Here is a 144,179-nt window from a genome sequence, read left to right as displayed (position 1 = left end):
TGTCTGTGTTTCTAAATAAATTCATTTGAAAGTCTTTTGATCAGAACAATGGTTATGAAATATTTTTGGATTATATGAAAAACATTAAAAATCATATGCTGTAGAATCACAGAGCTGCTGTAATTAACAAGTTAAGCCATCTCAATAGGTTTTGTTTTACGGATCACAACATGATTATGTCAAAACATAACCAACACCATCAGATCACATTGTCTCTTTGTTCATCTGACTGTTATAAATCAATAACAGCAGACAAGCAAAATTTAAAGTAAACAAATAAGTGCCAAGAGCCCAACTAAAGCAAACACCCATCACCTTAATGGTAACTTACAATTAGTGATTTTCTCCTTCAGTGTTTCTGCTTGTTAACATCAGGTGTCTTCAATAATGATCAATCATCACTAAATTAATCACTTAATTATCTCATTAACCTTAACACTCTTGAGTGTTCATTTAACACTCATATTTTAACACTTTGCACTTTTGAGTGTGGACTCATATACACTCCCAGGAGTGTTAATTTAACACTGGAGTTTTTGCTGTGTACAGTTGCTGCAGTGAATATGGTGCAAAACGCATTTACACACCCGCATCAAAAAATGTGAAGTCACGAAGAAGTTTTGCTCATCCGCAAATCAGTATGTGAATTCATCCGATGAGATTTGCACACTTGTAGAATATTTTCTCACAAATGTCTTGTATATTTTTCTAGCACAAACACAAGTACATAACTACAACTGCTTGAATCTGCTGCTACGAGTCTCAAACGCTGTTTTTCGCTTACAAGTGACAAGTTTCGCGCGCTCTCCCTTTCGCACCATTTATCAATGTCAAATGTGGTGCAAAAGTGAGTTGTGCATCTGTAGAGGCAGTGGGCGGAGCCTACATGAATATTCATGAGTTTCCCGGGCATGCGCGCGGATCGGATCATTTTAGTTCACACTCCTCGTTTCTCAGCAGGTTAAATGGATTATTTCAAAAAAAGGTAAATATAGTTTTAGCGCGAACTTAAACTACAATTGTGTATCGTTTCGTAGAGTTTATAATGTTTTTATTAATTTGCACATTTTGTGCATTCATCAATGACTGAATGATTGCAGGCATTCACTTCGTGTAGGCTATATAAAGCACAGCAAACTTCAACTCGTCGTATAAATTTCACCTTGCAAAGCTTTAAAACTGTGTCTTTTACTAATTGTTATCATTTGTTGATTAATAGTAATTTAATAATGCAATTAAATAAACCCTCATAAATGTATCTGTGGGCTAACACTTTTTTATATATATATATATATATTTTTTTTATATATATATATATATATTTTTTATATATATATATATATAATATATCCTGGTGTGATTGTTCTTAAATTCTTGTTCATTTAAATAAGCCAAATTATTTAAAGGTGCCATGTGTAAAAGAAAATCAATTCATACTCCACATTCCATACCAGATGGGGGCAGTATACCTCCAGAAAGTGTGTCTACTCTATGAATATGACATCTTCAAGCTACTCCCCTTCACCTTTACCAGTGAATATGTTCATATTCGTTTTGTTCATATTACATTTTTATCGTTAGTTTGAATTACATTAATTTGACAGACAGCATTCGCTGATGTTGACCAACGTAACCAGAGCTGCCAACTATCACGCATTCACCGTGAGACACACGCAATTGACACTTTTCACACGCTCTCACGACACACATCTATTTTCTCGCGCACAGAAAAATCCCGAAGCAAAGAGGACATGGAGACCGACAGACTAGACAGAGCAGGTTAGTTATGATATAAAAAAAATTTCAGCTCTCAGATTCTGTCAATTTTATTACGCAATTCAAACAATAAATACCGTTTTGGCGCTTGTAAATGTTACGTGACAGATCCCTAGCGCACGTGAACCGATCATCTCTAGTAGCTAATAGTAAAAAACACGAACACTGTTGAAAGATACAGTAGGCTACAACTTACCGAAATGTATTCCTCATACATAATATCTACCAATCAGTGTTTTTTATCAGCGTGAAGAGGTCAATAACATAGCTGGAGAACAATTATGTCAGATTTACCTCAGGAAAGCCATTTAATAAACATAATATAGGTTGTTATAATAAACAGAAATGTTGCAAGTTCGGAGTCGAACCTCATTTCTTTCATGGCCATTAGTTGTCTCCAGCGATGGAAAGCAGTGCCAATGTTTACTCTGGTTCTGTTCCTTTTTTTATCAGATTTTATTTGCGATTCCGAGCGCGTTTTATCCCTGCAGCGGGTGGGTGTGGTGGTGGTAAGGGTCTCTTGCCAAGGGCTTCAGCCATTCTTCCGCTCTCTTCCCTGAACTGAAATGTAGTAGTGGGCTGTATTTTCCACACGATTGACATCAGGTTCAAGTACGTCCACAAGCCGTGCGAGTTATTCGTGTATTGCAGTTGGGCTGGTGGTGGTTATGTTGCTCGCATACCGCCTCCCATGGCCGAAACTGGTATTACAACACCTGTCGGGCCGTGGCTAGTAATGCTATTGCTAATTCAGGTTGATATCTCTGCAGCACTATAACTTGTCATTTTTTTAATGACATCATCGCCCTTATTTCTTCTCATTCTTTTGATGCGTGTAGCTCATTTTTTGGATATTTTTACCTCAATTTTTACACATGGCACCTTTAAGACCACATACAAGCATGAATGTGTTGCTTTAATACATGAGTAAGCTATTTGGATTAAACAAAAGTTGTATGGACAAAAATGGATACATTACATTTGGTACAACTAGGTTACTGTAAATGAGAGGAAAAAGAACACTTAACATTCTTTTACGGAATAATAAGCAACCAATTTGATATTCTAAAAAAATATATATTTACAAATATACATACTGGCAAAATAAAGTAACAATATATATATTTTTTATGTTTTGATTGCAAGGTGTGCTTGTGCTGGTTTTGATATAATAATATATAGGCTACACTACTGTTCAAAAGTTAAGGTAAGGTACTTCTAATGCCTGGTTCAGATTACACGATTTTAACCCGATTTTGGGACGATCCGTTTGACGTAGGGTGTCGTGGGGATTCGCAAACGACAACGGGCGTCGGGACGCAAGATTCGATCGTTTCATCTCGTATAGTGTGTCATAGTGGGCGACAACCTACGTCGCGTCTGCGATGCTTCACGACATCACGACAGAAAGACTAGCATGTTTAATTTTTTAACGGTCCTCCACGACGACGGCGCGCGAGACCGCGAGTGAGTGAGTGAGAGTGTGTTCGCGAGTGAGTGAGTGTGTGTGACTGTGTGTGTGCGCGAGAGTGTGTGTGTGTGAGAGAGAGAGAGAGAGTGCGTGTATGTGAGTGAGTGTGTATGTGCGAGTGAGCGTGTATGTGCGAGTGAGCGTGTATGTGCGAGTGAGTGTATGTGTGTGCGAGCGAGTGTGTGAGTGTGTATGTGCGAGTGAGTGAGCGTGTGTGTGTGAGTGAGTGCGTGTATATGTGCGAGTGAATGAGTGTGTGAGACGGCTCGCGATGACTGGTCGGAAAACGTGTAGTCAGACATGTTTCTTGTCCATGACATGGACGTGTCAAAATCGTGTAATCTGACACAGTGACTATCGTAACAGACAAAAAAATCGTGTAATCTGAACCAGGCATAAGGCACCATTTATCTGAAAAACAGTAATATTGTGAAATATTTTTATCTACCGTTTTCGGTAACACTTTATAATAACTGCATGCTATTAATCATTCAGCATTACTAAACAGTTAATTCATCATTTATAAAGCCTTATTAGACATTAATAAGCAGTTTATAAATACAGCTATAAATGCTTTATTCTTGATTTATAAGCACATCTACATTGTGTTTAATAATTGTATTTGCATACTTTATTAATGATCAATTTATCATTTCTAAATGAAGTATTACATTATTTACAAACCAGTTACATTATTTACCATTATTTACAAACTAGGTGTTGTCATTGATTAATAAGATCACTTAGAAAGTGTAAGTAAATGTAGTAGATTCAGGCAGTTATAAAGCATTTAGTAGTGGTCAGTTCACTATTTTGTGAGCTCATCTAAAGTGAGGACTATTTATGCTTTGTAAAGCATTTACAAAGGAGATTTAAAGGCTCACTGATCTTCTAAACGGAAAAAGGAAACAAACACACACAGTAATACAGAACATAAAAATATTTAACAGTCTTTAAATCTCCTTTGTAAATGCTTTACAAGGCATAACTAGTCCTCACTTTAGATGAGCTCACAAAAATAGTGAACTGACCACTACTAAACGCTTTATAACTACCTGAGTTAACCCTGAATTACAGTAGAAATACATGTTAATAAAGCATGTATTAACACACTAAGTAACTATTACTATATGTCTGAATAATAATATGTATTTAAACAGTTTATTAATCATTTACTTACACTTTCTAAGTGATCTTATGAATCACTGACAACTCCTAAATAACCGGTTTGTAAATAATGCAATACTTCATTTAGAAATGACAAATTGATCATTAATAAAGTATGAAAATACAATTATTAAACACACTATAGATATGCTTCTAAATCAAGAACAAAGTATTTATAGCTGTATTTATAAACTGCTTATTAATGTCTATTAATGCTTTATAAATGACGAATTAACTGTTTACTAATGCTTAACTAATGATTAATAGCGTGTAGTTATTATAAAGTGTTACCCTGTTTTCTATATTTTAATGTTTAAAAAAAAAAAATCGTGTGATGGCAGAGCTCATTACTCTAGAGTTCAGTGTCACACGACCCTTCAGAAATCATTCTAATACTGATTTGCAGCTCAAGAAACATTTCTGATTATGATCACAGTTGAAAATGGTTGTGCTGCTAAATGAAGTGAGGAAATCATTATGGAACATATGTTTTCAGGATTGTTTATGAATAACAAGTACAAAAGAACAACATTTCTTTAAAATTATATATTTTTTGTAACATTATAAATGTATTTGCTGTCATTTGTGATCAATTTTAGGCATCCTTGCTTGGCTATGTGAGGGATAATGTATAGCGAGGCGGTTTTTATAGCAAATAACAACCCCGACAGGCTGAATGTCTTGAATCAGCCTGAAGGGGTTGTTATTCGCTATAACAACTGCCTCGCTATACATTATCCTGCTTATATTACATGGCTACCTACACAATAAATAAACAATTTGACGGAAAATATTGATTTAAAAAACGATTATATTGCTTCCGCTAAAGAAAATAGTCCGTTCTGCGTCCATAGCAACGCACTGTTTTTCATGGCAACGGTGTGTTATACTCAAGCGGGAAGGAAGTCGACCGGAAGTTGAAGCCGGCCGCGTGCCACCATCTTGTAGCAGAACTTCACTTGCTGTTAGCATTCCATTGACTCCCATTCATTTTTTGCGTCACTTTGACAGCGAATAACTTTACATCTGAGGCGTTTGAAGACTCCATTTGTCCATTATTTATTTCTAAAGAAACATGACAATGTATAAAATGCTCCATTACCTTGTATCTTACGTTATGGCCCCGTAGAAGCAGTTTTTGTAAAAGTAGGCTAACGATTGCGTCATAACCACGCGACTCTCTGTCGCACAGTAGAGAGATTACTGGCCAGCAGCCATATCACCCTGTAGCCCAAGACTGGTTACCCACTGAAGCTAAGCAGGGCTGAGCCTGGTTAGTACCTGGATGGGAGACCGCCTGAGAAAACCAGGTTGCTGCTGGAAGAGGTGTTAGTGAGGCCAGCAGGGGGTGCTCACCCTGTGGTCTGTGTGGGTCCTAATGCCCCAGTATAGTGACGGGGACACTACACTGCCAAAAAGAGCACCGTCCTTCGGATGAGACGTTAAACCGAGGTCCTGACTCGCTGTGGTCATTAAAAATCCCAGGATGTCCATCGAAAAAGAGTAGGGGTGTAACCCCGGCATCCTGGCCAAATTTGCCCCTTGGCCTCTGTCCATCATGGCCTCCTAATCATCCCCATATACTGATTGGCTTCATCACTGTCTCCTCTCCACCAGTAAGCTGGTGTGTGGTGGGCGTTCTGGCGCAATATGGCTGCCGTCGCATCATCCAAGTGGATGCTGCACATTGGTGGTGGTTGAGGAGATTCCCCCATCTATGTAAAGCACTTTGAGGTCTCAGAAAAAGCGCTATATAAATGTAACGAATTATTATTATTATTATTATTACTGTATGGACAGGAGGAGAAGCTCGCGCGCAATCAGGGGGACGTGGAGGCAAAATGACAAAATAATTAATCAGAATACCTGGCAAAAGTTTCTCCTGCTGCTAGCTCATGGACAGCTCATACTCACACTCTCCGTCTCTGCAAGTTTCGGAAGGGAATGATTCAGATTTTCCATGCCATAGCCACTAGAAGACAGACGGGTTGCTCACGTCACATCTACGTCGTCAAGCTCTGTTTGAGTCGGTTTGAGTCTGCGCGTCAGGAACGGAAGTCCTAAAAAATCGCTCAAAAATGGGCTTCACTTGTCTCAATTGAATTCCAATGAGATGGCTCTGTCCACTTCTTATACTGTCTATGGTTATACTTTGCAGCGGTCTGTTATCAAGAAATATCAGACCGCATTCTACATTGGAATTCAACCGAGCCATGTAATAAAAAGTATAACATTTCTTAAATCATAGTGATTCCAAACTAGTGATTCCAAACTTTTGTCATGCAAATCTTAAGTGATAAAAATGCCAGAATGTCATGTTTTAACATCGATCCAACAAAGGTTTCATTTTTCAGGAGTTCAAATCAGAAGTGCCTCTAATTGAAGCCCAATGAAGAACGTACATGTTTATGGAACTTTATGACTTTTAAAAAATGTTGAATGAGTGTTTGTTGTGCAACAAAATAGATCATGCATTTGTATCAATGATCATCATTGTGTATCATCCAGGCACACAGTGCAACACATAAGGTCAAAGAAAGAACATGACAAAGAGAAACATCAGTGTAGTGTGCAAAATGTTAGTTATTTCCCAGAGATTATTGCCAGAGATGACAGTTTCATAAGGTAAGGTATCAGAAGAGCTTAGCAGTAAATAAATTATATGGTAATGGTTCATGTATTAGGAATATTCTATCTCTGCTATTCTGTTGGAAATAAGTGTTGCATTCAGGTGTAAAATTACGGTAAAAGTGGAACCTTAAACCTTGTGATATTTTGTTGTAAATTTATATTTTGTTTGTAAAAAAATGTTAATATTTTTGATTGCAGTGACATTTAACAAATGATAACAAAAGACAGTTTTAAAGCATTGCAATGTACAAAGGAAAAGCACAACGAAATTAACGAGATGAATGAAGTTTGCTGTGCTTTATACTGTATAGCCTAGGCCTACACGAAGTCATTGATGAATGCACAAAATGTGCAAATTAATAAAAACATTATAAACTCTACGAAACGATACACAATTGTAGTTTAAGTTCGCGCTAAAACTATATTTACCTTTTTTTGAAATAATCCATTTAACCTGCTGAGAAACGAGGAGTGCGAACTAAAATGATCCGATCTGCACGCATGCCCGGGAAACTCATGAATATTCATGTAGGCTCCGCCCACTGCCTCTACAGATGCACAACTCACTTTTGCACCACATTTGACATTGATAAATGGTGCGAAAGGGAGAGCGCGCGAAACTTGTCACTTGTAAGCGAAAAACAGCGTTTGAGACTCGTAGCAGCAGATTCAAGCAGTTGTAGTTATGTACTTGTGTTTGTGCTAGAAAAATATACAAGACATTTGTGAGAAAATATTCTACAAGTGTGCAAATCTCATCGGATGAATTCACATACTGATTTGCGGATGAGCAAAACTTCTCCGTGACTTCACATTTTTTGATGCGGGTGTGTAAATGCGTTTTGCACCATATTCACTGCAGCAACTGTAGCAAAAATTTGAGCGTACGAGTTTCTTTGTGATTTGTAGAATAGGATTTGTGCACCTGCAATGAAGAATTTGAGAAGGTGTAACTGTTGTGTTGTGTTTGTGGAAGAGAAAAAAAAAGTCTACAAGTTTGCAACTCTTAAAACATTTCTCTCTGTGACTTCAAATTTACTGATACACATGTGTGGCTAATCTCTACAACTACAAATTTCACTGTCACAGGCGTTCAGTTGTTTTGCACCAAAAATACCTTCATAGTTGTGACTTCATTTGAGATTCAATTACTGAATTGTATTACTTTGCACTAAAAATGAAGTAATATTAAATAATCAGGTCAATGTAAGACTCACCAATCAGAGGGATGTCTGTCCCTGTAGAAGGCAGTGTGTTGTTGATAATCAGCAGCATCACAGAAATAGACAGCAGTAAAGTCACTTTGAAGGTCACTTTGTCTGATGCATTTGAGTCAACCAAAAAGGAGATCAAATCCAGCACAAGGAAGAAAAATACTGGTATTATAATGTTGATGACATACAGTACAGGTCTCCTTTTTATAGTGATCTGTGAGAGAGAGAGAGAGAGAGAGAGAGAGAGAGAGAGAGAGAGAGAGAGAGAGAGAGAGAGAGAGAGAGAGAGAGAGAGAGAGAGAGAGAGAGAGAGAGAGAGAGGGGGGCATTAGCATCACGGTGGACTTCAACACAAAGAGAATTATGAATTAAATACATAAATTAATTAGGAGTGAGCCATGTACCAGTTTAAAAGAAAAACCAGTTGGTCTTACGAGTAATAATTGAATAAGAGAGATTTCTAATCATAATTGTTACTAGTAAGAACTTAATTATAGAGCAGAAATAAAACATATTTGGTGATATAATAATTTTGTCATAATGCCTATCCTTATATATTGATTTTCATTAAATTTTAATGCCAATAAAGATCTGTGTTTGATTAAAATTTTCATTTTACGATAAAATCTCATTTGTAAACATTAATTATTGTTTTAAGCAACATGAACTAACAATAAACAATACACTGATGAATCACAACAATGGTGACATGCTTCATGCTGCAATGCATGCTGGGGCTTTTATAACATGGTGGCTTCCAGAATGCATTGCTGCATGAAGCATGTCACCATTGTTGAGATTCATATGGTACTTATTGATGTCTGTGTGTCTAAAAAAAAAAAAAAAAAAAAAAAAAAAAAATCTTCCCCATTTCAAAAATCACAATTCATAATATTTGACCTATGGCAAGAAATTTTTGATTATGAAAATAAGTAATCAGTTTTGGTCAATGATGAGTTTAGTGAAACTGTCTACTAAAAGATGGTTCAAAGTATATCACCAGATCAGCTTTGTTTGTCTTTCTTTATAATAAATGATGTGTTTTGGTAAACACTGTTACAAAGACCTCAAACTTGAATAAAAAACCAAGTCAAACTGCCGAACTAAACGAAACACTGATCACCATAATGGTGACGTTTATGGTGACAAAACCTATTATTTACAATAAAACATCAACATCTACATCTCTATTAATTCTCAATAACTGGTTAGTAATAAGTGAAGCTGGTAATTCCCCTCCTTGAACTGCCACCTTACCGTGGTGGAGGGGTTTGAGTACCCAAACGACCCTAGGAGCTATGTTGTCGGGGCTATATGCCCCTGGTAGGGTCTCCCAAGGCAAACAGGTCCTAGGTGTCCTAGGTGACCTGACCCGTCGCCCGGCATGGCGCAGCCAGGGCCCCACCCTGGAGCCAGGCCCGGGGTTGGGGCTCGTATGCGAGCGCCTGGTGGTCGGGCCTCACCCCATGGGGTCCGGCCGGGCTCAGCCCGAAGGAGCGACGTGGGGCCACCCTCCCATGGACCCACCACCTGCAGGAGGGACCGCAAGGGGCCGGTGCTAAGTGGATCGGGCGGCAGTCAAAGGCGGGGGCCTAGACAACCCGATCCCTGGACGCGGAATCTAGCTCTAGGGACATGGAATGTTACCTCTCTGGCGGGGAAGGAGCCTGAGATTGTGCGTGAGGTTCAGAGATTCCGACTAGAGATAGTTGGGATCACCTCCACGCACGGCTTGGGCTCTGGAACCACACTCCTCGAGAGAGGATGGACTCTTCACCACTCTGGAGTTGCCCATGGTGAGAGGCGGTGGGCTAGTGTGGGTTTGCTTATAGCCCCCCAGCTCAGCCGCCATGTGTTGGAGTTCACCCCGGTGAACGAGAGGGTCGCTTCCCTGCGCCTTCGGGTCAGGGATAGGTCTCTCACTGTCGTTTGTGCCTACGGGCCAAACAGCAGTGCAGAGTACCCGGCCTTCTTGGAGTCTCTGGGAGGGGTGCTGGAAAGTGCTCCGACTGGGGACTCCATCGTTCTACTGGGGGACTTCAACGCCCACGTGGGCAGCGACAGTGACACCTGGAGGGGCGTGATTGGGAGGAACGGCCCCCCTGATCTGAACCCGAGTGGTGTTCTGTTATTGGACTTCTGTGCTAGTTACAGCTTGTCCATAACGAACACCATGTTCAAGCATAAGGGTGTCCATCAGTGCACATGGCACCAGGACACCCTAGGCCGGAGGTCTATGATCGACTTTGTGGTTGTTTCATCTGACCTCCGGCCGTATGTCTTGGACACTCGGGTGAAGAGAGGGGCGGAGCTGTCAACTGATCACCACCTGGTGGTGAGTTGGATCCGATGGCGGGGGAGGAAGCTGGACAGACTCGGCAGACCCAAACGTACTGTGAGGGTCTGTTGGGAACGTTTGGCCGAATCCCCTGTCAGAGAGATCTTCAACTCCCACCTCCGACAGACCTTCGACCAGATCCCGAGGGAGTCTGGAGATATTGAGTCCGAGTGGACCATGTTCTCCACCTCCATTGTCAACGCGGCCACTCGGAGCTGTGGCCGTAAGGTCTCCGGTGCCTGTCGAGGCGGCAATCCCCGAACCCGGTGGTGGACAACGGAAGTAAGGGATGCCGTCAAGCTGAAGAAGGAGTCCTATCGGGCCTGGCTGGCTTGTGGGACTCCTGAGGCAGCTGACGGGTACCGACGGGACAAGCGGACTGCAGCCCGGGTGGTTGTGGAGGCAAAAACGCTGTTTACAGTGGAGGTGGGCAGCTGTTGACCTCAACTGGGGATATCACCGGACGGTGGAAGGAATACTTCGAGGATCTCCTCAATCCCGCCGTCACGTCTTCCATTGAGGAAGCAGAGGCTGAGGGCTCGGAGGCGGACTCGTCCATCACCCAAGCTGAAGTCACAGAGGTAGTCAAGAAACTCCTTGGTGGCAAGTCACCGGGGGTGGATGAGATCCGCCCTGAGTACCTCAAGTCTCTGGATGTTGTGGGGCTGTCTTGGCTGACACGCCTCTGCAACATCGCGTGGCGGTCGGGGACAGTACCTTTGGACTGGCAGACCGGGGTGGTGGTCGAAAAACGAAATAATAAAATGGTTAATTTAGAAGATATTTGATACTCCTGCCTTTTTAAGTTAAAAAAATATAATAATTACATTTATTACACATATTTTTCACAAACTCATGAACTAGTTGTTTTTGTTTTGTATATACTGAATATTGGTTTACATTCCATATCCAGTGCGCTGTACCTTATAGATCAGCTGATACATTTTTCGCCGTTCAAGATCATCATCAGTGGTATGATTACTGTTATGTATATCGATGAGATCCCACTCTCCCTGGCTCTGAAAGATCTCCTTCGACTTGTTAATAATATGATTTTCATCAAAAATCTCATGAGACAAGGTATCCATTTCAATCTCCTGATCTGTGGGAACAGACATGAATATTTTATTATTTTATAAGTCAAATAGTTTAGAAGAATGAACCATGTTATCTTGTGGTTGTTTGTCTAAACTGATTCATGTGTTTCAGATGTACCTGAATACACTGTAGACTGAAGTGTTATACTGCAGATTTGGGTGTCGAAGGGAAACTTGTAGAGATCCATCTTACAGGCCGTGGTCAGAGCTATAACATCAGTTGAGACTGTAAAGCCGGAAGAGAGCAACTGCACATATGGAGACGACTCTGTTCCAAACTCTGTCTTGATGCTAAATGGATAAAATATAAATTAGCACTGATTATTAAAGACATGATGATTGGAGACAGCAATTATTCAAATCAAATGTAATTCCCAGATAGCAACATTGTTTCAGCCCAGATCCAGCCCACATGGAAAGATGATCTGGCTCACATGCAGCGTGGAATGACAGCTCTTGGGCAGACCGCTCCTGTTTTTATTAATTCTTGCTTTCCCTGGGAATCAAATCCATGACCTTGGCATTGCAAGCACCAATGCTCTACTGTTTGAGCTACACTGATCAGGTCAGTCTGTCTTGAAATAAAGACAGACTGACTTTATTTCTGTCAGACAGCTACAGAAGTTCTTATTTCTAAATTATGAGAATTGTTGATGTACAAATCATACTACATTATGGGCCCTATCTTGCACCCAGCGCAATTGACTTTGTACACCGACGCATGTTTCATTCCTATTTTGCACCCGCGCAAAGCAGACTTTTCCCTCCACAGACGCACGTCAGTTAACTAGCAAAAATACTTGCGCTCCCCGGGGCGGTTCAGCGCAAAGAGGAGGCGTGTTCCGGCGCAAACGTTCCCTCTGCTATTTTGCAGGTTTAGAAATCATAAAAAAAATACAAAAAAATATTTCAACATTATTTGCAGGTGTGAAATGGATGTTTTGGTCTCAAATTATAGCTTTTTATTTCTTACAATTTATAATGTTTAGAATTTCTGTCATAAATATGGTTCTTTTCCAAGCTATACAGGGTAATATTGAAAGCACATCCACAGTTGCATCTAAATGACAAACATTTTAGAGAGCTTGATTTTATAAAAGTTGAAAATAGGAAAAAAAAAATCTTAAATTGGTGTTGGCGTTTAAAATAATAAAGAAAAGTGTTTCAAGGTACCTGATATATTAGTATGTAAATGTGAATAAAGTGCATAGTCATTCCACAAGGGGAAGTAGCACTGACATCTATCCTTGTAAATTTAAGAGTTTAATGGGGATTAATTTCTTTCTATATACTAGTGCTATAGGCTGGAACAATTCACCTTGTATAAAGCAGATAAAGTTTTTTTTTAAAGTAAAAAAATTGCTTTTTTATCATTAATTTAAAAGTGTTGTAGAGTGAGATGCTGAACTTGAATGGTTTTTCCCTTCATAAATGATCTGTTTTTACATTTTGTAAAGAGTTTTTCAAGGGTGTGATTTTGGACACAGCCTCTGAGTGTCGACTTTGAGTGCTGTTAATTCACCTTACATTCCTGTAGGCTACTTTCTCGAAAATGGCAAATATTACCCAGAATGCATTGTTTTCTACTGTATATTACTGTTTTAATGGAAAATGGTGTGATACGGTCAGAATTGTACCTTTTTTTTTTTACAGCAAGGGTTAACAGTGTATAAACAAAGCCTTTAAATCCTTCATTTTTTTCTTTTTATACCTTTCCATTATGCCAATGTCTGGAGTCCAAAACATATTTTTGGGGGCTGCAAATGTTTTAATTTTACAAAAAACGCTTGAGTTCCACTTCATTCTCAAATTTGGCCATGCCTGGAAAGTTAAATGAAGTTCAGAATGATTACAAGACAGATCATGCATGCTTGAAAATGAAATAAAACTCATGTTACAATATTTTGTAAATTGAGTAAAACTTTGTGAAATAAGAATGAAATAGGTTTTTAAAACACTTACAGTTATCATTTTGACCTGTGTTGAGAGACTCTGGGCTTTTTCATTCTGTAGATAAAAAGATATGTTGAGAGATGATACTACAACTGCTTGACATCCCATGATGCCTTGAATGAGAAGATAAATCATGCTGGACTCATACCACATTGGTGATGGAGGTCACATATATGTCCACATAAGTGTTTGCAGGCCTGTTGCCATAGTAGGAGTTGTACTTGTAGTTGTTCATCAGGGGCCACATTCTTTCATTCTGAGTGTTATTGTCTTCTAAGCCGAGATGTTTCCAAAGTTTAATTCTAGCATCACCATATTGTGTTGAATTGCAGACTTTAGCCTTTGACCCCCGCCCTGTGTGTATGAGACATTCAGAAACACAGAGAATATATTCTCCAAGCACACATGAAAGAGAATTTCATGTTTAAACATTTATCCTTCTTCATTTCATACTCTTGTCAGACATACACAAACTCAAAATCAAACGTTGACTATTGCTCAGACTCTGCAAATCATTAATTTTACAGAATAGACTGGGTTGATGTGTAAAACTATACTCAGGCTCGCGCTCGCCACATAACCATAATAATAGCCTATATAAAATATAACTCAGGGCTCGACATTAAGCCTTCTCATGTGCTTATCCTCCGAACAAGATTGGTCATTCACTTCTTTTGTTTTTTTGTGTATGTGTGTGGTAAATATAATTTATTCTGAATTAATTCATTACAATTAATCATAATTTCACCTGAATCACTGATCTCATTTAGAGTCTAATCTCTGACTTAAATGTATATTGTTGATTACAGCATCACTGTGATTCTATAGCATAAGATCTTTTTTTTCTAACTAGTCTAAAGGATTTCTTAATAGTTGTTCTGATAAAACAAAATCTTTCTTTTAGGCACATACAGACATCAAGAATCAGTGTATTGATCTCAACTATGGTGACAAACAGAATATTCAATTAGGAAAAGGAAATTAGTAAGACAATTCAGATAATAATTTATTCATACCACAATGCATGATGGGAGCCATGAATGAGTTTTGATTGGTGGCACCAGAATGCACTGCAACATGCTTTATTATTGTCACCATTGTTGAGATTCACAGGCTGATTATTGATGTCAATGTGTCTAAATAAAGTAAGTTTCTAAGTCTTTTTATCAGAACAATTTTTAAGAAATATTTTGGACTATATTGATAATGATAAAAAATCATTTACTGTAGAATCACAGGCTGCTGTAATCAACAAGGTAAACCTGACTCTCTAAATGAGAGTTGATATTCAGGTCAAATTATGATTATCAAATCATAACCAACACCACCTGATCACCTTTTTCTTTGTTCATCTGAGACTTATAACTCAGATACAACAGCCAAACAAAATCTAAAGTTAATGCTTTATGGGTCAAGAGCCCAACTAAAACAAACACTGATCTCCATAACGGTGTCTTAAAAAATTAGATTTTCTCCTTTGGTGATTCTGCTTGTTAACATCAGGTGTCTTCAATATTGGTCAATCATCACTCAATTAATCACTTAATGAGCTCATTAACTTTAACACTCTTGAGTGTTAATTTAACACTCATATTTTAACACTGACTCTGGAGCCATATAAACTCCCAGGAGAGTTAATTTAACACTGGACTTTTTGCTGTGTACGGTGCTCGGCAGTGATCAAAAAAGGATTTAAATTTTGAATCTCTTCTTTTAAACTTGGAGATGTGGATTCAGACGGCAATTAAATTAACATACGACCTGTTTGTCAAAAAACAGTAGGTACTGATTTGGCCAGGGATTTTTATGCGGGTTGGATAAGAAAAAACACTGATATTATGGATTATGGACGGCACTAAAATCACCGACTTACTGTACGAGCCCATGAGAAACCATATTAGCGTCCGAATAGGACTTAACTGACAGTAGCCTATGCTTTCACTGGCATTTAAAAGCGCTCTTTAATTAAAATAAATGTATAAAATTGTATTATATATAATAATATAATTAAAATTCTATTAACAATCAGTGTAATGACAGATTTATTCGTTGCATGAAAACACTTGAATTAGCCTAACTGAACACTGTCTGGGTGTATTAAAACTTCAGAATTATATTCATATAGATCTGCAACAGTGATAAGGTAAAGCTAAGAGAGGTCCAGACCAACCTTCCAAAAGTATGACTTACAGAAGGTATACTTAACTAAGAACGTTTCGGGAAACACGTATTAACGATAAGGTACAGCTTAAGGTGTAACTTAAGAACGACGTAGCGTTAAGAAGGTTTCGGGAAACCCAGCCCAGACTGACTTTATTTCTGTCACGTCTACAGAAGATCTTATTGAGAATTAACAGATGTTTAGATTATGTTTGTTTCAAATGTTTAGTTTGAGGTCACCATCATGGAGATCAGTGTTTGATTTTGTTTGGCTCTTGACCCTTGTTTTTCTTTAAGTTGGTGTTTAATCAAAAATTGCAGGTGTTTATGGAGAAAATTTCTGCATTTCTGCATTGATGAAGCAGATCAACATGTCTGTTTTAATAACAGACAAGTTGCTGTGTTTTTTTTTTTAATGCTAACGAAGAATTATAGCATTATTGATCAACTTAAAACTCAAATGTGTAAAAGATAAGTTGTATCAACATTGTTTCAGATGTTATATGTTGATTTCTTTGTAGATAGATAGATAAATAACATTGTCCTTGTTAACTTTCTGTATAAATCATGTTTTGTGTCATTTATACACTCACAGACATCAAAAATCAGCACATGAAACATTGGTGACATTCTTCATGCAAGCATACAAAACACATTCATTGCTCCTAGCATGCATTGCGGCATGAATAAATTATGCATATTATTTTTTGGGGGATTGTCACCATTGTTGAGGTTTGTATGACGAGTGTTGATGTCTAAGTGTGTTGTTTAACTTTTAAATAGTTTTGGACCATCTTACATTTTTTTCAGTGTTACAAATGATTTTTATAACATCTTTTGAGTTTATTACTTTAATCTCAAATAATGTTAAAATTCCAATTATAATGAAAAGATACAGTAGAAGTAATTGTTTAATTGCTTAACCACTCTAATTGCAGTCCTTTGTTCAAGGGCGTAGATTTGGTTTGAACATTGGGGGGTTTGAAGTTTGGGTATGCCTCCTTTTCATGTGATCATGGCATAAATATTGGGGGAGTTGTAATGCATAGATTTAAATATTGGGGGGGGTTATCTCCCCCACAACCACCCCCACCCCCACCCCCACCTAATTGTAGTATTCTGCAACCACTAAGTGTCATTTTTGTATTACAAGTGTTGTGTTCTTACCTGTAAAGGAAGTTGAGGAAGATTTCTCAAGAGGGAGGAGTTGGGTGTTTATATCTGATGCTGTAAATGCTGCAAACAGAAGAAAAATTAGATGGGGGCAGTGTTGGGGGTAACTCATTACAAGTAGATTGAGTTACGTAATCAGAATACTTTATCAAGTAACTAGTCAAGTGACGTATTACTTTAAAAAATTTACAACAACATATCTAAGTTATTTTTTCAAATAAGTAACGCAAGTTACTTCGTTTTCCCATTTATTGCCTGACAGCTCTTTTGTCACAATGTCGAGACAAATCGAAGTGCAGAGGTGTTGTGTGTAAACATGATGGTTACTGTAGTTCTACACAGCAAAATCCCCAGAGTTAAAGGGCACCTATTATGCCCCTTTTCAAATGTGAAACTAGTCTCTGATGTCCCCAGAGTGTGGATGTGAAGGTTTAGCTTAAAATACCCAACAGATCATTTTTTACAGCAAGTTTAAATGATAATTTTTTGGGGCTGAGAAAAACGTGCCGCTTTAGTGAGTATCCCTTTAAATGCAAATGAGATGCTGTTGCTGGCACAAAGGGCGGAGTTTCAAAAGCCATATTACCCTGTAGCCCAAGATTGGTTGCCCACTGAAGCTATAGGGTTGAGCCCAGTGGGTAAGCGTTCCATATTAGTTTGAAGGTACCCCCGGGCGCCGCCATTGGCTAGCGGACCATCACCTGCACTCAAAAAAGTCAACTAGCCACTTGCTTGATTTGCATGATACAAATATGTCTGATTAATAAGAATATAACAAGTTTACTTCTGTTAAATGATTCATTCTTGTTACTTGTAACTAAATTAAGAAATAATTAAATGAATTAGATCAGCACTTGTTGATTCAACGAGACTGAAGCGCTTCATATCAACAATTCTCTCTGCCTGGTGAGTCACTGCGCATGCTCAGCACTACGGCGGGAAGTTCGGGCACACGCGAGTCCAGAGACGGCTATAAGTGGAGTTTTGTGAGCGGTCTAATTGTTCTGCATCCTTGATATAGAGGGTAAGTACTTGATATGTACCTGTTTATAATTAATACTGTGGGATTATAGATTAAAAATAAGTTATTAGACACTGTGGCGATGTTTCTGCAGGTTTATTTTCCCATACTTGAAGCATAGGCTATGTTGGGTTCAATCATGTGTCTTCGTCGATACGAGTTTCACCTTAACGTTAATATATGCGCTACAATTTTGTGCATTTCTGTCACAATTCAATGTTAGCTACGCGCCTAACTATTTACTACATAACCCACGTTAAACCTGAACTCTACCTCAACCATGGGAGGGTAAAACAGGAGATAAGGTGAATGCAGAGTCGAACACACCATGCACTCGTTTTTTTTTCTGTTTGTAAGTTAGTGTGACGTTAGCTGGTTTATGCCTAATGTGGCATTTTTACGACATACCCGGGGTATATTTACATAATCTATCGGTTACATCAGAAACAACAGAAGTTAATGTTGAATGATCAATGTGCACTTCTCATCTATCCTTTCATGTTACTGCTAACGTTTAGAGCTTTATTTATTTCTCTTTTGAGATTTTGCTGAGAGTGTGTCAACGGAGGGACTGTTGTTGTTATTATCTAAATTAACTAATATTGGCCTGGCCCTTCATGTGTATATCAGAAAAAATATTACTTTAAACGTTCTGTAACTAGACATTTCTGTCTTTTCAAACATAGGCCTAGTTCCAAAATGCCACATGCTTATTGAATACAGTATGCAAAAATTGTCAAGTACAATCTATGATGCAGTCGACCATACATTTGAAATGTCCTAACAAAAGGAATAGTTTATAATTAAAGTCATGATGGAATAGGTTTGCATGGTTTTATTCAGGAAATATGGTTATTAATATAAGTAAAACACTTGATATTTAGTAACAACAGCCAGTAGTGGTATTTTCTTTGGCCCAGTTTTTAAAGTCAGTCTTTGAAATTAGGAGAATACTGCTTGTGTTATGTGTTTTTCTGTTTTCTGGCCTTAGCATACACATTAGGGTAAATAAGTTGCAGTTTTGCAGATTAACTTTTAGACACTTTTTTTTCACAGTGAAAATGTTCCTTTCCTTCATACAAAAAAGAAATGCATCACAATATAAAGCTGGCGGCTGGCCCCTTGCTCTTCTGGTGTGAACCTCACCTTTTTTACATGGTAAGTAGTTTTTCTTAACACTCACATACAGTAATGTACAACTAACTATCCTTGATTACTGAACTTTCCTTTTCTTTCTCTTTCAGGGACATGTATGTGGCAGTGTGTTGCAAAGGAGAGTTGTAGGTACAAGTTACTTAAGCATTATAAAATATACCATTGTTTTGTAAGCGGCAATCATTATGTTTGTGTATATTTAAATTTAAGTTTGAGTTAATCGTGTCCCCACCCCACAGGATGACACTGCATACCCGAAGAGCCTGTGTCATCAAGTCTCTGTGCACCTACTTGAAAGAAGACCCTGAAAAACTAGTGAAGGCATATATGGTGAGTTGATGAGAAAATACAGCTTCAAAAGCCCATTGAATCTGTACTTGGGCCGTGTTTTTCCCTATTTGCTACTACAAACATGTGACATAAGAGAACACATAACTTTGTCAAATAACTGAGCTGGACAAATTGTTAATTTATAGGAAACTGAGGGTACACCATGACAAAGTTCTTATGTGAATTGGTTGATGCACTAAGTCAATTTTTTTTTTTTTTATTCATATCGGTTGAGCTCTCTTGGGGCTTAATTTACATAAAAAAGAAATGGCATCAGAAACTGTACATGCATGCTTTTGTTTTATTGCAGTGCATTATATTCTAAGATGGTTCTAATGTTTTAGCCACCTCATTCATTTTAAATATGGTGGCCAAATAAATTATAACAATCTTATAATATAATGCACTGCAATGACAGCCCAGCACCCACTGTGACCTCAATAATAAACATAGTAGAATTATCACCTTTCTGACAGTTTCAACTTAAAACCTGAGAAATTATAACCTTGTAAATGTAGAATAAATTTTCCTGTATCGGATTGACGTTTACTTAACATGTGTACCTAATAAAGCGGCCAGTGAGTGTATAATGTGCAATTCTTGTGATCAATATTTGAGCTAATTTTTGTTTGTGATCTTTCATGTATTTCGTCCCACAGGATTCAGACATTGAGTCACAAAGTACCTTGGAGCAAACTGTGGGGGAGCTGTCTGACAATTACCCAGCAGACATTGGTGTCATAATTGAAGATGTGGAAGTCCTCAGTGAAATGAGTAGCATTGCACAGGCTTGTGCTCTGTTATTTGGACTGATATACTGTTTGAACCTGAGCTCAAATAAAATTCAATTTTTTTTTTAATTGTTTGCATGTTTTCTGTACTTTTTTTTATAGATTACTGAAGTTCTGGTAATGTCATGCTTAAGGCTGATTTATACTTCTGCGTCGGACCTACGCCGGAGTCTCTACGCTATAGACTACGCGTTGGTTTTCATTTATACTTCTGCGTCGTTGTCCACGTTGACGCGCAATTACACATGCAGAGGGAGCATGTGAAACCCCAGGGAGCGATCCTAGCAGACCAATCACAGCGCTTGCATCCGCGTAGAGTTGACGCGTTGTTACATTTTTGGAGAGGTGCACGTCAGGGTACACCGAAGGGTACGCGCGCTACACACAGCCTACGACGTAGCTACGGCGTGAGTTCGACACAGAAGTATAAATTGGGCTTTAGTGCCGTCATCTAAAACAAATCTAATTGAAACAAAAAGATAGATATTCATTAAACTACCAAAACCATACATGAACAAGACATTAACTAGTTGATGTAACAAGGCAGAATTTTGTTGAATGGAAGTGCTTTGAGTGAATGAGAATAAATTTGATTAGTCTAACACAATACAAACATTTTGATTCAATTAGTTGTAGAGAAGTTGCACTGACATATTAAAATCATGTTTAACCTACAAATCAATATTGTGTTCAAATAAAATATTCAGAGCTTTCCAAGTTTACTTGATTTGATTAGATGCATAATGGGTGCTACGATTAAATCATGTTCATTCAACAATTTATTTTTTTGAGTGTGCTGTTAGCATCCCATTGACTCCCATTCATTTTGACGTCACTTTGACAGCGAATATCTTCACATCTGAAGCGTTTGAAGACTCCATTTGTCCATTATTTATTTCTAAAGAAACACGAAAATGTATAAAAGGCTCCATTACCTTGTATGTTACGTTATGGCCCCGTAGAAGCAGTTTTTGTAAAAGTAGGCTAACGATTGCGTCATACCCACGCGACTCTCTGTCGCACAGTAGAGAATTACCGTATGGACAGGAGGAGAAGCTCGCGGGCAATCGGGGGGATGTGGAGGCAAAATGACAAAGTAATTAATCAGAATACTTAGCAAAAGTTTCTCCTGCTGCTATCTCATGGACAGCTCCTACTCACACTCTCCGTCTCTGCGAGTTTCGGAAGGGAATGATTCAGATTTCGCTTGACACAGCCACTAGAAGACAGACGGTTTGCTCACGTCACATCTACGTCGTCAAGCTCAGTTTGAGTCTGCGCAGTACGCTCGACCATCAGGAAGTACGAGCTTCTATTTGCCTTCACTTGTCTCCGTTGAATCCAATGGGGTCGCTGTGTCCAGTTTATATACTGTCTATGGTTGAGCCTGGTTAGTACCTGGATGGGAGACCTCCTGGGAAAACCATGTTGCTGCTGGAGGTGTTAGTGAGGTCAGCAGGTGGCGCTCACCCTGTGGTAGTGATGGGCAAATGAAGCTTTGGTGAAGGTAAGACGTAGCCTATGGCAACGTACACAGTGACATAACGACGTTGTTCGCTGGGCTCTCTAGTCATTGGAAAAACAAACAGGTTCTGAGAAGGTTCGCAAGTTGAACCAACTTTGAACCAGCACCAGTTCCGAACCAGTTCTTTTTTAGTGGAAAAGGGGGAAATGTGGTTCAGTGATGGTGGAAAAGGGGTATTAGAAGAATTGTTTTGAAAATGGGTTTGTTACTCTAAGCTTCAGTAACAGCGACCTCGCCTGGTGAAGTGCCAAGGCTGCATTTAAATGGCTAGATAGTGGACAGGAGGCTTTAAGACGAGTGAAATAAATCTAGTGCGCACACACACACACACACACACACACACACACACACACACACACACAAACGGAAAATATAGCACAAGTTGGGTGTGCCTTTGTAACTATGGCCAGGGGGTATGTGAGATAGGGAACACTCAATTTTTATTAGGGAACAATATTTTTTCCACACTTTTTGGACTGAGCCTGTTTCTTTTTTTGCTCACAACCTCTCCACATTTCAGTGTTGTAGTCGAGTCACCAACTGTCCGAGTCGAGTCTCGAGTCCCCGTGTTCGAGTCCGAGTCCAAGTCCAAGTCCGAGTCACCAAAGAAGAGACCGAGTCGAGTCCGAGTCGAGTCACCATTACCTGAGTTCGAGTCCAAGTCGAGTCTCGAGTCCCCAGTGTTCGAGTCCGAGATGAGTCATCAAGGTTGAGTCTTTGTTATATTTCAAGACTGCCTACATTTCTCTACTCTGGCACCTTTAAAGAGCTGATATAATTATAAAAGAGGGTCTACATTAAACAAAAATGACACCACTGTGTTGACAATTATAAATAATAAATAAATAAATACAATATAAATAAATATAAATAAAAACTTTTGATTTCAATAATGTAGGCTATTAGTAGGCTAAATGTTAAAATTAACATTAACAATGCTGTAGAAGTGCAGTTTATTAATAGTAGCCTAAATGTTAACTAATGTAGTTAACTAGAGTTTAATAAATGGAACATTATTGTAAAGTGTTACCGATTTGTTATACACCGATTCAGACGTCTCGTGAGTTCGTTGTTGGACAGAAGGACAGTTGTTTTAACCATTCATTAAAGTGAATCGTTCAAAGGAGTCATTAGTTCGCGAATTGGACGTGTCATTAATGGACGTGTAGCCTACGGCACGCCTTGTGTGATTATCTCGGCAGTTTAGGACAGGACAAGATTTGTGTCAACACAGAAAAAATTTCATCACTAGATAGGTCTTTTCGTTTATTGAAATTGTGGCTAATGTCAGCTGAATGTGCGGAACGCTTTTCAGAGAAGATAAGGCAAACGTTTTTTTTTTTTTTTTATTGTTTCAGCACAATTCACACCTCGCGGTAATTCAGGAGAAAAAATCTCTGAATGATCTACGTAAAACTTCGGTCTTCCGACCTTTTACTAACGTGTCAATTGATTTTGATTAATATTAGAGGAGGGAGCTCGTGTTGTTTGAAGACGGTGAGAGCGCGCGGCTGGTTCTCTCTGCTCGTTCTTATATGCAGGAAAAAAAGAGATCCCGTCCGGTCTTGGAGCCCAAAACAGGAAAAGTGTAACATCTTATATCAAATTTTAAAACCTATTTAGTCAGACACTTCATCCAACGTCATTCATTTAATGAATGCTCAAGTCCGATTTTATATCCTCGAGTCCGAGTCCAAGTACGAGTCATCAGTCCGCGAGTCCAAGTCAAGTCACGAGTCCTGAGAATAGAATCTCGAGTCGGACTCGAGTCCAGAGAACAGGGACTCGAGTCGGACTCGAGTCCGAGTCCAGGACTCGAGTCCGAGTCCAGGACTCGAGTAGCCTACTCCATCACTGCCACATTTACAGAAAATTTGTTCAGATGTTTTTATACAGACTTGAAACAGCTATTATATATGCTACTGATAGCAGTTATACTGTATAACTCTACTTTTATCCTAATATTTAATAATAATATTTAACAGCCAGCACACAACCCTTATCACCCAGCCAACACAGCCATGTGGGGCCCAAATGGGTTTGACCTGGGCTATCTAACTGGGACCCAGACAGTTTTGTCCTCGGTTTCCATGTAGGCCCCACATGGGTTTGCCCAGATGAAATGAACACTGCTTAGTGTGTACAGTACAGGCTGTTTAATGTAACACTGAATCAGTGTTGGAGGTAATGAGATAATTAAGTGATTGAATAATGATAGTGCATTAATGATGAACACCTGCTGTTAACAAGCAGAATCACTGAAGGAAAGAGAAACACAAGAACTACTTCCAGCCACTGCCTTGGATGAAATCAACTGAAGATAAAATACATTAAATCTCTCAATATCTCATTAAACAACTCCACAAACAGCATTACCAGCTTCACTTATTAGTAACCAGACTGACTTTATTTCTGTCAGACGTCTTCAGAAATTCTTATTAAGAATTAACAGAGGTTTAGATGTTGATTACTTATTTGAAAGTAATAGTTTGATTTGATGTTACCATTGTGGCGATCAGTGTGTGCTTTAGTCAGGCTCTTGACTTTTTAACATTAGTTTTTCTCTGGCAGCTGTGTCTGTTTGTTATGGCAAGAACAGCAAGAGAAAATGTAATCAGATGTTGTAAGCTGACTGATGATAAGAATATAATCATCATGTAGTGGCTTAGCTCATTGATTATGTGTGAGGTTTATACGGGTAGTATGATATTCATTTTGTTTTATTGTTGTGATTCTACAGCAAGAGAATAATAGAATTTAATCAGAACGTCAAATGATTTTTAACACCACTTACATATTTTAGGCTCCTCCTAATCTTGCTCACACACAGACATCAAGAATCAGCATATGAATCTCAACAATGGTGACATGCTTCATGGTGCAATGCATTCTGGGAGCTATGGATAAGTTTCGTATGATGCACCCAGAATGCATTGCACCATGAAGCATGTCACCATTGTTGAGATTCATATGCTGATTCTTGATGTCTGTTTGCGAATACAACTTTCAGTAGTCCAACATGTGTAAATGGGGTTTTAAAAATAATTTGATGTTCTGAATAAACTGTGCTGGATCTCTTGCTGTAGAATCACAACAATAAAACAAAATGAATGACATACTACCCGTACAAACCTTACACAAAATATCAGTGAGTTAAACCACTACATAACAATGCCTATATTCTTATCATCAATCGGCTTACAGCATCTGATTACATTTTCTCTTGCTGTTCTCACCATAACAAACAGACACAGCTGCCAGAGAAAAACTAATGTTAAAAAGTCAAGAGCCTGACTAAAGCACACACTGATCGCCACAATGGTAACATCAAATCAAACTATTACTTTCAAATAAGTAATCAACATCTAAACCTCTGTTAATTCTCAATAAGAATTTCTGAAGACGTCTGACAGAAATAAAGTCAGTCTGCTTAGTAATAAGTGAAGCTGGTAATGCTGTTTGTGGAGTTGTTTAATCAGATCTTGAGAGATTTAATGTATTTTATCTTCAGTTGATTTCATCCAAGGCAGTGGCTGGAAGTAGTTCTTGTGTTTTTCTTTCCTTCAGTGATTATGCTTGTTAACAGCAGGTGTTCATCATTAATGCACAATCATTATTCAATCACTTAACCCTCTGGGGTCTGAGCTGTTTTCTGGGCCCTGGAGGTGTTCTGACATGCTCTGACATTTGTGCTTATTTCTGTTACTTGTGACATTTTCATGGCTAAAGTCTAATTACACTGTATTCAGCACAAACTCTGCTACAATAATATATCAACAGCATGTGTGTAAAAGTTTGTAGTTTTGAGATAATGACATTTATGCGTGGTTTGTGAAAATACAAAAAAAAATTCTCACTGAAATAAGGTCATGAAACCCATACTGATTATTTCTTAACAAGACTTTTGAAAATTGTATGACGTAGCCTAGAATATTTGCTCTAAAACTATGTGAAAATCACCCTGACTGCTCATTCAGAGAAGACAATATATTGATTTAAAATTTTTACGACGTGTTTTGTGTGAAAAAGCAATATGCGAAGGGGCGGATCATCTCATTAGTATGTAAGGCTTTTTACACCTGAGAAAGACAAAGACACACCCTAATGGCCCTATTAGGAGCTTATCAGGGCCCATCATTCTGACCAACCTTGCACAAAGAATGAGGAGATTAAAAAAAGAATGGCTTTTAAAATTGTTTGGATTTATTTACAACATAATCCAAAGATACACAACAAAAAAAAAAACACTTATTGATAACAATGATCCAAAGAAAGAGACCTTTGTGCCATTCCTAAAAACATTGTACATACCTTTCATTTCCAAGGTGTTTGATTTTCACTTTACCATGTTCATGTACAGAGACATGTACTGTGAATGTTGAAGTCAGCAGGACTCAGTGGCATCTGGGCCCTGAAAAAAAAGAAAAAAAGAAAAAAGTGAACATACTGATATCAAGAGAAAGGCCTGCACGATTTTGGGAATACATTTGAGATTTTTCTGGTTAAAATTGCTTTTTAAAATTCACAGAATACACACACACACTCACACAAATGTTTCCAACAATATATTATATAATGAACACAGGTTTGTTGTGCCTTGTAGGTATAGGCTATGCGCAGTGCTGCATAAAATAATAACAATATAGCAGCCTATATACATTTTCAAAAAGATTTCAGTAACAACTAAGCTAGAGAAAAATATATTGATTATCATGTTACTTCAAATGTTTCCATTCGTTATGATGATATGAAATGAGATAATAGTAAAACATGAAGCCGTTTGGAGCGTTTTGCTTTTCCAAAATATGATGCATTCAAACGCGATCGCGTTTAAAAATATGATACATTCAAACGCGATCGCGCTCAAATATAATTATGGTTAGGCCTACCATATACATATCTACGTTTGAGCAGATATCCACAAACACAGTAACAGTAAACACGGGTCTAAATATTATAATATTCACCATATATCTAGCAACAGTTCAACTGCAATGTGAAATTTATGCAACAATAACAAACTAATATGTAAGAATTTCTTACCTTATCTTTCTTGTCTTGAAATCGTACTCGGTTACTAACGTAACCTCTGTTCTCTCTAGAGAGGGAACGAGTATTGCGTAAGCTAGCTTACGCTGCGGGAAAGTCTCCTTTCACGAGATACTGAAGCCAAAAATTATCCTAATTTTTTAAACTTTGTCAACGCAGTGCGGCAGCCTGCAGACCTAGGGCAAGCGAGTCGCGTGCCCATTGGCTGCTCTGCGGCAACTGCAGCAGCCTATGGCTGAGCCTTGCGCGTGACGTCACGTCCAATGAGCGCGCTTGGCGCGCTTAGTGCGTCACAGCCCGTCATTAGGGGTGTGGCTTAGAGTATATAAGCAAGGAACAGAGGCTGCTTCGCTGGTTTCTGTCGCATGAAGCGAAAATGAGCTCGTGGCGAGAGCACGGCGGGTTACGCAATACTCGTTCCCTCTCTAGAGAGAACAGAGGTTACGTTAGTAACCGAGTACGTTCTCTTACGAGAGGTTCTCTCGTATTGCGTAAGCTAGCTTACGCTGCGGGAACACCTTTGTCAACGCCGTGCGCGCGCCCAGCATCCTGAATGAATCCCGTGGGAAGCCCAGGGAACGCGAAACGGAGCTGGGCGGCCAGATACCACAGTACACAAGCACATAATATGGGGCAGGGAGCGGCACAGCCGGTCCAACTAACACTTCCATACAGTGTAGCTCAACCAGTAGAGCTAAATCAGCAGCGTAGCCCGCGCACAGACAGTGGGCTGGCTTACGCGAGACTTAGACTGATAGCACTTTGGCCTGCAAAGCGGGAACATCCAGGTTGTAAAACCTAACAAATGTGGAGGGGGAGGCCCAGCCCGCCGCTGCACAAATGTCATGAATGGGAATCCCACTGGACCACGCCCACGATGAGGCCATGCCTCTGGTGGAGTGTGCCCGAATGCCCAAGGGGCACTGCAGGTTTTTAGATGCGTAAGCAGCTGCGATAGCATCGACTATCCATCTGGACAGAGTGTGCTTCGAGGCGGCGAGACCCTTGGTGCGCCCACCAAACGAAACAAAAAGCTGCTCTGAACGCCTGAAGGCGGCGGAGCGCGAAATATAGCTTCTCAGCGCCCTAACTGGGCAGAGGAGGTGACTATCTGCCTCGCAGCCAGTAATCGGCAGGGCTGAAAGGGAAATGACCTGCGCTCTGAAGGGAGTGCCCAAAATTTTTGGGACGTACCCATGCCTCGGTCTGAGAATAACTTTAGAGTCATTAGGTCCGAACTCGAGGCACGCAGCGTTAGTGGATAACGCGTGAAGGTCTCCCACACGTTTTACTGAAGACAGTGCTATCAGAAAAACGGTTTTGAGCGTGAGGTATTTCATATCCACAGTTTCTAAGGGTTCAAAGGGATGTGCTTTCAGTGCGTCTAAGACCAGTGAAAGATCCCACATAGGAACCGAAGGGGGTCGCGGGGGGTTCATCCTCCTCGCTCCTCTAAGGAAGCGGATGACCAACTCGTTCCTTCCTAATGCGCGGCCCGGCTCTGACACAGAGAGCGCTGAAATGGCCGCGACATAGACTTTGAGCGTGGAGGGGGACCTGCCCGCGTCCAGTAGCTCTTGAAGGAAACACAATACTTGTGAGACCCCACATGTCTGTGGATTGAGCCCTTTGGTAGTGCACCATTTGTTAAACACAGACCATTTAGACGTGTAGAGCCGCCTCGTGGAGGGGGCTCTAGATTGTATGATCGTGTTCATCACCCCTTCTGGTAGATCAGCATGTAGTTGTTGAGGCTCCACGCATGCAGAGACCAGTGCTCTGGGTGGGGATGCCAAATCGAGCCGCGGGCTTGAGAGAGAAGGTCTCTCCGCACCGGAATCGGCCAGGGGGCTGAGTCTGCCAATTGTATGAGTTCCGGGAACCAAGCTTGGTTCTCCCAGAACGGGGCTATGAGGAGCACTGTGTGGCGCGCTTTCCTGACTCTCTCGATGACCTGAGGCAGCAGAGAGACTGGCGGAAACGCATATAGCGGGCCGCTGGGCCAAGACTGGGCCAGCGCGTCCTCGCTCTTTGAAAAGAACGCTGGGCAGTGTGCGTTGTCTATTGACGCAAAGAGGTCGACTTTCGCTCTGCCAAAGCGGCGCCACAGCGACTGGACTGTTTGAGGGTGTAGAGACCACTCCCCAGGGGGAACGTTGTCCCTGGACAGTCTGTCGGGGCCCTCGTTCAGATGGCCAGGCACATGCGATGCTCTCAGAGAGCGCAGAGAGTGCTGAGCCCATACGAGGAGGCGTTCCGTCAGGGCGCAGAGTTGCTTTGATCTGACACCGCCCTGGCGGTTCACATAGGCCACTACTGAAGTGTTGTCCGTGCGGACTAGAACATGGTGACCACGGAGGAAAGGGAGGAAGTGCATGAGCGCTTTCTCGACCGCGAGCATCTCTAGACAGTTTATGTGTAGGAGATTCTCCTGGTCTGACCAGTGGCCAAAGACCGGTCTGCCTTCGAAGAGCGCTCCCCAACCTAGGTTGGACGCATCTGTAGAGACAACTTTCCGGTGTGAGACCACTCCCATATTCACTCCCGTGTGATACCATTCGGCTGCTAGCCAGGGCTGCAGGGCTGAGACACAGACCTGAGTCACTCTGATTAGCGAGCCGCCGGTCGCCCAGGCTCGATGGGATACGCGCGTTCTCAGCCAGCGTTGAAGCGGGCGCATGCGCAGTAAACCCAACTGAAGCACTGCTGCAGCTGAGGCCATATGCCCCAGAATGCGCTGAAATGCCTTCAGGGGAACCCGGTTGCCTTCTTTGAAGGATGCAGCGAGGCGCTGGATGCGGCGCGCGCGCTGCTCCGTCAATCTGGCCGTCATCGCCACCGAGTCCAGTTCTATTCCGAGAAAGGAAATCGACTGCCGGGGCGAGAGCGAGCTCTTTGTCCAGTTGACCGCTAGACCCAAAACCTCCAGGTGGTCGAGTAGCGCTGTTCTGTGAGACACAAGTTCTGTCTCTGACTGCGCTAGAACGAGCCAATCGTCCAAGTAGTTCAGAATTCGCATTCCCTGACTCCTCAGGGGAGCGAGAGCCGTGTCCATGCATTTCGTAATGTACGGGGTGCTAAAGACAGGCCGAACGGCAGGACTGTGTATTGATAAGCTCGACCGTCGAAGGCGAATCTCAAAAATGGCCTGTGACGGGGAGTTATCTGGATCTGGAAATAAGCGTCCTTCAGATCGAGAGAGATAAACCAGTCTCCTGGGCGAATTTGCGCGAGGATCTGTCTGGTTGTAATCATCCTGAACGGCCGTCTCATGAGGGCTTTGTTCAGATGTCTCAGATCTAAAATAGGTCTTAATGCTCCGTCCTTCTTGGGAACGAGGAAGTAACGGCTGTAAAAGCCTGACTCGCTCAGAGAAGGATGCACCTGTTCTATGGCCCCTTTTCGCAGCAGCTTTGTTATCTCTGCTTGAAGCAGATGTGCTGTTTCCAAACTCACTTTCGTTTCCGTCTGCGCTAGAAAGCGCGGAGGGCGACGAGCAAATTGGAGCGAATAACCGTGTCTTATGGTGTTGAGCACCCATTCTGACGCGCCCTGAATAGCCTCCCATGCTTTTGCATGCATAGCTAGGGGTCGAATGGTCTCTGGGTTCAGATCGCCGCGTTGCGCGGGATGGGGAACCTGTATCAGAGAAGACGGGGCGGCGCGCGCGCCGCCGATGCTCGGACACGAGGGCAGAAGAACAGGGCTGGCCGACTGTGCAGAATTTAGTAGCTCGATCTTGGACGATGGAGCGTGAACTGCTGTCAAACAACCCAGGCGCGAGGGCGGCGTGGGGATTATGGTGTCTGAAAGTGGGCGCGCGTGCTCGTGAGCTGGCGCGGGATATGCACTTATGACACGGCCAGTGTTTGGGGGCTTTATGAGGTTTGCAACCTGTCTGGCAGAGCGGGCAGTGGGCAGGTGTGAGCACAGGGCTGTGGGCACATTTCCTACACTTGATGCTCGAGCGGAAAGTTTCCGCTTTAAGAGATAGCGCTCTGGACGCGTTGCCATGGGAACCTGGTCTGTGTGAGGCAGTGAGCACACGGGAGTGGGCACTTTTTCTACACTTAAAACCCCTGCGGCTTGAGCCGTAGCAATTTGAGGTAACTGAGTGACAGAGCGAGCAGCGAGTAGTTGTGAGCACGGAAGTGTGGGCACTTTTACTACATTTAGTGCTCGAGCGGTGTGAGGCCGCTTTATGAGAGAGCGCTCTGGGCGCGTTACCATGGGGATTGCACTTGTGTGAAGCAGTGAGCACATGGGTGTGGGCACATTTTCTACACTTAAAGCACTTATACTCTTTTTGAGATTTATCTGGGTCGCCGTGAAAACGGCGTTTGTGTGCAGGCGAGCGAGTGTAATTACTGGCTCGTTGGCTGCGGTGTGTGCTGCTGCAGTAGCCTGAACATAGGGGACTGACAGAGCTGTGCGTTTTGATGGCGGTCCGGCCGTAGCGGGACTCAACCATCTTTTCCTCCTTGCGGATGCTAGGAGGACTTCGCGGGCTCGGGCTTCAACGCGATCTTGGACCGCGGGCCCCGTGGGGGCGGCGGTCTGTGACGGCTGGTCGAGCGCGACCTGGGGCGATTGCCCTGGCGCCGCTGCGAAGCGTTGGGGGGCCTGGAAGAGCGCTGGTTAGAGCTGCGCACAGGAGGCTGAGTTTGAGGGCGGCCTGTGGCTGAGCTCGAACGGCGGGGCAGGAAGAGGTCCATCGCCTGCGACGCCTTCTGTACCTCAGAGAACCGATCCACAATTCCGCTGACCGCAGGGCCAAAGAGGCCGGTGGGCGAGATTGGTGCGTTCAGAAACACAACGCGCTCTGACTCACTCATGTCCGCGAGCGTCAACCATAGATGTCTGTCGATGACGGTGAGCGCGGCCATGGATCTGCCGATGGCTTGAGCAGCGGTCTTGGTAGCGCGCAGCGCGAGATCCGTAGCGCTGCGGAGATCGGTAAAGGCAGACTGATCCGAGCCCTTCTCGTCCAGTTCACGGAGGAGGTCGGCTTGAAGGATCTGAAGAATAGCCATTGAGTGCAGGGCGGAAGCAGCCTGGCCGGAGGCGGCGAAAGCGCGGCCGGCGAGAGCTGAGGTGGTCCTGCAGGCTTTAGACGGCAGGGCAGACTTTGAGCGCCATCTAGCAGACGGCGGGCAAAGGTGCGTTGCCACAGCATCCTCAACGGCGGGGATGCCGTTATAGCCGTTCTCGGCGGCTCCGTCCACCTGGGAGAGAGCCGAGGAGACTGGCGAGCGGAGTCTGGTGGAGAACGGAGCGTTCCAGGACTTAGAGAGCTCGGTGAGAGCCCGACCACTCCTCGCTGTCAGACGCGAGCAGAGAGCAGCTGTCAGCGGCATCATCTGCATCATCCCCCAGGGCGACGGCAGTGCGGGCAGTGGCCGGCCGCTGCGCGTCGGAGAAGGGTGGGGGGGAAGGAGAGAGCGAGGCTCGCGGGAGAGGTTCCGGCGAGCGCTCAGCTGTAGCGTCCAGTTCCGGCGGCCTTTGAGAGCGACGTTTTTTCTTTCGTGGCCCGGAAGAAGCGGCCGGAGAAGATGGAGTGTCTTCGAATTTAGCGAGTCGAGCCCGTAGGGTCGACATCGGTAAATCTTCACACTGTTCGCAGCCGCCCTCGGAGAGAGCGCGAACAGCGTGGTCAAAACCCAGGCAGAGAGCGCACAGCACGTGGCGGTCTCCGTCGCTGAGCGAGGCTCTGCACGAGCCACAGGATGTGCGAGGCATTTGAAACAACGCCTCGCGCTCTTTTAGATGCAAGTGTGTCGCGGCGGACACACACACACACACAAAACAGAGCAGAAAAGGATATAAGGCCGGATGGCGCAGCAGGCAGGGAAGGCTGAAGGCGGCGAGCGGCCGGCGTCCTCAGGCTGAGATCCTCGGCGTGCTGGTCGCTGGATTCAACGGCGGCTTCCTCGGAGATCAGCGATGCGAAGAGCTTCGCTGAAGAGACAGAAATCAGCGAAGCAGCCTCTGTTCCTTGCTTATATACTCTAAGCCACACCCCTAATGACGGGCTGTGACGCACTAAGCGCGCCAAGCGCGCTCATTGGACGTGACGTCACGCGCAAGGCTCAGCCATAGGCTGCTGCAGTTGCCGCAGAGCAGCCAATGGGCACGCGACTCGCTTGCCCTAGGTCTGCAGGCTGCCGCACTGCGTTGACAAAGTTTAAAAAATTAGGATAATTTTTGGCTTCAGTATCTCGTGAAAGGAGACTTTCCCGCAGCGTAAGCTAGCTTACGCAATACGAGAGAACCTCTCTAGAGAGAACGCATTCTTCTTCTGGGGTAAAGCCAATGTAAACTCACGTCTTTCAAACTCGACGAAAAGCAGAGACTGATGAAGTGTTTTGTTTTTGAGGTAACGAGCGCGTTCGCGTTCCATGTGGAGATTTGCATGTGAATATCTTTTGCGCGAGTAGGCGTGGCCAAATTAAAAATAATTAGGAAGCGTTTGAGAAGCTGGACATCTTGTTGGTTTTATACAAATTACTTAAACAGAAAATATTTGTTTTCAGTTTGAATCCGATCATTTAAAAGTACACACTTAAATGTTTATAAAGGTATATGGCTCATAAATGTGTGACAAGTATTCGCTGAGTTTTGTTTCAGTTTATAGACGTGCTCAAGAAAAAAAAGTTCACCGCGACGGAGAGGCAGAACGCACACCCTGTTTATTTTCTTTATGTTTCAAAAGCACAATGTTTTGATTTGATTGTAAGTGGACACATACAAAAGTAGAAATATCACAGATTCTTTTTTTATATTTATTTTTTCTGTATGACCATAAATGACGGAGTAATTTAAGTTTAAAGTGCTACAATGTAAAAAAAAGTCCAGCAAAACGCGGGGGCGCGTTTGCCGACCTCAGAGGGTTAATTATCTCATTACCTCCAACACTGATTCAGTGTTACATTAAACCGCCTGTAGTGTGCACACTAAGCAGTGTTCATTTCATCTGGGCAAACCCATGTGGGGCCTACATGGAAACCGAGGACAAAACTGGCTGGGTCCCAGTTAGATAGCCCAGGTCAAACCCATTTGGGCCCCACATGGCTGTGCTGGCTGGGCAGGAGCGATCAGAATAAAGTTTTCCTACATGTCAGAATGACCTCTCTTCCTAGAGAGCTTCCATAGTAATGAAAATAAAATCGATACAAACAAACTAATGCTTGTCACTGTAGAGGCTACTACGAATCAAACCCAATTTTGTACATTAAAGTTTTTATGCTTTGAGTGATACAATTCAGACTCGAAACCAGGCGGTGCCAGTTGCAGTAGCAGCACTGACTGGTTTACGTGTTGCGGTGACGCTACGAACCACTCAGGTGATTCATTCAGAGGATGAAGCTGCTTCGGACATCATTTGTCACGTGATTTTTCCGTAACAAAGCAACCTTCGGAGCAGTGGTTCAAATGGAATTGTAGTTAATGATTTGAAGCATGTTTCAAAGCTTCAGTGTCAGACTTCCATCACTAGCCTGTGGTCTGTGTGGGTCCTAACGCTCCAGTAAAGTGATGGGGACACACACTATACCAGGGGTGCCCAATCCTGCTCCTGCCGATCCTGCACAGTTCATCTCCAACCCTAATCAAACACACCTGCCTTTAATTTTCAAGTGATCCTGAAGACCTTCATTGGTTGCTTCAGGTGTGTTTGATTAGGGTTGGAGATGAACTGTGCAGGACAGTAGATCGGCAGGAGCAGGATTGGGCGCCCCTGCACTATACTGTCAAAGAGCACCGTCCCTAGGATGAGACGTTAAACCGAGGTCCTGACTCTCTGTGGTCATTAAAAATCCTAGCATGTCTTTTCGGAAAAGATTAGGAGTTTAACCCTAGTATCCTGGCCAAATTTGCCCATTCCCATCACAGCCATTCATATATACAGATTGGCTTCGTCATACCGTGTTCTGGCGCAGTAACACTGGTGCAGTGTTAGAGTTAATGAGATAATTAAGTGATTAATTGAGTGATGATTGAGCATTGAAGACACCTGATGTTAACAAGCAGAATCACTGAAGAAAAGAGAAACACAAGAACTACAACTGACTTCCGGAGATGAAATCAACTGAAGATAAAATACATTAAATCTGTGAAGATCTCAGCAGAAGAGGATTAAACAACTCCACAAACAGCATTACCAGCTTCACTTATTACCAACCAGTTATTGAGAATTAATAGAGGTGTAGATGTTGATGTTTTATTGGCTATATAAGTATTGGAATAATAGGTTTTGTAAAGTCACAATTTTTGTGATCAGTGTTTCCTTTAGGTGGGCAGTTTGACTGTTGGCATTTTATATTCAAGTTTGAGGTCTTTGTAACAGTGTTTATCAAAACACATAATTTGTTACAAAGGAAGTCAGAAACAATGATGATCAGGTAATATAGTTTGCTAATCTCATCACTTGCCAAATATGGATATGTTTTGACAATAAATTATTTTCACCAATGATGATTTCTTGCCAAAGATCAAACATTCAGAATTTTGTTTTGTTTAAAATATTGTTGAGAAACTTTTTTTGACACACAAAGACATCAAGTATTAGAATATTAATCTCAACAATGGTGTCATGCTTCTTGCAGCAATGCATGCTGGGAGTCACCAAATCATAAAACTAATGGCTCCCTGCATGCATTGCAACATGAAGCATGTCACCATTGTTGAGACTCACAAGCTGATTCTTGATGTTAGTGTTTGTCTCTTTGTTTTTCTTTCTCGCAATGTATTTAGAAATTAAAATTCAGAATGTTTGATCTTTGATCTTAATAAAATTACCATAATTTTCAATAAAACATTACCATCTAAAACACTGTTAATTCTCAAAAAGAACTTTTGTAGATGAATGACGGAAATAAGGTCAAACTGGTTTGTAGTAACAGAGATTTCATGTATTTTCAGTTGATTTCATCTGTGTCTGGAAGTCAGTTGTAGTTCTTGTGTTTCACTTTTCTTCAGTGATTTTGCTTGTTATCGAACAATCGAACAATCATCGAACATGTAATCGAACAATCATCACTCAATTAATCACTTAATTATATAATTAACTCTAACATTCCTTCAGTGTTACTTTTAACACTCTGCTGGTGGTTCCCATATGAACATCAAGCTGTTTTAATTTAACAAAAGGGAATTTATTGTGTACACATTACACATTTACACATTATTTTACATTACATTACAAATAAACTTGGCTAACATTAACAAGCTACTCTGCTAATACTAATTTACTAACATGTTAAAAACAGTATGTTATACAGAAGCACTTGCTGTATGAGTGCAGCAAATTAAAGATTTTATTTGCTTTCAAATCAAGCTGCATGCACCACTTGTCACCATGATGGTAACTATCCTAAAACCAACATTATCAGGATTCTTCTAAATTAGCACTAATCACTACTAAATCTCCCACTTAACATTAATCTTGCCCACAAAAAAAGCATAAGCATCGGCAAAGCATACTGAGAATTAGACATCCAAGCCATTTCAGTAAAACTTAAGTTTGTCTAAATTAAAATAAATAATTTCATAAAACTCAAAACAATGAAACAGTTCAGTTTACTTTAAATATATCAGTTCTGTGACCTTGAAAGAAAAATAAAGTGCTAAATACTCATAAAAGTTAATTTGACTGAACTAATTAGTTTAATTTAAGTTTGTCCAACTCAAACCAATTAATTCTTTTGAGCGTTAGGGTTTACAGTGCCGGGGATTTTGCTGTGTAAAGTGTTACCGAATCAAGAAACACCTCAGCATAATCTATTCATGTCACACTGCATGCTGGGTGCCTTCATAGTACATATGCACTGTAGAAATACAGTATGGTGTTGTTTGTTTACAGTAAATTGTGTTTTCCAATACTGTAAACTCACAACAAAATCACTTTTTAATGCAGTTAGATACAAGAAAAGTCCTGCTGTGAAACCCACACTGTAATTTCACACTAAAATGTTTAACAGTGCAGACATGAATGAACAATAACTATAAATTAACATTATCAAGATTAACAGTTGTTTTAAAAATGTTAATTGTTGTCATTTTAATGCCTAATGTATTAACTTATAGTAACAATCTGATCCTAATTGTAAAGTTTTATCATTAAACAATATTTACTTACACATTGAGGCAAGGAAACATATTAGCCAGTGCAGGTGCATTATCAATACTGAAAGAATCCTGGGTGCCTGAGATACTTCTGCTGTAGGATGAGGAGTCACTCTTGAACAGATGTCAGGGATTTGGTCATATTTATACACTGTGAGTGAGCAACACATTCTCACTCTAAACCAGTGGTAGAGCAGGATATTTTTATAGGAGTGGCTCTGTAAAATAACGGTAAAATACACAGCAAAATCCCCAGTGTTAAATCAACACTTCTCAGTGTTTATACAATCCACACTCCTTCAGTGTTATAAGTAACACTGAAGCAGTGTTAAAGTTAATGAGATAATGAAGTGATTAATTGAGTGATGATTGAGCATTATTGAAGACACCTGATGTTAACAAGCAGAATCACTGAAGGAGAAAAGCACTATTAAGTCACCATTATTGTGATCGGTGTTTGTGATCAGTTGTCTCAGAGAGTGATTCGTTCATTTTGTGTTGATCGCGCATGCGCACAACATCCCATAGGTTCTGGATATGAAACATAAATGATAAGTTTGAGTCTTCGGGAGTTCGGGTTCGGCTCGGCCGGGTCCTCAGAGTCTTTCATTGTTCCTGTCAGTCCCATAGAGCAGCGATCCCCAACCTTTTTTGCGACACGGACCGGTTTAATATCAGACAATATTTTCACGGACCGGCCTTTAATGTGTGGCGGATAAATACAACAAAATAAAATGATACGACCAGCATAGAAACTGGGGTATTTTTTAAATATAATAATAAACGTGAATCCAATGTGTAGGCCTACTCGCAACTTTATTAGCAGCGTCCTCGTAACATCGCACCTAAAGACAACTGAGAAAGCCTGAACACAAACAAAATGCCCCCCAAAAGAAAAAAATCTCCATGTTTTCGGTGCTGATGCGTTCATGTAACATGTAAGGGTGGTGCTGCCAATAAAGCACCTAAAAGCTGTTACAACGAACCGGCAAAATTAATGATTATGAATATGTCAAATATAGCAGGAGACATTTTAATTGTTTACTAATAAATCAGATTTTTTTATGTCAGTGTCGGCTGGAAAGATGAAGTTGACGATGTTGACTCGCGATCTTCGCAGTAGTGTAACTTATGCTCCAGAGAGAAATGCACATTTCATACGGATTACATGAGCAGAGAACCGTCAGTTTTCTTTCGTTTTGAATTGTTCTGTTTAAAAGTAGACATTTCAAGCTTTCTTATATACACTGAGTTTCGGTTCATTAATGAGACGAGCTCCAGGTTCACGCGCCGGTGCCTCCGTGTCGTGATTATCTATTTTCTACTATTTACTTCTTATTTATTAAATCCTTTTTGTTTGTGCTTTCTGTTTGAGGTCTCTGTGAAAGTTTTAAAGCAGTCTTTTAGTGCCGCTTTCAGAGCGCTCACGTCCGTAACGGAGAACTGTCCCGTCTGTAACATTGTTTTTTTTTTTTGTGAAATAAATTTCTAAATAAATGTGACTTATAGTCCAGTGCGACTTATGTTTAGGCTATATATGTTTTTTCTTCTTCATGGCGCATTTTTTGACTGATGCGACTTATAGTCTGGAAAATACGGTAAGTTATTTATTCTTTCTGTGTGGCCCGGTACCAAATGTCCCACCGGGGGTTGGAAGAACCTGTTGAAGAGATGTTACTTTAGCTTTGTTATCACGGATGTCAGAATGATGAAGTCATGCAGGACCGCAGGCAGAACAGAAGCGTGATTTTTTTTTTTTTTTTTTTTAAACCACTTCAGCGGAAATCCCGCCCTGCAGCTGATTCTAAAGTTTTCATTGGTCATATCAATCACTGTACTGATTGCCTACACCAAACACTGATTACCATTGGACTAATAGCCCTGGCGGATACTGTATTGCATGTATTTGAACACAAATAAACCGGAGAAGACGTGAATGAATGCTTTTTGAGTGATGATTTCTATTCAAAATAACGACCGTTACAGATTTATGTTATGTTACATTTATGTTATATTTATGTTACCGTGTTGTGAAAGCATAGCTAGCTAGTTCCTTTGCAACTGACATATTGATCTTGCCGAATCAGGTACTCAAGATGGCAGCAGACAAGTTTTGGAAGTGAGTGACGTCAGTGAGGAGACGTTGGTGACATCATCTGATATTCATGTATAGTGTGTTTAATAATTGTATTTTCATACTTTATTAATGATCAATTTATTATAAATGAAGTATTGCATTTTTTACAAACCGGTTATTTAGGAGTTGTCAGTGGTTCATAAGATCCCTTAGAAACTGTAAGTAAATGATTAATAAACTGTTTAAATACATATTATTATTCAGACATATAGTAATAGTTACTTAGTGTGTTAATGAATGAGTGCTTTATTAACATGTATTTTTACTGTAATTCATGGTTAATTCAGGTAGTTATAAAGCATTTGGTAACTATTTTTGAGCTCATCTAAAGTAAGGACTATTTATGCCCTGTAAAGCATTTACAAAGGAGATTTAAAGGCTGTTAAATATTTTTTAAGTTCTGTATCACTGTTGTGTTTGTTTCCTTTTTCCGTTTAGAAGATCAGTGAACCTTTAAATCTCCTTTGTAAATGCTTTACAAAGCATAAATAGTCCTCACTTTAGATGAGCTCACAAAAATAGTTAACTGACCACTACTAAATGCTTTATAACTACCTGAATCTACTACATTTACTTACACTTTCTAAGTGATCTTATTAATCAATGACAACACCTAGTTTGTAAATAAGGGTAAATAATGTAACTGGTTTGTAAATAATGCTATACTTCATTTAGAAATGATAAATTGATCATTAATAAAGTATGAAAATACAATTATTAAACACAATATAGATGTGCTTATAAATCAAGAATAAAGCATTTATAGCTGAATTTATAAACTGCTAATTAATGTCCAATAATGCTTTATAAATTATGAATTAACTGTTTAGTAATTCTTAACGAATGATTAATAGCATGCAGTTATTATAAAGTGTTACCAACTTTTGTTTTCAGAACAACTTTGCAAAAACCATTGGATTACATTGAAAATGCAAAAAAATCAAACATATTATGTAGGTAAAGTGCTGTTATAATCAATAAAGTAAACGTAACTCAGAGATTCAGCTCTAAATGAGTTAAATGATTCAGGTCATAAATGATTCAGTCACAACCAACACCTTCAGATCACTTTTTCTCTTTGTTCATCTGGCAGTTATAACTGAATCTAAAGTTAACTACCTAAGGGTCAAGAGCCCAACTAAAGCAAACACTGATCACCATAATGGTGGCTTAAAATTTGTGATTTTCTCCTTCAGTGATTCTGCTTGTTAACATCAGGTGTCTTCAATAATGTTCAATCATCACTCAATTAATCACTTAATTATCTCATTAACTTTAACACTGCTTCAGTGTTACTTATAACACTCAGACAGAGTGTGGATTATATAAACATTTATATTTTGCTGTGTACTGGCAGCAGAGTCGCCATCAATTTACTGTAATTTTACAGTATTCATACTATGAAAATATTTTACAGTTTATCACAGTATTCATACTGTGAATTATTTAACAGCTTTCTTTCTTCTGTAAAAATTAAAGGCAGAAGGCATATGAATCACAACAACGGTGACAATCAAAACAAAAAAGCTTGGGAATTAAGGATGAGTTTTGTACTATGAAAGCTACCCATCATGCATTGCAACATGAAGCTTTTTTTTTATTGTCACCATTGTTGTGAATCATATGCACAATCTTGATGTCTGTGTGTGACTATATGATACATTTGCTCAAAACATCATGTGCACATGCTTTTTATACACCTTCAAATAAGTGATCATTTTAATGCTTTTGGCACCAATAATGCAGCTCCACAAGGTTGGTGGTTATTAATGCCAAATATAAACACAAAACTTTAAACACAATAGTAATGGCCCTTTTTGTGATGATTATGTCATCATCAACATTGAGCTGATAACACCTCAAACTTTTTCTAGGCTTTCTCTGCCACAACAATTGTGTTACACAAACACACTGTTACAGCAACCAAAGAAAAGTTAAAGTAAAAGGAACAGGGACCAAGAGCCCAACTAAAGCAAACACTGATCACCACAATGGTGACACTTCAAATGAAACAAATATCAACATCTAAACCTCTGTTAATTCTCACTAAGATCATCTGACAGCAATAGTCAAAGTAATTATGTCTAAATGAGACCATAAATGATGTTGAAATATGTCCACAGTGGCCACATCTGAACTAGTTTTTAAGCAGAACACGTCAAAAAAAGACGTCATAAAAACTTTCATTCTGGCTCCTCAGTGGACGTCATTTCAACGTCCGATTTTTGTAACAAAGACATTGAAAAGACATCTTTCGGACATCATTTTGCTTAGTGGGAAGTTCAAACATCAGTTCAATATCTACTATTTCCTGAATATTATGAAATTCAAGAGGGCCGCCTCCTGATGACGCCATAATATGCAAATTAGATGAGTATATTTACACCCCACATAAACTTTCAGTCATCCCCAACATTTTTCTAATTCACAGTAGATCTCTATCTTTAAGCCTTTTCAAGCCACAAGCTTTTGAAATTTTGATGTCAAAATCCAGCATTTTTTTCAAAAAAACCTTGGCGCCTAAAGGGTTAACACTCTTGAGTGTTAATTTAACACTCATATTTTACACTTTAAACTTTTTACACCAACACTTTACACTCTTGAGTGTGGACTCATACACTCCCAGGAGTGTTAATTTAACACTGGAGTTTTTGCTGTGTAATGTTTAACAAAATATATAGATTCGTGCTAATCTTTTGAGAACATTTTCAAAGAGCTAACAAGTGTTGAACAAACATTCTATACTGTTACTGAAATAACATTTGTTCATAACAGAGAACTTTTCTGAATATTGGCCAATGTTACACTTTTGAGTCAAAAGTTCAAAACAAAGTTTTAGATGATTCAACTCTCTCTGTCTCTCTGGTATATTTTCCCTCAGAATGTCTTCATCTGTCCGGTGTTTGATTATTATTTTTTTCTGTTTACCTGCCTGGCACGGTGCCAGAGTTTCACTAAAGCTGCAGTCTTGTCAGATGTATTCAATTTAATTCCTCGCATTGTCTGTTTTTTCCCCTCTGAACTTGCTGTGAACAACAAACATTTGTGCATTCCTTGGTAGGAATATATGTTCTTTAGAATATTTACCCAACCCAGTGGAATATGTTTGTATAACTTTAACACAATGCCAACACCGTGACAGCATCCTGCATTTATTATAATGGGGATCTCCCTGAAGCAATGCATATCATCTTTATCTTCCTTGAACCTGAATGACCAAACCACTACATTACATTAAACTGAAAAAAAAAAAAAAAAATGAGTTGAATATTTAATAACTTGAGTTGAAAATTACTTATTTTGAGTAAAAAAAAAAGTAAAACATACGTCTTCATAACTTACTGATCATATAATTTTTTACAGTGTTGATCCCAAAGAGACACTTCCATAAAACATCTACAAAATCCCCTGTTTTAATTTAACACTGCTCAGTGTTTATATAGTCCACACTCTCAGAGTGTTAATGAGATAATTAAGTGATTAATTGAGTGATGATTGAGCATTATTGAAGACACCTGATGTTAAGAAGCAAAATCACTGGAGAATTAAAAAAACGCCAACATTATGGTGATCAGTGTTTGCTTTAGTTGGACTCTTCACCCTCACATTTTTTACGTTAGATTTAGTTTGGCTGCTGTAATTCAGTTGTAGCAACCAGATACAAAAAAAAAAAAAATGATCTGATTGTGTTGGTTGTGTTATAACAAAATCATTATTTTACCATCACAATATTTCAAATATTGACCACCATAATGGTGACCTAAAAATTACGGTTTTATCCTTCAGTGATTCTGCTTGTTAACATCAGGTGTCTTCAATAATGCTCAATCATCAGTTTCAGTGTTAATTTAACACTCATATTTTAACAATTTTAATACTCTTGAGTGTGGAGTCAAATAAACTCCCATGAGAGCTAATTTAACACTGGAGTTTTTGCTCCGTAAACATTGGCTTTACGTCAATAAACAAAAAACTCGACTACTTTGACTACGTCAAACTCATAAACATACTTTTACACGCAAGCCAGCCACAACCAGGACGTTACAAGAAAACAGATCCTGATGATAGACATACAAGGATTCTAAACCAGGAAGGAGATTCTTGAAAATAAAGCTGTAAGAAACTTGGCAGGTCAGTTAATATCACTGTCTGGATCTAGATAAAGTAAACATAAAGTAAACATAAAGTAAACATTTATTTTGTGAAATATAAAAACAGAATGTTTCAAATATTTTAGACTTTAGCCAGATTTAATAACAGCTTCCACCAGCGCTAACTGTCTTTTGGCTACTGTCAGGATTTACATAAAACACAAAGTGAAATAGCAACATTATTTTAGCCCAGATCCGGCCCACATCTGGCACTTATGGAATACTGATCTGGCCCACATGCAGGGTGGAATGATGAAACTTGATGAGCAGACTGCTCCTGTTTGCCAGATCTTGGCCACATGTCAGCCAAGAGCAAAGAAATAAACCAGAACTGGACCTTATCTGAGCCACAAAATCTGTGTATATTAAATATGGAGTAATCTCAGCCTTAATAATCCTGTTAACAAGCAGAATCACTGAAGGAAAGAAGAGAACAGAAAAAGAGACGAGCAGAAACACAAGAACTACAACTGACTTCAGACACAGCCTTACACTGTTAGACCTTACCAGGTTTTTTTACAGTAAAATACTGGCAACACTGTTGCCAGTAATATACTGTTAATTGTACGTTACTGTAAAAATTTACGAAAACTCTAGTTAACTAATTTCACTTGCAGAAATCGACTGCCTAAAATAACCAACTGTCATTTAAATGTAACTAAAATTTATGAAGCATTAACAACGTGAGCAAAGTATTACTGTGAACTTATTTCATTTGAAACCACAAAAAAGACCTTTTGTAAAAAAAAAAGAGATTTCCATTGGACCAGTAACTACACAATCACTGTCTTTTAAATAAAACAACATGTAGCAAATCATTTGTAGATCTTCTCCTGGACTGAAGCACAGGCTCTACTCTTCAGCACAATGGTGACCCAAAAAACTAGATTTTACAGTAAACTACTGGCAACAGTGTTGCCAGTATAAACCTGTTTTATAACTTACAGTTTATTACTGTTAAAATACATTCTGTGGGTGTGTCTTTTTATCTTACACTGTTAACCCTTTCAACCCCACAGGGAAATCCACACTACAAAGAGGGAAAAGTAACATTGATGCAGTGTTGCAGTGAGATAATTAAGGGAATATGTAAGTGATTGTTGAGCATTAGTGATGAACACCTGCTGTTAGAACAGAACATAGAGAAATACAAGAACTACAACTGACTTCCAGCCATTACACATTATTACACTTATTATTAACCAGTATGACTTTATGTCTGTCATACATCTACAGAAGTTGTTGAGATGTTTAATGGAAAATGTTTGGTTTGAAGTTACCATTATAGAGATCAGTGTTTGCTTTAGTTGGGATGCTGATGCTAAAACATTAGTTTTTCTTTTGCTGCTTGAGCTGTTTTTGCTAATCACGCTTGTGCGCACACACAGTTTGTGAGTGATTGTGATTATGAGGACAAAATCATCATATTGCCTGTTCATTCACTAAGGAATTCATTCTCACTCATTCAGAGTTTAATTCGCAATCAAAAGTGTTACATTACAACCACCGTGAAACCACAGCAATAAATTACAATGACTAATTTTTTTTAACACATCATGCAAAAACCAGAGCTACACAGTCGTTTAGAAACAGAGATATCACAATTTAGCACATGAATCTCAACAATGGTGGCAATATTTTTTTTTATTATTATTATTATTATTCATGCAGCAGTGCATGCTGGGAGTGTTATATTATCCTGGAACCCAGCATGCATTGCGACGTGATTGTCACCATTGTTGAGATTCATCTGCTGATTGTTGATGTCTGTGTGTGTCTGAGTCAAGCAGGAGTTCAAAATATGTTTTGAAGCACTATATGATTACGATATTCTTCAGAAGACCTGATTACAGAAATATTGATTTCATGTTGTAGATTCACAAATACATGCTAAATATGAAATACCCATAAATTCAAAGAATATATACAGAAAAGATCAGATAATCAGACATGTCCAGGATGATTATGACATCATTACAAAAGCCAAAAACACCTGATCAAATTTCTCTTGACTTTTTCTTGCCATAACAATTGTGTTTTATAAACTCACTGTTACAGCAGCCAGAGAGAGATGAATGGTAAGAAGTCAGACAAGAGACCAACTAAAGCAAATACTGATCTCCATCATGGTGACAACAAACTTTATTATTAACTAAATCTCTGTTAATTCTCAACAAGAACTTTTGTACATGTATAAAAGAAATAATGTTAAACTGGTTTGTAAACTGGTTTCACACTCAGTGTTGCTGGAAGTCAGTTGTAGTTTTTGTGTTTCTCTTTTTTCTGTTCTTGTTTGTCTCTCCTTCAGTGATTCTGCTTATCAGGTGTTCATCTGTTTCTCAATTCACTCACTTCTGTTCATTCAAGTGGACTATATTAGTGAACTAATGTAGGGAAAATGAGGGTATAGGGTGTGATTGTGAAAACAGCCTCTGAGTGTCGATTTTGAGCACTGTTAATTCACAGTATATTCCTGTAGGCTAGTTTTATTTTCTACTGTATATTACTGTTTTAATAGAAAGTGGTATGATATTGTCAGAATCTGGCCTTTTTTTACAGCAAGGGTTAACAGTGTAGATGAACTCAACTGAACAGAAAAGAAGACATTAAATCTGTGAAGATCTCAGCAGAGGAGGATTAAACAACTCCACAAACAGTATTACCAGCTTCACTTATTACTAACCAGACTGACTTTAATTCTGTCAAACAGGAGCAGTCCGCCCAAGGGAACATTCCACGCTGCATGTGGGCCAGATCATCATTCCACATGAGCCAGATGTGGGCCGGATCTGGGCCGAAACAATGTTGCTATCTGGGATCCAACCAACCAACCAACCAATGCACACACACCTTTTTAATACTGGCGGCATATTGCTTCATTGCGATCTTCTCTGCGGTGCTCTCAAAGCCGAAGAAGGATTTGATGTCCATGCTGGTGGACTGCTCAAAACAGGTCCAGTCTTCATTCTCTGTCTGTGTCTGTACACACAGCCATGTATCATAATCATAATCAAGGTTATTATGAAGTTTTAAACACACAAAATGAAGGAAGAGGTCACCTAAAAAAGTTTATTTCATTTATTTACCCACATGTTGTGCCAAACCTGTGGTATACCAATTTCAATAGCATCAAAAGGGATTTTTAAAATAATTTTACTTTGGTAATTTCTCTTTTAGGAACATCAAATAAATAACTGCCAATAAATATTATATACAGTAATCGCAGGGAACAACTTCTTGTATTATTTTAATGTTCAAATGTTAGTTTAATGAATGCTCACAGTGTCAGAGTTTGTCACAGATTTTGACATTTTGGATTTCTAAAACATTAAATACCCTCTTTAGAAGCCGAGGAGCCTCGAAGTCCACGGTACACCTGTGTTCAATCACTTGTATCGCCCAATCTTCACTATGACACTCACTGATGATGTCGCTGTTCACAAACATATCAGTAGACAGTTTGGGAATCTTTTGTCATAGGCCTATGAGAGAGAAAAAGATGAAACCAATGTAAGAGTTGGAGGGAAAAACTGATTACAAGACCGAAGCAGATGCAGGTGGGACAGTTTTTGCACAAAATGCAATTTTAATAAAAATATGTTTCTCTTCAGCTCAGCTAATGTGTACAAATGACCCCCATTTAGATTATATATGTTCCTGAAAATTTGTCACTTGTCTTGTGATGTGTTATTGTTTTATTTTCAGTTGACTTAGTAGCTCATATGACCAGGTTAGCAAGTACAGTGCTTTGCATGAAGTCTTAAGTCAACGATACCTATAAACTACAGGTACGCCTGTCAATATTTACTCCAAAATCTCGCTTTTTAAGGTCCACAATGTGAGAAGTCACAGGACTGTGTTAGAGGAACCAGTACACTGTAAAAAATGTTACTGCTATTTACTTAATTTAATTTAATTACAAATGATGGTAACAATATTACACATAATATTTTTGAGTAGTTAAGGCTTGATTTCTTTCATGGAATCTACCTGAATAAATCATGTAAAATCCCCTCTTTTATTTGACCATGATATAATAAATGTAATATTTTTAGTAATATATGCTTTTTTATTTACATATATTTTACTCTCAAAATCGTGCTGATTGTATTTGATTGTGTGCTATATTTTACTTTAAAAAAATGATACGCTGTTAATGCGGCACATAAACATATTTTATTATTAGACGAGTTATTGCTCAATGAACAAAACAACATTCTCCCCAGTATTAGTATTTGCAGTTATTCACAACCTAACCATAAGCCATACTCTTCTGCAGAATGGTAATGATCAAGACATCAACATTTATGAACTCTTTCAAATGTCAAACTGAACATTAAACATTAACAGATGTTTCCCTTTATTTTAAAACACATGAAATAACAATTAATTTCCAGATTTAATCTCCATTTCCAGCCATGTGCAAAGCATGCTGGGAACTAACAATGGTGTCTCTAAATAAAACGGCAGAATATATCTAATTCTCTAAAAATTAAATAGGTATCCTGTTTTCCTTCATTTTGTCAGGTTTATCAGTTCCTCAATTCAAGTCTCAAAACTGTGTATGTTTCCTTAAAGTCCGCGTGAACCGGAAGTTGCAAACGACTTTTCTCCAGTGTTGTGACGTACTTCCAAGTGAAACAGAATATTGAACAGAGGGCAGGGTTTTAGTGTCAGCGCTCCTCCTCTCCATCTCTCGCTCATAGCAGACTAACGGTTTGAGGGGAGTGGTTAAGCGTTTTTCAACCCAAGCCGTCAAGCCTGCGTCATCAGAAAAAGACGCCATTTCAGACCGGAAGTAACTTTTCAGACTTTGATTAAAGATTACCACGGCAAAAATGTTTTTTTGTGTATTAACTTGCACGGATTAATTGTTCACCACAAGACTAGTAATATGCGCTAACAAAGTAAATAGGGTCAATTTTGATTTCATGTCGACTTTAAAAAAAAAAAAAAGGAAAATGTATCTCTTGATTTTATTAGTGAAATGTTCTTAATATTTTCAATAAAACACTGAACGACAATTTTCTTAATAACACAATATTTATAATTATCACCTTAATTTTTTTTTTATGAAAATTCCAAGACTCATGATTCATCTTTCCACATGTGCCACATGTGGGCCGATCTGGGAAGTCACAATGTTGCTATGTGGGATACATTTAAACAACAAAAAATGCAGTTAATTATTGTACACAATCTTCTGAAAACTCCCAAATACAACATACATGTAAAAAAAAAAGTCTTTAATTATTAATTCTGTTAACCAAAGCAGTCAACATTTATGAGATGCCAGCATTTCCATAGGAACACACCCTTCGTGCCGAGCGAGCACTGGGTGAGATTTCACTCTATGAAATGATTTTTTTTGTTTTCTATTTTTTGATACATGTGTGATCATTGAGCTGGAACTCTTAGAAGTGATAGGACATGTCACGCACCTTCCCTAGGCCAACAACTCATTCCCAGATATTCATTTGCATACTTCTATTTAAATATTGATCTTTGTGTATATATTTATCAAAAAAAGTCATTGGTTTGTGACAAAAATATGCTCCTCTAAGGCACTTTAAAGGGGTCATATAATGGTACATGCACTTTTACAAGTTGATTGCACTGAAATGTCTGTTGGCAGTGCCTGTACACAACCATCCTATCATGATAAAAATCCATCCAGTGGTTTTGTTTTAATCTCCTTATATGTTTGACCATCTCTGAAATCAAGCCGTTCGATATTGTGACGTCATAAGATCGTACGCCCCTCCCGCTATTGTGATTGACAGCCGTGTTTCAACACAAGACCTGCCCTGAGCAAGCTGTGACAGCCGTCGTCATAGTAGTCCGCCATTGTTGATGTGCTGGAGTAGAATGGCGTCTAAGCGATTGGTGTTCTGTTCTTAGATGTAATAAGGAACACAGCAGTCATTTGGATGTTCCTAAATCCGAGCCTTTGAAGAAGCAGTGGCTGAGTTTTGTTTTTGAAGCTATATGCCCAAAGGATTGACGCGGGGATTCCCTCACGGGGATTCCCCACGATCATCTGTGCTTTCATGTTTGCGCGAATCATTTCACACCAGACAGCTTCACAAACGAGAAAAAACGGATCGGTACCAACGTGTTCCTGCTGAACCTCCAGAAGATGTGAGTGTAATGTTTTATTAACCTTTATATTAGTATTTAAATTTATATTAATCTTTGCGAAATTTGCAAACCTTGCTGCAGGCTTCACAATGAATGCGTCTAAGGTTTACACTCAGGGTACATTACGGCATGTTTTCTATGTACGACGTTCTCAATATAATTCATAATCCCACGTTTATAACGAATAACACGTGGTTATTGTGTTAGATACGGTCAGAGAATGTCTAATACGGTGTACCCACAGAACAGAGGGGCGGGGTGAGCAAAGCTCATTATCATTTAAAGACACATGCACTGAAACGGCGTGCTGAAAACAGAGCTGTTTTTGACCAGGTAAAATTAGTGTTTTCTTACAATACTAATGAGAATTTTTAATTAAAGTATATTACAAACTTTTAATTTAGACCCTAAAGAATCATATTAGCTTGTACAAAAATGGCATTATATGACCCCTTTAACAGGCATTACATTTCAGCTTACTTTAGCAAAAGAGTACTTATAACTAAAATAGCAATATTGTGATGTGTTGTTTTTCTCCTGGAATGTGAGAGTAAAATAATGTCAAAGCATCATGACATGAGACCATGCTGTTGTGATATATGTTTGAAATGATCAAAAATATGACTCTATTAATCTGTATGTCTGTGTTTCTCATGTTTAATTCAGTGTGATGTTCCTGAGGGAGGTCTGGTTCCCAAGTCTCTGTACCGTACGGCTGAGGATCTGGAGAACGAGGAGGTTAAACTGTGGAATGAATCTATCTACAAGAGTGCGAGTGTGTTGAAGGGATCTCCACATGAGGTACAGCTCATACACTCACAACACTCAACAATACACAGCTTTTACTGTTTACTTCAGCTGAGCAACGTTCACTTTCATATTCAGTGTGTTAATAAGTGGTGCCATCTGTTGGTTATAAGAAGACATGCAGCGTGAAGTCAAATACTGTTAGTCTAGTTCTGTTTAAAGTGCAGATCTGTACATATTTGCATCTTATAGTGTATTATTGTGTTACCATAAACTTCAGAATTGGCTCCATTTTAATTCATGAGTGTGAATTTGAATAGGAATAGATCATTTCATGAGTGATAATTCAGACTGAATTTTCTTTTAAATGAATTGTTTCAAACCTGTATGGATTTCTTTCTTCTGATGAACACAAAGGAAGATATTTTGAAGAAACGTCGGTAACCAAACAGTTGATAGACCCCATTGACTTCCATAGTAGGGAAACAAATACTATGGAAGTCAATGGGGTCCAACTGTTTGGTTACTGACTTTCTTCATAAAATGTCCTTAAGTAAATTCTGATTTGAATATTTCGCTGCACCAGTTCAACAGATTCTACAGATTCCCAGTTGAATTCTGAATGGTGTGCAGCGCTGTGTGTGTTTTATGCATTATGAAATAAAGATAAACCCCTTTGTTCATCTTCAGGTGCTGATAGAGATTACAGACGTATCGTCCGTCATCACGTGGGACTTTGACGTGTGTAAAGGCGACGTGATCTTCAACATCTATCACTCCAGAAGAGTCCCTCAGCCAGCTAAAAGAGACGGCCTGAGCGCGCACAACCTCGCCTGTCCCGGCGCAAACAACGTCCAGCTCATTGACCCATCGTGGATGCTGGCCGACTACAGCATGGTGGAGACGGCCCTCACCTGCAGAGAGGGAGAGAGCGTACAGGTGAGGGAATCTCACCAAACCTGTCAACAACATGGACGACTCAAACCAGACAAACTCTCATTCTCTTCTTTCGTTTCCCATCAGGGTTCTCATGTGACGAGCTGGCCTGGATTCTACATCCTGCAGTGGCGTCTTTACAGCACTCCAACATGCACTTCATCCAGTCGGCCGCGTGTCGATGATGTTCTGGCCTCTCTGCAGGTCTCCTCACACAAATGCAAAGTCATGTATTTCACAGAAGTGCTGCAGTCCACTGACTTCAGGTCGGGATGTTTACACATTGCAAAGTGCTTAGCATACAAATGTGAATGAATCATGGTAAACTATCATCTGGAAAGCCAAATGGTCTGTTTAAAGTTGTGTGTGTGTGTGTGTGTGTGTGTGTGTGTGTGTGTGTGTGTGTGTGTGTGTGTGTGTGTGTGTGTGTGTGTGTGTGTGTGTGTGTTTCCATCAGAGGCTCCATGCGCAGCCTGGAGAAGAAGACTTTGATTAAACCACTCCATTCATATTGACTTATTTTACGATGATCTCTTTCTGAATGTTTTGAAGTGTCAGAGGTACCACTTTATATTAGGTGTCTTTAACTATTATTAACTAAAATTTAATCATTTGATACAATGAACTTATGGTGTACGTACATGGTTTTGCATAGTTCTTATATTTTTACAATACCCGAATGTACACACATTTCTGTAATTACATCTATAACTACACTGTTGACCCTTTAACCTTCCCATAACACTAAACCAGTCCCTAAACTTACCAATATCCACCTCAACAGTGTCACAATTTCCCTTGTGTTTTGTGTTCTAGGACTTTTATTTTGGAGAGTATTTTCTGTCTCCATTGTTCACTTCCTGTAGTTTGTTCCAGTTTGCCTGTTTCTAAAGTTACCCTTGTTTGTTTCCATGTTAATTCATTACACACACCTGTTCCTTGTTATCCAGTATAAAAACCCATGTTGTCTTTTTTCAGTTTTTGTCTTTACGTTTATGTTTGTAAAGCTGTTTTGTTTTTCTTCCCTGTTTGGATATATATATATATATATATATATATATATATATATATATATATATATATATATATATATATACATATATATAACTATATACCGGTAAAATATATATAAATAAAATCACTATTTTACCATTTAAACCATAACTCTCCAAACACATTTCTCACAGCATTTCTCACACTCCACCTTGCATCAAAAAAAAATCCATATTATTTGTTAATTTACATTAGGCATATTCTACAGCAACTGGGTACTTTACTAATGATTTAAACATTCCAACCAAAATATCCATTCTAAAATATTTTATCCAACAGCTCAAACAAAGCAGTTCAACTAAAAAAATCTGAAAAAAATGAAAAGCAGTATCAAGAACATTACCAAACGGACACACAACTATTTGTTGCCACAGGACAATGGAGTATTCTCTTAGGAATAGGGGGTTTATACAAACACCTCCATGATGGAGTTATTTCTGAAAAAATTGATATTCTCTCCATTTTGTATCAGTTCGTCTTTTCAATTGAGCATATATGCAACGTGGGATTCTCTGTGAATGCGCAAGACTTCATTAACCGCTATTGGTGAGAAACTAGAAGAATTGCAGTTCGCAATATAAAGCAGTTCTCTTACGAGAGTACTCTCGTGTTGAGTAAGTTTAGCTTACTCAAAAAAGGAAAACTCCTTTTCTCGAAAATACTGAAGCAAGAAAATTATCCTTAATTTTCCAGAATGTAAAACGCATTTGCTGCAGCAGACAGACATAGGCTCGCGCGCCTATTGGCTACTCTGCAGCAACTTCTGCAACCTATCAGCGCGTCTTGGCATGACTCCAGCGCCAATGGGAAACCTTCCCGCGCTACGTCATGACCCGCCAGAATGGGTGTGGCCACAGGCCTATAAATATCGCTGCGCGGGTTGCTACAATGATTTCGTCTCCTTCAGCGAGTGACTTCACTTAGCTGGACCTCCGGAAAGAAGCTGCGCTTCATTCGCCGCCTTCATTCGCCATACCTGCTGCGCTATCCGGTGCCCATATCCTTTGCATTGCTCCGTGTGTCTTTGCCGCTGCGTTACACACGTTTTTCCTACTCTAAAAGAGCCATTTTTAAATGCCATCCATGTCCTGCGGCTTGTGCAGAGCCGTCCTCGGCGACGGAGACCGCCATCTGCTGTGCGCTCTCTGCCTGGGGAAGGATCCCGCGGACCACGCGCTCGCTGACGGCGGCTGCCAAGATTGCGGGTCATTGCCTCTCTCGACCCTGCAGGCTCGACAAGCTTTGTTTTGCGTTAAGTCCGCCTCTCCTATGCCTTCTGTTGGGCCGCGCCGTAAGAAGCGCTGCTCTCAAAGGCCACCAGAAACTTCGGTGAAGGAAAACTCGCCGGCGGCGTAGGGACTTCCTTCTCGGAGTCCCCCGTCTCTTTCCTCGACGCTCAGTCCTGGTTTTGGAGGATGACAGCTGTTCTCTCCTCGCGTCTGGGAGCGAGGGATGGTCGGGCTCTCTCCCTGACCCCACCCCGTCTACACAGGAGTCCAGCGTGAGGGCCTCGGTCGACGCTGAGCTTCTCCGCCTTCTCTCAAAGGCCGTCGAGGACCTCGGCCTTGACTGGACCACGCCCCAGGAGCCCGCGTCCAACAGGTTGGATGGCTGTTTCCTCACGGGACGCCGCTCTGCACCTGCTTTAAGGCCCGTTCCCTTCCTCCACTGCATGAAGAGCTCTCCAGATCCTGGGGAGCCCCGTACTTGGCCAGGCTCAGATCTTCTGTTTCTTCCACGCTCTCTGCAGTAGACGGCGCGAAAGACAGAGGATATATTTCCGTTCCTCTGGTGGAGGAAGCAGTTGCAACACACTTGTGTCCGCCATCTGCTTGATGGCGTGCTAAGTCTGCTCTGCCCACTAAAGCCTGCCGGACCACTTCAGCCCTGATCGGTCACGCCTACGCCGCCGCCGGTCAAGCTGCATCTGCATTGCACGCCATGGCTGTTCTGCAGATTCACCAGGCCAACCTCCTCCGCTCTCTGGATGAGGCTGGACCGACCAAGGAATGTGTGACGGACTTGAGGAGCGCGACGGACTTGGTGCTCAGAGCCACTAAAGCCGCCGCCCAGACTATCGGCCGCAACATGGCTTCTCTCACCATTACAGAGCGTCATTTGTGGCTGACTTTGTCCGACATGTCTGAGTCCAACCGTGCCACCTTCCTGGACGCTCCTATTTCCCTGACTGGTCTCTTCTGTCCTTCTGTGAAAGGCTTCACGGAGCGATTTTCTGAAGTGCATAAAACGTCTCGGGCTATGAGACATTTTCTGCCGCGGCGCTCTAGTTCTGCAGCAGGCCGTGCTAAGAAGCAGCCGCCCGCTTGAAGAACAGCCCCCCCCCACCGTCTCCGCCTCCCGCTCCGCAGCAGCACCACCAAGCCTGAGATACTCGAAAGCGCTCGCGCTCATCAAGCCGCCGCAGACTGCCGCCTGCTCGAGGACCCAGACCCAGGCTCGCGCCCACTTTCAAGCCTCCTAAATCTTCCTAGCCCTCCTAGAAAAGAGCAGATGGTTAAGTCCCGCTGCAGCCGGACCGCCATCGAAACCAGCGCGAATCGCTCTCTCAGTTCCTTCAACAGAGGCGACTCGAAGAGTAGACTCAGCAGCCAACGATCCAGTTCTAAAACTCGCTCGCCTGCACACAAACGCCGTTTTCACGGCGACCCACATAAATCACAAAAAGAGCTTTATGTCTGGTCATATTCCGGCTCAAGCCAAAGGTGTTTTGAATGTAGCAAAGGTGCCCGCTGTTCAGTGCCCACTCACGCACATAAACACTACCCTCTCTGTGTGTCACATTCATCCAGGGTCGAATACAATAAAGCTGGCTCAGGCCGCTCGACCACTAAGTGTAGGAAAAGTGCCCACTACCCAGTGTTCACTACTGTACATAAGCACTACCCATGCAGTGTCTCACACCACCAAAGGCTTCATATCAGTCAAACCGGCTCACGCCGTTCATGTCTTAAGTGTAGGAGATGTGCCCGCTGTACAGCGCCCACCCCTGCCTATGAATATGACTGTAGCTGTGCTACGCACACACATATCGCCTCAGCATGCGAACCCAGCCCGAGCTGGCATCAAGTGCAGATCGCGTGTCTGCTATTTAGCGCACACACTTTGTGGAAAACTCGCTGCGCCCCTCGCCGTGAGCCAACACGGCTATGTCTGTAATGCGACATCCTCCTGTCTTTACGACCGATGTGCCAGCCACAGAGTCACCGCACAGAAAACTGTCTGCCCTATGCAAAATGAACATGATGAACGAGCCGTTGCATCATGGTTTGGTCCTCCGGGTCCCCAGATGTGAGCGACCGGAACCCAAATGTCATTCTACCCCTGTCAATTCATGCAAAAGCATGGGAATTGATACCAGGGGTTTCAGATTGGGTATTAAAGACAGTGAAACAGGGCTACTCGCTGCAATTCGCTCGCAGGCCGCCGTGCTTCACAGCACGGGTCGAAACCTCGGTGAGCCTAGAAGTAGCACATCTACTTCACACCGAAATAGCGACTTTGCTGAGAAAAGGGAATGGTGGAAAAGTTTCCCGCAGCCGAGAGCGAGTCGGGGTTTTACAGACAACTACAGACCTTTACAGATTTTACAGACCTCAGATGCTTGAACAAAGCTCTGATGACACGCTCGTTCAAAATGATCACAACCTTGCTAGAAACTCTGGCTTGGCAAGCCATCACCGAAGTGTCAGATTGGGTGATGAATATCATAAAGCAGGGTTATTCGCTTCAGTTTTCCGCAGACATCCGCGCTTTCGCGCTATAATTTACAACTCAGTAAGGAGCACTATAGCTCATGTCCTCCGCTCCGAAGTGTCGAGTCTACTGGCAAAAGGGGCTATCGAGATAGTTCCCGCATCACAAAGCGATAATCACAAAGCGTTATTTTCTCGTTCCGAAGAAAGACGGCGGCCTGAGACCCATTTTAGATCTCAGACACCTAAACAAGGCCCTCATGGTACGGCCATTCAGGATGCTCAAGACCAGACATATCCTGGCTCAGATTCGCCCGGGAGACTGGTTCTTCTCAGTAGATCTGAAAGATGCTTACTTTCACATCCAAGTGAACCCCCATCACAGGCCATTGTTGAGATTCGCCTTCGAGGGGCAAACATATCAATACACAATCCTACCATTTGGACTGTCTCTAGCGCCTCGTACATTCACGAAGTGCATGGATGCGGCTCTCTCCCCCCTGAGACAGCGGGGAATGCATATCCTGAACTACCTTGACGACTGGTTCATACTGACTCAGTCGGAGGCAGAGTCCCATACTCACAAAGCCTGGCTCCTCGGCCATCTAGACCGCCTTGGGCTCAGGGTAAACTTTTCCAAGAGTATGCTGTCCCCCAGCCAACGAATCACATTCCTGGGAACAGTTCTCAAGTCCGTTAATATGAGAGCATGGCCCACGCCAGACCGAGCTCCCTCAATCCAGCGGCCCGCCGCGTCGTTCAAAGTGGGCTCCCTCACGCCCCTCAGTACATTTCAAAGGGTTCTGGGCCTCTGCATCGTCAGTACTCCAACTAGGCCTACTGCGTATGCACCCCCTTCAGCTGTGGCTAAAGCCTCAAGTTCCAGCCCATGCGTGGCGCTCAGGCCTCTTAGGCATCAGGGTAAACCAGCGCTGTACCAAAGCCCTGGCCCCCTGGAAAAACACCAGCTGGTACCAGCAGGGTGTGAGCATGGGTCTGGTTTCGGAAAGGAAGGTTATCTCAACAGATGCTTCCAACCTCGGTTGAGGAGCCCTGTACGAGGGCAGGCCTGCCTCCGGTCTCTGGTCGAGCTCGGAGAAACGCCTACACATCAACTGCCTCGAACTAAGAGCAGTTTTTCTAGCCCTAAAAACCTTCCTCCCACATCTGGCGGTGAACGATGAACCTAGGGGCAGACATGCTACTTCGGAGCACCGTTCCCCCAGAGGAATGGTCTCTCCACCCCCAGACGGTTCTCTTGTTGTGGGAAGTCTTCGGCAAGGCAGAGGTCGACTTCTTCACCTCAAAAGACAACTCTCACTGCCAAATCTTCTTTTTGAAGAGCAGGGATCAGGGATGCGCTGGCCCATGAGTGGCCCAGCCTCCCCCTTTATGTGCTCCCCCCGCTCTCGATGCTCCCTCAGATCATCTAACGGATCAGGGACATCAAGTGCGCAGTCCTTCTTGTAGCCCCCCTCTGGCGAACCCAGATTTGGTTCCCAGAGCTGATGGAGCTGTCAGCGACAGAGGAGCGATATCCTCACACAGGCAAACAGGACAATCTGGCACCCACGTCACGACTTGTGGGCCCTCCATGCATGGCCCCTCAACGGGTACCCCAGGACCTCCCGGAGGGAGTCCTGAATACCATAATGGAGGCTAGAGCTCCGACCACTAGATGCCTCTACCACCTCAAATGGTCAGCGTTCTCCAGCTGGTGTTTAGCTCGGAACCTAGACCCACATAACTATGAAGTACCGATGGTACTTACATTTCTCCAAGAGCTGTTGGACGCGGGGCATTCCCCCTCCACGCTCAAAGTGTATGTGGCAGCCATAGCGGCTTTTCACTTACCAGTGGCTGGCTCCTCTCTGGGTAAAAGAGACCTGATCGTTCGCTTCCTAAAAGGAGCCAGAAGGCTTAACCCGCCTTGGCCACCTTTGGTGCCGGCTTGGGACCTATCCACGGTCCTGCGGGGCCTTAAGGGACCTCCCTTCGAGCCACTCCAGTCGGCTTATCTAAAGCCCCTCTCTCTTAAAACCGCTCTGCTGTTAGCACTAGCGTCAGTTAAAAGAGTTGGGGACTTACAAACGCTCTCTACAAGCGCTTGCTGTCTTGAGTTCGGGCCCAATGACTCCAAGGTCGTCCTTAGACAAAGACACGGATATGTACCGAAGGTGCTCTCAACCCCGTTCAGAGCCCAGGTTATTTCCCTATCGGCTCTTCCCCCATCGGAAGACGATAGTGACACTTACATGCTCTGCCCCATTAGGGCCTTGAGAATATATCTGGAGCGTTCTGCCTCTTTCAGAGAGTCAGAACAGCTCTTTGTCTGTTTCGGAGGCTGCACCAAAGGGTTTCCGGTCACGGAACTCAGACTGTCTAGATGGATAGTAGACGCCATCTCTCTGGCCTACACTTCTATGGGCCTTCCGTGCCCCATAGGTTTAAGAGCCCACTCCAAAAGAGTTATGGCTTCCTCTTGGGCATGGTCCAGTGGAGTCCCCATAGAGGACATTTGTGCGGCTGCCCATAGATGTCCATGTCCAAACTGCTGGGATAATCACACAACGAGTATGACACGTCCAATTCGCGAACTAATGACTCCTTTGAACCTATTCATTTTAATGAATGGTTAAAAACAACTGATCTTTCCAACACTGAATTCACGAGACGTCTGAATCGGTGTAACACTAATCGGTAACACTTTACAATAAGATTCCATTTCTTACATAAATTACATAAAAAGTACAGTTTGCTTACTCAAGTGTAAGCTTTAAAACAAATAAAACCACTTGATTTTTTGCCGAAAAAGCATATGAATACTTTTCTGCACACAGTGCTATCAGGAATCGATAAGAGAATCGTTAAAGAATCTGATTGATAAGCAGAATCGTCAGTGGCATTGATGTTGATCAAATCTTATCAATTCCCATTAGGCTTGCTACGATAGTCGGTGTTACCAGTGTTACACAGTGTTCAGTCGCAACACCGGTTTCATCACTTGCCCACCACGGTTCTCTTTCGGGCTTGAACAAACCATAACACACACAAATTATGCTAAAAGGTCCGTTTTGTCGTGTGTCCTCATAAGAGCAGTCTTAAATGATTTAAATAAAGTCTTAAATGAACGTAGAGATTTGTGAGAAAATGGGACGCGTGTCAGATGTCTCTGTCAGCAGTGGCTGGTCTTAAAGTGTCATTTAATTTGGTCAGTCAAAAAACAAACAAAAACAATAAACAGGCCTACCGTTTTGTGGCTCTTAAATGTGTCCTGACAGATTGCCTCAGTTAAAACCAAGTTCAAATCCACCAACGTTAATCTACTAACTCTCCTGACTCAACATGACATCATGACATCATGTTTACTTTGCGTAAACATACACGGCACTTTCAAGTCAAGTGGCGTGTTATTTATACGCATTTTGAGCTATCCGCGTGTATGTCCACGCCGAAACGAACCGTCATCTTCCGCGTGTATGTCTACGCCGTTAATTGTCAGAGTGATTCCGCGTGTATGTGTACGCCGTTAAATGTCCGAGCGAAACGGAGCAAAATGTATATCTACATCTGGGGAGCAATATTTTTTTTCCTAGGATGGTAGGGGAACACTCATAAGGGACGCGGTTGGGGTAGGTCATATATATTTATATATACAGTGATGTAACGTGGAACACTCATAAATGGTATTAACACCAGTGACGGGTAGGTTTAGGGACGCGGTTGGGGTAGGTCATATATATTTATATATACAGTAATGTAATGTTAAGTCAACGGCGTTGATAAACACGCTGAAAAGCGATTATGCATGTTGATAACACGCCAAAAATGGAAATACGAATTGGCGTGTCATACATACGCCATTTCATGAGATCAGTCTGCCTGACTGCTTTGTCAGACAAAATTGGTTGATTTTGATTGGTCAGACTCAGATGGCATGCCAATCAACTCCCTGCGAAGAATGAATTGATGCTAATTTAAGCACCAGCTTTTTAAAAGTGATGTAAAAAAATGTACAAACCCCCCCCAAAGCAGAGTTTCTAGTTTGCATGATGTGGACTCAATAAATCCTCATCTTGAGCAATAAGCAAGCTGACATTCAGTACAATCTGTGTCTTTAATTTAGAATACATACAAATGTCATTTACGTCTTTTAGTTTGTCAAGAGATTTAAAGTGTCATTTTTGAAGACAGTGCATGTGTGAACATGCTCTAGTACACAAGAACGAGTCTATGATTGAATCTGGAAATAAAGCAAAATAACTGAGAAAAATGAGAAAGTGTCCTCAGATGCCATGTCCATAATTTATAGCAAAACATCTAGCATTAATTAGACCTCAAACACATTCATTGAAGAAAGTTATTACTCCACCACCTGCGTGACATCATTAACCAGCGTGGTTGAGCGATCACTTTGCGATAATAGAGTTTTGGGAAACAGTCGTGACTAGACTAGTTGATTTCTTCAACAAAGCATCGAACTATGGTAGTGAAGCAGCGAGTTACGGGAAACACATCCCTGATCAACGTGTGATCGTCAACGAGTGGATCTCTGAGCTGCTGTGAGTGAGTGGAGACGGGGCTCATTTGCATATTAATAGAACCGCGTATACTAAATGAGGCAATGGTGTTGAGTTATATTCAAGCTATTTTAAGCCATGAAGACATTTTTTTCAAATATGTATGGAAACACTGACTGACTATTTTCCTTTTCTATGTTTGAATAACAATCACGAAAAAAAAATAATGCCCTGTCCTTAAAATCCTCCAAGTGATGATGACACATGATGACTAACTTAATGGGAACTTTTTTTGTCAGCTGAATAGATGGGAAATCCACATCCAGTGCACAACATGGGCCAGGACCGGCTTGCGTGTGATGAAACAGAAGCGTGAGTGTCCGACTGGACAGCAAGAGGTAAACGCCTCGAGACAGAGATCCTTCTTCTTCTTCCTGCGGTTCCTCCTCTAGAGCGTGCCGGAGAGCTGCCAGAGTATCACGACCCCCCACACACTCTAACGCCTGGACCCACCTGAGCACACACACATACACACATCTGGTTCGATATCTCATGGGGACTCCATAGAAGTAATGTTTTTTATACTGTCCAAACTGTATATTCTGTCCCCTTACACTTACACTAACCCGACCCTTCTCACTCTCTCACTCACTCTCTCACTCACTCACTCACTCACTCACTCACACACACACACACACACACACACACAAACACACACACAAACACACACACACACACACACACACACAAAAACACAATATGATCGGGGTACATGACATCACTTGCGCTTATTGCTATTGTGCCCAATAACAGGATTGACTCCAGAGATCAACAAGTTTCCATTTCCGTACCTTTGGTTGGTCTTCCATTGGCCGCGAGCACCATGTGTTCGGCGCTAGCTTTAGTCCTGGAGTAATGGTCTATGTGCTTCAAGAGAGAACGAAAAACAAATTCACATTTAAATAAATGACAAGACCTGATGATCATTTGGAAACTGTGACTTAGTCATGGGATAGTACACGCAAAAAAAAAATTGTGTCTAAACATAAGATTTATGTATTTGAATTGCATATAAAATTTCCATCCATTTTGATTACATAGTTTTAACATAAACCAATCAATAATCTGAATGTGATTTATATTTTTAAGTCATACATAAATTAAACAGATAAGATTTATGTAACTGTATTAATAAACTGAATGTGATTCATATTTGTCAGTCATATATAAATGAAACGGGTAAGATTTATGTAATAGTACACAGAAAAACGCCCATGGTAAATTAACACTGCTCAGTGTTCATGTGTGTGCATACTACAGAGTTAAAGGCAGGGTAGGTAGGATTTTTCAAAAAAAAAAACATTCCAAATTTGTTTAAACTGTCTTTATATACCAATACATAATTAAAATGTAAGTACTCTGAAAAAGAAAATATAAAAATCGAGTGACTGTAGACCTTTTAATCTGCAATAAACACAGCTCATTATTTCCATTCACTCCCACCCCTCCCTTCTGAGCTCCTTCCAAAGCCACGCCCCCAAAACACATGAACGCGCGACGCCAAACGCTCAGGCTCAGCTGGAACAAGACGCATTTATTACCTGAGACGAGTGGAAAAAGGAGCGCAGTACATACAGTGACATCATGTCAGAATCACATGTAATAAAATACCTAACTTTATCACTATGAATATAAACAAATAAGATTTCTTTTAGTATTCACTATCAAGCTAGCATATCGATAATGGTAAAGTTTCATTCGGTAACAAGCTATATTTATAAGGCAAAACTAAAAACAGGTTGCATTGATACACGTTTTTCCATTACCATCAGTTACACTGTGATGAATGTTAATTTCGTGTAAGATTCATAACATATACGGTGTTTTGCATGTAAGAGTTTCCATGATGAAAACATTGTTGACTCTAATGAAGACTAACGTACACTCCGAGTCCGGAGACAAGTACCGCATCGTCGGTTCGAGGACAGGTCCGGGGTTGAGGGCGAAGCAGAGGAGGTCGTTCAAGAGTGCGGGCAGGGTCCGAGGAAGTAGTTTTTGCCTTGTTTGCCTTCTCTGACTGCATATGCAGGTGCTTTGAGCTGAATATTTCCGGGAACGGTGACATGTGATGAGTGCACGCAGGGCAGCGCGCGCAGTGGGGCTCGGGCACGAGACATGAAGGCATCTGATTGGTTCTTTACATTCGCACCGAATGGCAGTGATTGGTCAGAGTTTTTACTGTCCTGCAGCTGCTACAGAGGTCTGATTTTTTTCATTCCTTTTTCTGAACACATAATGTATTGACTACTCTCAGGATGGAAGGACCATTTCACCCAGTATAAAAAAAGTGTTTCTGAACAGGATTACCTACCCTACCTTTAAAGCAGTGTTGAAGTTAATGAGATAATTAAGTGGTGATTGAGCATTAATTATGAACACCTGCTGTTAACAAGCAGAATCACTGAAGGAAAGAGAAACACAAGGGGTGTTTCTCAATATGTTTTCTTCAGCGATCTTGCGTCCTTGTGTTCTCGTTTTACGTCATCATTAACCGTTGAAGTTCAGACCCAATTCTCAAGAACGCAAGTACAGAGGACGCATGAAAGAACCCGGATGTGTTCTTCATACCGAGGATGCATCGAATGCAGACTTGAGCTAGTACTCGCCTGGTGTCCCAGAAGTCATTGCGGCTGGTTCCGAGTTCGTTCTTCCAAGGAATCTTGGCAAGACCGGTCTCCACGAGAACACAAGTCCGTTCTCTGCGTTCTTGGAATTCAGAAACAGCCAAGAACTACAACTGACTTCAGACACAGCCTTAGATGAAATCAACTGAAGAGAAAAGAATATATTAAATCTGTGAAGATCTCAGCAGAGGAGGATTAAACAACTCCACAAACAACATTACCAGCTTCACTTATTACTAACCAGACTGACTTTATTTCATTTCTGTTTGAATGAAATCAATAGTTGTATTTTAAAGTCACCATGATGGTGGTTAGCGTTTGCTTTAGTTGGGCTCTCGACCCTTAGTTAGTGCACAAAAACCTTTCATCTATGGCATTACTTAGACTCATACAGACATCAAGAAACAGCATATGAATCTCAACAATGGTGACAAAAGCTAAAAAAAATCCAGATGCATAATTTATTAATGCTGCAATGCATGCTGGGTGATATGGGTGAGTTTTGATTGGTGGTACCCAGCATGCACCCAGCATGCACTGCAGCATGAAGCATTTCATTGATCGTGACAATCAATGAAATGCTTCATGCTGCAGTGCATGCTGGGTACCACCAATCACTCATTGTTGAGAGTCATACACTGATTCTTGATGTCTAAGTAATAATGTAGAAGAGAAAGTTTAATGCACTAAATGTTTTTAAAATTCTTTACATTATTTGATTAACTGTTGGATCTAATGCTGTCAGGTCACACAGCTACTATAATAAATAAAACAAAATAAAAAAACATAACCACAATAATCAAAGCATTAGACACTGAAAAAGATAAGTGACTCAGGCTATAATAAGATGATTACACCTTCATCAATAAACAGCCAACATCACCTGATCTCATTTTCTCTTAGCTTTTTTGCTGCAACAAATGTGTTTTATAAACACACAATTATAGCAGCCAGAGAAAATTTTATGTTAAAAAGTCAAGGGTCAAGAGTCCAACTAAAGCAAACGCTAAACACCATCATGGTGACTTAAAATACAACTATTGATTTAATTTAAACAGAACTTAAATAAAGTCAGTCTGGTTAGTAATAAGTGAAGCTGGTAATGCTGTGTGTGGAGTTGTTTAATCCTCCTCTGCTGAGATCTTCACAGATTTAATGTATTCTTTTATCTTCAGTTGATTTCATCTAAGGCTGTGTCTGAAGTCAGTTGTAGTTCTTGTGTTTCTCTTTCCTTCAGTGATTCTGCTTGTTAACAGCAGGTGTTCATAATTAATGCTCAATCACCACTTAATTATCTCATTAACTTCAACACTGCTTTTTTTTTCTTTTTTGTGATGTGCCACAAATCACCGGTGTACAGTTGCATCCTTGAGTCGACAACTCCAAGGTTTTGAGAGGTGAAAATAATTCACCTCTCATAAATTAAACATCTGATTGGCTGAATAACACCCCTCAGTGTGCTTATCCCATAATTAAATACCCCATAATTAAGTGATTAATTAAGTGATGATTGGCCATTAGTGGTGACACCTGATGTTAGCACAATCAGTGAAGGAAAGATAAACAACAAGAACAGAAAAAAGAGAAACACAAGAACAACAACTGACTTCCATAAGAATGTCATAGTAAGTTGTGTATATAGAAAACCAGGATCCAATGTGAAAATATTCACAGAAAATATGGAAAAAATGTTTAACAAAGTAAAACATAAAGTTAACTATATATGTGGGGATTTCAACATTGACCTACTAAATCCCAACAAACATAAATTAACGGAAGAATTTATTGAAACACTGTATAGTTTGAGTCTTTTTACAACAATCACAAAGCCTACCAGAATAACAAGTAATGGTGCCACTCTGATTGACAATATTTTTACAAACAATATGGAAATCAACTCTTTAAGTGGAATATTAATTAATGACATAAGTGACCACCTACCAATCTTTGTGATTCATGACTGTAATTTTAGTGGGAAAAAAAGGAGTGCAACGAGATAAAATTCTGGAGAATACGAACCGAAAAAAACTATTCCTGCATTGTTGAAATGAGTTAATAAAGTATAATTGGAATAAAGTAAAGAAGGAAGCTGACATTAACAAGGCATATGAACTATTCTTAGACATATTTTCAACTTTATATAATAAAAACTGTCCAAATAAACAATATTGTAATAAAAGGAAATATTCAGAAACACCCTGGATGTCCAAGGGAATTCAAAATGCATGTAAAAAAAAGAATACCCTTTATAGGAATTTCATAAAATATAGAACGAAAGAATCTGAGTTAAAATAGAAGAAATATTATATAATACATTATTAGAAAACAACGAAGATAATGTTAAAGGAACATGGAATACAATAAACAATATTATTACAAAAGGTCTAAATAAATTTAATTATCTGGAAAACTTCATCACTAATGACAAGACGTGGACAAACATGAACGAAGTGGTTGACAGATTCAACCATTACTTTGTTAATGTGGGCCCTAATTTGGCCAAAGACATACATTTCACAGGGACTAAATACTCTGTGACGGACCATGTGGAAAATAACCCATATTCATTGTTTTTGGGAACTGTAGAAAGCAGGGAAATTATAGAGATTGTAAATAAATGTAATAATAAAACTTCCAAAGATTGTGATGACATTGATATGTCTCTAGTAAAAAAAGTAATAGATGGGATAGTTGACCCACTTTCATATATATATAATCTATCATTTAAAACAGAAGTATTTCCTGACAAGATGAAAATAGCTAAAGTCATTCCATTGTATAAATCCGGTGTTTCACATGTCTTCAATAACTACAGACCAATATCTCTGCTTTCTCAATTCTCAAAAATACTTGAAAAACTATTTGTTAAAAGGCTAGACAATTTCATTAACAGAAACAATTTACTAATGGACAGCCAGTATGGATTCAGAAGTGGTAGATCAACGTCTATGGCACTTATCGAGTTAGTTGAAAGACTAACAAACTGTATTGAAAATAAAAATTACGCAGTGGGGATTTTCATTGAACTGAAAAAAGCTTTTGATACACTGTTAGACCGTACCAGGGTTTTTTTACAGTAAAATACTGGCAACACTGTTGCCAGTAATTTACTGTTAATTGTACAGTTCTTTACTGTAATCTACAGTATGTTACTGTAAAAATGCTCTAAATTAAAACTTGAGTTAAAACTAATTTCACTTGCAGAAACCGACTACTTTAAATTGACCAACTGTCAATTAAATGTATTAATAAAAATGTATAATGCATCATTAACATGAGCAAAGTATTATTATGAACATTTCATTTGGGACCACTAAAAAACTTTTGAACATAAAAAGATTTCCACTGGATCAGCAACTACACAAAAGTATCAATGTTTGTAGATCTTCTCCTGGACTGAAGCACAGGCTCTACTCTTCAGCACAATGGTGACCCAAAAAACAAGATTTTACAGTAAACTACTGGCAACAGTGTTGCCAGTATATACCTGTTTTATAACTTACAGTTTATTACTGTTAAAATACATTTTGTGGGTGTGACTTTTTATCTTACACTGTTAACCCTTTCAACCCCACAGGAAAATCCACACTACAAAGAGTAAAAAGTAACATTGATGCAGTGTTGCAGTGAGATAATTAAGTGAATATGTAAGTGATTGTTGAGCATTAGTGATGAACACCTGCTGTTAACAAGCAGATTCACTGAAGAAAAGAGGAACACAAGAAGAGAAAATAGAGAAACACAAGAACTACAACTGACTTCCAGCCATTACACATTATTACACTTATTATTAACCCGTATGACTTTATTTCTGTCATACATCTACAGAAGTTGTTATTGAGATGTTTAATTAAAAATGTTTGGTTTGAAGTTAACCTTATAGAGATCAGTGTTTGCTTTAGTTGGGTTGCTGATGCTATAACATTAGTCAAGTCAAGTCAAGTCAAGTATATTTGTATAGCGCTTTTCACAATACAAATTGTATCAAAGCAGCTTCACAGTATTAAATTAAAATAATACAACAAGGTTTGTTTCTAGTGGAATTTATTGATTGATAAAAAATAAATTAATACTCCCAAAATATCCCCAACTGAGCAAGCCAAAGGCAACAGTGGCAAGGAACCGAAAAACTCCATCAAGTGACCTAACGGTGACCTAAAACTCCATCACGTCACCCAATGGAGAAAAAAAAAACCTTGGGAGAACCCAGGCTCAGTCGCAAATTAGTGTTTCTTTTGCTGCTTGAGCTGTGTTTTTGCAAGTCACACTTGTGCACACACACAGTTTATGAATGATTGCAGTTATAATGATTATAATGACAAAATCACTCATTCAGAGTTTAATCCTCAATCAAAAGTGTTACATTAACACCACTGTGAAACCACAGCAATACATTACAATGACTATTTTTTTAACACATCATACATAACCAAAAAAAAAAAAAAAATGCTGTCTTTCAGAAACACAGAGATATCACAATTTAGCACATGAATCTCAACAATGGTGGCAATATTTTGAGTATTTTGTATTATTCATGCAGCAGTGCATGCTGGGAGTTTTATATTATTCTGGAACCCAGCATGCATTGCGACATGAAACTTTTGATTGTCACCATTGTTGAGATTCATGTGCTGATTGTTGATGTCTGTGTGTGTCTGAGTCAAGCAGGAGTTCAAAAATGTTTTAATGAAAACTTGATTACAGAAATGTTGATTTCATGTTGTAGATTCACAGATACATGCTAAATATGAATTACCCATAAATTCAAAGAATATAGAAAGATCTGAAAATCAGACATTTCCAGGATGATTGTGACATCATCACAAAAGCCAAAACCTACTGATCATCTTCCTCTTGACTTTTTCTTGCCACAACAAATGTGTTTTATAAACTCACAGTTACAACAATCAGAGAGAGATGAATGGTAATAAGTCAAGGTACAAGAGACCAACTAAAGCAAATACTGATCTCCATCATGGTGACAACAAACTTTATTATTAACTAAATCTCTGTCAATTCTAAACAAGAACTTTTGTACATTTATGAAAGAAATAATCGTAAACTGGTTTGTAAACTGGTTTCACACTCAGTGTTGCTGGAAGTCAGTTGTAGTTCTTGTGTTTCTCTTTTCTCTGTCCTTCAGTGATTCTGCTTATCAGGTGTTCATCAGTTTCTCAATTCACTCACTTCATTCACTCTGTCAAGTGGACTATATTAGTGAACTAATGTAGGGAATAGTGAATGAGGGTATAGGGTGTGATTGGAGCACTGTTAATTCACAGTATATTCCTGTAGGCTAGTTTTGTTTTCTACGGTATATTAATGTTTTAATGGAAAATGGTATGATATTGTCAGAATTTGGCCTTTTTTTACAGCAAGGGTTAACAGTGTACCGTTGATCACAAAATCCTTTTTTTAGAAAGGCATGGCATAAGAGGTGTGGCCTTCAACTGGATAAAAAACTATATTGAAAACAGGAGTCAGTTTGTTCAAATGGGTAATCACCGGTCAGTGAGCCTTAGTAATCCCTGTGGTGTTCCTCAGGGGTCCGTTTAAGGCCCAAAATTGTTTATCCTATACTTAAATGACGTGAAAATTATCAAATGTTCTAAAATGTACTGTTTTGCAGATGATACAAACATTTTTGGATGTGGGAACAACTTACAGCAGATGGTGGAAATGGTCACTAATGAAATTAATAAATTAAAACTCTGATTTGATTCAAACAAGTTGTCCTTAAACTTGAACAAAACTAAATTCATGATATTTGGAAATCGTGCTATTAACACAGATGTTAAAATAGTAATTGATAACGAATCAATTGAAAGAGTCTATGAAAATAAATTTCTGGGTGTTGTACTTGACCATAAACTCTGCTGGAAGCCACACATAAAATATGTGCATGAAGATGGTCAGGAGTATTGGTATACTGAGCAAAACCAGATACATCTTGAACCGACATACATTACATACTCTATACTGCACACTTATTTTACCATATACAGTCATGGTCAGAATTAATGGCACCCCTGGTAAATATGTTCAAAACTGGCTGCAAAAAATAAATCTGCATTGTTTATCCTTTTGATCTTTCATTCAAACCCTTTCTAACCTTTCATTGAAGTAAAAGAATTGAAAGTGGGGGGGAAATCACATTATGAAATAAATGTTTTTCTCCAAAACACATTGGCCACAATTATTGGCACCCTTTTATTAAATACTTTTTGCAATCTCCTTTTGACAAGATAACAGCTCTGAGTCTTCTCCTATAATGCCTGATGAGTTTGGAGAACACCTGACAAGAGATCAGAGACCATTCCTGCATACAGAATCTCTCCAGATCCTTCAGATTCCCAGATCCATGTTTGTGCTTCTTCTCTTCAGTTCAGCCCACTCATCAGGTCAGGGAACTGGGACGGTCATGACAGAAGCTTCATTTTGTGCTCCCTAACACATTTTTGTGTTGATTTTGATGTTTGTTTTGGATCGTTGTCCTGATGGAAGATCCAAACACGGCCCATTATAAGATTTCTAGCAGAAGGCGTCAGGTTTTGATTTTTTATCTGTTGATATTTGATAGAATCCACGATGCCATGTATCTGAACAAGAAGTCCAGGACCTCCAGCAGAAAAATATGCCCACCACAACATTAAAGATCCAACGGTATATTAAATTGTACACATGGGGTACTTTTTATCCTTGTGTGTACCAAACCCATTTAGCGTGTTTGCTGGTAAAAAGCTCTTTTTTTAGTTTCATCTGACCACAGAAGCCTGTGCCGTTTGAAGGTCCAGTCGTGTCTGACAACTGAATTTGCTGGAGTTTGTTTTTGGATGAGCGAGGAGGATTTTTCTTGAAACCCTCCCAAACAACATGTGGTGTCATGTCATCTTCGTCCGCTTATCTGGGGCCAGGTCGCGGGGGCAGCAGTCTAAGCAGAGATGCCCAGACTCCCCTCTCCCTAGACACTTCCTCCAGCTCTTCCGGGGGAACACCGAGGCGTTCCCAGGCCAGCCGGGAGACATAGTCTCTCCAGCGTGTCCTAGGTCTTCCCCGGGGTCTCCTCCCAGTGGGACGCGCCCGGAACACCTTCCCGGGAATGCGTCCATGAGGCATCCGGAACAGATGCCCGAGCCACCTCAGCTGACCCCTCTCGATGTGGAGGAGCAGCAGCTCTACTCTGAGCTCCTCCAGAGTGACCGAGCTTCTCACCCTATCTCTAAGGGATCGCCCAGCCACCCTACGGAGAAAGCTCATTTCGGCCGCCTGTATCCGGGATCTTGTCCTTTCGGCCATGACCCAAAGCTCATGACCATAGGTGAGAGTAGGAACGTAGATTGACCGGTAAATCGAGAGCTTCGCCTTGCGGCTCAGCTCTTTCTTCACCACGACAGACCGGTACATCGACCGCATTACTGCAGAAGCTGCACCGATCCGTCTGTCAATCTCCCGTTCCATCCTTCCCTCACTCGTGAACAAAACCCCAAGATACTTAAACTCCTCCACTTGAGGCAGGAACTCTCCACCAACCTGAAGTGGGCAAGCCACCCTTTTCCGACTGAGGACCATGGCCTCGGATTTGGAGGTGCTGATTCTCATCCCAGCCGCTTCACACTCGGCTGCAAACTGTCCCAGTGCATGCTGAAGGTCCTGGCTTGATGAAGCCAACACGACAACATCATCCGCAAAGAGCAGGGACGAAATCGTGTTGTCACCAAACCCGACACCCTCCGGCCCCTGGCTGCGCCTAGAAATTCTGTCCATAAAAATTATGAACAGAACTGGCGACAAAGGGCAGCCCTGCCGGAGTCCAACATGCACCGGGAACAAGTCTGACTTACTGCCGGCAATGCGAACCAAGCTCCTGCTTCGGTCGTACAGGGACCGGACAGCCCTTAGCAAAGGACCCCGGACCCCATACTCCCGGAGCACCCTCCACAGGCCGCCGCGAGGAACACAGTCGAATGCCTTCTCCAAATCCACAAAGCACATGTGGACTGGTTGGGCAAACTCCCATGAACCCTCCAGCACCCTGTAGAGAGTATAGAGCTGGTCCAGTGTTCCATGGCCTGGACGAAAACCACACTGTTCCTCCTGAATCCGAGGTTCTACTATTGGCCGTATTCTCCTCTCCAGTACCCTGACATAGACTTTCCCAGGGAGGATGAGAAGTGTGATCCCCCTGTAGTTGGAACACACCCTCCGGTCCCCCTTCTTAAAAAGAGGGACCACCACCCCGGTCTGCCATCCCAGAGGCACTGTCCCCGACCCCCACGCGATGCTGCAGAGGCGTGTCAGCCAAGACAGCCCCACAACATCCAGAGACTTGAGGTACTCAGGGCGGATCTCATCCACCCCCGGTGCCTTGCCACCGAGGAGTTTCTTGACTACCTCGGTGACTTCAGCTTGGGTGATGGATGAGTCCACCTCTGAGCCCTCAGCCTCTGCTTCCTCAATGGAAGACGTGACGGCGGGATTGAGGAGATCCTCGAAGTATTCCTTCCACTGTCCGACAACATCCCCAGTTGAGGTCAACAGCTCCCCACCTCTACTGTAGACAGCATTGGTAGGGCACTGCTTCCCCCTTCTGAGGCGCCGGACGGTTTGCCAGAATCTCTTCGAGGCCAGCCGATAGTCCTTCTCCATGGCCTCACCGAACTCCTCCCAGGCCCGAGTTTTTGCCTCCACAACCACCCGGGCTGCAGTTCGCTTGGCCTGCCGGTACCCGTCAGCTGCCTCAGGAGTCCCACAAGCCAACCAGGCCCGATAGGACTCCTTCTTCAGCTTAACGGCATCCCTTACTTCCGGTGTCCACCACCGGGTTCGGGGATTGCCGCCTCGACAGGCACCGGAGACCTTACGGCCACAGCTCCGAGCGGCCGCTTCGACAATGGAGGTGGAGAACATGGTCCACTCGGACTCAATATCTCCAGCCTCCCTCGGGATCTGGACGAAGCTCCGCCGGAGGTGGGAGTTGAAGATCTCTCTGACCGGAGACTCGGCCAAACGTTCCCAGCAGACCCTCACAGTACGCTTGGGTCTGCCGAGTCTGTCCAGCCTCCTCCCCCGCCATCGGATCCAACTCACCACCAGGTGGTGATCAGTTGACAGCTCCGCCCCTCTCTTCACCCGAGTGTCCAAGACATACGGCCGCAGGTCAGATGAAACGACCACAAAGTCGATCCTGGTGCCACGTGCACTGATGGACACCCTTATGCTTGAACATGGTGTTCGTTATGGACAAACTGTAACTAGCACAGAAGTCCAATAACTGAACACCGCTCGGGTTCAGATCAGGGGGGCCGTTCCTCCCAATCACGCCCCTCCAGGTGTCACTGTCGGAGCACTTTCCAGCACCCCTCCCAGAGACTCCAAGAAGGCCGGGTACTCTACACTGCTGTTTGGCCCGTAGGCACACACGACAGTGAGAGACCTATCCCCGACCCGAAGGCGTAGGGAAGCGACCCTCTCGTTCACCGGGGTGAACTCCAGCACATGGCGGCTGAGCTGGGGGGCTATAAGCAAACCCACACCAGCCCGCCGCCTCTCACCATGGGCAACTCCAGAGTGGTGAAGAGTCCATCCTCTCTCAAGGGGTGTGGTTCCAGAGCCCAAGCCGTGCGTAGAGGTGATCTCTAGTCGGAACCTCTCTACCTCACGCACAATCTCAGGCTCCTTCCCCGCCAGCGAGGTGACATTCCACGTCCCTAGAGCTAGTTTCCGTGTCCAGGGATCGGGTTTTCGAGGCCCCCGCCTTCGACTGCCGCCCGATCCTCTCAGCACCGGCCCCTTACGGTCCCTCCTGCAGGTGGTGAGCCCACGGGAAGGCGGCCCCACGTCGCTCCTTCGGGCTGAGCCCGGCCGCACCCCGTGGGGGGAGGCCCGGCCACCAGGCGCTCGCATACGAGCCCCAACCCCAGGCCTGGCTCCAGGGTGGGGCCCCGGCTGCGCCATACCGGGCGACGTCACGGTCCTTGATTTAATTTGTCTCATAAAGGGTATTTTGAACCACTCTTAGTCTGACCCGTCGCCTACGACCTGTTTGCCTTGGGAGACCCTACCAGGGGCATATAGCCCCAGACAACATAGCTCCTAGGGTCATTCGGGTACTCAAACCCCTCCACCACGTTAAGGTGGCAGTTCAAGGAGGGGAACATGTGGTGATAGGTTTTTCATTTTTTATTTTATTTTTTTGGGCTTTCTGACCCCCAAGACTCAACTAACCTCTGCAATTCTCCATCTGTGATCCTTGAAAAGTCTTTGGCCACTCAAACTTTCCTCCTGACCGTCCATTAAGGCAATAGACACACGTCCTCTTCCTGGCAGATTCGTAACATCTTTAGTTGATTGGAACTTCTTAATTATTGCCTTGATGGTCAAAATGGAGATTTTAAATTCTTTAGCTATTTTCTTACAGCCACTTTCTATTTTGTGATGCTCAACAATCTTTTAATGCACATCAGAACTATGTTCTTTGGTTTTACTCATTGTGATGAATGATTAAGGGGATTTGGCATTTGCGTTTCCTCATATTTAAACTCCTGTGAAACACGAAGTCATAGCTGGACAGTTTCATGTTCCTAGTCACCCTGGTTTGCTAAAAAAAGGTAAATATTAATGGGAATATATTTCAGAGATATTTTACTCGTAAAAAATTCTAGGGGTGCCAATAATTGTGGCCAATGTGTTTTGGAGAAAAACATTTATTTCATAATGTGATTTACCCCCCACTTTCAATTCTTTTACTTCAATGAAAGGTTAGAATTTTGCTAATTTTTTAATGAAAGATCAAAAGGATAAACAATGCAGATTTATTTTTTACAGCCAGTTTTGATCATATTTACCAGGGGTGCCATTAATTCTGACCATGACTGTATGTTGTATTGTCTGGAAGTTTGGGAAAATACCTATAAAAGCAATTTACAAAAAAATGTATTTGCACATTGCAAAAAAGAGCAATTAGGATAATAAAGCACACTGGGTATTATGAGCATACCAATCATCTGTTTTTTTATTTACATTTGTTGAAATTTATGGACAGTGGAGCTCTTACATATGTGTGTCAAGTTTGGTCTAGGCTTGTTCGACTTCATGCAGCTCTGCACAGACCGATCGGTGGCTGACTTGAAGCAGTGCATACCGGTTAGAAATTTTGTCCGACTTGATACAGCGCCGACACCACGTGACTGTGACGTACGCCATTCCATCAAAGTACCGCGAGAGCGTTTCGAGAGTAGCCGCAGAAGTCAGCCAGCGCAGCTTCTCAAGAGCGGCTGCACGAGCTCTGATGACGACACAGCTGTTCCACGATTGGCCGGATTCACCACAAGACAACAATCACATGTGTTTTGTGTTTATTCAAACACTTTTAGTTCCTCTAAAGCCCACAAATCTTTTTTTTTTTTTTTTTTATAACAGCTAAACACTCTTTTCATGTCGTTGCGATGTTATATTGTGTCATGTTTATCAAATTAAAACTGATTAAAAACCGTTTAGACTCCACTTCATTGATAGTAGCTTAAGTTGAACTTTACTCAAACAGATGCTGTATGAAGCAGTATCTAAAGTGTTGAATGAAAATGTCTCAGAAACATCTGTGTATTAGGCTATTTGGCAAATATTGCATTTATTTCACTTCAGCTGTGGTAAAGTATGCAAACACCATGTGAGCGGTCACTACGGAAACAGAAGTGTCCGACTTCACGTCTCCGTTTGCAGCTCCTCCCCGCCTGCACGCGGCTACTCTTGCCGATCGGTTACATCCAGCCGCAGCCGATGTCCAACATTGAGTTAAAGCCATTTTGGTAAAAGTGGCTCCTCCCACTTCAAACATTTTTTCACACCTTAATGACCATGAATTAAAATTTTCAATGTTTATTTTTTTATAATTATTGTTAGTCAGACTCCAGAGAATCTTTCTGCACTTTTTTAAAACACATCATACAACAAAATAAAACAAATAAAAACAAAGCTATGACATATATATAAAAAATCAGCACATTAATCTCAACAATGGTGGCAATAAAAAAAGACCATTCAGCTGCATAAGTTATTCATGCTGCAGTGCATGCTGGGAGTTTTGTGCTATGCTGGCCTGGCACCCAGCATGCACTGAAACATGAAACTTTTGATTGTCACCATTGTTGAGATTCATGTGGTGATAGTCAGTGTTGGGGGTAACTCCTTACAAATAACTTCAGTTATGTAATTAGATTGCTTTAAGTAGCTAGTAAAGTAACACCTTATTTTTCAAATTTAAAAGTTATTTTGTATTCCCATTTATTGACTATAGTTCTCTTGTCCCCATGTTGAGACAAATCAAAGTGCAGAGGTGTTGTAAAAATATTTTTTTTTAGTTCTAGAATAAATGTGAGCATGCATTTACTCATCTCAGTTGCACAAAAAAAAAATAATAATAATAATTCAATATTTCTCACAATTAGTAAAATCAGTGAAATGCAGAATCAGAATTCTATGCAAACCTCCAATAACTAAATATGTTATGCATTTATTCTCACTTTATTGACCAATGTTCTTGCTTCTGACTTTGAATGATTCAGTTAAACCATAAATAAAAATGCCTAAACATTTTTTTGTTTTTATTGGTGAAGTAGGCTAAGTGTTAAACTTTCTTCTCCTGCATCCCCTTCTTCTGTTATCCAGAACAGCAGCAGCTGAAAGGTTTGTTTGAGCGGCGCCTCTTCTGTACAGGAGTGAAACTGCAGTTCCTTCATCCTGAGGCTTATTATTTCACTTTTGGTGTGAAAGGGTCTTTGCATTTGTCCCAAAATATTACTTTTTTGTTATATATAAAAAAATTAAAATAAATAAAAAACAAGCCCAGCCCAGGTGAAAAAAAAGTAACGCAACAGTAACGTAACACGTTACTTTTCTAAGAAAAGTAACTAAGAAAGCAATTAGTTACTTTTTAAGGGAGTAACACAATATTGTAATGCATTACTTTTCAAAGTAACTTTCCCCAACACTGCTGATAGTTGATGTCTGTGTGTGTCTTAGACATGTAGGAGTTAAAAATGTTTTATGTATTATGTGATTTCAATATTCTTCAAAATAACTGATTGCTGAAACTGATCTTATGCTGAAGATTCACAGAGATAACATTATTACTAATTATAACATTAAAACACATACAATTTGTGTAGAGCTTTTCACAATACACATCGTTTCAAAGCAGCTTTACAGAAAATCCATATTACAATTTAGAGTGATCTGTTATCAGAGTTATATTTATGTATCTGATTTATGTATTATCAGAAGTTATGTATTTCAGAAATGTACATATAAAAAATCACAGTTAGCTAAAAATTATTACATTGTTTAAATTAAAACATTTTTAGCTAACTGTGATTTTTTATATGTACATTTCTGAAATACATAACTTTCAGAAATAGCTCATTGAAATAATGAATACTTGTTTGTTAACAACTGATTATGACATTTATAAAATATAGCATTGGTGCATGTTGATTCAGAGTTTGCATCATCTGAAGTCTTCGCGAGGTTTGTCTCTTCACAGGTGTTGGGCATCTGAAGTCTTCATAATAGGCTGGGTCCAAACTGGAGCTGACATGCTTTCTAGTGTAGTTTGGGACACACAGGGGATCTCGTGAAGCTGAAGTAGGGCAGGTGGGCAGCAGGGGGCGCTCTAGCATAACCTCACATATCTGAATTACTGTTTCCAAAGATAGACTTTCACACTTCACATTAACCATTGGCCCACTCAAGTATTCAAGGATTCAAATATCATACTATACCATGGTATTACCATCTGACACTGTATTTTATGTGAGGGGAAGTAAGTATATTAGTATTCTTTGCTATTGTGCATTTGTGATGCCAAAGATCTGATAGGCTACCTCTAGAGCAGATGCATCAATAAAATGCTTTTGCACTATTATTCAAGGTATTAGAGAGGGTGAAAAGTACTTTTTTCCAATTGTTAGATGTACGATGCATGAATGAATTAGTGAAATAAAGAGTCGCTCAAGCAAATGGGATGAACGCGAGTGCTCATTGGCTGCAGTGGAGGTTCGCGCGCACTCGCTGTTTTACGGTAACGCGCTCAGGTGAAGCGCGCACTCGCTGTTTTACGCGCACGCGCTCAGGTGAAGCGCAGGTGATGAGATGATTGACAGATGCAGAACAGCAGAGACACGAGCGAGATGACGCGACGCGCGCGCAGCTGACGGACACAACACACATATATGACCAGTGACTGACAGGTATGTGTCGTTTTAAAGTTTATCAACTATCGAAAACATACAATGTGCAGGTGCAGGAAAAAAACAAGGGGACATGCAAATTTAATGACTTTCTGTCTTTACCGGTATATCGATTACAGTCCCATTTAAGTAAATGCTAAATTTATTGTTATTTTCTACGCTTTTTTTAGATGCTGATAATGAAACGTGCATCTTTATAGAGCACTTTCGATTATTGTATTATTGCTATATCGATATTGGAGAAATGTGTAGTAGGCTAGTTTCCATTCTGGGTCACACTTTATTTTAACAGTCTTCATGTTTCTATGTGGTGATTACAGAGTCATTCTTATCAACTAAACGTGTTTTTTTTTTTTTTTTTTTTTATTATTATTATTATTATTATTATTATTATTTTGCTTATCACTCAATATTGTTCAACATCGGATAATAATACATTATTTAAAATACTTTATTACTTTTGAACTTCTAGTCCTTGTATTGAATTAAATCTGATGGTGTTGACAGTTTAAGGTGAAGACAAAATAATAATATTTTGTATATTACGCATTCATGATTTTCATTAAACCATTCATTCAGAGAAATCATTTAAAATTATGGGAATGATCTAAAATAAAACCCAAACAGTTTCTTTACAGTTTGATCAAAAGAGTTGATGTATTTTTGTGTTGTATTCATTTGACACAAAAATATAAGCACAACGACCAAACATTAGCTATAAGAAAACTGTAAATTTCACCAGAGCCTGAGTGGAAAAAATCATCAGATTTAAGACTGACTTTGATATGCCTCGACTTCATAAATCTTTTCATAAATATCGGACCAAAAAGTACACTTTACAATAAGGTTTTATTTGTTTACAGTAGTTAATGTATTAAATATATACTAACCATGAGCAATACATTTGTTACAGTATTTATTCATATTTGTTAATGTTAGATACAACCTTTGATCTTAATAATGTATTATTTCCCATTGGGATTTTTTTTTTATAGAAAATAGCAACAATAATATGATTGCAGTTATTTATTTCTTTATTTATTTGTTTATATATTGATTTATTTATTTGAAGTGTTTATTGTAGTATAGTTGTATGTATGATAAACAACACATGGATTTCTTCATTTCAGAAAATGAATACAGCAACATTTTACGGAAAGGGCAATGGGAAGAGTGCAGAGTTAGCTGGGAATGATAGGGATTAAATTATAAGGATCTAATTATTTTTGGTTTGCATGAGTTCCAAGTATATAAATCTATCAATTTCTAAAAGAAGATTGCAATTAAATAGAAAAGAAAAGCATAATTTTATAGAAAAACGACTTTTTTGACCAATTTTCATTGTGGTACAGCGTTCGGCAAAGTTTCCCCAAGTGCTGTTTTACAACACACTGATTTTCATCGTATGGACAAAAACAGTTTAAACATTTTTTCTAATATCCTCTTTTGTGTTGCACATGTGAGAAAGAAAGTCATAGAGGTCATGTACTAGTTTAGCTCAACCAATTACCAAGCAATGCTTCATTTTGTTCAGTCGGTGGTGTAAAAAGGTTGCATTAGCAATTAAAGAAAAACACTTCAGCGAAAAATAGTCATCATTTCTGGTTTGACTGCATATTCAAAATAGTGTATCAATGTGTGAAGCCTCGATGAGCAGTTTTTTGGGTAAGGTGAGTGTAAGGAAAAGTTTGTCTTCCACCTCTTTACATGGAGAGGTGAATTATGCATCGATTCATTCACTCACTCACAGGCGGATCTGTTTCACAGTGTCCGCCGGTTCATTAGACTCTCACTGTCTCTGATTGTCCTCAGACTGAGTGTGTTATGATGGAGAACCGGTCCTGTGCGTGTGTCCTGGACTGCCGTCGGCCGAGCCACAGCGACGTCCCCCCCCCTTTCAGACACCGAGCCAACGGGGCGGTGGGCGCCCTGTGCAACAGTCCCAACTGCGTGCTGGAGGGCCCGGATCAGGCCCGGAGTGGGGCCGGAGCGGGACCGGATCAGAGCCGGAGTGGAGTGGGACCGGATCAGAGGCGGAGTGGGTCCGGAAAGGTGCTGGTCACAGGAGGAGCCGGGTACTTCGGGTTCAGGCTGGGCCGGACTCTAGCCGGACAAGGCGCCACGGTCCTAATGCTGGATCTCCTCAAGCCGCCCTGGGATCTCCCAGATGGAGCCGTCTTCCAGCAGGTACGGGGAAACTGGAGACACTGGATTGTGGAGGGGCTGTTGGGTAACAGAAGCAGGTGCAGCGCTCAAGCCTCCGGTTTCAGCACGCGCTTTCATGACTCGGATGTCTCGGAGAAACCGCTGGGCTACGGGAAGATCCGTGAAAGTGAATCTGAAACTGCCATGATAATGTTTCAGCAGGTTTTGCTCTTGTTTTTTTTTTTTTTTTTTTTACAGTTAATGGTGTATTATGGGTTCTCAGCTGGAGGGTCTGTTCTTATAGTGGGGGAAAAAGCAATGATCAATGGAACTGATAATAGTATTGTCATAGTTAGGATTTGAAAGTAAAGAGGGAGGAGAAAAAATGGCTATATCCTTGATGTCAAAGGTTGTGCTAAAGACAAACAAGTTGGACCGATGTCCAGGTTGCATGGCGTGTCCTCGTCCTTGAAAATCATGTACAAATCTGTCCTTGAAAATCATGAACGGCACTTTCATAAAAAGTGCAGATTATTCCCGCCAACCATAATGTGTTTTGATCAGTGAAATATTATCTTGAAATGTACAACATTTTTGTATTCAGTCCATGTCCCATTAATATTTTTTTGGAACATTGTGGTTTCACATGGTAATATGAATAACAGCAGAGGGAAAAGCAATGCATGATGCAACTAATAATAGTATTGTCATAGTTAGGATGGCAAAGTAAAGAGGGAGGAGAAAAAATATCTATATCCTTGATGTCAAAGACAAAGAAGTTAGACAGATGTGCGTGTCCTCGTCCTTGAAAATCATGAACAAATCTGTGCAAAAAGTGCTGATTATTCCTGCCAACCCAAAATGTGTTTTTGCACAGTGAAATATTGTCTCAAATATTGAAATAATTTAATTTCAAGCAAAACTTATAGATACCAAAATTGACATTTATTTTGTATTCAGTCCATGTCCCATTGATCATTTTGGGAATATTGTGGTTTTACATGGTAAAATGAATAACTTTTTTTCATGGTAATAACAACTTTCATGTTGAATTTGAAGGATTTTTTTGTAACCAGTGGTTTTATTACTGCGTTGATGTCCTGCAGCAAAAACAGTCGAGAACCAGTATATTAGTGAATAAATATAAGTATATTACAAGATGGCAAGGTTATATTGTTACAGTGTTGAGTTTTCAATCATGCAAACCATCATTTTGGTTGAGATTGACATTTCAATGTTTAAAGTATGTTGGGTCATTATTGAAATGTTGATGAAAGCCGACAGAACTCATGAGACTGAACCATCGTCACTTTGTAATGTTAATTCAATGCGATTAGTGTTGACACATCAGACTTAACATTGTTTCAATGGTTGCTTGCTAGATGTTTCCGTCAATATAGAAATATTGTCTAAAAGTGATCAAAAGGTTTTAGGCAAACTGTTCTATCAGGTCAACTTATAGTCAAGAAAGTCAAGAATAATGTGAATATTCATTCCCAGTTTGGTTGTTCTAGACTATAGTTTCTTAAGTGTTATGGATTGAACAAAAATGAAATAATGGGAGAGAAAACTGTAATGAATGATTTTCTTTTGTACATCACTGTGATTGAAGGGCATTATGATTCTGTACATCTGTGTGTGTCTGTCTTCCAGATTGATATCCGGGATTATGATGCCCTGTATAAGATCTGTGCGGGAGTGGACGTCATATTCCACACCGCTTCCTACGGGATGTCAGGTCCTGAACAGGTCAGTGTGTGTAACGTGCATCTAATGAGAGCTCGCTCTGTATCAGAATCCACTAAAACACTGAGACTGCTGCATGCAAATATTACTTGAGTCCTTTGAATTACAGTATATTAATATTTACATGTAGAACATTTGGTAACACTTCAGTTTAGGGTTCAATTCTTGCTATTAATTATATGTTTATTATCATGCATATTACTAGGATATTGGCTGTTTACTTATAATTAATGCCTTATTCTGCATGATCATCTTCTACATTCCTTAATCTGAACCAATACCCGAACTTAACAACTACCTTACTAACTATTAATAAGCAGTAATAAGGAGTTTATTGAGGCAAAAGCCATAGATAATAGTTAGTTAAAAGTGAGAATTGGAACCGAACGAGTGTGACTAAACATTTTAATGTGCATAAAACATGCCATATCACATCATTATTTTATTATATTCTTTTATAGGATAGATTTTAATAGCTTTAAAGTGATTTTTTTTTTAAAGTTCACATGTTTGCCATAATATCTTTATTATTTATCATTTTCTACCTTCCCCAGTGTATGCGATCGAAATCGATAACACTTTTCATAAAAATCATATTTTCTATCAGTTTTACCTTTATGAACAAGTTATTTTTATAACATAGAGTCACAGTTCTCAACACTGCTGTCATTACCATCATGCCAAGCATTTTAATCCATCAGCATTTTATCATTTAGTTATAATAGAAAAGACAAATGACAAAAAAGTGACATTTTGAAGATCAGAAGTTATTCATTTCAAAATGTTGAGTGTCATTGTGTGGATCCATAACATGTAAGCTCTATCTTAACATAAAAAGAAAAACGTAAAGAAAAAAGAAGTTTGTTAATTGTAAAATTAACGCATAGTTGTTATAAGCCATAATTAGATACTGTATATTATGATGTGATAAATGCTTTAAGTTTCATTTTTCAGTTTAACATGACTATTATTGTTTCATTATAATATCTGAGTGTTTAGGGAGTGATGTCATGACGTACTGAAGTGAAATGCGCTGGTCATGTATTTTCTTGTTCTGCAGCTGAAGAGAAAGCAGATTGAATCAGTCAATGTTGGCGGCACGAACAATGTCATAAACGGTGAACTTTCAACATTTGTATCATTTGGTACTGTAACTATTAGGCCTGTTATTCAGATAAATGTTTCTCACTAGAGCTTGTATTCTAATGGTATTAGAAATATTTCCCATTGAGTTCATTTCAGATTTCATATTCAAAGGCTAAATAGAGTTGTACATTTATTGAGCTGTCCATGTAGGCATTATACAGAATGTGCTCTAGATTATGAGATCTTCTAAGATACCTTCTTTTGACCAGATTCACAGGCAACATCACATGTAGGGAGACAATATTTGAAGGATTTGCGACAAGCTTCGCTAAAGAAATATTTAAAGGATTAGTTCACATCAGAATAAAAAATTTCGGATAATTTGCTCACCCCCACATCATCCAAGATATTCATGTCTTTCTAACTTCAGTCTAAAATAAATTAAGGTTTTTGAGGGAAACATTCCAGGATTTTTCTCCATATAGTGGACTTCAATGGGGTCCAACATGTTGAAGGTCCAAATGTCAGTTTCAGTGCAGCTTCAAAGTCTCTACACAATCCCAGCCGAGGAATAAGGGTCTTATCTAGACAAACCATCGGCCATTTTCTAAAAAAATAAACATTTACTTACTTTTTAACCACAAATGCTTGTCTATCACTAGCTCTGTGATGCGCCACGCATTACGCAATCACGTTGAAAGGTCACGCCTGTTCCGGTTCAAAAATGCAGGGAAGGGTGAAAAACTCCATCTCGTTTTCTCCTCCAACTTCAAAATCGTCCAACATCGTTGTTTTAACTTTTATTTATTTAACTTTTTTTTTTGTAAAGGGTGATTTTCAGTACTTCCGCCTTCCGCCAGTACTTGACGTGAGACCTCTCAAGACGAGCATTTGTGGTTAAAAAGTATATAAATGTTTATTTTTTTTAGAAAATGACTGATGGTTTGGCTAGATAAGACCTTTATTCCTCTGATGGGATCATGTAGAGCTTTTGAAGCTGCACTGAAACTGCAATTTGGACCTTCAAACTGTTGGACCCCATTGAAGTCCACTATATGGAGAAAAATCCTGAAATTAATTTCTTTTCGACTGAAGAAAGAAAGACATGAACATCTTGGATGACGTGGAGGTGAGTAAATTATCAGGAATTTTTAATACTGAAGTGAACTAATCCTTTAACACAGAATAAGAAGTTTGATGTCATTTAAAGTCTGCTATAAGTATGTGGTTCTGGTTGGTGTGTTGTAGTCTGTACGGAGCGGGGCATCCCGAGACTCGTCTACACCAGCACAGTGAATGTGGCGTTTGCTGGCAGACCCATCGAGGATGGAGATGAAGACTCAGTTCCCTGCGTGCCGCTGGACATGGTGAGATGCTCACTGACTGTGCTCTGATTTGTCTTGCATTTAGACCGTTTCTGAAGTACACATGTTGGTTTATTCAACTTTAAAACTTGTTTTTTGAACACCAGCCCTGTTCTAAAGGCGGCCCGGCTCCAGCTTTAAGCTGCAAGGAGCAGATTTTGAAAGGGTGATTGGGTGGCTAGGCTCCTGATTTGGTGGCCAGGCTTCTGATAGGGTGGCTAGGCTCTTGATTGGGTGGACAGGCTTCTGATTGGTTGGGCCAGGCTCCTGATTGGGTGGCCAGGCTTCTGATTGGGTGGCTAGGCTCCTGATTGAGTGGGCCAGGCTTCTGATTGGGTGGCCAGGCTTCCAATTGGGTGGCTAGGCTCCTGATTTGGTGACCAGGCTTCTGATTGTGTGGGTCAAGCTACTGATTTGGTGGCCAGGCTCCTGATTGGGTGGTCAAGCTTCTGATTGTGTGGTCAAGCTCCTGATTGGGTGTCCAGGCTTCTGATTGGTTGGGTCAAGCTTCTGATTGGGTGGTCAAGCTCCTGATTGGGTGATTGGGCTGATTGGGCTCCTGATTGGCTGGTAATCAGTAGTTTTTCTTGTTTCTCTTTTTTCTGTTCTTGTTTCTCTTTCCTTCGCTGATTGTGCTTATTAACATCAGGTATCACCACTAATGCCCAATCATCACTTAATTAATCACTTAATTATGGGGTATTTTATTATGGGATAAGCACTAAACTGCTTCAGTGTTCATTTTAACACCCTAAGTTGGACACATATTTACACTGAGGGGTGTTAATTTAACACTGGGGATTTTGCGGTGCTTGAACGCAAATGCAAATCAGATTTTTAATTTAGTCGGGATTCTTTTCACCGCTCAAAACGTTGGAGTTGTCGACTCAAGGACGCAGCTCATGTCTACACCGGTGATTTGCGGCACATCACAAAAAAGACAACAACCCATTATAATCAGTGATGCTATCTACTGTACACTGGATGTACTGATCTGTTACGTTACTGACCACTGTGATCACAGGCATGAGAAGTGGATGACTTTCACTAGGGATTAGTGTGTCATGGTGAAGCTCGACTCGTGCTCTTCTCCTGTGTGCTCCGGTTCACTGTCCAGAAGAACAGTAGACTGAAGTTAAGGAAGGTTAATGGAATCAAATTAGTCCATCCGACACCTCACTCAAGTGAGGTGCTACACAAGTCACCCGCTTTTGTCTGCCCAAACGTCATACATGAATACATAACATCTGATGAATCATACAACGGTACAGCTTACAAACTCGGATTTCACTGGCGCTCATTTTCGGCTGAGGTTGACTAATGTGTGATGACTTTCACTAATGGCTGAAACAAGCTATCTATTTATTAGTTGGTGTGTTTAAGATAAATTATTTCTATGGAATTAGAATTAGAAAATATAACATTATGTTCATCATAATTTTTACCATGCCTGGGCTACAAATTGTGACCATATTGATAGCTTTTATATAGTATATTGCGGTTTATAATATGTTGTGGTCAAATATTTAAAAAAAGAATTCAAATTTATCAAATTAATTGAACACTTTGTAGTCTGAGCATTTTTATTTGAGAATTGACATCCTATATTTAATTTGAGGACTACTATACCATGACCAAGTCATTGTACAGTTTACAAATGATCATCAAGTCTTGTCATTTATTTAAATGTAAATTTTATTTTCGTTCTCTCTTGAAGCACATAGACCATTACTCCAGGACTAAAGCTATCGCCGAACACATGGTGCTCGCGGCCAATGGAAGACCAACAAAAGGTACGGAAATGGAAACTTGTTGATCTCTGAAGTCAATCCTGTTATTGGGCACAATAGCAATAAGCGCAAGTGGTGTCATGTACCCCGATCATATTGTGTGTGTGTGTGTGTGTGTGTGTGTGTGTGTGTGTGTGTGTGTGTGTGTGTGTGTGTGTGTGTGTGTGTGTGTGTCTACTTCTACTGGGGTAGAGGTACTGAGGTAACAGCTGCTATGGTAATGACCACAGCCTGCAACCCAACCCAACCAGACCTGTTGACACTGTTTTAAAATTAGACCTAGTCTTAACAATAAAGCCGAGCACGAGGGAAGCTTATTCTGTGTGTGTGTGTGTGTGTGTGTGTGTGTGTGTGTGTGTGTGTGTGTGTGTGTGTGTGTGTGTGTGTGTGTGTGTGTGTGTGTGTGTGTGTGTGTGTGTGTCTCTGCGCTAATAATTGCACACCTCCTTACAAAACCAAAAAGGGAGAAACAACTTTTTCAGGAACATTGCTATTTCAAGCATGCAGATCAACATTAGATTTCTTTGATATCATGAGGAAAAACATAAAAGTAATAGAAATGATATATTGGCCAGTGCGGCTGTTGTGAAATTTGGTTAAAATTACTGCTGAAAGTACTGACAAGCATTCATGGCAAACTAAAATATACTTAAATGTAATTTCTACTGAAACATTTCATGTATTTAAACGAATTACACATTTGTTGCAATTTATCCATCCATCCACCCAAAACCCTTAAATGGTCTTTATGTGGACCAATATTTAATAAATATTATATAATTTGCTAGTACACTTTTAAGACTTGAAGTACACTACAAGCGCACATTAAATACATTGAGTACACTTCTTTTTCACAAGGAAAGGAATGCTTGTGTAATGTAATCATTTAGTACCATAGTAAATATCAAAGTACCATAGAATTGCCATCTATAGCCATTATTATACTATGGTACAACCACAGAACTCTTTTGATAATGTTATATATCTCTCTAGCGGCACATGATGGCAGTACTGACAACGTAAAAAAATCTCATATTGACTGATTGCTCACTAGTCAAAACTGGATATTTGGTTAAATAATAAAATCTTGTTTAGATTATATGTAGGCATCTTTTAATTTATTTGTGAATATGAAAAAAAAAACAGGTCATGGTTAAACTGCTTATAATACTGAGGTATTCCTGTGATAGGTGGTGGTCTTCTACAGACGTGTGTCCTACGCCCCTCTGGTATCTACGGTCCTGAAGAGAGAAGACATTTACACAGGGTGATGGTGAGACCCCTCTCTCTCTCTCACACACACACACACACACACACACACACCCAGACAGTTGTACAGGCTCAGCTGTGCCAGTGTTGCCCAGAGCTGTACAATATTAATGAAGTCTGTGAGAAGCTCCTGTTACAGCATGTGCTTGTGCTGTATCTACTGTACATACAGACACATCTGTCTGTGCTTCCTCATGTAATCTCTTGTATTCTACTCACCCGATCAGTTTTAAAGGTGGGGTAAGCTATATTTCAAAAACGCTGTTGGACATATGAAATCAAACCAAACTTCTTCATTGCTCCGCCTCCTAATCTCATCCTCCAATCCTAAGTGCCCTGCTCCGAGTCGGCCTCGAACCCCAATCTTGTTTTTGCTTGGAGGATATCGGGCCTTGGAGGGTGTAGTTAGCTCTGTGAAGATCTGTTGAATGCAGAAACATGGTTTTATGATTCTCTTCTCAGGTGAATGTGGAGAGGAGGTTGTTCAGCTTCTGTTTTGGAGACCCTAATGCCAAGATGAACTGGGTGCACGTGGATAATTTGGTGACGGCTCATGTTTTAGCAGCAGAAGCACTCACTGCGGAGAAAGCCTTTGTGGCGGTATGTGTGGCATGATATTTTTATTGCGATCATTAGTATTGAACCCAGATTATGCATAATGTATTTGTTTATTTGTGTACTTTTTTTTAGAGTGGACAGGCCTACTTTATCAATGATGGGGAGTCTGTCAATGTCTTTGAATGGTTGACACCTTTGGTATGTAGCAATCAATCCAAGTACAGCCAAACCAAAATGTATTCAGACACCATCAACATTTCTCACATTATCACAGTTTATTCACTATAGTTTAGAAAATGGTAATTAAATATCCCAAGATCAGTTGATATTTCACTGGTTTTGTCCATCCTTCTGTTAGACTGTCTCACAAATGAATTATGTTGAATCTCTGTTAGCTGTTAAATTTAACTACAATTTCAAAATATAGTCTTTTAATAAATCCACAGGAGACAGGCAAATCCACACACTAACACAAGTTACACATAGACGAGATCAGACAAAGGACTGAAAGACACAGGGGGCCCTATTTTAACGATCTGAAACGCAAGTGTCAAAGCGCAAAGCGCAAGTAACTTTGTGGGCGGGTCTTGGCGCTGTTGCTATTTTCCCGGCGGGATAAATGACTCTTGCGCCTGGCGCAAATCTAAAATGGGTTGGTCTGAAGTAGCTTCATTATTCATAGGTGTGGTTTGGGCGTAACGTGAAATAAACCAATCAGAGCGACATCTCACATTCCCTTTAAGAGCAGGCGCGCTTGATCTAAAGCGGATTCCTATTATAACGGAGGATTTGCCAGGCGCGCGCCAGGAGCGCTTCACAGCCGAGGAGACCGACGTTCTCGTCAGGGACGTTGGGGATGGAGAAACACACCCAAATTAACTTTGGTTAAACAGGCGTATGATAATTTGGGTAAATGTGTAAGCTAGATGTATGCTTTTATAATAAAATGTCTATCCATCTATCTATCTATCTATCTATCTATCTATCTATCTATCGTAATAATGTATGATTTGCAAAAATAACTGCTGCGTCTGTGTGTAGATGAGAGAGTCAAAGTGTATGCGCGTTGTGCACACGCTACATTGATTAAAGGTGAACTAAGTAACTTTTTTTACCTTAACTGAACAGCTTCGGAGTCATTGGAATGGTTATAATACTTATTTCGGGTTGAATGGTGGTCGTTTCGCACCCCTCTGGTGCCCGTGAGCGGAAAATACGCACTTGCAACTTCTCGCGATGTAAACAATTGCTTTACGGCCAAAAGAAATCTGCTAAAATGCCGTCATTATTGCGCTCCCTCACGCTGTTCGAACCCGAATGAAGAAGACGTTTTAAAGAATGTCCCATCTGCTTTGATGTCGTTGATCTGCTAGCCTCTGGGGTCTGAGAATAGCCAACGAGTTTTTACAACAGTGTTGTCAAATATCTATTCCGAAGCTGTGGGGGGAGCTCTAGAGAGAAACCTGCGAGCAAAAAGCGAGAATACAGCGAAGAAATCCCGAAGTTACTTAATGCAGCTTTAAGGTCAAGCATGCGCCCTTAAAATAGCATATGAATAACATGCGGAACTCGCCACTGACTTTAAACAGTTTTTTTTCGGTCAGTGGCGCAATTGTTTTCTAAACCTGTAAAATAGCATGAGGGAACGTTTGCGCCGGAACACGCCTCCTCTTTGCGCTGAACCGCCCCGGGGAGCGCAAGTGTATTTCTTAGTTAACCGACGTGCGTCTGTGGAGGGAAAAGTCCGCTTTGCGCGGATGCAAAATCGGAATGATACATGCGTCCGTGTACAAAGTCAATTGCGCTGGGTGCAAGATAGGGCCCAGGGAGTATACACTAGAACTAATGAGATAAGTGATAAACAGGGCACAGGTGAGTGACATTGCTAATTAGACAGACTGGGGAAAACTAGGTCACAGGGACTGAACCAAAAACACACAAGACAGAGCATACATGTTACATTTTGGTCCCAAATTTTTATATTTTTTACTGTTGTTAGTCCACTGTATGAATAATTTTTGGGTATAAAATGTCACAGTTTACTTTATTTTGCTAGCCTGGCTAACGTCAGACCTCGTCTCATTGAGACGTGGTCTGGGAACCACATGTTCATTTTCTCGTATTTGAGGCGTGGTTTACGAATGCCCAGAGCCGTTTATTGGGCGCTACGAATGTCTATCAAATGCGCCTGCACGTAGCTCATAGCCAATCGTTTCAATTATACCAGATGACGTATTTAGAGCGACAGAAATTCGACAAGGAAGAAGACGAAATAAACTTGCGTTCTAAACTACTTATCTAAGGCTCCATCGAAAGGTAACTTCGCGTCTGATGCCATGTTGGATCCATAGATATAAACAAATGGCTTCGGTGTGTCACATAGACGTCATCATCGTCTTGCTGCTCCCTCCCCGTTCTGTGATTAGTTCCCTTTTTGAGGGGAAAATCTGGTCCATGGTGTCCAGGCTGCCGCGCTGCGCTCAAGGCAGCATGGGGAAACCCAGGCTATTGTTTTGCTCTCCTCACTTACATAAATTACCTATAGTGTCCTGCACCCACTAGTAAAAAAATAATAATCAAAAGTTACATCTGTGGTTTGAATAATTTTTGGTTTGACTGTATATTTAATTAACCCGTATAGATTTCTTTGTGTATTACAATACTATACCTTTATCTATTTCCAGTTTGAAAGACTGGGTTACGGTCGGCCGCTGATTCACCTTCCTGTGTCTCTGGTCTACTCAGCAGGTGTGACATTAAAATTATTCTTTATTTGTTTTTTTATCCTATTTTTGTGCCTTGAGCTTGAATTGAGAAATTTAGTTGTTAAATGAACTTTCTTGTCTTCTCCAGCAATTCTGATGGAGCGACTGCATGTGACTCTGAGGCCTATCCTGGAAATCCCATTGCTTCTGACCAGAAACGAGGTAAATGTTCATTACATTATGCAGTTTGCTCTGATCACTTTTTCCTACTAAAGTTGTTTTGATGCCATCTTGAGAGCAGTGGGACATTGCATTCTCCCTCCACTACTATAGGTAATTAAACCCCATTAACAAACAGAGAAACACACTCACAGGGGCTGTAATCTATGTAACCATAGTAAGATAAACCAATAATAATATGCATACTGAATATCCAAAAAATTATATCAAGATAGAGTCTCATAATTTAGACTATATAGCTTTGATTTACTTGCAGATGTACACTCACCGGCCACTTTATTAGGTACACCTGTTCAACTGCTCGTTAATGCAAATATCTAATCAGCCAATCACATGCAGCAACTCAGGGGCTGTTTACATGACATCATTTTCAACTAAAAACATAAAACTTTTTATGCGTTTTGGCCATTCGTTTACACGACAGCAGCGCTTTGGGTGCCTGAAAAAGCGCACTTTTTAAAACTTGTTTCAAAGTGTACGTTTTTGAAAATGGTCTCTGTGTAAACAACAAAAATGCGAATCTCTAAAGACGGTGACGTCGTGCACATATTTCGTGTTCAGTCTATAGTGTTTTATCGCCATCTAATGGTCTGGCAGCAGAATAAGGCGTTTTTAGTCGTTTTCATGGATCCATTTGAATGAGGAGCGTTTTGACAATGTATGCGGAAAACGGTACACGGAAAACTCAAAGGAAAAAATTCTCAGTTTTAAGCATATCGTTGTCGTGTAAACGTACCCTCAATGCATTTAGGTATGTTGACATGGTCAAGACAATCTGCTAATGTTCAAACTGAGCATCAGAATGGGGGAAAGGGTGCGTTAAGTGACTTTGAGCATGGCATGGTTGTTGGTGCCAAACGGGCTGGACTCACAGTAGAAGACTGGAAAAACATTACCTGGTCTGATGAGTCTCTATTTCTACTACAACATTCAGATGGTTGGGTCAGAATTTGGTGTAAACGGTGTGAAAGCATGGATCAATAATGCCTTGTATCAACGGTTGAGGCTTCTGGAGGTGTAATGGTGTGAGGGATATTTTCTTGGCACACTTTGGATCTCTATCAGTTGATCATTGTTTAAACACCACAGTCTAACTGAGTATTGTTGCTGATCATGTTCATCCCTTTAAGACCAGTGCATCATCTTCTGATAGCCCTTACAGCAGGATAACACACACGTCTCAAATCTCAAATCAGCTCAAACTGGTTTCTTGATCATGACAGTGAATCACTAAACTCCAGCGGCCTCCACAGCCTCCAGTCCAGTAGAGCAGCTCTGGGAAGTGGAGGAACAGGAGATTCACATCATGGATGAGCAGCTGATAAATCTGCAGCAATTGTGTGAAGATTTCATGACAATATGGAGCAAAGTCTCTGAGGAATGTTTCCAGCAGCTGTTGAATCTGTGCCATGAGGATTTAAGGCACTTCTGAAAGCAAAAGAGGGTCCGACCCGCTAGCAGGGTGTACCTAATAAAGTGGCCGGTGTGTATGTGTGTGTGTGTGTGTGTGTGTGTGTGTGTGTTAAACTGAAGGTTCAGGCGCCATGGCAACAACTCTAACCTAAGTGTGGCATCTTAGGTTTCCATCAGCATATATTTCCTTTAACTCTCCTTAACATGCACAGCAGATCCGGCACTCCTGCACTCCACGTAATGAACTTCAACTCGATAATCAATCAACTCTATAATCCATCACCTCTATAATCACAGCAGATCCAGTCCTCCTGCACTCCACGTAATGAACTTCAACTCTATAATCAATCAACTCTATAATCCTTCTACTCTATAGCAGCTCCAGTACTCCTGCACTCAACATAATGAACTTCAACTCTATAATCCATTACTCTATAATTCTTCAACTCTATAATCACAGCAGCTCCAGTCCTCCTGCACTCAACATTATGAACTTCAACTCTATAATCCATTACTCTATAATTCTTCAACTCTATAATCACAGCAGATCCGGTACTCCTGCACTCAACATAGTGAACTTCAACTTGATAATCAATCAACTCTATAATCCTTCAACTCTATAATCAAAGCAGCTCCAGTCCTCCTGCACTCAACATAATGAACTTCAACTCTATAATCCTTCAACTCTATAATCACAGCAGATCCAGCACTCCTGCACTCAACATAATGAACTTCAGCTCTATAATGCTTCAACTCTATAATCACAGCAGATCCAGCACTCCTGCACTCAACATAATGAACTCTATAATCCTTCAACTCGATAATCAATCAACTCAATCAATCAATAATCACAGCAGATCCATCAGATCTCATACATCACACGAGCAGGCATCTGTAACCATGAAGTCTGCATGTGCTGTTTAAGTGTCACAGTGGATTCTGGGATGGTAGTAAATCATGATGAGCCAGTTGGCCTGAAGTCTGAGGAAGTGGTGTCTTTAGGTGTGGACTGGTGCTGAGACATGTATTAGTCATGAGAAACACAAGCCACGGCCTGACGGGTGATTCTGCTCAGGTGGAGGCAGGTTTGATGATTGCTTTGTGAATAAAACATGAGGCACCAGCTCCTTGCTGGAGCTTTAGGTTTGAGATGGACAGGTGAAGGAAAGACACACACACACACACACACACACACACACACACACACACACACACACACACACACACACAAGAACCAGGAAATTAGTATATCAATCACATGATGGCGACCTCCATCCCAGTTTCTGAGACAAATCTTACTCTATATATTATTTACAGTGGTATCAAAACTACTGAGACACATCTGGACAGTTATGAATATGAATGGATCTATTATTTTATCATTTGGAACTAAAGAAGCCTCTGTTCGGTTTGATATTTTGTAACTTTCGTAGTTTGGCTTATGTGTCCAAATACTTTTTGTAGCCAACATATTATTATATTTTAATATTAGTTGAATGTGTCATATATTACGGTTTATAAGGTTTGTTTGTAAGTGTACACTGTCCTCTGTCCACTAGATGGCACCAGTCTGTTTCATAGTATGATCTGATCACACAGTCCAACACTAAATAATCAAAATGTGGGATTTTACGTTCTGAGCTGAAAGTTTAAAGATATGATATCAGAACAAAATGTCAGATTTGTTGCTACTAGCAGCAATTTCTGGGTTAATGGCAAGTTATCTATTAAACTGATCTGACTTACTAGTGTGAACAACACCCTGTAATGAAATATTATAGAAGTAGTAATTTGTGGAAATTATGCATTCCCAGGTCTCTTATAATATGCTTTGATTCAATTAAATTCAAGTTTATTTGAATAGCACTTTTCACAATGATGTTTCAAAGCAACTTTACATCCTTGATTACAATTATAAGGATAATATTTGAAAGATTCACATGTCCATACAAAGTTGCCTTCATCTGAAAACTTCCCAATTGGCTGAACAGTGTTTCAAGAGTGCTGACACTGAGACGTTTCACTGTTCAGTGTGTTTATACACTCACCAGCCACTGAAGACACATCTTTTGCCTTCAGAAACTGCCTTAATTCCTCATGGCACAGATTCAACAGCTGCTGGAAACATTCCTCAGAGACTTTGCTCCATATTGTCATGAAATCTTCACACAGTTGCTGCAGATTTATCAGCTGCTCATCCATGATGTGAACCTCCTGTTCCTCCACTTCCCAGAGCTGCTCTACTGGACTGAGATCTGGAGACTGTGGAGGCCGCTGGAGTTTAGTGACTCACTGTCATGATCAAGAAACCAGTTTTAGATGATTTGAGCTGATTTGAGCTTTGTGACGTATGTGTTATCCTGCTGCAAGGGCCATCAGAAGATGATGATTTTCTCTTTTTCTGACCATTCTCTGTAAACCCTAGAGATAGTTGCGTGTGAAAATCTCAGTAGATCATCAGTTTCTGAAATACTCAGATCAGCCCGTCTGGCACCAACAACCTAGACACATTTAAAGTCACTTAAATCACTGTTCTTAAATCACAATCTGATGCTCAGTTTGAACTTCAGCAGATCTTATTGATCATGTCTACATGCCTAAATGCATTGAGTTGCTGCATGGGATTGGCTGATTAGATATTTGCATTAACAAGCAGTTGAACAGGTGTACCTAATAAAGTGGCCGGTGTGTGTAAATAATTCAGCTTTGCATCACAGGAATAAATTACAATTTAAAATAATTATGTTCACGTAGAAAACAATTATTTTAAATTGTAATAGAGTATATATACTGTATATAAGAGACTTTTAGAATCTTACTTTCACACTTTGGGAATTTTTTTTTTTTTTTAAGAGTTTTGTTTTAGTGTGAAGAAAAAGTAAGCTATGGTTAGAGGACACTTACCTGCTTTTCATCTGTTGGCACTACTGGGGGAAACTAACATCAGCTTAATAAGCATTCATTAGCTTTTTTGATTGATTGATTGAAGTTTATTTCGAGAAAAAAAAAATATATATATATATACACTGAACAAAATTATAAACAACACTTTTGTTTTTGCTCCCATTTTTCATGAGCTGAGCTCAAAGATCTAAGACTTTTTCTATGTACACAAAAGGCCTATTTCTCTCAAATATTGTTCACAAATCTGTCTGGATCTGTGTTAGTGAGCACTTCTCCTTTGCCGAGATAATCCATCCACCTCACAGTTGGGGCATGTCGAGATGCTGATTAGATAGCATGATTATTACACAGGTGTGCCTTAGGCTGGCCACAATAAAAGGCCACTCTAAAATGTGCAGTTTTACTGTATTGGGGGTGTCCGGGGGCAGTCCGAAAACTAACTATATACTAACACAATATACAAAAATAGAACAGTTTATCTCCCATATATATATATATATATATATATATATATATATATATATATATATTTACATATCTATACATATACATTACAAATAATAACTATACACATACACATATATACACATATGTGACCCTGGATCACAAAACCAGTCACAAGTCAAAATTATAAATTTTTCTTTTATGGCAAAATCATTAGGATATTAAGTAAAGATCATGTTCCATGAAGATATTTTGTAAATTTCCTACCGTAAATAGATCAAACATTTATTTTTGTGAGTGAATGCAGCACAACCGCCAACATAGATGACCAACTTTAAAGGTGTTTTTCTCAATGTTTTGATTTTTTTGCACCCTCAGATTCCAGATTTTCAAATAGTTGTATCTCGGCCAAATATCGACCTATCCTAATAAACCATACATCAATGGAAAGCTTATGTTTTCAATATGTATACCTCTCAATTTTAAAAAATTGACAAATGTGCCTGTTTTTTTTTTTTTTTTTTTTGGTCCAGGGTCACATATGTATGTATATGTACATATATACCTAAATACACATACACAAATATATACAAATGACAATTATGATACACAAATTCACACACATTATTTACACATATAATACGTGCTCGAGAGTATGAGCTTTATAACGTGCTCACACACACTCTTCAGACGGCTCCTGGTCTAGACAGCAGTGTGTGTTGGGTCAGGGGAACCATCTCTGGCTCTCGGCCCACTGCAGATTTTCCGTGTCGATACCCAATCTGAAGGCTGGTAAGGGGAGAGAGACCGCGGGGGCATTTCGTGGTGCCAGGAGAGCGCGCGGGTACACACACACTCAATGTAAAAGTAATGCCAGGTAAAAGGAGGTCATTAAAGCCATTAGTAAATGTGAAGCCCTCAGAATCTGATCTGTGAAGTCAAATCCAGAGCCCATCTCTCAGCGCCATGTCCCGTTTCAGGACAATCCGACTGTGACACCTCTTAATCTACCTAAACTCTCATCATGCTTTAAACCAGTCCGCCAATGAGAAAAGCAGTCCCACCAACTCAAAAAACAAAACAAAAATTACCGAATAACGATTGCCACAAACAAAAACAGCCACAAACAAACTTTTTTAAAATAGTACGTATTACTTAACACTATTTACAATTTTGCAAGAATATACTTAAGTGTGAACTGAATGTAACTTTTTTTTTTTACACTTAATTGCGTATTATTTACAATTAAATAAAAAATGTTCTTGTTTAAATTCATTTTAAATGTAATTAGTTGAATTTAAGTGGGTTTTTTTTACTAACTTACGTAGGACTTAAGTACATCTTTATATGTCATTTTATAATTATTTCTATTGTCTTTCAAATTTGGCTGAAGTTGAATGTGAACGCAAACTGCTGAATGTACTGAAAAGCATTTTTGATAAACTAAAATATTTTAATGTAATTTTCTTTTTATTGAAGCGTGTGTCGTGCATGTAAACTGTAAAAACTTATATGATCAATTAGTCATGACAACATATGTTTTTACATTACTTTAACTCAATTTTCAGTTACACAAGATTCAACTAATTTAATATAATTCCAGTCAGTTTAATGTCATTTTAAGTTCAAATGACTTAAACATCCAAGTTGATTGTACTTAATAAATATATATTTTACGGTGTTTTTAAATATACTTTGTATGTAATTTCACTGTAATAATGATTGTTGGTTTAACTTAAAGTAAGTTACCTGGTTGCCTTAAAATGTTAAATTCATTGAAATTAAAAATTTGAGTTAATACAATGAATGAGATTGGTTTAATAAATAGAAACTCAAAATATAATGTTATCTAGTTGTAAATATTAAACATTTTAAATATAATATTAAATAACACTACAGTTTAAATTAAAATAATGTACTTTACATGTGATTTAGTCAACACATCAAAATAAGTGTACTTCTTTAAAACATGACAAAAGATTATTGAAACTTTACTTTACTTTAAAGTAAAACGTTAAACATTTTTACAAAAATACTTTTTTGAAAGTTTATTTATGTGTGTTGTCATGAAACAGGTCACAATACTCTTTAAGTGGCCTTTTTTTATTATATTATCTGCAAGTACAGTGTTTAATATATATATGTTATATAAATATATATATATATATAAGATTTTAAGTAGCTACACCACAAGTGCACATTAATACAGTGAAGTGCACTTCTTTTTAACGAAGCATGTGTCTCTGAGGTGTCCAGTAGGTGACAGCATGTGACCTGTGTGTCTGATCTGGGGCCTGTACCATGAAGCCAGTTTAGGTGGCTAGCCAGGTGTGTTTCAGTTTAGTTTGCGCCAACCCTGGGTTTTAGGCACCATGAAAGTGGTTTGGCTTTTAGCAGTGTTCATCGCCATAGTAACTTATGCTCCACAGCTAACCTGGTCCGGGTCACGTTATGTTCCAGGTAAGAGATCTCAAACCTAACTTGAACCAATCAGCTGAGAGCAAAGGATAAAGCCACTCCACCTGTTTCTACTCTAAATTAAAGGTCACTACATAGCAAATGATTTTTAAAGACAAATTCGTCTGGCTTTTAGCAACACTTATTTAGAATAATAATTTTGTATGATTTAAATATTATTTATGTAATTATTAATCGATCACACGTACAATTTTAGTTTATCTATTATTTTTACGCACAGTTTAAAGGAATAAATATATAAAGGCGATATAAATACGCTTTAGAATCAACAGATTAAGCTATAAAATGACTACATGTGAGCTTAAAAGTTCAATTCTCTCAATACCTTTATCAACTGTATAAACTAACTTCACAACTTTAACTTGCACTGATATAGCAATACTTTTTCGTTTAGTTGTCCTTTTTAATAGACAGCTGTTTTCTTCTTGCTGTGTAAATTTGTTCAAATTCTTAATATTTATTTTAATCTGGTAATATTCTGCATAAGAGAGAAGTTCTCTCGTGAGAAATGAATCGCAGATTCACTCTTTCTCAACATGTGATTGGCTGTTCGCTACTGATGTCACACCTAAACTCCTAAACTCAGGATCAAAGCCTGAGTTGACAGAGAAAGTTGATAATCAGCATCATCCAAAGACTGGTTGGATTGGTTTTGTCAACTCGAAAGTTAGTTCAACTACCATCATGGTACAGGCCCCAGATCAGTATCACCTCATCTCTGTCTGCTGTTAGCATGTTGACCTCTCCTGACCTCTGCATCTCTCTCAGGTCAGAAGCATTGCTGTCAGTCACACCTTTAAAATCGAGAAGGCCCAGCGAGAACTGGGCTTCGTTCCTGAGAAGTTCAGCCTGACGGACTCGGTGGACCAGTACCTGCGGAGCCGACCGGGACGTCCAGCCGCCTCCTTCCCCAGCACACGGTTCCTGTTCCTGCTGCTCCTGATGCTCCTGATCGGACTCTTCTCACTCCTGATCTGCTGGGAATAATGCTCATTTCTTAGAGAAATTAACTAGGGCTGGGCGATATAGAGAATTGAAAATTACACTGCAAAAAAAAATTCTGTTAAATTTACGGTAAAAAAAAAACTGCCTGTGGTTGTCAGAAATTTACCGTACGGTAATACGGTAGCAACATTTTAGGATTTACATACTTAAGTTAAATTTACAGTAAAAAAAAAAAAAAACATATTTCATTATCTGATATAATGCTAATTTACAGATCTGTTGAAATACTAGTATCTGTTTTCACTGTAGCATTTTTACATTCTTTTACCGTTAAAATTATGCAGCATTGTGAATATCGCATAAAAACTATCATCAAACTAGTTTTAATGTTTCTGTGTATCGTGACTTACACTGAGAGCATTAAAAGAGAAGTATTTTTCGTGAATCAGTTTAGTCACCAAGAAATCAGAATTGACAATCTTTGTTTTTTTTAAATGGAATATCGCAGTATTTATTATGCACATCATCATCATCATAATTTTTTGTTTAACTTCATGTTTCCTCATAATCTTTAATCAAAATAACTTCCCCTCCCTTTTGCAGCGCCATCTCTTCTCTTCACTCTCACATGAGATCCACCAATAGTAAACCACAACCATCCAACCATCCAATCAAATCCTCACGGACCAAATCAAGCCCCGCCCTACATTTGTTCTTGTTTTTTTTTTTTGCTTTTTATTAACAAAAAAAGAAGAGTTTGTTACAAATAGTATACATTTGTTCTTGTTCCAGAAGCTGTTTCAAAAGACACAAAAGACTAGCGCAACTTTAGTTTTATTTTCAAATTTGCGCCATTACTTAAAAAAAAAAAAAAAAAAAAAAAACAGATGCATAATTACTTCTGTTTATTACTGCAAATTGTTATATTGGTGCATACAAGTTAAACTTATGAAATATATTTTAAAAACAGTGTGGAAAACATGCACTGATTATTTTAAACTAAATGTTAACTGTATTTTACTTACTATCTAATAGGCTACTACACTGGCTGCTTGCTTCAGATTATGTCGAGATTGTCAAATGCCTGAAGAATATTGATTTTTATTTATTTATTTATTTTTAGCTATATTGCTCAGCCCTTTTTAGCTTAGATCAGATCAGATCCGATCTTTAACCACAATCCTACATCACTTTAGAAACAAAGTGTTGTTGTAAATTGGATATGATCTATATTTATAGATTTGAGGGGTGTGATTCAGGGTTTGTGTAAAATTGAGATATAACCTGCAGAGCAGCTTGGGAACTATATCACTCTTTGACTGTGACTAGGAGATACAAATTGCGAGTAAGTGTTTTAAAATGATGCTAGTTAGTATTTAGACAATAATTAATGTATTTATTGTTTTTTTTAAATATAATATTATTAAGTCTGCTGCCTATTTTCATTATTTTGGAATAGGCAAGAAAGTCTTGTTGTGATCTTGGCAGGCAGCAATTTTTTGATTGTGATGTTGAAACGTTATATCACTGAGTTTATTTTACACCTAATGGATACGAGTATATGCTCATGGTCTTCCAGAGAATGAATTGTATTGATAGTTGCACTTCCTAAATGTAGTAAACAAAATGAATGTTTTTATTTCAGCATACACTATATCTTTATATACATTCATATTCATACTTAAGAACATTCACAGTATATTTTGTTCAGATGACCCAGGATAAAGGCCTTTTGTCTCTACCTCAGCATAGAAGTTCAAATAAGGTGAATAAACACATTTTTGAAAGTAAAGTTTGAAAGAAATACACTTACTAAGACAGACAGAATAATGCTAGGTAGACAGACACACACACGCACACACACTGACCCGTGATTCTTCTGTCATGTCATAACGTTGTTTAAAGATCTTCGTTTCTAGTATGACTCGATGAAACCCATTATGAACTGTTATGGTGTGTGTCTGGGAATTTAACATTTTTGCATTTTAGGCATTTATAAGCAATAAATGTATGCCATGCGTGGCATTCATGAATGCCAATGAAATGTTTTATATTCTGAAGCTGTGCTTGTAATGGTGAGTTATATAATCTTTTGATTTTGCTTTGTATATTTACTGGACAGTTCCACAGATGTTGTCTTTAGGACTTTGCACGTTGTTTTTCCATATGTTGTACGTCATGTAAACTACAACTGTGACATTAGACAAGTGTGCGGCATTTTTTTAAAGAATAAACTGTGCTGTGAATCTTCCTGCTATTAAAATATTGCATTATCTTATGATATATAGAGGTTAACAAAAAAGAAAAGCATCTCATTAATATTCCCAAATAGACCACAAGTGGGCGCCACAAGTTACAAAAATAACATGTTTAAGCCCTTATTTGGCTTTACATGTGAGAATTTGTTCAAATGAAAAAATATTTCTACAAAAAGACATTAAAGCTACCACTGTGTAATTTAAGTTGATTCTTAGCAAAAAACACTTTGTTCTTTCAAAATGATATGTGCTCATTAATGTGTAATTACTTCTACCAACTAATCAAGTATTCTCGTAAGCGTAGAATCTGCCATTTAGAATACATATGAGCGAGTCGCTTGAATGGCGGAAGCCATGTTGCGCCTCCATCTTGAAAATACATTAGACAAAGAGGGACATACCTGGAAATTCAAGCTTCGCCTTTCACGTTTTACACTCAGTGGCACCGTGACGAATGCGAGGGGGAGATTACTCGCGACTGCCGGCAGATTTGAAATAATACGGCAACCGTAGGAGTTAAAACGCCCTTGAAATGGGAGGGGCTAGAAAGTCATATCAGAGCCCGTCTACGGAGAGCCTGGCCACTCCCTATTAAGTCCTATTGTACCGAATTTTGGTTGTAGTTCCACCAGAGTTCCACTGGGGGTGATCGCCCATGAGTGCAAAATGAATGGGAGTCTATGGAGCTAGACGGCTAAATTTGCCTCTTTCACCCGATTGCCATTGAGAAATCTCAGATTTGATTGTAGGTTTTGCAAGTTCAACATGGGTTATAGGTCGAAAGTTGAATGAACGAGTACGTATGTCCTTTCGATTTCTTACAGGTTGAGTTGTTGTTGCCCATAACACGCTAGCATTCTGCTAATGAACGCTGATTGGTCAGTGAAGGACTGATTACGACCAGAGATACCGCTTGATGGCATCGTGGCATCCGAAGCGGGACCAGAAACAAACAAAACAAAAACTCGTCTAGCACGTGTGTTTACCTGTGTCAGCTGTGTTGTTGATGCCTCGAGAGAAAAGAAAGTGCAGAGCGCGAATGCACCAGAGTGACTGAAGGATTGCCGTAAAGCAGTATCTCTGGTCGTACGATGTGTATGACGTCATTGACACTTTAAAAGACTTTTTAAAGCAAATAAGTGACTCTAAAAAATCTAACACCCAGCAATGTGTAATTTCTTTGCATCTACTTTCAAATACAACATTCAAATTACTAGACAAAAAAAATTACATACTGAGAAAAGTGGATTTTGAGGGGTGTAGCGCCATAGACCTCCATTCATTCTTCACTTGTCCTGTGAGCGCCCTCATGTGGAACCAGAGTGGAACTGCAACCAGTTCAGAAGCCGGAAGTTTACTGAGAGTGGAAGTTCTCCCCTTATTAGACATTCTCTGGTAATATTCAGTTGGTAGTCATAAACAATTTCACCGCTAGATGGGAGAAAATCCTACACAGTGTAGCTTTAAAATAAGCCAATATTGTTACGTTGGATTGGTCATGATTAAATAAAACCAGAACATCCACAATTGGTTCATTCATACAGTTTTATTTAGGCTACTGGATAGTTTGCAACCCAAAATGTTAGTCATGCCATTATACATACACGATCACAGATATTCAAAAGGCATTGGTCTAGTCTATTGCATATTCAGCACCAGTAATAATCAGATTGTGCATTTCTTCAAGCATGTCAAATTGTATAATCTGCAGTCGATAACAGTAATAAATAATGTAAAAAACTAAAGCCTTTTTCTTAAAACAATGAACTCCGATTCCAGATTTATGCATTTAATGCTGAAACAATCATCAGGACGGAGAATAGGTAACAGATTCAATTTAGTACATTCTCTCAACAAATATAAACAATTTTCATCATGTGGTTATCACAAATTGATTGTTTTATCTGCAAGTAAATGTTAGAAAATGATTAACAGACAAGATTTTTGGTCTGCATTTAAGACTAAATCAGCTCATTGCACTATTTTTAACATTTCCAGGAACCCTGCTAAAGTCAAAGTAATTATATTTCTGCTGCACATTAACCTCTGATCATGAGCACTGTAGACTTCTAACACAACGCTGAACAACAAGCATATAATTCTGCAAAAGTTTGGCTGCCGTTTGAAAGCGAGAGACTTTTGTAGCTGCAATACAGTAGCACCATTTTCCTAAACACTGAAATGAAGCAATGAGATCAGAAATGCAAAACACCACAATATATGTTTGTCTCCCTCGTGACAATATACAAATATTTTTCTTTGTCAGGACCAGCTCATCAATGAACATTGGTTTTCCCTGCCTGCTAATGAAGACATCAGTCGTATCTTTCTTTTTCTCTATCTGTCTGTCCTAGACATCTACGCAATACATTGATCCAAAAAGTCAAAGCCTGCTAATACTGTCATCTCCAACAACTCAAGGCATTCAACAGCTTCAAAATGTTACAAAATGAACATGGTTGATCCTGATTAAGTATTAAGTAGCACATGGTTTGCGTTTTGAAATACAACAGTTATTAAACACATAAGCCGGTAATAATTAGGTATTAGACCAACTGTTAAACCACACTGACCAGAAAACTACTTGCGTCATAAAACGTCCTACGTTGTGCTGGTGTAACGTTTAGGTAACTCCGTCAAAGCATCGGTTCAAAAGCCTTCAGTCGTCGAAACAAAAGACCCTCGTTCAGTACATCTCCATCAAGACATCGGTAACATTCAAACGTTGACCTAAACCCACAGGCGAGATCAAATCGAAAAACAGAACGAATATCAATCAAAAAAATAAATAAAATCTCTGAACTAGAGTAACGAATGAAAACATTTAAATAAAAATAGAACTAAAACGAAACGAAATGAAAACTGACCGTAGGCCTGTCTAAAGTGCATAGTTTCACAGTGGTGTTTAAATGAACGTCAAAACAAAGTGCTGGAACTCGAGCGAGACGTTGCCAAAACATTGAACTACGATTTGCGCTAAACAAACTATACACAGAGAATTTCAAGCATATTGTTTACATATACGTGAGCTAACTCGTAACTATTTTTGCGTAGCACATCAAACCATTGAGGTAAACTCTTAAACCGGACGTATTATAAAAGCAGCAAACTGTATTGCTCAAGAAATCATTACAGTAACGTCACTGAAATCACATGCAGCATTTTCTTAAAGAAAAGAGAGAGAAAAAAAAGGAAATAATATTGCTTGTGAAATTTCTAGACACTCGAAATATATGGCTACATATTGTCCTACTGAATTCCTTAAATCATTTTTTTTTTTTAAAGGTTTTAAAGTTTATCAGGTGAATCTCACGAAATCTGGGCCATATTTCAATATACAATAAAATTTATTAATTTAGAGTCTGGAGTGAAACTCATTCTCGTTTTGTGAGGTTCACCCTAACATGCATGTAATTTGCATTAAGTTAGTTCGTTATTATCAGTGTTAGTAGTTGTTAGTAATAATAATTTAGTCTAGCCTCTGAACATCGGACGTTTAAGTCTTTAAGTATCACACAGACGTGGTTCTACAAGAGGTGCTGGCAAACCCAAAGCACAGATTCAACTCGGTATGGCTGTATCGCAGAGGTCCACAAGTCTCAAATCACGGGAATAAGACTTTGAGATGAAAGTACACAAAAAGCCTGCGTTCTGCCATTGCAGGTTGTGGACGGTTTGGTGTACTGTAGTATATTGTGTATAGGCACAGGTGTTATAGTGCAATCGACACACACATACACACGAAGACTAGTAAATCTGTCTGGAAGTGCAAGATCACTACACTGAAGATGTATAATACCGCCAGCTCTGCCCGGGCCTGTTCTCACTCAGGTCCTCTTTGGTTTTCTGAATGCAGGTGAAGATCTCTTTAAAGAGGGCCTTGTATTCAGGCTGATGGAGCTCGTCCCTGGTCTCGGTCGCGGTGCTAGCCTGACTCTTGCGGCGCTGTAGCGCGTGGGCCGTGGGCGTCTGCACGGCCTTGTGGCTCAGGCTGTCGGCCCCCTGCTGGCAGCGGCGGAGCAGCTCCTCGTACTTCACCTGAAGCGCGCTGTACTGCGCGTCCACCTCGTTGAGCAGGGAGATCCCGCGCTGCTTCACCGCCTGGGCCCGGCGGATGCACGTGCGCTCGTGTCCGCGCCGGATATCCTCAGCTCGAGCGCCTCTGACGAAGCTCTCGCTGCTGCAGCGACGCCTCCCCTGAGGAAGCTCCGGCCCGTCTTCCTCCTCCGGCTCCACCCTCGACCTATCGTCCCCGCCGAAGAACACGTTATCGGGGAGGAGAGTGTCCGTCAGCCTCGCGCTGGTCGACTCTGAGCGCCAGAGCTGCCGCAGCTCCTCCACCTCGGCCTCCAGCTCGGCCTGCCGACGGCGCGCTCCCTCCAGCACACTCAGGCGCTCCTCCAGCACGCTGTTCTCCTGCACCGTCAGCTCCGCCTCGCGCTCCGCCTCCACCCGTCGGGCCCGCTCCGCAGCCAGCTGCAGCTTGAGGTTGTGGAGGGTGTGCTGAAGGGTGGAGGTCTCCTCCAACTCCGCCTCCACGCGTCTGTCGTCCAGCGCAGGCCAGGACTTCTCCTCATGCAGGCTCTCGGAGCTCAAGCACCTAGAAGACAACAGGATCTTGAGTCCCCTGCTTTTCAACATCAACCATTTCTTCATGAGTCGTTTTTTGTAGGTCTCCTACAATTAGTCTACATGCATCCAACGTCAAAAAAAAATAATTAATTGTCATAATATACATTGTTGGCATTTCTCATACAATTAATTATACATCTACTCTGCTCTGATTGGTCAGATGACCCAGTCTGTTGTGATTGGTCTACTCTGCTCTGATTGGTCAGATGACCCAGTCTGCTCTGATTGGTCTACTCTGTTGTGATTGGTCTATTCTGCTCTGATTGGTCTACTCGGTTTTAATTAGTCTACTCTGTTTTAATTGGTCAGATGACCTAGTCTGTTGCGATTGGTCTATTCTTCTCTGATTGGTCTACTCTGTTCTGATTGGTCAGATTGTAAAGTCTGTTGTGATTGGTCTATTCTGCTCTGATTGGTCTACTCTGTTGTAATTGGTCTACTCTGTTCTGATTGGTCAGATTGTCAAGTCTGTTGTGATTGGTCTATTCTGCTCTGATTGGTCACCACTTGATGCACAGTGACGTGAACAGAACACTGGTGTCGGTCTTGCCGTATCAATTCCAGCGCTCATCATTTGGAAGAGATGCAAAGTGGATTTGCAGCGCAGAAAACGCTGTTGTCAACACAAACCAAACTCTTCCAGTCTCAGCTACAACTACAGTGTTTGAGGGTCATTGTTTGCAGGCAGCCAGTGAAGACCATAGGCTGGCATTATGCAAATTTGTTACAAGCCTATGTAAGTTTGTGCAGAAAGTGAGAAACTACCAACGACTCGTTTGAGCAGTTCAGAATCGACACTTTCTTTTGGGAGAAAATAACTCCATTACTCCTGCACTTTAATCTTCTAAACTTTGCAGAACTTTTACATTAAAAAACGGCTATAACACTATTACACTACATTAAAGATAATATCAGACAAAAACATAATAGTGGGCCCTATTATTTTGTTTTCCGTTTAATTTTATTTCTGTTTTGCATCCAAAAAGGAACCTGTTGCTAATTGCATCACTGGGCCTGGTGCACACCGTTTTCTTTTAGGTCCATATTAGCCTCTCCTGCTGAGTTGGATTAGATCAGGGATTACTGGATTATGGTAGAAGGGCCGGGTCAGATTATGATGTCTGGCTTTCGAGGCCCTTAAGATGCCCATTCAGCACGTACTAACGCTACAGGTGGGCCGTGTAGCAGACATATCAGAGAGTTCATCCACGAGCTGGACATCACAGAGAAACGTCTGCTTCAATTAGTCCTACAAGGGTCCAGCGGCTCTAGTAGAATTACAATGTTAAAATCTCCATTAAAGTGGTTTGAAGAACACAAATTACTTGTTGCCTACTAAAAACAAGACGTTTGGACTGGGCTTGTCCTTAAATTAGCCTTAAGTTTATGTTAAAGTCGGGCAAAACCCCACTTGACATCTTGTACCATGACTGAACACACTTTTAAATAATTTGAGTATTTGAGTAATAATTTGAGTATTTCTCACCATAATCAACTAAAAGCTAAAATATACACACACACACACAAAAAAAGTATCTACTGTACATGCAATATCTTTAATAACAATACCAAAGAGGACTTTCCACTGACATGTTGAGACATGAATGCATGGCTTTTTTTGTGATGTTGATGAGAATGATAAGGGTTTGTTTGGCGTCATTTGGCCCCAGACTCACTTGTCTTGCTGCAGATCATAGATTTCTTTCAGACATGAAATGCTTTGGGCACCAAGGCTGCGGCGCACACCTGCGAGATCTCGCTTGGACTGGGACATCTTCAGTTCGTCCACCTGCTTCTGAAGGCCCTCCATGTGAGTCTGCAACCCATCTATGGTCTCGGTTAGGCTGCGGATAAAAAGCAATAGTCACGTTAAGAGAGGCCACATCTCAGGGAGACCTGGACTCGGACTCGTCCTCACCTCTCGATCCGGTGTTGGGAAGTACGGTTCTCCAGCACCAGCCTCTGGTTGCTTTTCTCCAGGTCTCGTGCTGCCAAGTCCAGCTGCTCGTAAACTTTGGCGTGCTGGTCGTTCATCTGCCTCAGGAGATCCACCTGCTTGGTCAGATACTGCAAGAGGCAATACAGACACAAGCCTTCAAATATTTGCTCATCAGACAGACCAATATGCACTTACACAATAGACACTGTCTAGAGCTGGGTGATATTTTGAATATTCACAATTATACAGCTGATAATATACAATTTAGCAACTTTTTATTTGGCTATAAAGACTAGCAGACTAGTCTCATGCTCTTGTCTCACGAGAGCAGAAACACTAATATTTTAACAGCGCCTCCTGGTTTCTGTAAAGAAAATAATGATTAAAATAATAATAAATTATTGCATTACATGATTACAGATGTTTGGTTCTTCAAAAGAAACAAGAGAGGGTGAATTAAAATGAGAAATATCTGGATTTTTTTTTTGTGTGTGTGTGTGGTTTTAGCTTATTTTAATGCTCGTTTTGTGTTCTTTTAATTCATTTTAAGTTAAGTTATCTTGATGCCCCCTTAGAAGTTTGCTTTCCCCCTGACTCTGTTGCAATATTTTGTCCAATCAATATCAAAAGCTTCAGGTTTTAGACATTTCCCAGCCTAACATACAGAGAATTGTTGACCAAATAGGTTTGCTGCTGCTTACTGGCACAGGAATGCACTACATTTTTACATTTGGGCTCCCATCTTGGACATTATCATCACCCCTGAAAGTATGCAATAGGCTTCATCATTTTATTGTAAGCCAATGCTAAAGATGCTCTAAAGCATCCGTTGCCGAACCACAGGCACAAAACTGCAACAAAACTCACAAGTTACAATGACATTTCACAACCAAATGCACTTTCGTAAATGTTTCACAACATGAGACGGAAGAGTAACTTCATGTTGCGATTAACAACTTCCCACAGCATTGTTTCTGAGAAGTCAATATTTGGCTAGAGAGAGATGACAGTTATAAAGCCAGTTATAAAGCCAGGATCAAGTGAACATTAACCAATCAGCAGCTACTTTCCATTAAAACCAAACTTTCTGTTAGACACTAATGCTGATGAAGTCTGCTTGAGATGTAATGCATACTACATACTGTTTAAGTAGTACATCAAAGTATACAATGCATTATGCAAGAAACATTTAATAAACATTCATATGCTACATTTTTGTCACCATACATGATGGTCATTGTATTCTGAGCATACTATACATGCTCTATATACACTACAAATAAAAAAAGAAAGAATAGTACGCCATTCCACACACTAGAAAACCAATTGCATAAGACCGTATTGCCATGCCAGGCCATTAGCCAAATGACACCACAAATCTCACGATTGGGGACATGCCAGACCCAGATACGGTGTCAGAAATAGCAGTAGTCCTGCTGCACGATGTCCTCAGCGTGAGGAGGAGGAAAGAGGATCAAACAGGAAATCTCCCGCCGTTTACGCATTTCCATCAAGTGAAAGACTAGCTGAGTTCATACGAGTACAGAGACAGTGTTACCAAACAAATGTATGCCTTTTTACTGAATGAAAGACAGTGTCCAATGCGCCCGTTTCAAGATTTTAGGTAAAGATTTTATGTGAATAATTGTGTTCTTAGCTCAAGTAACTGGCCACCAAGTTTTCCACCATTTTAGGGGCCATTTACACAACATCGTTTTTATCAAAGTCCCCCTGTAGTCAATAATTGTATCCCTTAAAACTCATCTTTTATCAGCAAAATTACATATTTAAGCGTTTTTTTTCCTTTAATATATTTCGTCATGCCTTAAAATAGCTTGAATGTAATAAATGTTGAATCAACACCCGTGCCTCATTTAGTATGCACGGTTCTATGAATATGCGAATGAGCCCCGCCTCCACTTACTCTAACCAGCTCAGAGATCCACTTGTTGACGATCATACGGTGATCTGATGGTTTACAAGGTAGCTTGTGACGTCAGAAACACCAGTGATTTCAAAGCGTGTTTTTGAGACTGTCTTTGGTTCACTGCAGTTTTAAGGAGAAAATACTCAGCAATGTTGTCGACTTATGAATTTACACATGATTTGTCTTAAAGCATATTAAAAACACCACATAGACATATAAACAACATTAAAAGCTTGATTTTCACCACAGGGGGACTTCAAAAACAGAAGACGTTTTGTGCGTTCTGGCCGTTCATTTACACGACAACGGCGTTTGGGGGACCTGAAAATGCTAACTTGTGAAAACGGGATTCAAAGTGCAACATGCGTATTACATGTTCAGTCTATAGACCTTATGTAGCCCCGCCCCTTTTCAGCGCTGCGCTCATTGTCTTTTGACTTCCGGTCTGTATTTTCACAGCGTTTTGCGTGCTTATTAATGAACGGCTCGTTTTAAAATCTTCCCGGTCGATTTACATTTGTTAAGTCATCTGCTTTAAACATTACAGTCCTCATGATAACTTTCGTTAACTTTACATTAAGTAAATCCACTTAAAAAGCTAATTACTCCTGGACAGAAATGCCATATATATATACAGAGCGACCGCAAAACGGAAGTTAAAAGACAATTTTCCAAAGATGGCGGCGTGCTTGTTTCTCTGGCGCATAAGGTCTATAGATGTGTAGTGTTTCTTTACAAAGTGACATCGCTAACTACTGGCCTGGCATGAATACAGTGATTTTAGCCGTTTTCGCAGATCCGTGTGAACGGGGATCGTTTTGAATTGTCTGCACGTGAAAAACGCGTAATTTTCAGTACATCGTTGTCTTGTAAACGTACCCTAAATCACCTTCACTAGTTCATTTCAACAATCCAACAAATATTCCATGTAGTCTCTCAATTAATATGAGAACATAAAAACTGCATGCATAATTATCCATAAGGTCACAATGCAGGCACAACACAAAGGACATTTCAAATCTACAGAGCACTATCCGTACACGATCTGTGCCATATGGAAACAGAAGTGGTGTGTTGTGTGAGAAGCGTCACCTCGATCTCCTGCAGCTGCTCGTGATTGGTGGAGTACATCTGCTGAAGGCCCTGCTCCAGCTCATGGTTCCTGTCCAGCAAAGTCTTGCCCAGCTCAGCGGCCAAATGGAGATCTGTCCCAAACACAGACAGAGGAGACAGTAAACATCGAGGACAGACGTAGTGGGTGTTATCCTGCCAAACCCAGCGGTAGGAATGAACAACCAGATGCCCAAACAGAGCTGTCCAGATCAACAACAAGTCCTTCCACAAAAGCATCACTTTTTAGGGATGATTCACAATAGCAGTCCTCAAATTAGTAGTTTGACAAGTAGTGCATGATGCAATGCTCGTGATTCCCAGGAAACACACGTACGCTACTAAAATGTGTCCCTTAAATATGAAAGTCGCTCTTGACAAAAGCATTCAAAAAGTAACAGTAAAATATTGAATCCAATTATTAAGAGTGAAATAAGAAAATGTACATCTAAATGATAATAAAAGTATAATGCACATGGAAACAAACATGCAGACGAAACACCATCACTCTTAAAAATAAAGGTTCTTTATTGATGATTCCACAATGAACCTTTCACATTCCATGGAACCTTTTCAATGCACAAAAGGTTCTTTATGCTGGAAAACGTTTTTTATTTTATTTTTTTATGTTCTTTTACACTAAGAAAATTGAAGGAACCCAAAATGGTGTATAGTACACACATACACATTTTTCTGCTTATGTTACACTTGAAACTGTATTTTTGCACATTTAAAGCCATTAAAAACAATGGTTTCCTCCTCACGTCTTTTAGCTTCACCAAATAATATTCAATACACTGTGACATGATGAATGCACAAAAAACAAACATCTTTAAGTATAAAACGTCTCAGATGTATCCTCGTCGGCTGATGACGTCAGGAGTGCGCATTTAAAGGGTTTACATGGGCGTGACCTTCAGATAGACAGCTTAAACACTGCCCTATCATCACTAAACACGAACACATTTAACATCCATTTCACTCAAGATTTACAAGATAAAATATCACCTGACCTTCGAGAAAGTCAAATCACATCCCAGTTGAAGCCCTTATCCATGTATTTCTAATGTGTTACAATCAGGCTGTATAAATGAATGGCAATATTTGTAATTACATGACTTTTTTATGAAAAGCACAGGTATCTACCACCTTTCTAACATGATTTATAAGCATTACTGGTGAGTGAGTCTTACCATGCTCCAGATCCTTCCTGCTGTACCACATATCATCCTCATTGCGATCAAAGTCCTCCTCTACTATCACGTCCGTGAGCATCTCGACTGCAAACAAAGCTTCGCCGACTGGAAGCACACGTTCAGTTTCTTCTCCTGTTTATTTTAAGGCATCAGCGCCCTTTGTCTGATGGATAGACGCCGGTGAGCCGGGCTTTCAAGGCTTCAATCCCTAGCGGTGTGCACCGGTGTTTACAGCAACGTGGCAGAGTCAGACTTCAACTGGAGTGAAGAGAAGACGCGAGGATAACAACAAGAACGGATCTTCACGCTGGCCAATCAGAGGACGGGGGCGGGGTCTGATGTGATACTTTGGAATACAAGGAAGTGTTGTGTGTACCACTGTTTTTAAAATGAGCTCAGTTGTGAATGGATATATTCAAAACTTAAGTGTTTCAACTAAATCGTTTTATTTTTTTGTCAACATTCCCTTGGTAGGGTTTGGAGAAATTGACTAATAAGCTACGACTGCATGAGTTTTATAATAGTGTTCAGTTTCATTGCATTTGTGGACAAACAATTCCAGCACGTCAAACATCCGTGTTATGAGAATCATGAGACACGTTGCTCCTAATCCCGCTGCTTTGGCTTACTCTATGACAACGCTTGGTTCTGCCATGATGAACAGCATGTTTAGTTTCTACTACGTAAAGCTGTTCTTGAACAGGTACAAAATATCAGAGACAGCCTTCCACCAGTCACAGGTGAGTTTTCACAAGTTTTAACATGCATACGTTCATTTGAACTGCTATAGAGTTCATGCTTTCGGTTATATTGAACTTGCTGTAAACTATATATATTTTTTGTAATACAGTGTTAAGCATTAAAAACACCTGCAAGCACCATTCTCTTTAAATAGCCAGTGTCGTTGGAGGCGCGGCCAGAACTTTTTAGCCAATCAGAAGCCTGGTAGCACACGTACGTCATGGCGACGTCTATTTGATGTCTACATTTACACCTGAAAAAAAAACAAAAAACATTTACACCGGCAAATCTGATTTGATATAAGATGGAATAAGTATATTTAACAAGAAATGTAATAATAAGCATATTCGACAAATTCTTCAGAATAAAAAAAATACATTTATCGGGCCTCTCTTATTGAATTTATATACTGGAAGGAAGCCTGGCTGTTACCTCATAAGTACTGCTTTTCCAATAAGACTAAATAAGTTAATTTTAAGATCTTTCATAAAATATATCCTGTGAATGATACTGTGGCAAAATGTATGGATGTTGACAGTTCTTGCTCATTTTGTGGGAATAAGGATGAAACACTGATCTATTTATTTTTCCAGTGTGAAAAAACTCAAAACTTTTGGAATAGTTTATATCTTCATATATAGGCAAGCACCTTGATTTCTTCCAAATCCTTTCAGTTAAAATATATAATCTGTTAAGGTACAGCCAATACTTCAATAAATTACATTGTTAATTGTTTTGGAATTTGTTTTGGTCATCTTATAGGCATGCGTATCCATCAGCAATACTTTCTGTCGTTATTATGAAACATGTACTGTATTGGACAAGTAAAGAGTGAAGCTAATATTTTCAAAGCTTACAAACTTAAACTAGTTAAACCAGATTTGCTTGTTTAGGTGGCCTAGCTAATGTTTAGCTGGTCTTTCAGCCTCGCCACTTTACAACACTAAACCTCTTGAAAACCATCAAAACAAAAGATCAGCCTAACCAGCCACTGTAAACACCTGAATGCCCTGATGTACTTCAAGACAAATCAAGGAAGGAAAATGTTCTTTAGGCTAACTAACCGGCTACAATCAAAGTGTTTTCGAGTTAGTTTCGGCGGGTTGAAACTCACCGTCAGCACAAACGTTCAGTTTTTAAACGGATAGTTCAGCCAGAAATTCTGTCCCTCATCCTCATTCGCTCCTTTTTTACCTTCTGTGGAACTTAAAGGGATAGTTTACCCAAAAATGAAAATTAGCCCATGATTTACTCACCCTCAAGCCATCCTAGGTGTCTATGACATTCTTTTTTCAGACGAATACAATCAGAGTTATATTAAAAATGGTCCTGGCTCTTCCAAGCTTTATAATGGGAATGAATGGCTGTTTGTCTTTGGAAGTACAAAGAATAGTACTTATTCATGATAAAAGTGGCTCTCCGGGGGTTAATAAAGGCCTTCTGAAGTGAAGTGATGCAATTGTGTAAGAAAAAATCCCTAACAGTTGTGTCTCTGCACAGGTTGTGTATATGATCTGGAATGCGCTGAACGACCCGGTGTTTGGATATCTTCAGGACAACTCAGGCTTGCAGTGCTGCTCGCGCCGCAGACTCTCCATCTTATACGGGGCGCCGCTGTACGCCCTGTCGTTCCTGCTGGCCTGGTTCCCCTGGAGGACGTACGAGGAGCACGACTGGCTGAGCGGCGTACACCTCACCGTGACCCTGTGTGCGTTCGACGGCCTGCTCACGTTCGTGCTGTTGGCCCAGTGCGCTCTCTTCGCAGAGATCTCGGGACACCATCAGAACCGGCTGAGGCTGATCAAATACAGCCAGGTGGCGTCTCTGCTGGGCTCGTCTAGTGTGCTGTTCAGTGGCCTCGTGTCCGAGAACATGGAGAACTTCGCTGTCTTCCAGGGCTTTAGCGTGTTTGTGGCCGCGTTGGCCTGCGCTTGCATGCTCTACACGGGTTTCCACAGCGAGAGTCGGTTCGACTATAAAACCCCTGAGGAAAAGGACAGTTCTCCTTCGCTCTCGGTGTCTTCTGTGCTGTCTATGACCTGGCAGATCCTCACCAATAGAGACTTCCAGCTCTTCGTCATCATGAACTTTTTCCAGGTGTTCTTGCTGGCTTTTTACAATAACTTCACCCTGATTTTTGCAGAGCATCTCATTCCTCAGGACGTCCTGCCGCCGATTGCCAAGAGTGTCATGTATGGAGCGGGATTCATCTGTCCTCAGGTGCGTCATCAACTGCTACTGCTTATTGTCCTTCATACTTGGATTTGAATAACCCCCCCCCCCTCCCTCTTTCAAGGATAGAAACGTCTTTATAGCTCTCATCATCATCACTAAAGGTGATGATACACGGGGCAACTTTTTGAGCAATGTTGCCGTCAACCAGACCAGACACAGGGCCCACGACCGATCTAAAGTATCCAGATAGAAATGTATTCCCCATTTTCAGTTTGCCTCGTTTTCATTGCCCAGCAACATTGCTCAAAAAGTTGCCCCATGTCTCATCACCTTAAGTGTGTGTTCACACTTGTACTGTAGTTCAGTTTGCTTGGTTCGTTTGATCCGGACCTTCATTCACTCCTGACCCGCTTAGCGTTCAGATTGGCATTTTTATCACCGAACCAAAAGAGACCAAACCTACAGCCATAGGGATTCGTTCACAACCTGATTGGTCGGCTTTTTTTATGACATATTCCCTATTTTGAGACGGAATTTACCAAAACAGTGCTGTGTTTTGGGCTAAATGACCTCATTGTATGTGCATAGCTACATATGATGATATTTTGTCCAGCTGAGAACTCGTGAAGAGCTTATAAAATGTGTAAAGGAGTCAAAACAACATCAGAAATCCCTCCGTCAAATACACACACACACACAAACGAAGATCTGCTGTGAGGAGATGCGGTTCTGATCCTGTACCGAACTGTGATGGGCAACATCGTGACTATGATGAGAAAAAATAGGTGTGCTTAAGATTCTGTCCTTAACTTAATGTAACGAACCAAAAACAGGAAGATGAGACCTTAAAAAGGACCGAATGCTTAAGCACACCTGTTTTTTCTTATCACAGTCGAGATGTTTCCCATCACAGTTCAGGCATCAGAACCGCGTCTCCTCGCAGCGTACATATATACATATATACTTCTGCCCTTTAGAAACTACATGATGTTTCCCTGAACAACACAAAATGAGTACAATGTACCCTCATCATCCAAGTTTAATGCATATCCTGCAAGGGGTGTGCAAACTTATGAGCAGAACTGAAGTGCGTCACATTGGACACAGCACTGAAACCTCTCTGGATGTTTTGCTCTACAGGTGTTGGTGTTGTGCAGCCAGAATCTTCTCCATAAGCTGGGCTACTACAGACTGATCCTGGTCAGCTTCTACGTGGAGGCCGGAGCAGCCGTCATCATGTTACTGCTGGGTCCAAACAGCTACTATTTCCTTGCATTGTTCCTCACTTCCAGCATGTGAGTAATTACACGGCTGTTCTGGGAAAAAGGAATAAACATGCAAAGAAACCATGAGATATGTGTTTCCTACAAGAGAGCGTTCACTGGGTGAAGTTTGTGCGTTTAGAGATTTACGCTACCGTTCAATAGTTTGGTGCTGCACTGTAAAAAATTAATGATCAATAAGTTATGACAACATATGTTTTTTTACATTGCTTCAACTTGTCAAGATAAGTTAAGCAATTTTCAACAAATTATACAAGATTCAACACATTTTTTAAGTCAGTTTAATGTAATATAACTTGAAATGACATAAACATCCCAAGTTGGTTGTACAAAAAAAAAAAAAAAAAGTAAAAACAATGTTTTTGAAAGAACCCTCTTCTGCTCACCAAGACTGCATTTATTTGATCAAAAATACAGTAAAAACAGTAATCTTGTGAAACATTATTAAAAATTTTTCTATGTGAATATATATATAGTAGACTGTAATGTATTCCTGTGATGTAAAGCTGAATTTTCAGCATCATTACGCCAGTCTTAAGTGTCACATGATCCTTCAGAAATCATTCTAATATGATGATTTAATGCTCAAGAAACATTCAGTATTATTATCAATGTTGAAAATTTAAAGTATTTTTTATTTTTTTTTATTATTTGATGAAGGTAAAAGTTCAAAACAACAGCATTTATTATAGAAATCTTTTAAATGTAAAAGCTTTTAATATCACTTTAGATCATTTTTATGTACCCTTGCCATATTAAAGTATTAATTCCTTTTTAAGTTAAAGTCTTGCTGAGCCCAAACTTTTGAACGGTGGGTATTACAGTATTTACCGGTGAATAAAGGTTTTACACATGTACTGTAGGCCAGATTATGTGTTTTCTGCTCATTAGTGTGTAAAGCGTACATACCAACTGGACTTTTACTGCATGTGTTTCTGAATCGAGCTGGCCAACATTATTCAGCATACAGCCTAACGCATCTCAATAATAGCTTGTTTAAAAAGGGTGACCTTTTTCCCATCAGAAAATACATATTTTCCACCAAACAGCCACTGTAAGCAATTAGATTTAAAATGTTAATGTAAAAAAATTACAAATATTTTTTTTGCACTGTTTTTTACCAAATAAACAGAGGAATTTACATTTGTATGCCCTAATATCAGTGTTATCAGTGTAATTTACTTAATTTTCCCTTGAAAAAGACTTATTTAATTTAATTACAGTTACTTCTGATGTAATTACATTAAATACTGTATAGACTATACAACAATTCTATATTTAACAATAATAGCATCAAAATCTAACATTAAAATGTATGTTTTTAATGTGACCGTCTCTCTTTTAAACACTTTGGTCAGTCCAAGTATAATTTATGCAATTTTTATTATTTATTTGAAAGAATTAAAGAGCAGTTTCATGTCTGTCCTTGTATTGTTCAACTGGTCGAGGTTAATGCGGGATTTAGAAAGTAATTAGTAATACAACACTTTATAGAGAGAGTAATTAGTACAGATATCTAATCACACTGTTGAATGCATAATTAATAGCTAGTAATGAATGACTTTTGTTAAAGTAACACACCCAACACTGTCCAATATAACAATGCATAGTGGTAAACAGTCATTTTTACCATTGTTACTAAAACAATTGAATGTGTGAAAAATGTAATGCAGACGTCATTGAACATTTTTAAGTGATGATATAATGAGATTCACCTAATGCTGTTTTTCTGCTTAAAGGGGAATCGAATCAGGAATCAAATTCCCCTGAATTGTTTACCTTATTATTATTTTTTCAGAGTTCAGTGTGTATGAAATGGTGATAAAAGTGTAATACTGTCGCCTTTTACACCCTTTTTTTCACCTTTGTTGCCATTGGCTTTTGGCTTGCTTAGTTGCGGACATTAAATGTAACATTTAATTTAATATTCAACACTATTATTGATCTGCCTGCACTGACACCATTATATGAGAACTGAACTGAGCTGGATGATGACATCACGGTTTTCTCCAGAGCGGCTGTATATATATATATATATATATATATATATATATAAATGAACTAAATTAATAACTTTTTTACAACAAAAATGAACCATCACTGAACTTACTTAAGCTGGACTGTGACAGTTTTCAAACTTTGTTGCAGTATTTTCCTTTTATCTCTGTAAAGCTGCTTTGAAACTGAATCTGTATTGTAAAAAGCGCTGTATAAATAAATGTGACTTGACTTGACTAGAGGAAACAAAGTGAATAATAAGCTTGTGTGTGGATGTGTGATGTTGAATCAGGGTCCTGGTTCAGGCGTCCTTCAGTCTCTTCAATCTGCCTCTGGCCGACATCATCGACTCGGACCTGCAGAAACACAAGCGCAGGTATCCAAGCGTTCTCACACATTATAACTAACTGGCTTTCAATCAAACTCTTGCTTCTCAACTAGTCATACTCATTTTTTGATTTAAATATGGCGCTATTAGCTATCAAAGATGAGTCTAATTCATAATCCCTGTCATTTAAAGGTGTTGAAAATTAGCATGTGTGCTAAAACACCCAAGCAAATGCATATGGTTCGTCCAATTTTAAATAACTGATGTTTTTTTGTTTTTTCCTCTAAATGTTTCCAGCTCTCCTCTCTCGTCTATGGTCTTTGGGACCAACGCTCTGTTCACGAAGCCGGCTCAGTCTCTGGCCCCGATGATGGCCGTCTCTATCCTGAACCAGTATGGCTATGCGGACATGCATGAGGTTTCCAAGGCCGTGGATCCAATGTAAGGTTTACCTGTCAGATATTCAGTCTGTCAAAGCAAAACAGATTGTCCTGGAATATTTATTTCAGCCTTTGTTTCAGAACATAAAGCAACATAACCCGGGTTGCCAGGAATGTGTAATAAAACTAGCCCAGTGACCTTATCCAAATATCAAGACTCAATATATGCCACCCCATACATCAAATACATGTTTTACAGTCACTGTCATGTGTTATACACACTTTCAACTTGAGGCACGACTCCTTTAAGGCTTGTCAGTAAACGGTCACTGTTATGATTTGTGCTGACAGGCCCTGGTATTAAGATGTGTTTTGGTCGATCGGATCACAAGTGGACGACTCTGAATACAGGAGTGAACAGGGTCTAAAACGCTTTGAGCTTGTCCACTTTCGACCACTTCCAGAGGGAGTGAAAACACATTCGACCGGATTGCTTTCGTAGTGTAAACGCTCATGTGGTCGAATGTGTTCAAACAGCCACAAAACACCGTCTTCTCTCCATCTACTGGACTAATGAGGAACATTATGAGAAGAGCTCTGGCCAGACGGGGTTTAAACTGTCGGCTGGAGACCCAAGTTTGGTTTGAGGAGTAAAAACGCATCAAGCACAATGTTCTCTCTCCATTCCTGGGCCTGTATTTATCAAGCCTCTGAGAATTACTGGATTCTTGACTCAATGCGCTTAAAAGTTAGTTATCAAGCATCTCATTGGTAATTGTGAAGTGAAGTGTAGGACTAAATCTTAAGTGTCAGTCTTAGAGATGATCCACGACACTCTGCTGTGCCGCAAACAGGACATTCTCAGATAAATCCACATTGAAGAGGGAAATTCCTAAGAGGAGTTTACATTCAACACAGCATTGTATCGTTTGGACAAATCATAAAATCTAGGCTATATATGGGTCAGTTAACAGCACTGTGGAGACATGGTGGAAAACTTGTTTATCTTTCATGTCCATAATCATAATGTGTTCTCTTGAAAATATATAGATATTTTTTTTTTTTATGATAAATAATTTTCAATGAATCCCACATTATGATATACACATTGGAAATGAAAGAGAAACACGTTTTCCACCATGTCTTAATTACAAATTTGAAAAAACTGATCATATATAGCCTAGATTTTGTCATATAATCATCCAAAAAAGAAACGAACTGGCGAGAGGAAGAAGAGCTACTTTTGCTGAATTAGTCGAACAGCGGAAAGATGTTATAAAAGGCAAGTTCAGCCCAACATTAACCAGCGCTGACAAAGATGATGCCTGCACTGTCCAAACAATACCGCTCATCGTGAAAAACATTCTTCCTCTCCTGAAAGATTCACTCGTCTCTGTCTCCTCGAGACCTCTCCCGCTGTCTTAAATAACTGTGGGAGTAAGAGTGATTCTTAGCTTTAAGAAATTTGATAACTTGCTTTTATTCTTAAGTTTGAAAGTAGGAGCAAATTTCATGAGCTGTCAGCACGTAAGACTAAAATGGCACTTTGAGAAGCTGGATAAATACGGGCCCTGATTTAACACACACTGGGCTCCGCCCCGGCAGCTTTGTCTGTTGTGTGTTTGTTCAGTGTTTCCATGTTTGTTTTGGGATTTGTCTTTATTTATGTTGCCATTACCCTTTCGTCTAGTCCTCGTTTCACTCGTTGCGCTCGTCTGGTCCTCCTGTGCTCTACTTTATATTGTGCTTCATGTCTCTGTGTTCCTGTCTCAGATCTTTCTCTAGTATCGTGTTGCAGTTTTTGCTTTGGGGTTTTCTTAGTCTAACTTCTCTTATTTAGCCTTCTTTAGTTGTCTTGTTTTACTTGAGCTACTCTAGTTTCTGTCTAGTTCTTCCTCCCTGATTTATAGGTGTGGTTACTTTAGCCTTCTCTTTTATTTATTATATTTATTTAATACCTAGCTTTCTCCTGTCGTGGACTTATTTTACTTTACTTTAGTTTTCTTTCCTTAGACGCATAGGTTTAGTTTTTCAGTCACATAACTCTAGTCTTTGTCCTGCCTTGTTCTTATGTAATGTTTGAGTGGTTTTGCTCTTTCTTGTGTCTCCCCTGTTGTGTTGTGTGTCTGTGTGTGTTTGAGTCCAGTTGTTGGACTGTCATTGTTTCTTTTATTGTTAATAAATCAGCATTCCCTGCTCTTGGGTCCTGTTTCCGGTGAATCCCGACACTCACAGCGTTCGGCTGGTCTTGTGTCAGTCAGAGCAGAAACTAAAGCTGTGTGTTTTTCCGTCGTCTCCGGTCGTGTTCGTATGTAAATTGCGTGAGCTTATTTCGCCCATTAGATCGAAAGATCTGAAAAAGCCCATTCATTTACCCGCCCATAAAGAATTAAAACACCAGGTGTAAACGGGAACGTGTCTCCCTCGTCTACTTGTGATCCGATCCACCAAAACACATCTCAGTACCAGCTGTAAACAGGGCCTGAAAGTGTCCCAATTCTACGGGAAAACCACAAACCTGGCAACCCTGAATGTAACACACTAAGTTAGTCTGTGAGATTAGAATAAGTGTGTCCTAAAGCATAGTTATGTTGAAAAGAGTATGCCAGAAGGATGGTCTACTATCTCTGGTTAAAAAGTGAGAAATGCGAGACATAAACATGCAATTCTGAGGAAAAAAAAGTCAGAATTGTGAGAAATAAACTCGCAATTCTGAGGAAATTGGACTTTATGACTCGCAATTGCAGCTTTATATCACGGAATTCTGACTTTTTCAGATTTCTGACCTTTTATCGCAATTATGAGAAAAAAAAGTCAGAACTGTGAGATAAAAAGTTGCAATTACTTGTATTAATTACTACTTTTTTTATTTATTTTTTATTCTGTGGCGGAAACAAGCCTCTGTAAGCATGTGATTCAGACTCGAGTGCCCTGCCGCCGATGGTCTGTCCTCCTCTAGAGGTGGAAAGGTGCACTGCATTCATTTCTCATTGCTCTCTGTCCTTCTTCTCCTCCTCCCAGTGCTCTCCAGTCCCTGCACAGCATGATGTTTTACCTGGTGTGTGTGGTGCCGCTGTTTGTCACGGGCCTGCAGGTGCTGGCCTGGAGACCCTTCTCCATACGGGACAGCCACACACTCGACGCCAAGTACATCGATGGCTGAACTCGGCTCATGCTGGAGTGATTTATGTTCTCACTGATTTGTAGATGAATCAGGAGTCTGGGGTCTCTTATTACAGTCTGTTTCTTTAGAGGTGTTGTTTCTCAGGCTGTGTGTTTATTGTATGAGGGATATGCTCAGATTACGTCACACAAATGCAAACAAATCTGATAAATTATCTGAAATGTAGCAAACTGTAATATAATGTGATGTAAAGTGGATCTCACTATGCAATATTGACCGACTGCCTATACATTTTCCTGCTTATTCCACGCTACTCGCCAAATAATGTATGTAAAAAATGTTGTTTTAAGCAGACTTGATTTGATAATGTGTGAAGAGTGACACAAGAGACATCACAGACAAAAGTGAATTCATATATTTTAGAGTCAGAAAGGTTTCTCAAGTAATTCAGAGACAGAGGGTCGTGCAATATGTTATTAATATGTGACATATTATTCTGAGCTGCTGGAGTGCTTTATGATCATAAAAGACCAAATCAACATATTCAATTAACAGTGAGCTATATCATTTATTATTTTATCCCTAAACCAGTACATGAGCATTCTCTGTGTTTTATATCATTTTAAAATGAATTTGATAATGAATGCCTATCGGTGCCTTTCCAGTTGATTCACTCAGAAAACTTTTGGTTTTGAATGTATTTATTATTTGGTGGTCTCATTTTTGTAGTCGTTACTTGTTAATTTTTTTATGTCAATAAACTTGACCTTATGATCAAACACTGTGAAATGTCATAATTATGTGAATTTGAAGTACATTATGGAACAAAGAATGCAATTAAAATATAAACATTTATTGGGATAAGATAATAATTACTGTGTTATTACACTAATGACACTCTTAATGGACATCAATATGGAGAATGATGAGGAGGAAAAAAGTTCAATTCAAGTATATAATTTTAAGAAGCATTACGGTACTGAGAATTTGGGCTGAAATATTTACATAATAGTCTTAATATAAAAATAACGTGATGATGTTAATGATGAAATGTGACTTTGACAGAGACCACCATTTATTCTCACATTACTTTTCTTATTAGTTAGCAGCCTGTTTAAAATATGTAACTTTTAAACGTGTATATTCATTATATTTTATTTTACTTAGCCATTATATGCTGTTATGTTACGGAGAAGTGTTTCATGAGGCCTACTCTTGATAAGTTGGCCTTTTGTACTGAAGATTTGTCTTTTATTTTGAAAGCTTCTCTATTGTGTTTCGTATTCCGGCCGCCATGTTTAGCCGGAGTCACACAGTTAAACAGAAGAACTGCCTTGTCCTGTTTCGCCAGTAGTTTTACTCTTTTATATGATTAGTCTATATGTGTTTTAGACCAAATTAATTTTATAGCCCCCCTCCCGTGCCTTTGATAAGATGTTGAGTAACTCTGGGCAGTGAAGGGACGTGTTCATCCTCGGGTGAGTGTTGCACTGACACCTGGTTAGCGTTAGCTTCAGTGATAGTGAGTTCATCTATAGCAGTCAATAGATCGATCAAAACATGGCGCAGCAAAGCTCCTTGCATCAATACAAACCACATTATTGGGCTTCATATTGATTGATGTGTGCGTATTGAACTGCTTTGCTCTTGGGTTTGTGTGTTAGTATTTATTCTGATGTTGCTGTGGGATGATTCTTGATTTCAGGTGAACTTTGAGAGCATCATTAGAAAAGATGGACCAGTGTGATCTTGGTTAAGGAGCACTTTATTTTAACCCTCTATGGGACATCGTTTAAAAAATTGCAATTAAAATACAATAATAATGTTTAACCTATATATATATATATATATATATATATATATATATATATATATATATATATATATATATATATATATATATAGCCTAAGTAATATCGTATGACATCCCCTTCAGCCAATAAAGTTAAAATCCCAAAAAAATGTCATGTGCTTGACATTTTTGGCAACAAGGAAGTGAAGGTCACATGCTGTCAATTCCATAGTTATATATATATATATATATATATATATATATATATATATATATATATATATTTCCATTACATGCACATTTTTTAAAATCAATAACTCAAAAAGACACCAAACTAAAAATCTGTTGTCAAATCAAAAAAGTCCTTTTAGGGGATCTTCAGTACTGGCACTCTGGTAGTATAATTGTCTTCTTCCCTGTTTTAGGTTGATGTTGCTGTAGCTTTTCCAGGAGGTATTGATGATAGAGAGACTGCAGTGCTTCAAAAAATTAGGTCATACTAAGAAAGGAAGTCGTTGAGGATCGAAGCAGTGAAAGTGATGGCAGAGATGAAGAATATAGCCTAAGTCGTAGATTGTTGTGGTCAGACATTTGAATACACTGTCCTATGCCAGTTTGATCCACAAAACAGCCAGAGGTCTGGGTTGATGCCACGGCCTATTGACCTCTACACTGACACACAGGGATACGACAAGCCGTTTAGACTTTCATTCCCAGGATATGAATTCTTGATATTTGATCAGAAATTCAATTCTTACTTTTAAAAATCATAATTTGTCATAATAATGACTTTGTTACTACAAAAAATATAAATTCCTGATATCAAGAGCTCAATCGTCACTCGTTGTGTATTTCAGCATATTTAATTTGGTATTTTGGATAGGCTATCTGAAAATATATTTCTGATATTATTATTGATATCTAAAATGGCTTTCTTACTAATATACACATTCATGATATCAGAAATTAACATAGTCACTATAGTGACAATCGAATTGTTGATTTAAAAAACTTTACTAGTAGCAGTTTAGTTGTTGATATCAAGAACAGACATTTGCACTAGTAACCATGTAATTATTGATATACAAAATTATGATTTTTACTAGTAAGAATTGTATTTCTGAAATGTGAAATTGGGACTTCAACTAGTAAGAAATCAATTCTTGATATCAACACTTGAATTTGAATGGCAGCCTATGGTGACATTAAACTAGTGAAAATACAATAACAGATATCAAGAATTATAGGGTTTTTTTTTTTTTGGCAAGTTGAAGTCAAGAATTTGTATATCTGCGAGTGATGACATCATTGATTGTCGATGTCAAGAATTAACATTTTAACTAGTGAAAATTGAATTGTTGATTATCAAGAATTCATATCCTGGAAAATGAATAAAATTCAAATATGCTTGCCATAGCAGTGATGCTCCAAAAATAATGACTGAACGGATCAAAATCGAGTTACATGTGGAAAGTGTGGGGTTAGACCAGGGGTGCCCAATCCTGCTCCTGCCGATCGACTGTCCTGCACAGTTTATCACCAACTCTACTCAAACACACCTGAAGCAACCAATTAAGGTCTTCAGGATCACTTGAAAATTAAAGGCAGGTGTGTTTGATTAGGGTTGGAGATGAACTGTGCAGGACAGTCGATCGGCAGGAGCAGGGTTGGGCACCCCTGGGTTAGACTGAAAAAGAAAAGTCTTGTTAGTTTTCACTTGTGCTACAGGGCAATTCCAGCGTTATAGGCGTGACATTTACAGTCAAAACTTGAAATATAAGTTCTTAGAAAATGCGTTTTATACCAAAATATTGAGACATCTGTTTTTCTCTCTGTTTTTTCTCTATATTGACATATTCTAATACGCCAGCAGAGTTCACGTTGACCATGCTAACAGGAGCTTTCGCACCGGAGGAACCTTTTCATAGTTCCTTGAACTATTGGCGGAAGTACCCGGATTTTGGCGTGTTCGCACCGCAGGAGCTAGGAACAATTTTAGTTCTAGGAACTCCTTGTGGAGGAATTAATTTAGCTCCTACTTAAGAGTAGGGTCTAAACCAGCTGTATAGAAACTACAGTGACATTAGTGTAGCTAGATTGGCCAAACGCACGCGAAACACCAGCACCCGCCATTTTCAAAAAAGCTGTGTTAACACACAGATTATAGCCTATTTATTTACTCCAGAAACTAACTCAACGAACATGGAAAACAGTGATATGTGCCTCTTAACCTTTACGTTGAGGAGAAAACCCAACGCAACTTTGAGGCGACCAAGAGAAACATGATTTTGTATTTCTGCTCAGCTAGCAACACTGGACATCAACCACATGGCATATGCTAATACCTTTTCATGTACTGTCTACTTTCTATGTATAACAGTTCTATCTAATAACGTATTAGACAGGACTGTTAGACAGATCGTATACTAATGAACACAGAGAATGTGAGCACTGTGAGCTCAGGCTGTCAAAATAAAGGTCACAACCACAAGCGCGGCTTACGTCACTTTAGAGTTCCTATTAGCGGTGCGGATGCAACCAGGAAAACGTTCCTAGGGGAACCATTAGCTCTCGGGGAACCACCCTGGTGGCTAGTTCCTATAGGCTAGGTACGAAAGCCCCCATTGACTCCTGCATTTGGTTTCTTTCAGTCATGGACCCTCTGGACCAGGTCGATGTCATGCACCTTCAGGAGTCTCGTTCCTCAGCTCTGGATCTGTCTGTGGGATGCAGGCAGGGCCCATTAAACTCAATGGAGGCTTTGGATTTGGTGAAGAAGCCCAGCTGGTGTGGCATTACCTCAGGGAGCAAGAGCGCTAACATCTCCGAGTCTCGGTCCGGTCGGTACATCACTCGGCCCAGCAAACAGACTCCACCTGATCACCCAGAACCAGGATCAAAGCACCATGGGATTTGCGGGACATCATCCCATGGCTCCTACTCTATGCCTTTACCCCTGATCAATGGATTGCCGTCCGTGGCTCAGATACTGTCTCAGTGCCCACCGACACACCAAGAGTTTGAGGATGACGCAGATTACGACGTTGAAATGGACGAAGCGTTGACGCAAGCGAAAAGATGTCGCAAGAAAGTGTTAGAAAACTGCACACTAGGAGGTAGGATAGCACACAATGCATTAGAGACACTTCCATACTTTAGTGACGCACTGTCACAGACTAAGGGCTCGTCACGTTTACCTCAGGACGCCAACGCTGCCGCACACACACTACGTTCCACCAGCTCAGCGGTTGAGTCGACTGCCATTGAAACTCTCGCATCCGAATGTACCGGCGCTAACGAAACGTCTCCCTGCTCCGCTGAATACATCTCCAGTGACGAGGACAGTGACGTCATTGAGGTGCCGGTGAGCAACTCCAGATGCAAGACGCCTTCGAGCTGGCGCTCCCGAACTGAAAGTGTTATCGTTAACGACATGAGCAGTGGAAGACGAAACAATTTCCCCATGAAGCAGGAAGTCGACTATGATCATCAAATGGACAATCCCAGAAATGTGAACAACGTCTGCGCAATGGATGAACCGATTTTTGAAGGCCGCGACGGTAGGACTGGCTCCGGATCCAAATCGCTGCTGTCGTGGATGGAGTCGGTCTTGATACCCATATCCCCGCAGGACAGTGATCAAGAAGACACGGATGCTGCTTATTCCCAAAACTTCCCGTCTACCTCAGATGGCGAAAACACAAGCAACTTGGCGTCTCCACAGATTGGGGCATCTTCTTCAACGCCAAGCCATTCCCGGAAGACTCCGGCTTCAAAAAGTAGGAAGAGGACAAATCCGAGGCACAAACCTAGATCCCAACCCAGTTCCCAATCCAGTTCCCAATCCAGATCCCAACCCAGATCCCAATCCAGTTCCCAACCCAGATCCCAACCCAGATCCCAACCCAGATCCCAACCCAGTTCCCAACGCAGTTCCCAACCCAGATCCCAACCCAGATCCCAACCCAGTTCCCAACCCAGTTCCCAACCCAGATCCCAACCCAGTTCCCAACCCAGTTCCCAACCCAGATCCCAACCCAGATCCCAACCTAGATCCCAACCCAGATCCCTACCCAGATCCCAATCTAGTTCCCAATCCAGATCCCAGCCCAGACCCAAAACGGCTAAGCAGGCGAGGCCGTCACCAGGCAGTAAATCTGCAGCAAGTAAGGCTAAGAGAAGAAGAAAACCTTGGACATCTGGAGTTTCATCCCTGTTTTCTCCTAAAGAGCCGGAGATCAAACTCCGATATGCAAACCACAAAGAAGAGAAGACTCACGCCAGGCTGGACGGCTTTGCCCCTTACATCCGTATGAAGTTCTCCTCCTGCTCAATCGTTAATTTTAGGGAAGAGGACGATTATTCGGCAAAGAAAGGGTCCCAGCAGACGGTTTCGGGAGTCATCCCAAAATCCTCCTGTCTGCAGCTGGGCCGGGTCGGCTCCGAGGCCAGGCTTCAGGTCCGGCGCTTCTGCTGCCTGTGTGGACGGGCCGGGAACGTCGAAGGCCTCGGGGACCTGCATGGGCCGTACCACTCCAGCGGAGCTCAGCCCGTCTGTAAGGTGGACCGCAGTCCCGAAGCCCAGAAGCAGGACCCCGACTGCAGCGATCCGGACTCTGTCTGCAGTTTAGAGGACGGGGCGTCCCGGGAGGTCCCACAGCAGGGGAAGGAGAACGCGGAGGAGTCCGGGGTCTGTGCTGAGCTCTGGATACATGAGGACTGCAGCGTTTGGACTGCAGGCATCTTTTTGGTTAAAGGGAAACTCTACGGATTGGAGGAGGCCATCCGACTTGCACAAGGAACAGTAAGTTGTTGTTTTTTGTTTTTGTTTTTTTCTGGGTCTTGTTTCTCCCCAAAAATTTTGAAAGTGAAACCCGTTTTTAATTATTATTACGTTTTTTTTTTGCATTGTGACATTATTTTCATGACCATTAACGCATTTCCCCCCAAGATTTTTTTTCCCATGAAGCTCTGTCTAATCTATCTATGCATCCATCCAGTCTATCCGTCTGTCTGCCTGCATGTCTATCTGTTTGTCAGATTTTGGGCATAGAGATGTACATAGAAGTGTAATTTTCTGATAGTTATGGTTAGCTTGGTGGTTTTTATAACCATAGGCTGCACAATACTGTTGCATTTTCTTTAAAAATCATTGATTTGTTAGTGAGAGTGATGAACAGCGTCATGTTGACTGTTCCAAGATGGTGGACGAATTGACGTGTCTGGAGCAGTGAATGCAGTATCTATCTATATATCTATCTATCTATCTATATATATATATATGATTTCGCAAGGGATCTTTTTTTTTCTTTGATACAAAATCTATTTTTTTTTATTTTGGTTAAATTTGGTAATGGACATATTCCTGACATATATCGTGAGATTCTTTCCCCTTATTTTATATATAAAAATAATGTCTGGCTTTATGTAAAATAACCCTGTTCGCATAGGCCTAGGTCATGCAAGATTGACCATCATTTTTTGCTTAAAGGCAAAGACCCAACTCTGTGTATGTTCTGCAAGACCCCTCTTTCCTTTAAACATTTTATTAAGCTGTCTCACTTTTAATGCAAAGTAGGCAACTAAGGACTTAATTAGTAAAGATTTTAGAATTTGTTATCATATGTTAATGTAAAACATCTTGTATAATATTAATTGTATTTATGCAACTCTTCTATTTTTGTCACTCGTGAAGATGCCTCAGGTGCCGACATGGCATTACAAAGCTATACTACTTTAAACAACGCTGTCTCTGAATCTCCAGAAGCTGTAAGGTGTGTGTGTGTGTTGTGTTTGGTTGTTACAGGTGTGTTCGCACTGTCACATGGTTGGTGCCACTCTGGGATGTTTCTTCAAAGATTGCCCCAATAAGTACCACTTCCCCTGTGCCCTGCAGTCAGGTAATGCTCACGGTCTCGACACACCGCGCCGACTGAAACCAAGTAATGCAGTGTACAACAGCTTGTTTTTACATGATGGTTCTTCTGATTTAAAAAAAACAAAACAACATTGTTTCAAGGCGGTGGTTCTCCACCCTGTTCCTGGAGCCTCCAGAACTGCACATTTCCAATGTTTCCTTTTTCTCCTATACGGACGTGCCTTGTTGCCTTCATACCTCCATGGAGGAAGCATTTTTTTAGTGCCAAATCTTAGGCAGTGACTTGTTGCCTCGCTGCTCTATCAGGCAATGACTCTGCAGGGAGTGTTTGAGCACGACGGCACCTCACGCAACTGATTTCAGACAGACTTCTGAGGCTGTGTTACGGTTTAATGATCTAAAGCAAAATAGAGCGAGCTTTGGTGAAAACTAAGAGAATATTTAATGACTACATTAATAATTTCTTGCTAGAAAAGACATCAGAAGTGGAAAACATTGGTCAAAAACGTACATTTAGACACACAACTTTCAGACGGCATCTTTATTTTTCTAGCTCAACTTTCCCAGAATGGAAAGCACAGGATTGTGGGATATCAAAGGCAGTGAAGGATACATCTATGCTGCCTTCAAAAATCCATCAGATGAAGGGATCTCAGGAGACAGGAAGTGAAACTAACATTGCATTCGTCCTCCAAATGCAGCATTTTTAAGCTAAAAAAAAAGTCTAAAAGATGTGGTTGGTGGTCAGATGGCGTAAATGTACGTTTTTGACCAACATTTTCCACTCATGATATGTCATTTCTAGCGTGAAATTAATATTATAGTAATTAACTATTCGCTTAGTTTTCACCAAAGCTCGCTCTATTTTGCTGTAGATCATTTAAACTGTTACGCAGTCATTGCCTGATAGGGCAGCGAGGCAACAAGTCACTGTTGACTGTCAGTCCAAATCAGATTTTTGTGCATATCCGATTGAAATCTGGCAAAAAATCACATGAAATGCGATTTTTAACAAAAGCTGTTTCAAGCTATATGTGGTTTGAAATCCTATTCAAATTGGATTTCGGTTTCAGTCTGACTGGATTTCCATGTGGTTTATGTGACTTTCTCACACCACGTAAAACGTCAAACGTCGTTATAGGAAACATGCTTAAAATCCCTGCTGAAACAATGCTGTGTTGTTGCAAAGTGACCAGCAGAAAATGACAATATAACAGAGACATGTTTTGAAACCGGCGGAGAAGACGGCACTGAATAAAACCACTCAGATTACGCAGTAGTTCAGCGCGGCGGCCACACACTGTCATGATGTAAATAAGACAACATCCGTGTTTGAAACCCATGTTGTTGTTGTTGTTGTTTTTGGCATATTCCTCACAACGAAACGCCATTGCCATAGAAACCAATGCAGATATTCCAGAAAACAATCAGATCTGGACGGATGTGTACAGTCAACTATTTAAGATCAGATACACAAATAATTAGATGGTAAATGATATGGAGTCTCTACTGATGAGCTAATGTGTTTGATTGAGGAGACCTTTAGGAACCGGTTTGGGAACCACTGTTTTAAATCATCTCAGAGCAATGGAAATATTGAGCTTGATTTAGCCTAGCTGTATTGTCCAGGCCTGACAGGCATCGGCTTATTTCCCATTTCCGGCTGTTCTGGAGTTTGGGTTCGAACACTCATCTCTGTTTTGTTGCACTGATGCTTGTGTGTTTGAGGTGTTTGTCTGTGCTGTGTCTCCACAGACAGCGCGCTCAATGAGGAGAACTTCACCGTAAGATGCCCGAAGCACAAGGTGACTCAGAGATATTGTTTTAGTTGAGTTTAAGTTATGAAAATGACATGAGTTTGCAGCATAATAGACTGCAGTATTGAATTCCTCAGCTTTATTGTCTTCCTCTTGCATCATCTTCAGTGCCGATAACGAACGCTCGTGGTTTTTGTCTTCTCAGAATAAAGCATCCAGACTGAGCGTCAGCAGGCTGAAGAACAGATGACATCTGGGACGGGTTGAAATGTCTTTGAAGGTATTTTATAGGGCTGGGGATTGACGCAAATTTCACAATTCGATTCTGATTCGATTCAGTATTGATTATTTTGGATATCAGGTTCAATACATGGCAAATTTTCTCAAGGAAAACAAATCTCTTAACTAATGCTGTAAACTATGGGAGTCAGTTGTAGCCTATAGGCTTCATTAGCCTACTATAATTGAAGGTAAAAATTAACTGATTTGTATACAAACACTTAAATTACACTTTTAATTATTTTTATAATAATAAAGTTATATGAAATGTAAACATTTAAATGGTGGCTGTCATAAAAACTTGCCAGATTTATTCAAACATGCATTAAATATTGAAGAACATTAAAAATTATAATGAATATGGTGCATATATTTAGCAAAATGCTCCTCTCTAGAGTTATTCTAGCTGACTAACGAGTTTATGGTCACTGGATATGGTTTTTCTGAGGTAAATGTGACGTTACATGACATTGTTTACAAGCTGATTTACTGACGTCTTTCCACGGTTGAAACACTGAGCGATTCCACGTGACATGATACGGATTTCGATAAGTTGTACTCTTATCTTTTAACACACTTTCAGATGCTCATTCATGTTTATTTTGTGCTGTAACTGGTGTTATAATACTGCATATTCCCCAACACTGCATATTCCCCAACACTGCATATTCCCCAACACTGCATATTCCCCAACACTGCACCACTTATCACATGACAAACTCTTTTCTTGTTTTGGTGACAATTGCATTATTCAGCATTAGTGATAACTCAAACAAGTTAATATTTCATTAATCTAAGGGTACGTTTACATGACAACGATGCACAAGAAAACGAAAAGTTTTTCCTTTTTCCGCACACAGACGACAATAGGGTTGGGTATCTTTGAATTTTATCGATTACGATTCTGCTTATCGATTACGATTATTATCGATTCCTAATTTCGACACATTTAGTCTTACTGCAAAACAAACTAGCCTAACTAATATAAATTTAAAGCATTATTAAAGACAAGTAAACACTCATTAATTAAAAAAAATAAAATAAAAATAAATTAGCTATCGCAACAAATAAATAAACCAACAAATATATGATTGAAATACAGTGTTTTAAGTTTTTCAGGTATTCAGGTACAGAAACTATAATCAAATGTAAAGTATACAGTACATTACAAATATAGTTACAAAAGTTATCCAGTCAAGAACGAGAGAATTTTCTCTTTGTCCTTTGTTGTTTGATTAGTGTTGTTATAGAGACGGCAGCAGGAATATTAGGCTGCTGTCACTTTAAGAGTTTCCCAATATAGTTACACATGCCCACAGCACTGAAAACAGAGCGCGAGTCGTCTTGCGCTTGAATTGTTTAAAGTCATATTGAAATGCTCACAAAGGAATCGATAAGAGGATTCGAAATTTTTATTTTATAACAAGTATCCGATTCCCGACGTCAAGTATTTGATTCCCAACCTTAGACGACAAAATTGTCGAAACGATCCCCGCTCACACGGATCCTTAAAAACAATTAAAAACGCTGTATTATTCATGCCAGGCCAGTAGATGGCGGTCACTTTGTAAAGAAACACTACGCGCCTATAGACTGAACACGTAATATGCATGAACATGGCGTCACAGTTTTCACATTTTAGTTGTTTACACAGACGATAACGGTATCGTTTTCAAATGTTTGTGTTTTTAGGCCCCCAAAACGCTGTTGTTGTGTAAATGAACGGCCTAAAATTTATGCGTTTTCCGTTTTTAGTTGAAAACAGCCCGTAAAGTTGTGTTTTTAATGGTGTATTGATTATTTGTTTGTTGATCTTCCTCCACAGGTAGACTTCAGCAGGTCATCAGGCTGCGCAGTGGATCCCTGAAGTGTTTACAGATTGTTCCAGTTGATTTTGTACTTCACGTGTTTGAGTGTTTACATGTACTCTCAGGCGTCTGAAGGCCCTGGACCGGATGAGCTGCCCGTCGCTTGAGTCGAGCTGTGCCCCTGGACGCCGCTGGATGATTCACACTGCATTCCTTCTGCTCTCTGAACGAACGCTCGATGTATTCAACCTCTGCAGATCTTACAACATAAACCATCTCCATTTCACTGAAGGCCAAATATCTCATTCCGCTTCACACCGAATCCTGTAAAGCCCTTTGAAAGTTAACAATGACAGCCTTGTTTCATTTAAAGTTACAGTACAAGTGCACTGAGCAGAAGTGCTCGTTTTTTGTTTGTTTAGTTTGTCATTCTTATATGAACTCCAGCATCTCATCGTTCATTAATGCAACATGAACTGACCATTTTTTTTAACAGTGACGTCTTTATCACATAAAACTGAAATGCCGAGTCTCCTCCAGTGGTACCGTATGCACTAGTATGTGAACATATTTATTTCTATTTATGTTTAATGCATATGTGTGTATTTATTTGCCAATGAACAGAGTGTGTTTTAGCACCTTGTGTAATTTGATGTTGTTAACAGCTACAGGGTGCTTTAAACACGAATCTGATTTGAGTTTTGAATCTTGTGGCCTGGGAATCGAGGAGTCTGTAGGATTTTTCCATTTCACCCGATGCCTTGTGATGTCTCGAGCTCTGTTTCAATAAATGTTTTTATGTTCTACATTCCTAACATGCGACTGTGTGACTGTTCTTCATGTTGCATTGGGCTGGATGTGTTGATGCACATGTTTGTCCAGATGGTGGTGCTAAACAACCTTCACAATCAAACAAACCTGGGTCAGTGAGTATTTCATAAAAAGATTCTTTCAAGCCTCTGTTACAGCAAATTAAACTTGTACTAAAACTAAACCTTTACGTTACGAGTGGTCCGTTCCTCTGCAAAGGTGGGTGTCTATCTAAGTCGAAAAGGTTTAGTTGCTAACATGTTTTGCTCTCCAGTTGCTATGATGTTCTAGGTGGTTACCATGGTTTTTAGTAGGTGTTACTAATGTGTTCGGTCATTGTTTACTGGCCCAGGTCATATGGGTAATGGTGGGTTGTATTTTTAGTAACTTACCATTACAATTCCTGCAAAATCACGTTATGATTTATATCATTTAAAACGCATTATAATGACCATTAATGTCTTTTAAATAACATAATTTATATACTATTATAGAACTCAAGCTATAGGTTGTGAAATCAAGCATTTCTCGTTCTTACTATTATTTTATTTTTTAGTTAGCTTGTACTAGCATAGCATGCATCTACCTGATTAGCCTGCTAGCTTAGCTTATATTATATTAGGTATGTTTTTTGCTTCCAATAGAGTTCCCAGTTACATGTTTCAAATTAATTATGTTTGTGTGTACTTAGCAGGACAATTAATTTATAAAAAATTAATATTGAATTATTTTTTTACAGAACATGGTATGTTCCAATCAACACACTCACTGCTAATTAGATGATGAGACATATCAAATCAAAAATGCTAAAAAAAGTGTGCACTCTAAAACTCTTTTATTATAGACAGGAGATTAAGTTACTTTATCTCCCGTCTATAATAAAAGAGTTTTAGAGTGCATACCTTTTTCATACCTGTCAACATTGGGATTTGAAAATAAGGGACATTTTTTGTAACCTTAACCAATGAAATTAGCTGCATGGCGGGATTTCCGCTTGTTTGCACCCAGTGGGATTTTTTTTTTTTTTTTTTTTTTTTTTTTTATAGAAAGATGAGAAATACGGGAAAATATTAAACGGGATGATAGTGGGATAGCAAGGTAAAATACGGGAGAATCCCGGGAAAACCGAGAGGGTTGACAGGTATGGCCTTTTTTGCATTTTAGAACATAGTATGTTGAAACAATCCTTATCCTTATAAAAAATAAAAATAAAAACATTGTATGGTTGCTTTACAGTTTGTTTTATTATGCAATACATAGGCCTATAGCATTCATTTTATATTTCAAGCATGTTGTTTGTGCACTTAATGTAATAAAAATCAATACAATAGTTAAAATAGATTATAATTATTTGAGACATCATGAAAACAACTTTTGATCAGGCATTACCGCCTGGGTCCTAAAGGAGACCCATTGTAATCAGTGATGCTGTCTTAGACATTCTCTGTGTCTACACTGTTTCCAACAGTAAACTGATGCCCCTTTTTTATTTTTGACGTAAAGTGCTCGCGCTACTTCTGATACAAAGGCCAAATGGATTAGCAGTGATCGCTATGTCGCGTTCAGTGTGGACAGCTTGTATGTCTACATATAATGGTCTTGTTTATTGATTGTCATGCCGATTTATTGGAAATGGATAATATAACTAAAATTAATAATTTTCGGGGGGAAATATCATATACATAAAGCAAAATGTATGTTAACCGTACCAAATTGTAGACTATTTTCCACTGACTTAAAGGATTTTTACGACTCTCTGACTTTAATACAGAACAATCATAAAGCTGTCACATCTCAGCTGTTGAAAAGGATACTTGATGTATTAGATGTATGATTGATTTTTGATACGATGCAGAATTGTGATCTTTATTTTTTATAGATTCAAGTGTTTTATATGACTCTGTATTCCCCTATTGTTAGTTATTTAAAAAACTAAATAAAATTATGTCAGTTGCACAAATGTTGGTGGACGAGTTACACAGCAAAGTTGAATAAGGTTAGATGTCTGTTCAAATCCTTATAAATAAGATAAAATAGTAATTATGATTGCCTTGGGATACGTTCTCAGATTCACATACTGACAGTCCCGTTAAACTGGAATAGATCTGTGCTTATTTTTCCTCCAGTCAAATCTTGTGTGTCCTCCTCCTCATTTCCCCATCAGACACCAGTTCTGCTGGGCTGCCAAGGTCCCTGCGGACATGCGCTTTGTTTGTGCTGGAAATAGTGTGTCGGTCTCTTAGCAGTCTGTGAACACACTGATCCAATAACAGTGCAGGTGTTGCTCAGACCTCTGCCTGCGCCTCTCGCTGCTTTTGTAAGACGTTATTATGTCTCACACTGTAAATGAAGTTTGTCCTGTGAATGTGATAGTCTAAAGAATATGTTACTTAGTACTAGGGATGCACGATATAAAATATATATATATATAAATAAAAAAAACACATAATGTTATCATTATCGGCCCGATAAGAAAATTTGCCTGATATATTAAAACCAATAAATAATGGATTATTTCCTTAAGGTGAGACACTTCATTGTTCGCCATGATGGTTTTGAATTGCTTGAAATATGATTGGGAATCACTTTAAAAAGGAAAATACAGTTAAGTGCAAACTTTATTCAGACACCTTCGACATTTCACACATTATCACAGACTATTCACTAGAAAGTGTTAATAAAATATGACTAGAACTCAGAGTTATCAGATCAGTTGATATTTCTGTCCTTCTGTTAGACTGTCTCACAGATGAATTATGTATTCAGCTGTTAAATTTAACTACACAATCAGATAATACCAGTTTAGCTCAACCGATTACCAAGCAATGCTTCATTGTGTTCAGTCTGTGTGTAAAAAGAGCATTAGCAATTAAAGAAAAAAAACACTTCAGCAAAACATGGTCAGGTCAAAGTGTCTGAATACATTTTTGTTCCTAAATTTTAATAAATGTTACTGGTAGTCACTGCATGAAGAATTTTTGGGTATAATATGTCACAGTTACTTTTAATTTAGCTCTCCTCACTTACATAAATGAACTATAGTGTCCTGCAGCCACTAGTAAAAAAAATATCTGGTGTCTGAATCATTTTTGGTTTGACTATTATAGGCTACATACAATTATAATGAGAACAGTATAATTGTGTGCTTGGGACATTTCTTTTAATGGTGAGACTTTTGTTTTTGTAATCAGGCTCTAAAAAATTACCCCAAAATTTGGATTTAGATTTATCGGCCAATATATCGGTTATCGGCTTTCAAAAAATGAAGAATTATCGGTTATCGGTATCGGCCAAAATGTTCATATATCGATGCATCCCTACTTCATACTGTTCTGCTTCCTCTGTACCCCGACGTGTTTTTGTCAGAACGATGTGGAGGTTCTGATCCAGACATTTGATCAAAAAAAAGTCTTAATAGGAGGTTGGAATTTCTTGGAATTTCTGAGTTCTGAATGTAAAGTGACATTATATGCAGACAAGGCGAGATTTTTCATTTTAAGTAGTGTCAAATGTAAATAGTTCAGTAATAAAACATTAAAAAGTTAACCGTCAATGTAATTAACAGTTCATTCAAAATAATAATAAGTTCAGTGAGCTTGAAGTCAGTTGGCAGGGCAGGTTTTGGATGAAAGCCAATGTTTTCATACATTTCGAAAGATAATTTCAATCTTGCTGTTAGCTTGTTGGAAAGATGCAAAACAGTTTTGTGTCGAAAGCATCTTTCTTCATTGTACAAAAGTAGGAGACGGACTCAGAAAAGCATCCAACATCAGTAACAGTAATAACTCTCGAAATGTCAGGTTAATAGAGTGGAAAGGTTATGATGGCCTTACTTTTCAAGCACAGCACTGGTACTGTCTGCCAGCATGTTGACTAATCTGTACTTATCTCAAAGATTAACCGTGAGAAAATGAGAGAGAGAGAGGGATAGAGAGATGAGATGCAGGATCACGCCTGCGAAAAGATGCTTTATGGCTGATGCCTGCAGCTAATATCTCTCTCTCTCTCTATCTCTCTCTCTCTCTCTCTCTCTCTCTCTCTCTCTCTCTCTCTCTCACACTCACTCACTCACTCACTCACTCTCTCTCTTTCTCTCTTAGTCTCTCTCACTTTCACTCTCTCTCTCTCTCTCTCTCTCTCTCTCTCTTTCTCTCTTAGTCTCTCTCACTCTCTCTCTCTCTCTCTCTCTCTCTCTCTCTCTCTCTCTCTCTCTCTCTCTCTCTCTCTCTCTCTCTCTCTCTCTCTCTCTCTCTCTCTCTCTCTCTCTCTCTCTGCTTTCGTTGGCTCTGGGCGTTAACATTATCTCAGCACGCAGAAATCCGACAGTGTAATTTGTTTTTTTGCCTTTATCGTAATCTGCAGCTCTGCCTAAAGGTTTTCTGATCGTCCACAGTTTGCTCTCCCTAAGGACGTGGCTAAGGATCTTTTCCCAGCCTTATCGAGTTGTGATGTTGGAGCAAACAGTCTAGCAATGAGTTTTTCCTGAAATATATCTCTGCATCATCTTCATCTTGTCACGAAGTATGCCGTGTGGAAAAAAGAAGTACGCCTTAGCATACTTTTAAAACCTATTATACAGGAATAATGTCCTTTAAAAGAATATTATATTTGAGAGAGAACTGAATGCAATGTTTTCGGACACTTAATTGCATATTATTAAGTTGTATGAAAAATGTATGGTTTAAATTGATTTCATATGCACATATTGAATTAAATAGAGTTTTTTTGTTACCAACTTATGTAAGACATAAGTACAGCTTTATATTTAATAATCATAATAAATTAAAATATGTATTTGAATGCAATATCGAACTTGTGACCTTGCAGGTACTTCACTTGTGCTTTAGTCATCAGTAACATCAATATAAGTACACTTATTTAAAGCACGACAAAAGATTATTAAAACATAAACATTTTAAAATGTACTTGAAAGAAAGAAAACCTTTTAATTTGACATTATTACAAAGTTTACTTTTTAAAAGTAGGTATATATATATATACCTTTAAGATTTGAAGTGCACTTCTTTTTCACAAGGGAAAGTTTTAGAGCAACAGAAACAATGTGGAATGAATGTGCCTCATGATTAGAAATATTAGTAAATTCACTTTACATGTATTTATTCTTAATCACGAAAATATGCCAGTTACTGCATTTTAAATGACATATCACATGCCACATATTACGGAGGCTGAAAATGGTCAACAAATACATTTCCTTGTAACAGTGTAGCCTACTAGCTTAGCAAATAACAATTATGAAAAACTCTTATGATTAGCTTGAACAAGACATAACTGTAACATGCAGAGCGATAAGGTCTTTGTGTAGTAAGGATCAGTTAGCATTGTTAGCATGCTTGTTAGCATGTTGCTGTGCATCTACTCTTCAGACTCATAAGTCAAAAGAGCACACTCCCATATTGCTATGATACTAGATTTATAATAATAGTACACTCTAAAAAAACTGCTGGGTTGTTTTAACCCAAATTTGGGTTATATATAATAGTTTATACCCAACTATTGGGTTACAAATTTTATTAATAAATTTAACCCAATGGCTAGTCCATATTTGACCCAAATTTGTGCTGAAACAACCTAGCATTTTTTTTTTTTTTTTTTTTTGAGTGTACTGATAATGATCCAAAATGTGCAGGAAAAGGTTGTTTGATTGTGCTCAGATGATCACCGCAATCAGCATGTTTCACCATGTGTTCAGTGTGAATCACTTTAAAACCCATATGCTACCACACATAAATAGTGTCTGACGAATAGCTCTTGCCACCAGCAAACCGCACTGGATTTCATCGTTTGAAAGCCTTAAAAGAGGCTGACGTTGGGATCTCGGAGTTCTGTTTTGGGCTTTAAGCATTCAAAATCCAATCGGACGAATATAGATCAAGCTGTTCTTCCGGTTCGGACTGCCTGTTCCAGGCTGTATTTCACTACCTCCCACTGCTAGATGGTTGACATTCAACACGATCTCCTATTGAAATCCATATAAATCCTCCTTGTGCAAGAACAGCCACTGAGTCACATCTCTAGATGTCCAAAACAGCACCACAGGGTTAGGATTTTTCGTCTCGCTAAACCACGTTTGGCTCAGAGGTGTGAACGAGGAGGGATGGTAATACGGTGGGAGTTTATTTTGATATATTCTCTCCTAACCCAGCACTTATCATGGGAACAAAACGTACAACATAGCTGTGGTTTTGTTTCCCTTGCAGTCTGAGCCGTCCAGATGGCAGAAGTAGCTACTAGAGCTGGTGCTTTAGTCGAGCATTACCAGCAAATCTTTGACAAACGAGATATCCTCATTACCCCCTTTTAAGTTTGGTTTTTTTTAGTGGAAAGGGTAAATGTTAAATTTAGCTAGCAAGTGCAGACACACGCACCGATTTCTATAGGGCTCTTTCTCACATCTCGCCTCATTGATTCTCATTAGCATCCCATAATGAGTCAATTAGTAATCCTCTGGTGCTCTTCGCGTGTCGGTCAAAAATATGAAATGAATGTACTATATTTTAGTTTGAAAATGTTTTTTTATTTAACATTTTGTATTTTTAGCAGATGTTTTTTTAATTAAATTATATTTACGCTGTATTTATAATCCATTTAGTCACGTTTTGAGCATAGACCTGAAAATTAAACTTCCAACTTAAACTGTCGTAAATATTGAATGCTTGAATGCACAGACTTCAGTTTGATCTATTTTCAAAGATTTTGCTGAAGTGAAAAGTTTTAAAAAGTGAACTTAAAAAAAAAGTTACAGAATTGTATGTGTATTGTGAAAAATGCACAAAAATACTATTTTCAATTTCTATATGAAATATATATTTTCAAAATCATGTAATCAAAGCAATAAATCTAAACAAGTTTTGTTCCAAATTTGAGCCTGATATCACAAAAAAAACGAGTTTTTAGTAAGATGTTGTTTGGCTGCAGTACCAGACGCTTCCACTAGATGAAATTCGTCTCCCATTCAAGTGTGACTTTTTTTACTGGACCATTTAACCTTTTCGAATCATGGCCATGATTATTTATTTGTGTTCACATAGCAAGTGCCAAAATCTTTACCAAGTTTCATACCATTCCAATGAAGTAAAAAATTATAATAAAGAAAACGTAAAAAATGTTTGGTCAAACATGACCGAAGAGCACCAACTGCCCAACACTTGCCCCAGTCTTCACCAGCTCTCTGAAGCTCTCCTTCAACAAGAAGCTCCCCGGGTCGAGTCCTGTCTCAGCCAGGAGGCCTTTCTGTGTGGATTTAGCATATTCTCCCCTGTGTCCGCGTGGGTTTCCTCCAAGTGCTCCGGTTTCCCCCACAATCCACAGACGATCCAGACAATCCAAAGGTGAATTGGAGACTCTAAGTTATCCGTAGGTGTGAAATGGCCTTCCATTCAGGGTGTTCCCCGCCTGTGGCCCAAGACACTGGGATAAGCTCCAGCGCCCGAAGATCCTCATAAGGATAAAGTGGTTTGGATGATGGATGGATGGATGGAATTACCTCTACCTACATTTTTGCACAACGCAAAAAAACATACCAATCACTGCAGCTTCCAGCTGAAATGAACAGTAGAGGCAGTAAAAGAGCAAGCACTTTTAAACATTTTCATACAAAATTATGATTACAGGTGCACATTATTGATTAATAAAGACTTATTTTTGGATAAAGAACACCAGCTCCATATATGTGTGGCTTTTCAGGCCCTGTTTACAGCTGGTATTAAGATGCGTTTTGGTGGATCGGATCACAAGTAGACGAGGGAGACACATTCCCGTTTACACCTGGTGTTTTAATTCTTCTCTTTTGTCCACTTTCAACCACTTCTGTCCTTATTTCTTCAAGGGGAGGGTTTATGGGCGGGCAAATGTATGTGTTTTTCACATCTTTTCATCTAATGGACGAAATAAGCTCACGCAATTTACTTACGATCATGACCGGAGACGACGGAAAGACATTGTGCTTGGTCAGTTTTTAATCTTCTAACAAAACTTGGGTCTTCAGCCGATAGTTTAAACCCCGTCTGGCCAGAGCTCTTCTCATAATCTTACTCATTAGATCAGTAGACGAAGAGAGGACAATCTTTTGTGGCTGTTTGAACACATTCGATTTACACTACGAAAGCAATCCTGTCGAATGTGTTTTCTTTCCCTCTGGAAGTGGTTGAAAGTGGACAAGCTCAAAGTGTTTTAGACCCCGTTTACACGTATTTAGCGTCATCCACTTGTGATCCGATCGACCAAAACGCTTCTTAATACCAGGTGTAAACAGGGCCTCTGCTGTAGTAAACTTGCTCGATATCTCACCTGGTACAGCATGATTGATTTCATGAATCTGAAATCATGATTTCAGATTTACTGAAACATGATTGTTTCAGTAAATCTGTTTTCATGTCCTTTGTTAACACTATGTTTTGGGTTTAATGTCGGTGGTATGATATTTTCAAATGCATTAACTTTTTAGCACCACTCACGGGACATGTTAATTCAGAACTGCCGCAATACGTACAACAGCCAATGTAATAAAACACTGCCAGATTCACGTTCATCTGTTCCGGATCAAACTGAACACGCTTTTAGAGGCACTCACTGAAAATTTCGCTTTGAAACTTGTGAAATGTGACCCTGGATCACAAAACCAGTCACATGTCGCACGGGTATATTTGTGGCAATAGCCAGCAATACATTGTATGTGTCAAAATTATCGATTTTTCTTTTATGCCAAAAATCATTAGGATATTAATGAGATCATGATCCATGAAGATATTTTGTAAATTTCCTACCGTAAATATATAAAACATTTATTTTTGTGAGTGAATGCAGCACAATCGCTAACATTAATGGACAACTGTAAAGGAGATTTTCTCAATGTTTCGATTTTTTTTGCATCCCTCAGATTCCAGATTTTCAATAGTTGTATCTCGGCCAAATATTGTCCAATCCTAACAAACCATACATCAATGGAAAGCTTATGTATTCCACATTCATAGGATGTATAAATCTCAATTTTAAAAAATGTACCCTTGTGACTGGTTTTGTGGTGCAGGGTCACAAATGTGCAAGACGCAACGTAATATCATTTTGCAGAAATGTCACCAGAGGTATGTTTTTCATTCCCATTTATCTCAATGGGAAAACCCCCCAAACGTGCACTTCTTGGATGCCGACATCTTTACTCATGGACATTGTTGCTTAAAAACAAATGCATTTAGTCAGAATACACTGCTACGTTTTAATGGCATCATTGCAGAAAGAGAATGAATGAAACTGAATGGAATTCATCCAATCAGAATTTAGAGCTGGAAAATAAATATTTTATAGTTTTAATTTGGTTCTTCCTCTTCTCCATTGCTGTCACTTCCCCACTTCCCTCCTTTCTGCATCCATACATTTATCCTCAGTCGTCTGCTGTGGAAGCACCAATTTATCATAATGTTTTCTCAACTCTAATTCTTTAAACTTTGCTCCATGTTACTGCCATTTATCCTGTCATGTCTTTCAAATGTTCCGGTGAGTTTACAACTTCCAATTGCATTGGTCTTGAGTTCAAATATTGCTTGACTGAATACGCTAAAGCCAGTTAGTCTCTATCACATATTTTAGTAATCATCATAAATTAGGTTAAACACTCAAAATTCATCTTGTGAAAATATTTTTTAAATCAGACATTGGGTTACCATGTAAATGGCACTTTAAATCTCTCAGTCTTTGTGATATGAGCTTCAAATTTGGAACACAACTTATACGGCTTTGAATTTCTAACTTATTTTGTAAAATATACCTTCACCCTTGCTTCAAGCACAGCTCATCAAATCAGAAGATGTTACTCTTCCTCTCTCCGTTTCTTCTCCATTGCGGTCACTTCCCCACATCCCTCCTTTCCCCATCCATCCATTTATCATCAGTCATCCGCTCTTTTAAATCGCTTACCATGCAAATGTGCCTATTTATCATGATGTTTTCTCAACTAGGACTTCTAGTTTTGCTCCATGTTTCAGGGTGAGGTTGTAGCAAGGCGAGGAGAGGATCTTTTCCAAGCTGTGAATTTATTAAAGGAAAACAACACAACAAAGCCGGGACAAGGATTGGAAGAACAATTACAGGAGACCCAACCATACTTTGATGTGAACGGACCACAAAAAACTGAATCCACAAAACTAGGAACAGGGGCCCTATGTCATGAAGCCGGTTTAGGATAGCCAGGTATGTTTTAGTTTAGTTTGCAACAATCCTGGATATTCTACTTCATTTGTCACGTCTTTGAAACTTTAGGGTGGGTGTACAACGCATTGGTCAACAGATACAAACAATCGAGTTCAAATCATGCTTGACTGAATATGATTTATAATGAACTAAAATAGAATCTGTTTTTCAAT

At 39.8% G+C, this 144,179-nt stretch overlaps 4 protein-coding genes and 1 long non-coding RNA gene across 5 annotated transcripts; 4 read left to right on the top strand and 1 right to left on the bottom strand.

Annotated features, from left to right (window-relative positions):
* The first annotated feature begins 18,865 nt into the window (after positions 1-18,865).
* LOC311296653 lies at positions 18,866-20,814 on the top strand. Its single transcript, XR_014628653.1, has 4 exons — positions 18,866-19,159; positions 19,246-19,285; positions 19,396-19,486; positions 20,146-20,814. It is a non-coding gene; the product is annotated as an uncharacterized lncRNA (long non-coding RNA).
* Positions 20,815-78,947: 58,133 nt separating this feature from the next.
* On the top strand, positions 78,948-98,427 carry LOC311304975 (putative short-chain dehydrogenase/reductase family 42E member 2; the record flags this gene model as incomplete). The annotated part of the gene is made up of 12 exons (XM_084432383.1): positions 78,948-78,968; positions 79,111-79,485; positions 81,097-81,192; positions 82,250-82,307; positions 83,524-83,642; positions 85,357-85,432; positions 86,620-86,702; positions 87,161-87,298; positions 87,389-87,454; positions 89,941-90,004; positions 90,110-90,183; positions 98,209-98,427. The coding sequence occupies 12 exons, from the start codon at positions 78,948-78,950 to the stop codon at positions 98,425-98,427; spliced, it is 1,389 nt and encodes a 462-aa protein (XP_084288509.1).
* Positions 98,428-102,174: 3,747 nt separating this feature from the next.
* cdr2a (cerebellar degeneration-related protein 2a) lies at positions 102,175-111,712 on the bottom strand. The gene is made up of 5 exons (XM_084417276.1): positions 111,445-111,712; positions 110,234-110,346; positions 107,194-107,342; positions 106,952-107,119; positions 102,175-105,243 (listed from the first exon to the last, which is right to left on the bottom strand). The coding sequence occupies exons 1-5, from the start codon at positions 111,524-111,526 to the stop codon at positions 104,421-104,423; spliced, it is 1,335 nt and encodes a 444-aa protein (XP_084273402.1). The 5' UTR covers positions 111,527-111,712; the 3' UTR covers positions 102,175-104,420.
* A 48-nt stretch (positions 111,713-111,760) lies between these two features.
* Positions 111,761-122,249, top strand: mfsd13al (major facilitator superfamily domain containing 13a-like). Its single transcript, XM_084417216.1, has 6 exons — positions 111,761-112,187; positions 113,689-114,408; positions 115,504-115,658; positions 117,937-118,020; positions 118,270-118,413; positions 121,374-122,249. Exons 1-6 carry the CDS (start codon positions 112,029-112,031, stop codon positions 121,513-121,515), a joined length of 1,404 nt encoding a protein of 467 aa, XP_084273342.1. The 5' UTR covers positions 111,761-112,028; the 3' UTR covers positions 121,516-122,249.
* A 507-nt stretch (positions 122,250-122,756) lies between these two features.
* LOC311295555 (uncharacterized protein) lies at positions 122,757-133,809 on the top strand. Its single transcript, XM_084417024.1, has 6 exons — positions 122,757-122,954; positions 125,920-128,072; positions 129,075-129,168; positions 130,902-130,951; positions 131,109-131,183; positions 133,008-133,809. The coding sequence occupies exons 2-5, from the start codon at positions 125,922-125,924 to the stop codon at positions 131,151-131,153; spliced, it is 2,340 nt and encodes a 779-aa protein (XP_084273150.1). The 5' UTR covers positions 122,757-122,954; positions 125,920-125,921; the 3' UTR covers positions 131,154-131,183; positions 133,008-133,809.
* The last annotated feature ends 10,370 nt before the right edge of the window (positions 133,810-144,179 follow it).

The sequence above is a fragment of the Rutilus rutilus genome (genome assembly GCF_951802725.1).
Source record: "Rutilus rutilus genome assembly, chromosome: 1".
Taxonomy (NCBI): domain Eukaryota; kingdom Metazoa; phylum Chordata; class Actinopteri; order Cypriniformes; family Leuciscidae; genus Rutilus; species Rutilus rutilus.
The sequence above is the reverse complement of the archived record's forward strand: the minus strand, read 5'-3'. Positions and strand labels throughout refer to the sequence as shown.

What these genes read in the sequence shown, in the direction of transcription:
- LOC311295555 (XM_084417024.1), top strand. Translation starts at nt 125,922, where the DNA reads ATGGACCCTCTGGACCAGGTCGATGTCATGCACCTTCAGGAGTCTCGT. An exon ending in TCCGACTTGCACAAGGAACA is followed by an intron (nt 128,073 to 129,074) that starts GTAAGTTGTTGT and finishes TGGTTGTTACAG; the next exon opens with GTGTGTTCGCACTGTCACAT. An exon ending in TAAGATGCCCGAAGCACAAG is followed by an intron (nt 130,952 to 131,108) that starts GTGACTCAGAGA and finishes TTGTCTTCTCAG; the next exon opens with AATAAAGCATCCAGACTGAG.
- cdr2a (XM_084417276.1), bottom strand. Translation starts at nt 111,526, where the DNA reads ATGCTCACGGACGTGATAGTAGAGGAGGACTTTGATCGCAATGAGGAT. An exon ending in AGCAGCTGCAGGAGATCGAG is followed by an intron (nt 107,343 to 110,233) that starts GTGACGCTTCTC and finishes TGCCTCTTGCAG; the next exon opens with TATCTGACCAAGCAGGTGGA. An exon ending in TATGATCTGCAGCAAGACAA is followed by an intron (nt 105,244 to 106,951) that starts GTGAGTCTGGGG and finishes GTTGTCTTCTAG; the next exon opens with GTGCTTGAGCTCCGAGAGCC.
- mfsd13al (XM_084417216.1), top strand. Translation starts at nt 112,029, where the DNA reads ATGAGAATCATGAGACACGTTGCTCCTAATCCCGCTGCTTTGGCTTAC. An exon ending in CGGGATTCATCTGTCCTCAG is followed by an intron (nt 114,409 to 115,503) that starts GTGCGTCATCAA and finishes TTTGCTCTACAG; the next exon opens with GTGTTGGTGTTGTGCAGCCA. An exon ending in CTGCAGAAACACAAGCGCAG is followed by an intron (nt 118,021 to 118,269) that starts GTATCCAAGCGT and finishes AAATGTTTCCAG; the next exon opens with CTCTCCTCTCTCGTCTATGG.